Source organism: Pantherophis guttatus, chromosome 2 (genome assembly GCF_059756535.1).
Source record: "Pantherophis guttatus breed Tessera chromosome 2, ASM5975653v1, whole genome shotgun sequence".
NCBI lineage: Eukaryota > Metazoa > Chordata > Lepidosauria > Squamata > Colubridae > Pantherophis > Pantherophis guttatus.
This window is the reverse complement of record NC_142064.1, coordinates 160,470,501-160,592,396: the sequence shown is the minus strand read 5'-3', so window position 1 is coordinate 160,592,396 and position 121,896 is coordinate 160,470,501. Positions and strand designations below refer to the sequence as shown.

Genomic DNA, 121,896 nt, shown 5'->3' with positions numbered 1-121,896 from the left:
GAAACCATCATTAAAATCTAGGAAAGCTCCAGGACCAGAATGGATCAGCGCCACTAAATGGTAGAACCAGCAAAATGAAAAAGCCTTGACCAATTATCCTGAAGGATAAAAAAAGCTCTAGAACAGGGGTATCAAACTCGTGGCCCATAGGCCGGATGTATCATGTGCTGGCCACGCCCACCCCTGGTTTATTGAAGAGGGGAAGTTGTGATACCTCACGTGATGACAACATGATGGTGCAAGTTTGACACCCCTGCTCTAGAAAGAAATCAGTGTCTTTCTAGAAGAGCATGTCATCCTAACAGCAGCAGAGTAATGGACTGGAGCATCACTGCATGGAAATGAGGGAAACACCAGCAAAGTGCTTCTGGCCGTGAGACAAGGAGCACAATGGAAGAAGAGCTTGCCCCCCCCCCCCCAAAACAACAACAACAACAACCACCAGATGCATCTCACAACTATTGGCAAAGACCGTAATTTCACAGAAAGAAAACAGAGCTTGAGTGACCTGAGGGGACAGCTGCTGTTCACCTACCAAATTCCGCCTTGAGGAGTAGGGTCTTGCTTTGAAAGTTACCAAGCTTGCTCCCCATTCTTCCCCTAGTTGCCAGCTCTCCCTACCTCCAGAGAGGATTCTCTCATCCTTCCTATTATGAAGGCAGTTGGTGCTTGTTTTTCCTGCCTGGCAGGTGGGAGGGAAAAATAGGGTACAAATCACTGTACCTTAATTTGTCTCTAATAAAACAGAGAAAAGCATCACCTATCTGTCTTGTTAACAGGGCAGAGTAGAGGCTGGCTATCAATACAGAGCAAACTGATGCTGGCATTCTTTGTGTTGCCTCACAGGCTGGTGGAAAACACATTAAACCATCTCTCGGTATATTCCCTTAGTCTTCCTTATTGATTAGGATCTAAAGGATGTGCTCTGGTGCCTTCCTTTACCTTTTAAAAGAAAAGAGTTATATATACATTTCCTGGAAGAATCATATTTGGCAAAGTTTCTCTCCCAAAAATGTTGGGGTAATTAAAACCCATCCTTACTACTTCACCTTTCCTTGTGAAAATGCAGGAATGGAAATCTTGACAGAATCTGAAGCGATGGGGTGTGGGGAGAGCTATAACCTGTTTCTGCTTTGGTTTGGTATGTTCAAGCTTCTTGCTTTGAAAGAAAGTCTTTGAAAAGTACAAATACAGCTTTTTGATTTTTCTGTGCAAATAGCAGGTATCGGATACCTAGATGCAAACTATAAATTCGCATACATTTATAAATTTAGGCACATTTTCAAAATTTAGGGATAAAACTTGTTTTTCAAGGAATTTAACTAATTGCCAGCCTGGATTGTTCTATAATTCCAGGTATGTTTAAGATGTCATGGATAAACTTTATAATATTTTAAATAAAATTTCCTAAGTCTCAACTCTCTACATGTCTGATCTCTATTCTGTCATCTGGGTCTAGTAAACAATATGTCCATTGCTAATTGCAGAACTGGCATCACAATTAATAAGCACATACCCTATTCAAGCCAAGGGATGGGAAATGGAGATCAGCCATGACACGTATTCCAAAATCTTTGCCAAAATCATTTGTTTGGGGAGAATGGGTCAAATGGCTTTCCCAGTACTTAGAGACAGACAGTGGGCTGCTGAGCATGCCCTCCCCATTCGGTTAAAATATTTATTTATTTATTGGTTCGATTTATATGCCACCCTTCTCCGGAGACTCAGGGCGGCTTACAATGCGTTAAGCAATAGCCTTCATACTTTTGTATATACCTGTTTAGTACCGCTTTCGGCCCCCCTAAGCAGTGTTCTTTTTTTTATTTTAGTCAGCTTATTGCTCCCACAATCTGGGTCCCTCAACAGTCTTTATTAAAAATCCGGAAGCAGAGTTTTGGTATTCTTCTAGCAATGCCTCTGGTTATTTGGCCTTCAATTTCTTATAACACTCTAGTCAACACTGCTTGGAATATATTAAAAAATATGGGCTATGGAATGAAAATGTTTCAATAGAAAATCTGAGATCTCTGCAGACCCCAGCTGAGAAAAGGTTAAGATAACCGTAGCCATAATGTTATAGCTTCTTTCCAAAGGTGCCTTGGTAGAGAGGCTCAGTCTTTGCAAAGTCAGTGAATTATACTTTCCTGTGAGCAACCTATCCTGCCCCCTTATTAATGGAAGTCTGGCATTGTTACACTTAGGGGTAGCATTTCTGCGTTTGACGGCCCCTATAATCCACCTCTCTAGTGCCCTCTGCATTTTGCCATTTGCTGTAATCACTGCAATCTCTGGGAAAAGCCCAGATGAATCCTCAGCAGCCTGACCAACTTTTCCGGAAAGATCCAGGGCAGCAGCAGCAGCAGCACTCTAGATTGCATCCTGATTAGGTCTCTGTAAGAGACCTGCCATCCTTAAGGAGGTCTCAAATCCGGCGCCAAGACTAGGTTGGCTCCCTGGCCTTGCTTCTTTGGCAGTCCCATCCAGCTCCACACCCCACCTCCCAATTGCCCAGATGAATTGCAACTGGCTTCGGAAGGATTTCTCCGGACTTGCTGCTCTCTAATAACTTTCACCAGTGGAAAGGGAAAGCTAAGGACCTTCCTGAGCAGTAGGGCCCGGGGGTCGGTGGGTGGGGGAGACCACGCTTCCCTACACCGGCGCGTTGACCAACCACCCTGTATTCTACTGGGCGTTTCGACAATGCAGAGAAGTTCTTCTCACATCTTGAGTTTTGGTGAGAAAAGGGAGCCAGTTCGCAGTCTTAGTGTGCACAGAAAGGTGAAGATTTATTTTCACTCGGGAGAACATGGGGAAGGGATTACCCGCCATGAGGAAACAGAGCGGGTACAGTGAGTAAGTGCGCGCGCACGAAAATCACCCGCCTCCGATTCAGATAGGGCGTGAAAAGGCAAGAGCCCGGTAAGAGCTTAGGGGGCAGGCGGCAAGGGACGAGGAAGGCTGTATATAGTGGTAAAGCCGTTCCCTCGCTCGTGGGAATGGCTTTACCTCCGTTTCAGTGCGGCTCCCGCGCCTGTCAAAATCTCGCTGAAGAGACTCGAGAAAGCACCAAGCGCATGGTGGGCGGCCTCGCGTGCAGCTTTGGGTTTTTGGGCGATCGAAAAGTCCAGCGAACCTGTTTCGATCCAAAAAAAGCAGAGAGGGGCTGGCCGGATTCCGGCCACGTTACCCTTTTCGCGCCCGCTGAAAACACCGCCGAAACACGCGAGTCCTTGGCTCCTCTTTCATAATATCTTGGTCAGGTCTCGCTCCAGATTTCCAGAGAGAAGGCGCGAAAGTACGAGGCGGGTTCGGTCAAAGGGTAGAAAGGGTGCCTTTACCAGCAGCAACGTTGCAGCCACCGGGTAGGACTCGCACGGGGGTCCGGCGATTATCCGAACAGTCCCGTCCGGCGAGCCGAGCAACTTTCCACCGTGGCGGGCAGACCAAGCTTCCTCCCACTCAGAACGCGCGCGCACCTGGCCTGCCTGACGCGGCGGTGGAAAGGCGGTGCGCCCCACCTCCGCGCCAGGTACCCGGTGCGCGGCTTAGGCGCGGAGCGCTGCGCTGACGGATGCCGGGTTGGGCTCGCTCTGGGCAGGGCTAAGCTGCGGTAGCAGCTGAGGAGGACCTCGCCACCTGCCGCCCGCAGTCCGGGCTCCTCGGCCCTGGAGGGAAGAGCGCGGCGAAGCCCGAGGTGAGAAGGCCCCTCCTCCTTGGCGCAGCTCCTCCTCCTCCTCCTCCTCTTCCTCCGTTGGTGATCGCTTTGCATCTGTCTCTAGCAAACCTGATCCAACCCCGCTCGCTCTTGCCCGATGGCGCTGCCGAACCAAGCCCCGGCGAAGAGCAGGAACCCGAGGCGGCAGGTATGACGGCGGCAGCGCTCGACCGGGTGGTCGAGAAGTGGTCCGGGAAGGGAGGAGGGAGTGAAAGGAAAGTTCTGGACGCCGAGAGCTCTCCTGACTGCAGTGAAGCCCGCCCGGAGAGTCAGCAGTACTTTGGCAACACTCAGCCGCAGGGACGCCCTCCCCTCCTCCCCCTCCCCGGGCTCCCCGCAGTACGGGGCTTGAAGTTTTCAGCCGCGTCGGGAGATCCTCGTTTCTTTCTTTCCCGCCGAGGATATTGCCCTAAAGCAGAGGCAAGGGAGAGGAGGCGATGGTTGCGGGTAGCTTCTCTCACTCGGTATCGGAATGACGGTGGTGCGGCGGGCAGCCTGGGATAGCCGGTTGCCTTCCTCCGGTCGCTCTTGCGGGTTGTGGTGTCCTGAGGCCGCTGGTTCGCGACGGTCCCCGCTTACACCCCCCACCCCACCCCCGGTTCCCGTTCCCCCCGGTGCATTTAGTTAGAAAGATCGGGCCTCTGCTAGGCAGCGGCTGCCTCCAGCAACTCCTCCGGATTTCCCCCTAGGTGCGTACGTGTGTTCCCCGCGCTGGTAGGCAGGTTGTGTGCGTGTGTGTTCCTAATCAAACCGGCACCCCAGTTCCCCCCCACCCCTTGTTCGTTTGCCTGTGGCTTCCTTTGGCTCAGGGACCAGATCGGGATCGCGGCAAGATTATGTAATGTTCCGGCTGGTGGGGCTGGGCTGCCTGCCGCCTCGTCGCATGCGCGCACAGAGGGCAGAGCGGTGAGTGCCAGCCGAGGGTCCCGAACCACGTGGCAGCCCGTCAGCGGGACCACCCACGAGTGCTCCTGACCCGAGGAGACGGCTCGCCGTCAACCCAAGTGTCCCCTCGGCGCCTCAGCTGGGGAAGGTCCCTCTTTCAGAGGTGCCGTCAGAGATGCCATCAGTCCTCGGGGAAGAAGCCCAGAGCCCCCTCTGGCAGAATGAGCGCATCTATTGCAGCAGGACTGGTTTGCTCGCTTGCATTATGAAACCTTTTGAAGTCCCTTTCTCCGGCAATGTGTTTTGGGTCAGCTGTGGAAAGTCGACATTGTTTGCACTCTACCAGTTTCAGTCTTTCACCTTAATTTTTAAAGTCCCTTCAGTCCCTTCCAATCAATGGAAAGTTGTTAAAGAGTTAGATGCCGGTGTAGCAGCTTCCTTAAAGGATGAGGAAGTCGGTTTCCTGCCTTGACTTCTCAGAGAAGCGGTGGGGGCAAACAAAATAAACGAAGAGGAAAACAGGAATCTCCCTGGAGAAATTTGTTCTCAGAAATCCTGAATTTCTTGGAGGAGTTTTAAAGACAACTGCTTGATGTAGTGATGTAGTCTTCCTTTCATGCTTTCCTTCAGCGCTTGAGGATTGTACTCTGCTAGAAATTGCTTCCACAACCCCACATGGCCATTTGCTTCCATTCATTTACTACCACATCTGAGCAAAAGAAATGGCTTCTTTCCATCCTTGGTTTTACAACACTGTCAATGCTTTTGATGCCCAAGTAAAATAAAAGTCCTTTATTCTGAGAAACATGCAGTTTATCATCCTCCTTCCTCTATGGAGAGACAACCAAGGAAGGAAAAAGGAGAACAGCAGCAGCAGCAGCATAGAGAAGAAGTTTCACCTCTTCTCTATGTCCTTTCCATCCATATTTTCTTCCCGTTGTTATGCTTTCCCTGAATTTATCCAGTTCTGAAGTTAGGGCTATTCTCCTTTCTCTGATGGGGAGTAAAATATGGATGATTCTTCAAAAAAATAAGACAGGATATTATTGGGCAAGTCAGAAATGAAGAGCCACTCCACCAGGAAACTCTTTCCAAGCCTTGCATGTAAAAAAAGGAAGAAAAAAAGAGCTGGAGCCGTATGAGAGGGATGCCTTCTCTGGTTTGTTGCAGCTGAGAAAACCTGGCATCAGGATACAGGAGAGTTTGCCCTGCCATTCCCCATTGACTGGGCGACAGCTCTTCTTCTGGAATGTGTCACGAACATAAGGAATTCTTGGCAGTCTGGAATGATTGCTGCTTATCCTCTTCACTGCCTCCTGTTCCCTTCTTGATGGCTCTTTTATTCAAGGTCACTGCAGTAATTTCATATGTGGCTGCCTGGTGCTGCTGTCTTATCTACCTCACCATTTCTGTTTCTCTCTCTTTGCGTTCTGAGAATATTGTGTTCAATAAAACCTGCTGCTTTTAAACACCCTTGGCAGCACTTCATAGGCAAAGACGTTCTCTCTTTTCTACCTCTTGCTTCTAGAGCTAAAAATGACAAGTTAACAAGGCTCGTGCTGGCCCCTTCGGTGGAAACATTATTCTCCCCTCCCCCCTCCTAAATCTTGGATGTATGCAAGCTAAAATGACAAGATATTCTGCACATTCTCAGGGCATAGGAAGAAATCAACACTGCCCATGTTCCAGTGCTCTGCTTTGGTCTATGCCAGTCCAAAGCAGTCCTTACAACTGGGGTGGTACCATATTAATGCCTGCATCCCAGATATTTGCTACTAGATTTTCTTTATATTGTGAATGAAGCTCTCTAGAAGATTTCTAACATGGATGTGTACTCAATACTCCTTGTGCCTACTATCTTCTATTGTCTAGAAAAAAAAACTCTGACCCTACTCCTCAAGTTCCAATGATTATTTTTCAAAAGCACTAATAGTGTATTTGCTTCAGGAGGAATAAGAGGTAGACTTTTTATCATAGCCTTTTAGAAACTCGGGAGATCTCTGGAGTTAGCTGTTTATCTTCTTTGGTAGGATGCTGCTCAGGTCATCAAGAGCTTTCCACCTCTTCTCATTTGCTTTTTTCTGGGAGCCACCAATACCGCTCATGAATCCAGTTTGCAACTTAGTTGCTTCTGCAGCCTCAAGCTCTCTTTTAGATGCTCCTCTGTGATTGGCCTTTCAGGTTCAAACTTCAATACTTCACTCCCTTTTCTTCATTTATTTCCCAGCATGCTTATGGCTAAGGCCTCATTTGGCCTCCAGCTTGTTCTTCAACCCTTTGCCAATAACTTTTGGAACTTCCTCCATGCTAGCAGGGAAGGAAGCGCACATCTTGCATGCAGATTTCTGTAAGTTGGGATAGAGAACCTACCACCTTCTAGATGTGCAATTTCCAAAATGCCTCCATCATGGGCCTTGATGGTTTGGAATTCCCATGAAGGCCAGCAATATCCTTGCTGTTTCTGTGGAGAAATCCTTAGCACCGATCATTTTTAAAAGTGTAAAAAGTGATGAAAGACATTCCTGAAAATCTGCTGGACCCAAAGGACAAACAATCTGACCATTGTCATTTTCCAACACAGTATATAAATCAGTCTCTTTCCCACACAATTTTATATAGTTTTTGATCCCTGTATTTATTTCCTCCTCCTTGTGCATTTCTTTATTTTCCTGCCTTGCATTTTTCTATAAGGAGCACACCCCAAACTTTGCCATTTCCGATATCTTTTCTTTTTGGATTAGCTGACACTAACTATGGCACTAAACTATTAGCAAACACTGCTATGGCTACCATATAAATACTCGATGCTTCTCAGTCCCAGAGTTCTGTGTTCCATAGGGCTGCTGTCATACAACAACTTAGAAACTGTGACAACTTGCTGATGGCTTTCAACAGCTGAGTCATCCTGGCCACTTTGTGTGGCCTGTCATTAACTTTGCAGCTAATGCAAGTATGTTAGCTTTTGCTATGAGTTCTCCATTCTCCAGTGATTCTGTAGCATACTAAGTATATTAAGTTCCAACACCAGTCAATTTAGTTGCATCATGTTATTCTTATTTTATGCAAATATGTGGCTTTTCTTTTTCTTTTTCTTTTTACTTCTGGTGGTGTGTACCAATTCTGTACAATGTTGTGCTTGGCTTTGGTCAATTTTCCTGGCATCACTATGTTCTAAAAACAGTAAGTGGGTTGGATTGTATACGGAAATCAATATAGGGAAATGACTTTTAAAAGAAACTGTGCTAGCCATGTATTTCCAGATTCTGCATCCCTGACTCATTGTCATTTCCTTTGGGTGGAGAAGGATATCTCATGTCTCACCTTGGGTTAGGATGGAGGTATATACCTAGGTTGTAGGTTGCCAAAGTTGGAGTTGCCCTAGAGAAAAATGGATATGACTCATTTTTGTTCTGTTTTTGGAGTCAGACATACTGTTTCCCTGAAAATAAGACCCTGTCTTATATTTTTTTGAACCCCGAAATAAGCGCTTGGCCTTATTTTTGGGAAGGTCTTATTATTTTGGGGCATGTGGAGCAAGATGGAGCTTCTCTTGCCGTTTTACCTGTGACTATAAAACTATAAAATATTTCAGTCATGGAGAAAATAATGTTATATACGAGTAAATTTAATTCTGAGTAATTTAAGAAAGCAAAGTGTGAAAACAAAACTACTGAATTGCAATGAATTTCCTATAAGCTCCTCTAAGAGGTTACAATTAAGAGGTACACATAATTAAGATTCCAGATGATCCCCAGATACAGAATTTGAAGATCTTTTGTCCATAGTTTCGTTATTGGTTAAAGAGCCTTGGTAGTACAGTGGTCTAAAGCGCCCTGTTATTAAGACCAGCTGCCTGCAATTACTGCAGGTTCGAATCTCGCCAGGCTCAAGGTTGACTCAGCCTTCCATCCTTTCTAAGGTAGGTAAATTGAGGACCCAGTTGTGGGCGTAATAAATTGACTTTGTATAAATATACAAAAAAGGATGAAGGCTATTGCTTAGCGCATTGTAAGCTGCCCTGAGTCTCCGGAGAAGGGCGGCATATAAATCAAATTAAAAAAAAAAAATCCAAAGGAAAATGTTACTTGTTAGTCTCCCAACTATGAAAAAAGATTCAAACTTTTGAAAGATGTAACTGTTTTCTAATCTTCCAAATATAGACTAAAGAAATATTACTTAGAAAATTTGAGACCTCATGACTGAAGAGCAAACGACAGCATCTGATTCTTACTGGCTGACGATTAGATTTTACAATTAATATACTTGTATTTTCAACAACATTCAAGCTGCCCCAATAACTGTCATGTGAGATATTTTTCAAAGAGTAATGATAGAGACATGAATCAGTTGATGGGCAATGTGTTTTGAGAAAGGTTCTAAATTATTACCAAACTTGGAGTCAGCAGTAAAGTCTCCTGAGGTCAGACATCAACTTTTGCCTTCTTCATCCAGTTTCATGGAGTTACCTAGATCAGAGGCCCCCAACCGGCACGAGGGACCGGTTCTGTGGAGAGAGGTTTTTCCATGGACTGGAGGGGGGTGGTTTCATGTGCTGCGTGTATCCCACGGACCTTCTGACAAGCAAAGTCAATGGGGAAATCAGATTCACTTAAGAATCACGTTACTAATTTAACAACTACAATGATTCATTTAACAACTGTGGCAAGAAAGGTCACATAATGGGGCAAAACTCACTTTACAAATGTCTCACTTAACAATAGAAATATTGGGCTCGATTGTGGTGGTAAATCGAGGACCACCTGTATATAAATTGTCTGTGCAGTAGGATGTGAGAATGAGCCCAGAAATTTGACACTGTTTACTAAGTCACTAAGTGGGAGATGAACCCACATTCTTAATAGGACAGAATGGGCTAAATTTTGGGGTAGAGGATATGCTTTTGTTTTTTAACTCCAAGGCTGCTAGGGTATGGCAATAATAAGGAGAGTGTCACTAGATAGCATGAAGGTTGAAGAATTTTCAGTTTTTCCTGTGCAGGCCTCTTTGGTAAAATAAATGCATTGTATTTATTGGGAGCTTAGTACATCAATTTTGCTTCTTTTTTAATCCAAGAAACCCAGAATGTTTACTTAAGTTCTTCTTCAAGCAGCAACAATTTGAATGGTTCTTCATATCCAATGTATTATCTATACCTTTGAAAAAAAAAGTGACAAAAGTTATCAATCCTTGCTTAGGATATTTAATGCATGTATGTGCATACAAATCTATGAATCCTTGGCTGGGGATATGAAGAGTGCTCAGATACGGTGCTTTTTCATCGCTGCTCTGATATTGGGAAATAAATTCTCATCTGAGATATAGATGACTCTGGTAAACTTGGTAAAAAGCCTTGGTAGTACAGTGGTCTAAAGCACCCTGTTATTAAGACCAGCTGCCTGCAATTACTGCAGGTTCAAATCTCACCAGGCTCAAGGTTGACTCAGCCTTCCATCCTTTCTAAGGTAGATAAATTGAGGACCCAGTTGTGGGGGCAATAAGCTGACTTTGTATAAATATACAAAAGGATGAAGGCTATTGCTTAGCGCATTGTAAGCCGCCCTGAGTCTCCGGAGAAGGGCGGCATATAAATCAAATTTAAAAAAAAAACCTTCATAAAACTGTTCAAAAATTGGTTGTTCTGACAAGGTTTTGGAAATGAACACCAGTCCAGTGCCACTCTTAATTTGATTGTGTGTGTTAACTGATTTTATCTTATTGCTGGGTATGATGTTAGTGAGAGTTTAACATGTTTTTTGATTATATTGTGAATCATTTGGAGTTTAATTTTGGCAGGATTCAAATACAGTGAAAAACTATTTAGTAGCTGAGAAAACTAGGCATAAGTCTTTGAATAAGGCTGAGTGTTACAGAATCTCCTGTCACTTCCATTGCAATGATGTCTGTATGAATTCATGATCTCATTGTTGACTTACATAAAATTCAATGGGTAGCATGTATGTGTGTGTGTGTGGGACTGCACAGTTATCATCCCTATCTTTTGATTCATGTAGAAATGACAAATGGCAAATAAAGTTTCAGAAGTCAGAGATACAGAGAAAGAAATCAAGTTTCAGGAGAACTAACTTGGAGATAAAAATGGGAAATATGGTCCCTTTTACTGTATAGTATTTGAATGAAACTGTTACGGTATGTGCTTTACCAGGTCAAGTAAAAATGTGCCAGGCTAGTAAGATATTTAATACAGCCTTCCATAGTTCATTGTCCTACAGCTGCCTGATGAATGCTGAGAACTGTAGTCTTAACATTACAGGGAATTTTGACCTTGACCACCGAGGAAAGGTTTTTTAAAAAAAACCTTTTCTCACTCGTATGTCTTCTTATTTTAAAAATGTTCATAGTGAATTTAGCCTTTTTAACAATAAAAAAAGATGCCGATTTTTAAATAAATGTTTTAGCTGTACTGTATTTTGTAAGATTTTAGGAGTGTAAAACATAATCTGGCTTTTGTAGATCATAATTTATTTTTGTGTTACATTGAGGAAACTTGAATACATGCTTTGGTTTTTTTCTCAGATACTTTAGATTTGTAAAGTAAAAGAAGTATCATGGAATATGTACGCACAACATGCATGCTATGTTGAATTATACAGATGCCAAATGATTTGGTGTGATGTCTTATTACTACCTGTAAACCTGATTCCAAACTATTTTGGATATCTTATCCACTTTACTCAGAAAAACCTAAAGTAGAAAACCATAATATGTTTTCATCCAGCTTTCACAATATGAAAAAAGGGCTTCGGATAAAGATTGGCATTCTTATTTGAAGCAGAAATCTGTTCAATCATTTCAGTGAGACCTTGATCATAGTGTAAATGGCAGTGTTTATTCACAGCTCACTCTTTGCACAGATGGATCCTTAATTTGGCATGTAGATCTCTTTTGGTGGATAATATAATTATTCTTTTTGAGACTGCCTACTATGAAAGAAAGCTATTATGTGCAGTACAATGGTGTGCCAGTAAATGTATAACAACCAGTTCTGGTCCATTGCTGCCACTTCCCCATCTTGCTAGCCACCAAACAGCTAATCCGTGTGACTTGCAAAATTCCATAAAAATGTAACAATTGGCTTTCATGAACCAGTATGGGCTGGCTTCAGCATATCACAGTACATATACAGTCCTTGTCCTTGTTGAGATTCACAGTCGAGGATTTCCTGATATGTATTTCTGTAACATCAAGGACTTGCTATTTTCTTATCTTCTTTCAGAAAAATTTTTCCCACTATAGTTGCCCATGAAATACAGTTCTTTGATAATATGGCCCATCCTGCTGAAGGCCAATATAACATAGTGGCTAAAGGGCTGAATTTGGGCTGGTGACATCCAAATTTGAGTCCTCAATTACTCAATCTTGAAGGTACCTGGATAACTATGAACATCTCTTTTTCTCAGCCTATGATGTAGGATTGTTATGGAGAGGAAGGAGAGACCACTATGTGAGTTAAGATAAGTTCTTGGGGGGAAAAAACTGGGTGTTAAAAAAATCAAAATCATGAGGTAATATATTACCAAAGCTAACACGGGCTGCCAATTTCCTTTCTAACCATGCATTTTTGAAGGTTTTTACTGGGTGGAGATAAAAGGTAAAACAAATGCAGTGGCTTAAAACATTCATTTCCTCTTTAAAACCCTTCAAATCTCTTCAGAACCGCAGGGCTTCGTCCCACCCATTTTTAGAGTACTGTATGGCCCTCAAGGTGACAAAAGTAAATTTAGAGGGCACTGCAATATGCCCACCGTGCAGAATTGTACTCAGAAAAAAAAAATAGCATAGAGGTATTTCAGGAACAAAAGGAGTTTTCTATATAAATTCTGCCCAAATACTCTAGCTGAATAATTCATGGTTGGCTTAGAACTATCTGGAACGGCTCTAGGTTTTGAAGACATAACATACAGGAGAAAAATGGAGCAGAGGGGGAGGGGTAGAAAGGAAGAAATGTATTTTTTTTCTGACTGGATAAAATAAAACAACCGATCAGCTAAAATGGCTGAACTGAACCATAATTTTAATACAGTTTCCATTACTTGTTTTCTAGCTCATTGTGGAAACTGAAGAATTAGTGCTTCTTAACCAATCACTCTGAAGCTTTGATTCTTCCCTGGGGCCTCTCAAGTTTTCTTCTTTGGATAATTTGTTCCTGCAAGGTTTGGTCTTTTTTCTGGTTCTGCCATGACGACCTCCGCCTTGCGTCGACAGATGAAAAACATTGTGCACAATTATTCTGAAGCAGAAATCAAGGTGCGTGAGGCCACCTCCAATGACCCCTGGGGACCCCCCAGCTCTTTAATGTCTGAGATTGCTGACCTGACCTTCAACACAGTGGCTTTTGCAGAGGTCATGGGTATGATCTGGAGACGGCTGAATGACAGTGGCAAGAACTGGCGTCATGTCTACAAGGCCCTGACTCTTCTGGACTACCTCATTAAAACAGGCTCAGAGAAGGTGGCTCATCAGTGCCGGGAGAATCTGTATACCATTCAGACTTTAAAGGAGTTCCAGTACATAGACCGTGATGGCAAAGATCAAGGCATCAATGTTCGTGAAAAGGTGAAGCAGGTGATGAGCCTGTTGAAGGATGAAGACAGACTGAAGCAGGAAAGAGCCTACGCCTTGAAAACCAAAGAGCGGATGTCCATTGAAGGGATGGGTATTAGCAGCAGCAATAGCAACAGCCACCAGCTTGCCTATGGACGGCGGGCATCACAGTATGGTGATGACTACAGCAGATCAAGAGGTTCTCCATCCTCCTTTAATTGTGAGTACTGCAATGGTATGTGGGCGTGCCAACTTTTCTCTGGTAGGTCAAGTCATCTTTGCCAAAGGAAACTTGAAAACGTATAGTCTAATTTGTGAATGCTTTCATGGGGACTTGTGTTCCCATAATAAAGTTCATAGACATCTTGAACAGCAGTTGCAATACACTGCAATGTAAAGATGTAAGCATATGTTTTTGGAGGCAATTGTTTGCAACACTGCCTGAAATGTTTCCAAATTTCTACCATTTATCGCAATGGAGCTTGAGAAATGAAACTTGGCAAGTACCAAGTAATATTTGAGGGTCACAGATTGCTGATAGTAGGAATGGGCACAGATTCAAAAGGCCCATGGATAGAAACTGTTCCAAGCGTGTAGATTTTTTTATTCCTTGACATTTTCCCCAGTATCTTTTATGAAACTACAGCCAAACCTTCCCTGTTTCTACCATCCTTAAGCAGAATTTTTATAGGTCTTTACATAGCTTTTACAACCTTGAATAAAGTATAGTTTCATTCAGTTGAATGCAACTAAAGAATCCTAGATAAATCCTAATAGGTTGGACTCCCTGATCCTGTAGGGATCTAAAAGTATGTTTAGCTGAACAAAGTTACGTATATTTCCACTTGAAATATTTCTGGATCACAGGGAGAATATAAGATTGAATGGGAAAGCGCCATGGTGTACAGCCCTATCATTTTGCATTTTTGAAAGCTTTCAGAGGACCAAATTGTAAGAAGAGTACATGGCTATCTAGGTAGTATTTAACTAAGATTCCCAGCATCTTTTACCATCCTTTATGTGGTAACTGCACTGGCTGAGAATTCTATATATCTAGGGCAATGATGACGAGCCTTTGGGCTCCGCAGGTCAAAAATTTAGAAATTGACTCTGCCATTGTGTCTCACTTTCTTGAACAGAATAGAAGGATCTCCTACCCCCCACCCACCCCCCATGTAGACCACTGTGAACAGCAGCACTTGGAGGAAGGGCTGACGCTGGGCCTGAAATAAAGGCCTGGGCCGTGACTTTAGTCCTTGGAACACCATTACTGCCACTCAAAAAGCCATTCCCCAAGATGGCATTGTCCCTGAAGATTTGCACTACCCCAGGGTCTGCCATGCACTGCTTACCTTCAGGCAGTGTTCTCTTTCTATTCACAGGCTCCTGCGGCCTACCTGAGACACACAAGGCTTTTATTCTTGAAGTGACTTTGAAGAATGCTCTTCTACAGCCTATGAAAATTGTCCAAAAGCACAGTCCATTCTTGCATGATTTTCAGAGATTGTGTGACTTCCAAAGGCTCTGGAGGCTGGGTGAGAGCATGCCCCATTCTCATGCGGCCTCCACAGCCTCTGAAAATCATGCGAGAATGGGCCATGCTTTTGAGAATAGTTGTCAGGTGTTGGTAAACATTGGCATGTCACCAAAAATGTCATGGCATGTTACCTTTGACACATGTCATAGGTTTGCCATCACAGATCTAGGGGGTCACAGATTCCCCTTGCCTAAGGGTGGAGATTAAGCAGGAGAGTTAGGGAAATGAAAGAAAATTAGGTGGAAATTATATGTTCTGTCTTAAAAGGCACTTCTTACAAGACACTGAACTTAAAGAAAAAGAACTATTAATATCACAACTCATGGGTATCACATACAGCCACATGAGTATTTTTTTTCATATTCTTCTTATTGGCAAATGCTGAGCATATATACTCGTCAAAGCATATAAATCGCATAGGTTTTGTCATCCTCTGTTTTATTATCTACATTATCTGTCAATTCCTGCAAAGAACTGCTTTTTAAGAATGTTGTATATTATGAAATGGATCTTTTGGCTGTGATATATGTTCCAGTGGCTAGTAAAGCTTAAGTAGTAATTCATACAATCAGCTTCTCTGCCCCAGTAAATGATATACACTGTAATAATGAAATGGGAATGGATGGTATATTTAGGCATTAAGAAATAGCGACAAAACTGTGTGGGAAATAGATCAGCTCCCCAGACTTTTCTTTCTTTCTTCTTGTCACTCTATCTCTCTTTCCTTTCTGTTTTTTCCCAGTACTGTACAATGTTATTAATCGAAAAATAAACAAGACATTCAGAACCGTGAATTTGAGCAGATGCTGATGTAGTCATAAAATAAGCAAGGGGCATATTCATCTTGCAAGACTGCAGTTGTTGAAATTTTGCAAGCTAAGTAGTAAGCTTGCAAAATTTTTAATTTTTAAAAAGCTCAATGTTTCTATATAGTGTACAAACTTTCTGTTTTATAATTAACCACTTCTACCATGCATCCTCTAGAGCATCGTGGATATTGAAATGTCTGAATTCCTAGATTCCTTGAGTGGCTGTAACTAACATTTTTTTTTGTTTAGAAGTCATTGTGAATATATTCAGTGAGGCTTCTGAGGTCCATGACTAAAAGAAAGTCCTTAGAAGTGGGCTTGCCATCTGAATAAACTAACAGAGAATTGCATTTTAATTCTATGACTTTGATGTGGACGTGGGGGGAAAAATAGCATTAGCAGTATTAGCATGCCAGATGTTGAAAGAAAAATCATCCTTTGAGCCTAGAACACATTTTTAGGCATACAGTATGGGCCTTAAATCCTACACACACACAGTTTCTGACAGAATTTTGTGTGGATGGGGAAAGGGGATTAGAGTCCCTCAGTATTGTAACAAATGCTTGTGTCTTTTATATGTGCCTCACAACATCACAAATATAACCCAAAGGAGTGGGGCTTGTGCTGTGACCCTATAACACTGCTGACAAAACCAGCAACACCCTGCAGATACTGCTGTTTCGAATCTTAGTTTGGTACCAATGTACTTTTTTTTTGTTCCCCATACCAAACTCAAGGAAAATGTTGCTATAGAAACACAAGTGGATTGGAGTTTTGAAAATAAAATATAACTGCATAAAATTCCCATCATGAAGCATTTTTTGCCCACCGCATGTGGGTTAGTCATAGTCTTCGACTGTTGGACATCATATGAAATTAAAACACAGAAGGTTGGTAGGCAGAAAATGGAGACAACCATCAGCACAGAAAGAGATTATTGTAAAAAACATTTTTAGGACAGGGTGGAGGACTGCTTTTCTCTTGAGGGCAGCATTTCCTTGAAAAAAAAAATACAAATAATTCCTTCCTTCCTCTTCTGACCTTCCATCTTTCAATCCTCTGTCTCCCACTCTTCTTCCTCTTAGTCTTTTTCTCTCCATCTCTTACTCCCTATTTAAGTGAGGCAGGATTCAGAGTGCTTATGCTAGACAATTCAAGAGTCACTGGGAGTTGGGTGGCCTATATATTTAATAAATTGTTATTAATAATTAACAGATAGCTTTATGTTTATGTAATGTATATTGGAGGGGGTGACCCTTTGAGAGCTGTATGCAACAAAATTTCATTTTAATGTATGCTGATTAGTGTATGAGTGTGCATAAAAGTGACAAAGTTATTCTATTCTAAAAAAAAATATTCTTACAGGGGAGCTTCTGTAGATCACCAATGACTGTGCACCCATTTTCTAAGAAAGCATTATAGAAACAACTGGACTTTCTCTCAGAGCACATTTTGGATGGCTTTCATTCTACTTGCCCTACTAACTGGTTTTTGTCTTCGGTTTCAGCTTCTTCATCATCACCTCGGTTCAGCTCTGACCTGGAGCAGGCAAGGCCACAGACTACCGGTGAAGAAGAGCTCCAGCTTCAGCTTGCCCTGGCAATGAGTCGAGAAGAAGCAGAAAAGGTAACGGCTTTTGTTCCAAACCAGCTTCCTTAGTGCCTGGCAAATACCAAGGGAGAGCACCAAGCACACTCAATGACACAAAGGTTGAATGTGAACTGGACCAAAAAGCTAAGCACAATAAAGCTGAAAATGGGAATAATGAGAAAGAATACAATGTCTTGCTTCATTCCCCAAGGAAGGTTTTGTTGGCTTGTTGGAAGCAGATGCAGGTGCACTTTGATAAGGAAGCAACCTTATTTATTTGTTTGTTTGCTAAATTTATTTGCCACCTATTACCTCACCAAGGGGCTACTCCAGGTAGATTACAAAAATAAAAAGTAATAAAATGAAAGGCATGTAAACAGAACCAAAGTAAAATAATAGAACCATAAAATAAACAATGAAAAAGAACACAACGAGAATATACCAATGTGGTGACCAAAAAGATGGGCAGGTAGAGAGCAGGGAGGGGAGCTAGAATCGGTCATTAATCCAGCTGCTGCCTCCAGTGTGGAACTCCCCCAACTGAGTCCCCAGGCCAACTGGTGGAACAATGCCTTCAGGCACTTGTGGAAGGATAGGAGGGTGGGGGCAGATCTTACCTTAGAAGATAAGATGTTCCAAAGAATGGGTGCTGCAGCAAAGAAATCTCTTCTTCTGGATCCTGATAGTCAGAGATTTTTGACTGACAGGATCCGAAGTAGGCCTTTCTTCCACTGTGTAAGAAGTTCGTTTCTTGTAGAAGGAAGTATTTTGTTGTGAGTCCTATTTATGTAGTAACAAAATAGGACCAATAAAGTCTTAGGCACAAGCAAGGTATCTCCTACTTGTTATCAATTAAAGCTAGTTCCATGTTCAGGTAGTCTTGACTTACCACCATTTGTTTAGCACTGTTGAAAGTTATGACATATGTAAAAAGGGGACTGAAAAAAATGGAAGTTCCAATGGTCACATGATCACACTTTTGTACTCGGAACATGGCTGAATTTACAGCTGTTTGCAGAGTCGCGCAGTCATAAGATTGCAATTTTGCTCAAAACTGGCACTTCTGGTTTTAAGCACAAATGCACCGCAGCAAACAATGGGTTTGCTTAATGATTATAGTGTTCACTTAACTGCAGAGCTCACACTTACAACCACCCGGTATGTTTAACAACTGCTGCAAAAAAAAATTGTAAAATCATGTGACCAACCCATTTTATGACCATTACGACTTATAATCATAATGGGCAGGCTCCATTATCATTGTTACTTGAGGACTACCTGTAACAGAACGTAGGGATGCAGTTACAAGGTATTGTAGAAGCTATTATGCCTGATTTTAATTGTATTGATTTTATGCTTTGAATTTTGTGTATTTGTTTATTTGGTTACAGCTGCCATAAATGCTGATACAAGTAGGAAAGTGATTGATAAATGTAATTAAATAACTACCGTAAAATACATGAGGAAGGCAAATTTAATTCCAGTATTGGCACCTGGAAGATGTAGTAAGTGTTACACAGAACCATAGAATGTAACAATTTGAAGGGATCATATAAATCAACTCAGTGCTGAGTGCAGGATTATATTTGAAAACCTACAGCAAGATGAAGTCCAATGATGATCTAGATAGACTAATCCACTGCTTAACCGTTCTTAATTCCCAAATTTTTTCTTAAGTCCAGTGAGTCAGATGTGGTTGCTTTGTTAAGCCTAGTGTCTTTCAGGTGTGCCCTTTGAGTATTTTGGGTAGGGTAGGACTGAAGGCAACAGGGCTTGAGGACAGCTAAAAAGATTGTCTCAGAGCCAGGGGCATCTGGGTGGAGTATTTGTCAGAAAAGTCAAGCTGGTATCACTTGCATAATTGAATGTCCACCCTTTTTTGCATGCATGTGGCACACATGAAGAAGGGACAAGGCTTTATCCCATGGGTGCTTGCCATCTTGTCTTTTTGACCCTGCCCCAGTATTTGGATCAACACTGAATGTGGGCAAGGCAGATAGTTTTGGAATATCACTGTCTGCAACCTTGTTGAATTTGGGTTTTGATTTTCTTAAGACTGGTTAAGGTAAGCAAAATAATTCCAGATATCATCAAGGGGTATTAACAGTTTGTTGATTTAACTATCTTTTGTCTTGTATGCTAATACATGCAGAGTCACCTGGTAATAGTAGGTTATACTGTGCCTTAAATCAATAAGATAAGCTTTTGCAGTGGCTGCATGGTCTACCTCCCTTTTATTCTTTTATCATGAATGTCCTCTAGCAATGTCATTAAGAAAAATAAAGAACATATCAAGGTCTTCCTCTTCCCACTTTTCAAAATGCTATTCCCTGAAGATAAGGCATAACAATAAGTGTTCTATGAGTAGAAGGGAAGACTGTAGAACATGCATTTCTTTCCTTCCTCCTCCTGCATTTCTAAAAATCATTTTCAGAAGAGAGGGAGGTTATAAAGTATTATTGGCTTTATTTTATAAGACTGTAGTGGAAGCTTTGTTTAAAGAGCTCTTATTGTTATGTCCTTATTTCCGGCAACTCTCCCTTTCCACTGAATATATGTCATAACCTCCAGAGATCGATTGGCTCACCCTCTGGAGGGATTTTGGAAGGGCCCAAGAATCGCCTTGTGATCTTGTGCACACTGGATTATTGTCAGATTGCTTCACTGATGTCAGTAGAACTTTCTTGTGAGTGCACATATGTATAATTGTATTGCACATTTCTATATCTGTGGTCTTAGATTTTCATAGTAGGCACTGAAATGAATTAAGATAAAATGGGACATTATTTGGTGTATTTTTTTCTTGTGTCCTGATGATGTGCAGGCAGGGGATTATGGGAGCTGAAGCTACCATATCTGGAAGTAAGTAAGTTTGGACAGCCTGAATTCTGGATTACTTAGTAGGATTCTGTTGTTTGTGTTTTTAAAACACTGAAGTATACCCAGGATTTATTGCTGGCAGCTATCAAGAAGGATCTGATATCTTATAGGATTGAACATAGCTAAAACCAACAGTATGTATTGGCTGCTAGCTTAAATTCCTTGTTGTCCTTTAATGATGCAGGAACAGTTCCTTCTAGTCAGTTCTGGGATATGTCATTTATAATGCAGCATGTGGGTCATGTGTAATTTCCTCACAAGTGATTTCCACTTGTGAAGCTATGAATACGTGGTTAGTCACTAGTAGGAAAATGTGTTTACTTTGTTTTGCAATGTTGAAGATGAACCAAGCATGTTACAATTCTACTGTGTCCTTGCAACTTACTAAACATAATATTTTCTCATTTGATTGACAGCACTTTCAGATCATGCCTCAGAGGAACTTGCACAGAGTGCATTAGCATCCTATTGGCTTTGCAAATGGTCTCCAACAGAAGTGCCTTTAGACCTAGAGAAATTGCATCTGAAAAGATTGCCAGAGCTGTAGCATAGTAATTGGCATCCCATGGCTTTCTATCAGCACATCTCCTGCTCTCTTTCCAGGCATTTAAAACATTTGTTTAAGTATGCAAACAAGGTCAATTCCAACTACCATTCTTGCCACAAATGGCACCAGTAACATTGAATAAGCAGGAAGCTGATTAAGACAGTCCCAGTCTGGAGATTTTGACTTGGGGCAATGTTCCCCCACCTAGAGGTTTACACACTTCTGAAAGCTAGAACTACTTCTGAAAGTAGTTCACAAACTTATTTTTCTAAAAATTAACAGAATCCACTCTATGTCCTTGTATAACATGCTGATAAACCAGCTCAATCTTAGTCACTTGAGGAGATTATCGTGTAACCCTGACTGTTTACTTTAGATTTTTGCTTCAGGTGCCAAAATATTCAGGGCCAGTTTATGATCTCCTTGAATGAGGCTTGAAAGGTTGCTTATACAAACAAGTTTTGGATGTTGTTCTTAATGTAGCATCAGTCCTGAGGTATATCTGCATAGCAATATTGGTTGAATATGCCTATAATTTAAATTTTGTTTGGATGAAACCATATTTCAGGCTACTTAAGAGTAAAGTTCCTTCACTCTTAAGTAGCATGCTAGTTCCTGGTTTTGGTAAATATATGTGTATGTGTGTGTGCATTGCAGTGATTCACTTTACTGGTTGGTGGTTGTGAGGCAGGAGAGATTGGCTTGATGGCTTTTCCTTTCTGGGTTGTTACAAGAGTCAGTTCTTTGCTCCTTGCTGTTTACCATTTACATCAAACCACCAGAAGAGGTAATTAACCCCAAATATTTGGGGTTAAGTATGTTCTCCAGGCCAGACAGGAAATGCAGTTGGAGTCCTGTCCAAGTGACTGGAGGCTTGAAGGCCTCGATGGGTGAGAACCAACTTAAATGGAATCCTAGTAAAAAAAGTTGCTATTTGTCCATTTGAATTCTCTGCTTCCTCCAATGGTATCTCTTGATGGGATGTCCTTACTCCTGAAGAAGCAAGCCCATGATGGGTGGTTCTTCTAGACCGGCTGCTTCTGTTGCAGCAGCAGATGGAGGCTTTTTTCCAGCCACATTACTATCCAGTTGCAATCCTACCTGAGTAGTAGGATCTTGCTACAGCGACACATGCCTTCATTACCACCCGCTTAGACTACTGCAATATGCAAAATGTGGAGCAACTTTTCAAGGTCATATGGAAGCTGCAGTTGGTTCAGAGCACAATTTGTGTGGTGAACATTCTCCAGAGCAGAGCAATGCTGTAATGCAGGGGTGAAATCCAGCAGGTTCTGACAGGTTCTGGAGAACCAGTAGCGGAAATTTTGAGCAGTTCAGAGAACCGGCAAATACCACCTCTGGCTGGCCCCAGAGTGGGGTGGGAATGGAGATTTTGCAGTATCCTTCCCCTGCCACGCCCATCAAGCCACACCCACAGAACCGGTAGTAAAAAAAATGTGGATTTTACCACTGCTGTGATGTGGTTGCCAACCATATAGTAGTCACTAGTTGGCAATATAATTGCCAACTAGTGACTACTTGCCAATACTGTAGGGCCATAGATGCAATTTAAAGTTGTGGTATTAACCTATAAAGTCTTACAAAGTTTTGTGCCTAATTATCTGCAATGTCACATTCTCCTATTGGATTTTGCATGGTCAATCTACCTGGGAGAAACTATTAGTGGTGTCCCATTTTAGGAAGGTAAGGGGGAGGGGAGTCTCACTGTAGCTGCTAATTAGTTGCTGCACTATTTTGGGGAAGGACCTTGTAGTGAACATTCATCTGCCTCCTATCCTGTTATATTCAAAACATAGGTCTTCTAGATACCATTTAGGGCTTACTCCAACTTGCTTTGTTTATAGTTGGTTTCGATTTATTTTATTTTATTCCATATTTTTATTAATTTGTGCACTATAGTTTTGTATATATTTTGTTTCTTATGTATCTTATCTAATAGACCATTGGAAGACCCTAGAGATTAGCAGTCTATAAATATAAGAATTATAATATAGTTAGCTTGTAACCACTTAGAAGACCGTTTTCATAGACAAATGAGCTAGGAAAAATCAATGGCAAAATCAAATCTGATTATTAAAAAGCTAACAAAGAATGTTTAAATTTGTGAGAGAAAAATTCTTAAGAATCTAGACATGATTCAAACTTTTAAAATGTTTTAAAGTTCAAATCATGTCTATGTTCTTAAACTTTGTTCATAGGAAAGTTTGTTCCAACACATTCTTATAACTCTTTATAGGATTCCTTCTCAGTTGTGCATTAGCTACACTGAAGGAAATAGAGTCAGATGCTTCACAGGCAGCTTCCCAAAAGTTGAGTAGGATAAGGAGGAAATTGTCTTTTTCTTTTAAAATCCAAAATGTGGTAAATTGGTAGTGAAGAATCTTTCAGGACATAATTGCAGTGAAGACCGTTCCAAAATGTTTTGGATGAAAGAGGTGTTGGAAATCATTTCACTACATTGATTAGAAGAGTGAACCATATAAGCAGAATCCCCTTGCATGTTTTAGCATGATGATCCATTTATAATTGCAAATGCAAGCTATCTCTGAAAATAATTCCTCAGACCAGTTATGCTGCATTCTAGGTCAAAGATGGGAACGTTGCAGTTTGTCATTTGTGGTCCTCAAACATAGGAGGAGCAATCTATTTGGCTCATTAGACAAGTTCTGTTGGCTCTTTCCAAGTTCAGCAGCCTGGAATAATCTCTTAAATAGACAGTACTGTAATATTATTTCTTTCTTTCTGTGTGTAAGCTTCGGTCAAGAACAGATGTCAAGCCTTCATAAATCTTCAAACTTTAGCCAGATGACATGATAACATTCTGTCCTGTTGGCTACATCTGGCAGAGACCTCATAGAAAGTGGAGAGAATTCGGTCATTCTTGAGCAAAAAGAGAAATGCAGGATTTAAGGCTGACATTTTGCTGAAGCAGCTTTCTAATATGGCGTTGTACATCCCGTGTAACGAGCAACATTTTAAAAATCCTCACAGTGACATCTTCTTTTTCTGGCCTCTCAGATGTCACTGCCTGAAACTGTTTCACTTTGCTGTATGTAGATTGATATTGCTTTGCCGAGAGAAACTGGCCATTTTGTGTAAGGCCAAGACAGACATATACATGAAGACCTCAAATGTGCAATCGGCATCTCTCAACCATGCAATCACTAGAGTTTCCTAAGGCTTCTTCCCACTCCATACGTTGCCAGGGCAAATTGCTGTAATTACAGCACATACTTATTTTCCTTTGGGGGGGGCAATCCCTATCTTATTTCTAAGATAGAAGTGGAGCTTCAGTCAGCACAGATTAGAAGGTTAATTCCAGGGACTCCTCCCTTCATCACCAGTCATCACAGGAAAGAGAACTACTGGTAGAATATTTGAAATGGATATTATCTTTGCAGTTTAGGCTTTGAGAAAGCCTTTACTTGCTATAATGTCCAGGAGCAAGGAATCTAAAGAAGAGCCTTCCTATGTATTTAAACAGGCCACGATACATATAATTACAAACTCTTAACTTTAATTACTGCAATATCTAGAAAGTCAGATAAGGACTGTATACGTGTAGAATATTTTTTATGATTGTAGATGTATAATAGGGTAAAAAAAGAGAAGCAGGCCTAAAAATATGACTCCAGAGTATCTTTACTAGAGAACCAAACAACTTTTGGAGTTACACATCTCTGATTTTTCGTAACTGAAGCAGAGAGGAGCCTCTGAATAAATGTGTACAACCAATTAGAAATCACAACATTTGTAGCACTTACAAATACAGTACTATATTGGGCCCTTCTTTAACTCTGGCATTCTCAGGGAAAGCCAAAATTGGTTTACAATATATCTTTATGCTTGGATACACCAGATTCCATTTTCATATTCCACCTTTTCAGTGGAGTACTGACTATGTTGTTCTAAAACTAGGATGCAAGCCAGGATAAGGAGGTCCAAAACAAAGCTGTTTCTTCCTCTATCAATCTGGTAAACTTTGGAAATGAATATCAGAGATTACAATAATCAAATTCCCTATTCTATCTCTTGTTAATTGAAACTTATTGTCTATATTTGTGCTTTGATCTTTGGTTGTAATTAAGGTTTTTGTTTCTTTCTACTAGCATCTAGGGGACATTATCCTGATCCATCAAGCAATGTTCTTGTTTTAAGTCAATCTTCTGAAGGAGGATGTCCTAGACTGACTTAAAACAAGAAAACTATTTGGAGAGCATGGCTTTTTTTCATGTTAGCAGGAGGCATCTCTATGCTTATAGAAATCCATAAGCAAAGAGATTCAAGGACTGACTAAAGAGTTATGGTGACAAGAACTAACCTTTCAACCTAGTAAAGACAGACAAACCTGCTCTTCAGCTGTGCATCAAAATAAGTAGGACATCAGGAGGTTTATTGAGCCCCAGCATAATCATGGGGATGTTGTCATATCCTTTCATTATTTTTAATTATTATGTCTAGAAAGCAGGTCAGAGGTGCCTAATACTGTTTATAGTCCTCTATTCTGTTGCACAGCAACTTGTTATCAGCTGAGGGCATCTCAGACATGCTACATATTCTATTTTCCCCCTTCCCCTTCCAGCCCCTCCTTTCATTTTTCCTGAATACTGAATTTTGGAGATTCGCACGCAAAACACCGTGGCATGGAGAAAAATCATGCCTATGTAACCATTCTCTCTCTTACAACATATTTTTAAGCATTTTAAACTAATCAGAATTAAATACTTGCATAATTGCAATATTCTAGAGTGACTCCAGAAGTACAGACAGGTTTATATACTTAGAGAACTCACTTTTTTTAGGACATGAAGTAAGTAGCTTGAGGTTTGTCATGTTTCTGTTGCTTATTAGGCTGAATGGTTTAAGGGTAAAGTAACTCACTTAAATGATGAAGGAACTTGCAATAAAGAGCAAAATAAGGCAGGATGCTTTGATGGTCTGGTTTTACAAGCAGCAGCTGGGCCCATAATGTATAGTTTCCTGCATGGCTCAGGACATGCTCTACCATTCGCTTTGAACTTAGATTTCTTCACAGCAAAGTATGTACAGAAGCTATAATTTGAAATTGCTATGTTTATAGACCTGATAGGTGGATTTGTCCAAAGGATCATTCCTCATTTAATAGCATTTTAAGTTTACATAATTTCTACTAAATACAGTAACTGCTGATATTGTTCAGCTACATAGATGTCAGAAGACACATCATAGATCTTTGAGCAAATCACTCTTGAGGGTTAGCTTGGGAGAAGAAAAGAGAGGACAAGGAAGTTCTTAGAGGCATTCTCTGTGGCTGAGTTCACACATTGATTTTAGAGGCAGTTTGTGGAACAAGTAATTGTGACCTGCTTTACACACTATACTAAGCCATAACTTCTGATTTACAAACTATAGTGGGTCAATTTACATGTGCTAAGCAAAATCCAAACAAGTCACATTGGACATTGGCTGTCAACCCAGAATGACCATTATATTAGAATGATTTTTTAAAGAATTTATTCTATTCATTCATTAATTCATTCAAATTTATAGTTTCATTTCCTTTCTAACAATGATATTATATCTGATTTGTGTACTATTAAAGTCTTCCCATCCTCTGATATATTTTTCATAATTCTCAAAGTTGTTCAAACTTGATCTAAATTTCAGCACTTAATAAAGTGTTCTAATCTCGAAAAGAGACGGGAAAAATGTATATATAGCAGAGTGACTAGCAACAAAATAGAACCAAACTTCATTTCTAAAGAACTATGTAGATGATTAATTTTTGCTGTCTCTGCCTAAATATTGTACGGAATTTGAATTGAATATCTTTAAGTCTTGTCAGAATTTGTGCTGCATTCAGGAACTTATAATGAAAAAAATAGTACGTCAAATAAATACCAACCATATCAATGAGTCATTTGCTGTAAGAAAGGAATGTTATGCACAATCTCGCTCAGCTTCTCATCTCAACTCAGGCTTTAGATATTATTTTCATCTTCATCTACTCTGAAATGAAAAAAAAAAAAGATTTAATACAGATGCAATAGCCATTTCAATCTGCCAGTCTTGCTATTTAAGGTGTTGAATAGTAAAAGGGGAATCCATGTTTGTCCATGAATAAACATGCTGCCCTTTTTTTTTTTTAAAAAAAAGAAGCAATTCTGCTCTTTTCCCACAACAAAAAGAAAAATACATTAAGGTTGTAAAGAAGAAAGAAAACAATTGTGCACTGTATAGGATTACAATGTTCAAGTTCATCAAGTTCCTAGAAACATTGTCAACAATTAAACAATACATTATGGAACAGATTCTTCTAGGTATATTGAATAGGGAGGATTCTGATACTATTTGACACAACTGAAGAAAGCAGATAATTGGAAAACTGGGGAATATCTGATGTGGGGAAGAAACTCACATTTGAAGTCAGCGGGATCTTTCTACCGGTATTTGCCTTTATAATAGTAAATGAACTTTAGTTCAGCAGGTCTTTCTTTCTTCCCTTCCCTTCCCTTCCCTTCCTTTTTTTCCTGCCTTTATTACTTTATAAGTAACACAGGGTAGCAAACATACATGATCCTCTCTCCTCCTCCTATTTTCCCCACCATCACAACAACCCTGTGAGGTGGATTGGACTGAGACAGAGTGATTGGCCCAAAGTCACCCAGCAGATCCCAGTTCAATGCTCAGAAAAGATAGAAAGCTCCATCCTGAAACTCTAGGTAGTGCCTGCTGCTGAGTGTGGGCAATAGAGAGTCATGTGGCCTAAGCCAGATTCAAATATTCCTAATAAGGCAAAGTTCCACAAGTAAGATTTTAATCAATTTCCTGCTGTTGGGTAGTCTGGCAATGACAAATTCTAGTGGTCTTCAGCAACACAGCATTGTGCCTTTTCTGAGGATCAGTTAATGGAGTAGCTGGCATTAGGCTGTATATTGGTCACACATTCCACTTTGGCCATCAATTAATGGCATGGTTTTGTATAAATAGTTTTTTTATAGCCTCAGTTGGAAGACACAGAGAGCTACATCTCAAGGAGGCTAGCAGGCAACATAATAGAGCAGGGCTGTCAAACTCAAGGCCTGCGGGCTGGATGCATCATGTGCTGGCCATGCCTGGTTTAGTGAAGGGGAAAAAAGTTGTGATATCTCACATGACGACACGAGTTTAACACCCCTGTAATAGAGGCAAAAGGAGACAGGAATGATTTGTGGAGTAGATGAATCTCATTACTGTGCTGAAAACAAAGATGGTGATTTTAGTTTTTAACTGTTGAAGACATAAAAGTACCAAATATATAGCCCTTGGATAAATATTCCCATTTGTGTCCCAATTTAATGCAACTGAAGTGTGTTCTGCGTGGACTAACTTGGTGTTACCATCAGTTAATTGCCTGAGAAAGAATAAAGCTACATTGGGTCAAAAATCTTGGCAGATTGACATAGTTTACTAAATCCTGGTTTAAAGTAGTTTGTTATATCAGGTACATAATGCTAAGTCATAAATAATAGTTTCTGAAGTAGAAAGGCTGATTCAAACATCATGCTAAGCCAAAGCCAAACACTTTTCTTTAGCAGGATGCAAGAATTGGGCAGCCTTTTGTGAATTAGAATTTTGTGAATTAGAAGACTCAGCCTTCCATTCTTTCTAAGGTGGGTAAAATGAGGACCCGGTTTGTGGGGGCAATAAGCTGACTTTGTATAAAATATACAAAAATATGAAGGCTATTGCTTAACGCATTGTAAGCCGCCCTGAGTCTCTGGAGAAGGATGGCATATAAAAATAGATAAACAAACAAACAAACAAACAAACAAATAAATAAATAAATAAATAAATAAATAAAACATTTACATGAATGCTAGCAATTAGCAATAATTCTTCAGAAAATAAGGTCAATGGTGATGTGTGACAATACTGTTTCTTTGGAATGAATGGGGACAATCTGTGTTTGTTCTTTTATCGCAACAGCATGGCGATGCCTTATCTGAAGTTAAGTGCAAAGCAGGTTGTGCCTACTAGTGCCAAAGTTCGTTTGCTTGCTGTTTGGCCTTGTTACAGGCAACTGAGTTTTAGAGCAACATTTGATGAACTTCAAGCTTGAGAAAGGACAGTGAGGTCACAGCAGCCAGCAAAGAAAGCTCTCAGGTTACATTAGCTTGACAAACCAGCCACATTGCTCCCTCTCCTACCCCAAAACAGACAGGAGCTGGAAGGGACCTTGGAGGTCTTCTAGTCCAACCCCCTGCTCAGGCAGGAAACCTTATACCATTTCAGACAAATGGTTGTCCAATCTCTTCTTTAAAAACTACAGTATTGGAGCATTCACAACTTGTGGAGGCAAGTTGTTCCACAGATTAATTGTTCTAACTGTCAGGAAATTTCTTCTTCTAGGTTGCTTCTCTCCTTGATTAGTTTCCATCCATTGCTTCTTGTCCTGCCCTCAGGTGCCTTGGAGAATAGCTTGACTCCCTCTTCTTTGTGGCAACCCCTGAGATATTGGAACCCTGTTATCATGTCTCTCCTAGTCCTTCTTTTCATTAAACTAGACATACCCAGTTCCTGCAGCCGTTCTTCATATGTTTTAGCCTCCAGTCCCCTAATCATCTTTGTTGCTCTTCTCTGCATTCTTTCCAGAGTCTCAACATCTTTTTTACATTGTGGCAACCAAAACTGGATGCAGTATTCCAAGTATGGTCTTACCAAGGCATTATAAAGTGGTATTAACACTTCACTTAATCTAAATTCTATCCCTCTGTTAATGCAGCCTAGGACTGTGTTGGCTTTTTTGGCAGCTGCAGTTCACTGCTGGCTCATATTTAAATGATTGTCCACTAGGACTCCAAGATCCCTCTCACAGTTACTACTATTGAGCCAGGTAACACCTATACCTATGCATTTGTTTTTTGTTGCCTAAATGTAGTATCTTACTTTTTTCACCATTGAATTTCATTTTGTTAGATGGTGTCCAATGTTCAAGTCTGTCAAGATCCTTGTGTATCTTAAGCCTATCTTCTGGAGTGTTGGCTATTTACCAAATTTACACATACCACAAATATGTAGAAAGATACCAAGTACAATAATGCCACAGCACTTATCTTTTAATTTTTTGTTTTTTTATTTCATGTTTATAGATTTTAAGAGGGATATTTCTTCATATGAAGCTTGTAACACTGGCCTAATGGGACAATAACGTTTTTTGACTTTATGGAGAATACACAGATGTCTCTGTATCATGTGGGGATATCACACATACAACCTTTTGTCTGTGAACACTGTTGACTTCTTTTTAAAATATATAGTTGCTCACATTTGGGATGGCCTGTAGGTTGCCTAAACCTGGCTTAGGTGCCACCTGGTGTTCAGACTGGTTGACTGTCCAAATACTGCTATGCAGGGTTGCTTGGATCAGCTTTTGTTGATTTCCACAGAAGACAAAGCATCTGAGAAAATTCTGGAGCAGAAGTAAAAGTTGTTCCCTCAATCCTTGTCCTTCTTGGCTGTTGCCAGATCATGGGAGACTGGCCAACCTGTTTGGCTGGAGACTTAGTATTTCAACTGCAGCAGAATATACACTTGCTGTCTCATCGAAGGCCATATTACTTCTTCCACAAGAAGAATCTTTGTGAACTGTCTCCGTTTTTTCTTATTCTAAATTTCTGGGGATTTTGAATTGAAAAGCAGCACAGACATATTTGCAATAACAGCATTGCAAGCGTTTTTGAAAGAAGTGGGTTATCTAGAGTTCTCTTTGAGCCTTTTGATTCTCTTGGCATAAGTGACTCTGGTACTCAAGCCAGGAAAATAATTGATCAGAAATCAATTGGCTTAAAAGGACTGGATGAAAAGGCCTAGAAACTAAAGCAATGAAGTGTCTGTTTCTATAACTCTCTTATGATTCTTGTATTCTGTGGTAGATAAATTTGTTATCTGTTACAATTATTCTGCAATAAAGCAACTTAAAGTAAGTAGCTATATCAAATCTGTGAAGGTTCTACAGACAGCTAGTTACTGAAAGTGAGACTGAATTCCTGGAGGGGCAACATTTATTGCTGTACTTGGTGTGAAGTGTTTTAGACGAAAAAAAATTCAGATAAAAATACGGTTGTGGAAGATTATACGAAGATTTGGGCTGAGTTGCCAGCACTAGGCTGATTATTTAGCTCTTTATTACATATCTAGGTGAAAGATCAATGTGTTTTTAATGAAAGGAATTACAGATTGTTCTCAATTTACAGCAGTTCGCTTAGTTTCAAAGTTACAGTGGCACTGAAAAAAGTGACTTATGACTGTTTTTCACACTAACGACTGTTGCAGCATCCCCATGGTCAGGTGATTAAAATTTGGATGCTTGGCAATTGGCATATATTTATGATGGTTGCAGTGTCCCAGGGTCATGTGATCACTTTTGCAACCTTCTGACAAGCAAAGTCAATAAGGAAGCCATATTCACTTACTAACTGTGTTACTAACTTAACAACTGCAATGATTCACTTAATAACTGTGGTAAGAAAAGTCATAAAATGGGGCAAAACTCTTAACAATTATCTCACTTAGCAACAGAAATTTTGGGCTCAATTGTGGTCGTAAGTTGATGACTACCTGTAACTTCAGCTGAACCCTGATAAAATAGAATCCTGATAATAGAACTGGTGCTGTCAGTGGATGAACTTCAAACTTGATGAAAAAACAGATCAGCCAATCTCCTACTTACCAGATGTGTTGGATCAATTCTTATAGCTCTGGATGGGCATTATACAAGTTGTATCCAACCCTTCTGGAGTGCAGCAGAGCAGAGGAGGCTAAAAGAGTAATTAACCTGTCTAGTTCAATACTGAAATGAACAAAAATAGATTAACTCAATACCAACTTGGTATATGTCCAACAAAGGGTTAAGGGGTGGGTGAGTGGGTGGGTTGTTTACCCAGAATAAATGATTGAGCAGAGAACTCTGAGCAAACTTTTACCCAATTCTCCTTCGTTATCAGCAGCCACTTCCTCCAGTCTCCAGCACAGATGAAGATTTGCAATTACAGATAGCGCTTACCCTGAGCAAACAAGAGCATGAGAAGGTACCCCAAGCCCAGGTGGTGAAAGGGCACTTTACCTTTCCTCTTCTTGAACTCACATCTCTTCAAATGGGGCAGCTTTCTGTTACCTTCACATCTTCTTCCTGGGACAAGGCTGTTCTGTCCCCAATGGTCTAGGAATTCTACACACTCCTAACTTGCCAAAAGCTTTGGAATCTCATTCATTTGCTGAAATTCTGAAATTGTTAAGGTGACCAAAGTCGTTGGCCTTTATAAATATGAATCAAATCTTGTATGAGAAATGTCAGAACCCCACAACCCAAGAATGGGTGTTATGGGTTCTTTCTCCTAATGGCAAAAATATTAAATATTGGAATTGCTCAAATTTAAGATTTGATCATCAGATCAATTGGGCAAAGTGAAAACGTACAAGTGTCTCTCTTTTCCTAATCAAATCCACTCCTGAGCTTATTTTGTCTGGCAGTAAGTCACGTTGCCAAGCTCAGTGGAAACTATTGCCCCAAAAGTGTGCATAAGATTGCTACAATCATAGAATTTGTGACATTTTTAGGTGAGAGAATTCTCTAGACCTCTTCCTTCCTATCATCACTCTCTGCTGTGTCCATTTTCTCCTGCCTTCTGATGCTTTTCCAATTAATAACTTTAATTTTCATGGTTCTGAAGACTAACCTTATCGAGGAGTATCTTAACTTAGATTCTATTTGAAAACTAAAAGAGTGATTGCTATGACAAATGCACGTGGTAATATCTGAATGATGATTGTTACCTTCAGAAAATAATCATTCCACTTTCTGGCACTTGGCTCAGGCATGTGTTCATTCTGATTGCAGGAAGTTAGGGCATGGAAAGGAGAAAATTCACTACTACAAAAGGCACTGGAAGAAAGTAACCTGGGTGTTGAGGAAGTTGAAGAAGATGATAAGGGAAAGAAAACACAGGTATGAAAAACCAATCGCAGGCATGTTATAATGCCAGCTTCGAAGTATGCAAATGTATACTCCTTGTGTGTTATCTCTACATGGAATTGCAAACTGTGTAGCTTGGAACTGAAGTTATTGATAGTGATTTTTGCTCAAATCCTCACTGGGCAAATGGTAGATGAGCAAATACTGACTTAGATGCTGCATCCTGCCATGCCACAAATTTTGCAGACTCTGAGCCCATAATTCTACAAAAGTTTATGAAACTTGTTTTATTTATGCCTGCCGTTGTGGTTGTATAGAATAACTGGATTCAACCCCAAAGAACTTTAGAAAGGCAAACAATAAAGCCTTTGATTGGAAATTTTTGGAAGAGAGGATGTTTGCAGAAATAAGGATAGTTGCACTGTAGCATGAGAAAATACTCTTGTGCTTCATGCTTTTTGTTTGATTGGTATTTAGTGTTATTTTACTTCTTTTGTTTTCAATCCACATATACTGTGCTGGCAGAATAAAATACCAAATATATGGCAGGTGAACGTTTTGCTGCTACCTCCAATATTGTTAAGCTGATTATCAGACAATTTTCTTCTCTACAGGTGTATCAATTCTAGATCCAGACCTATTGTTCATAGTCATTTATTCCTACAAAGTTCAGACTGGTAGTTTCCAGCCTCTGATAAGCCTAAACTGTTCTCATATTCCATAGCCTATTCAGCAAGTGATCCCCTGCAGAAGGTTATTTCCAGAAACACCCATTGTTCAGACATGTTAATGTCACCATCGTTTCTATTCCACAGGAATTTGAGAGCAGTGTGAACCCATCTCACTGCAACCAACCTCACAAGGCTGAGATCACTTCATGAGCCAATCAGTTCTTTCTTCCAGCTATGTATTAAGGAAATGCACAGAATGGCATTTGGTCCACGCTCATAAGTTTAATGCTCATGTTTTGTGCATTTGTCTAATGATTCCCTACCGTCCAGCTGTGAACACAGATGACACCACGAGAATATTTGGGTATGGAGCCGATTCTGGGGCAATCCATATCCAACAGAATATGCACTTTAAGAGCCAAGGAATGCCAGCAACATACCTAAACAGAGCAAGGGGATGTGTTTGATTTCTTTGGTACTTTGCAAAAATGGCTATATTCTGGCTGGCTGTTTAATTCTTCGTATTTGTTTAAGCACTATAGGTACTACAGGACTACAAGCTCTAATACATGGTATTCCTTTGTATCTTTCAAGTCTTCTGTGTTGGAGCTGGCAGACATTTTTGGATCAGCACCAGTCACCTCTACCCATACTTCTGCTGACCCATGGGATATTCCAGGTGGGGGCACTGTTCGATCTGTTGACACAGACTTCTCTCCTCCAGCTCTATCCTTGTCCAGTTCTTGGGACCACAATAGTAAGAAGTTTTGAACCTGTTCTCTTCTTTCTCTTTTCTGTTCTTCCATTCCATTCTTGCTGTTGGGCAACTGGGGTCAATGTTAAACCATTGTCTGTTATTGTGTGACCCTGCCTTAAGTTGTGTGTGGTATCTTCTAGGTAATAAAAATACTTCAATTCATTTTTATATACATTTTGTAATTTTATATACATTTATAAATACATTAAGAGTTTTATAAATCTTTATTTAAAAATGAGTTATTATTAAAGTTCTTTTAAGCACCTTAGTAAAAGAGTCTTAAGTAGCAACTATGATCTTAAAAGAAACATAAAACTTTCTGTCTCTATTTACAGTTTAAATGAATTTCCCCCTAAGATTATTTCTGTTGGACCGATATATAGCATCTAGACCCATGTTGGCGAACCTATGGCACACGTGCCAGATGTGGCACACAGAGCCCTCTCTGTAAGCATGCGTGCTGTCGCCAGCTGCCCTTCTGGTTTCTGGAGCGCCAGAAAATGACCTAAAAAATATCCAAAAAACAGGCCGTTTTCCAGGCCCTTTTTGAGCCATTTTCAGGCCATTTTTTGGGCTGTTTTCAGGCCAAATTTCAGGCCCTTTTTGGCCTGAAAAACAGCCAAAAAATGGCCAAAAACCAGACATACGTGCGCCAGCCAGCTGGTCTTCAGGTTTCGGTGCTTTGGCACGTGCGAAGACCAGCTGGCTGGCGCACGTGTGTGCCGGAAACCCGAAGACCAGCTGGCCGGCACGCGCATCAGCCAATTGGTCTTCGGGTTTCTGGTGCTCCGGCACGTGCACATGCACGCTCGTACACATGTGTTCCGGTTTGGGCACTCGGTGCCGAAAAGGTTCGCCATCACTGATCTAGACATTCCTCCTTTCCTCCTTTAGCATACATTCTTATACATATATATGCAGATTTGATCAGTTACAGCTCATAGAATGAGCCAGCTAAGATTTCTTTCCTCAAATGGCATCTCTCCTAGGTTGAGTTTACTCATTTATTCAATCCATCCTGACTTCATCAAGTTATCTGCTTCTTAGTCGATTCATTCCCTATTTCTCGGGCAAATCAGATTCCACGTTGATAGACTCTTTTCTATCTGCTTGTTCCCTTCAGATAACAAATCTCCTGTAGAATCAGCAGGAACATCCTGGGGTCCTGCTGCAGACCCTTGGGTGCCATTACCTTCGGAGGATCCTCTGACTCAGTCTTCTGCCAGTCAAGCTTCTTCCAGCCCCTGGAATCTTCCTCCTGTCTCTTCTGCCTCTGATCCATGGGGGATAAAATCATTGCCTTCAGGTGTCTCATCAACAGACCCCTGGGGAAAACAATCACCACCTGCTCCACTCTCTGCAAATGTCACTTCTGCTGCTGATCCTTGGGGAGGTTCTACTGATAATTCCTCTGCCCCTGGTAAGAGAGCCAATAGGGTGGGTTGGTTGAGGTGATGGACAAGAAATGGGGAGACACAAGTTCTAGTTCACCCTCAGCCAGACTAACTAGGTAGATCAAGCTAAGAAACCAATGCCATATAGCTCAGGACTACTTATCTTGTTTTGGCAATAGTAAACATTACAAGTCTTAAGGTGCTTGTGGTAGCAGCTCTTCCTCCTTTCCTTCCTCTTGATGCTTTTTTCAGTGGGAAATTTTGAGCAGTCTTTCTCATCATAGTCTACCTCATAAGGGATGTTGTTGTGGGGAAAAATAGGATGGGGGAGCACCACTCGTGCCACCTTGAGCTCCTGTATAAAGATATAAATCAAATGCATTATTTAAAAAAAAAAATCACCTGCGGTTTTTTGAGACTGCTCAATGTGACGAATTAATAGTATCTTTCCCCTAACTTCATAACTGCTGGCCATAATTTCTCTCCTGCTTTATGTGAGCTGTGTAAGGTGTTTGATTGATTTGCAAGAGGAACATGTGATTGTCCCAGCTGAGTTCCTAAGTGGCAAGTTGTGTGACCTTCCTTGCTGTGAATAAAATGAAAGACACCTAGATACCTGTTTAGCTGTCTTCAGAAACAGAGATGAAACTGCCGAGTGCCATATGGGATTAAGCAAGCTTCTTTCTCTGGTTCCTTTTTACTGTAAGGAGGTCTAGGTTTTGAAGTAAATATAAAACAAGAGATTCCATCCACAATCTCACTCTCACTTCTTCAGTTAAGACTCCCAAATTCAACAAACTGGTAGTGGAGGAAGAGGAGAAATATATATCTCCCCCCCCCCCACAAGGCTTCTAAGTGGAGTACTGGACAATAAATCTGTCCCTGTCCTTAGCTTCCTTTGCATAGTGTGTGAAGGATAAGCATAAATAACAGCGCTACTACTTCCCCTGAGCTTCCATTCCTTCTCAATGGTATTGAGAAGGGCTGAGATTGAACAAAGCATAGAGAGCCAGTTTGGTTTAGTGGTTAAGGCACAAGCCTAGAAATCAAGACACTGTGAGTTCTAGTCCCACCTTAGGCATGAAAGCCAGTTGGGTGACTTTGGGTCAGTCTTTCAGCCCACATCATCAGCCTTGGGCAACAAAACAATTGGTTAATTCCTGTCACAACCAAGAGATTGACACTTGGTTGATCTGAAAAAGAGGACTGGAAAATATTAGGAAGAAAAGAGAGAGAGAGAGAGAGAGAGAGAGAAGGACTTTTAACTGAATAGATTTTTTCCCCTGTCTTTACCTTTCTGTAGACAATAGTACATTTGACTTATTTGCAAAATTACCTGAATCTGTGGACCAACCAGAACATGAAAGTTCTCAGGCTCCATCATCTGTGAAAGCCAGCAATTCTGGAGGTAAGCAAAGCTCTAATGTAGCCATCCCTGACCTATGTCCTTCCTTGGAAACAATGCCTATTAATCCCAGGCAACATGGCCATTGGATCAACCTGATAGGAGCTATAAGATGCAACATCTGGAAAAGAGAAGTCTGATCATATGTATTCATGGAGAAATGTGATGAGAAAAATAACCGTGGATGATGATTCTTCCTGCACATATTGATCTCAAAATTTTTGACAGACCTTGCCGACAATAAAAAGCTAAAACCAACTATTACATGGATAATTATCTTAGCAGAAATATGGAAGAGTTTTATGTACATTTTCTTTTTTTTATGTTTTTTTCTTTTAACCTTCCCAGTTCAGTTGGAATTTTCTGGGGTCTTTCATTTAAACAGGTCCAATCCTTCTTTGAGGTCAGAGAAGTGGGATGGTGTCACAACCAGAAGTAGTTCTATCCTAGTTTTTATTTCACAAGATATCCCCATACTCAGAGAAGTATGCAGGAATCAGTCTTCAGTCACACTTCTCCCTCTAGAACAGGGGTGTCAAACTAGATTTCTTCGAGGGCCAGATCAGCATTGTACTTTTCCTCTGCGGGCTGGCCGGGGAGTGGGGGGGGGGAGGTGAGACGGATGCCTGCTGCAGCATCCTCCAGGCCAAAAACAGGATGCATGGGGGCCACACACACCTCCCCATGCCCCATTTTGGCTGCCAGAGGCACCACGAGCTAGTCGTTTGCTATTTCCAAGCTGGCCCCACAGGCCAGATTTAAGCACTCTTAAATTTTGAGTTTTAAGCCTTGAGTTTTTGAGCCTTGAGTTTGACACCCCTACCCTAGAACTAGTTTAGCTCTTATCTTCCTTTTTGTGCTCCCGATTCCCTTCATGCTGCAAAAGCTCCCAGTGATGTATCTGCATGAATGGAATCTCACTTCTGTTTGGGGAAAGGGGCCAAATTGCTATTCCTTGTATAAAGGGAAGTGAAATGACTTCAGAACAGTTCTGGCAGGACGAGTGCTATATGGATCTTTCCATCAATGCAAGTGCCCCATATTTTGAGATAATAGTCAGGCAACTTCCTCTCTCCATTTCCTATCAAGCAACCATGTTTTAGGCTGTTAGTAATAACAGATTATTTAATTAATTATTGTAAGAAATTGGTGGACAGGCTCCAGTATTTATAAAAATCTGGGTAGTAGATCAATCTTTCCATGTTGCTTACTATATTAGGCACTTTGGCAAATGCTTTAAAGCAAAATGACCTAAGGACCTTCCCAAATGAAAAGAAGTGGCCCGAGTCCAATAGTAAGTACAATCCATATGAAAAAATGTAATTACCATCTATGGGCTGGCATTAAAAGGTAGTTTGGGCCAAATGGCATTCCACTCAGCTCCTTCTTTTTCTTTTTCTAAACTACATTCTCAAATTATTTTGATAAAGTTTGGAGCATCTGTTTTGTAATGTAATGGAACTGCTTTTAATTTTTTAAGACTTTAACCACATACGTTGCCTGAACTTAATGTAAATTCTGCAAAAGAGAAATGGAATGGCTGTTTAAATAAAAGTTCTGACTGGAGGTATTTCAATATGAGAACAGAACCAAATATTTTCCAGTTTCCATTTTATAACATAACTCAAACAGATATAGAATAAGCATTAATGATCATATCTCCAAGTGTGCATGGGTTGTGTTCTTATTCTTTTTGCTGATCATGCTCATTTTGTATTTAAAAATTATATATTTTAAGAAAGGTAGCAAAAGGGACTTTGCCCAGGTGCTTATACTTTTTCTGTCCAAGCCAAAGAATTTACTTTGATTTTGGACAGAGAGTGATACAGGATAACATTTTTCCAGAATTAGTTAAGGATAGAATTAATTTATGTATGCCAAGTATATTAATATCCCAGTAGCAATGTTTCCGTTAAATCCTGAAATATTGGATGGATTTCTGATGATTCCAAAGCCAGCTTTAGTTGAACCCACTGGACACAGAAGGGTAGTAATTGTGAGTATTAATTGATGTAGCTTAACAATCATAAAACTGTACTATTTCAAGTTTATTATTCTCAGCCCTCTTCACTTTTATAGTTACACAATATTGCTTGCTGAAGCTTAGATTTCTTCCTCAAATGGATAGTGGTGATGAATTGTTTTGCCAATACTGGGAGTCTGGGACCAATGTGATACAAGTCAAATGGGAAATTTCTGAAACAAAATAATTCTGATAATGTCACTTTGGCAGCGGCAATTTTGCCAAGCCAGAGTAATGTTGGTGGGTTTTTTTTAAGGATCTGCTTAGTGTTTATCAACAGTGGCTCAGAATTTATTTTCCTTAGCTGGCCTATATCTTTGTAAGAACAATTTTCAAGAATCTCTCCCATAGGTCAGAAATCCTCAAGCATGCTTGCACAATTATTGTTAGTGATGATTATTATAATTGTTGGACTTTCCATATTAAATTCTGCTTCTGCCACTTGGTTAAATTGTTTTATTAACTGGGAATATCCAGCATGGTAATTGAAGAAAATTGCTATGGCATCAGTAAACATATTAAGCAAAAACCTTTTGGTTTTTAACCCTTAGTATTTGAACATCACTATAATAATTAATATTATCTGCTAATAGTTCAATTATAAACAAGAATGAAAAGACATCCCAGTTTTATTCCTGCAATATTAATTAATATTACTTATTAAGAACTGTCTTAGGAGACAAATATAGTTGTTTAGTTACAAATACAAAAATTATAATCAGAACTATGGCACATAAAAGTTTGTACGGAAACTTCCATTTCATTACATCAAATATATTAGAAATGTTTATGTGAAACATTGTAACTGAGATATTTATGTACTTGGCATAATAGATTTAAAGGTCTTCCAATAAAGTCAACTAAACTTTTCTGAACCACAATTCCAGTTTGATCAGGGGATATAAACTATTTTAATTTAAACTTATTTGCTAAAAAAGAATGTCTAGAATTAGTAAAAAAATTGATTTATTGACATTAACAGTCTTGTGATAAAACAATAGCTCATTCTTGCTACAACAGAATTATGTAAAAGGTTAAAGAACCTTATGTAAAATGTAAATGAAAAGGTATCTAGGAAGAAGGAGAAGATAAGAGAGGAGAAATGTAGCAGACGAATTATAGGAAAAAGGGACATTTCCAATATATTGAAAAGAGATGACAAAATAAGAGAAGACACTGTTGTGAAATAGTAAAATATCATTTTGTAAATAAACATTGTTCTATTGATGTACTGACAAACAGAAACAACATATCTAATTTTTATTGTTTGTAAATTGTTTGTTTTCTGAATGAATGATAGAAAACAAAATAGCTACACATCTAATATATTATCAGAGGAAAAAAACACTAAGAGAGGAGATCAGTGTAAGAACTACAAGTTCACCATTTTGGGATGGTGGCAATGCAATTTTACATTGTAAAAAAAAATTTCGATTTCTTTGTCAGCTGCCTAAAACAAGCACGATTCTTTCCCAAGCATGAGTCTTAAAAGAAGTTTCTTTAGCAAGATTTATTGAGATGAAAGGTAGAGGTTACAGTAATTCCAGAAACCAATCTATTTTCAATTTAGAACACGTATTTCCCCATGTGCGCTGTGGCATATGTTGATAACAGTGAAGAGAACTGACACTTAAAACATTGTGCCCCTTCTAATCCAATAAACTCAATTTTGCCATGGCTCTATATGAAACCTGCCACTTTTTTAAAAAAATAGCTAGGCTTTTTAGCTTTGTTTGGGGTTTTGTTTGTTTGTTTTGGTAAACCATATACACTTCAGAAATGGATATATATATATATATATATATATATATATATATATATATATATATATACACACACACACACATACACACAGAGAGAGCATATCCTGAATATAAATCCAGAATCCATAAATATTCAGAATGTATATATTCTAAAACCATCCTTTTCAGAAATGGGGAAATATATAAAATAATGAAGAAACAAAAGGAAGTGAGGAGCAAGCAATGGGACTATGTGATCAATAAAGTAAAATCTCTTCTTTCTCTCTCTTTCTCACTGGTAGATGTGGGTCTGTTTGGTGACCTTATTCCAAGCACCACCGAGAATGGAATTCAAAATAAAGATATTTTTGATATTGCAAGTTTAGGAGATTCTTTACCTGATTCAACTGAGAAGGACAACAAAACACCAGAGACCTTTCTTGGCCCCAACGCCTCTTCCTTGGTTAACTTGGATTCCTTGCTTACAGCCCCACAGAGCATGAAGTCACGTAATCCATTTCTGGCAGGTAGGTTGCATAGGCTAGGACCAACAACATGGGATCTTGTACAGGAGTCTAAAGGAACTCTATGGACTCTTGTTAGCAGAACAATTTTGTACGACTCAATCCTGTACCTAGGCCCTGCCACACCTTTCTTCCTTGTTCCCCTTTTCATTGGGCCCATTTCTTCATAGGTTTCAATACTTGCCCAAAAATTCAGAATACCCATATTTGCCTTTGGATGAAATAATGGTTTGGTTGAGCCTGTTGGTATTTCAGTTCTTAAAACCAAATATCCTTGGAACCTGTGGGGAAATGTTGCCCTTTGGAAATAGTGATGAGATGCTTTTTCACATATTTCTTATTTGATAATAAAGAAAATAGTGGGCTTTCTTTGGAACCTGTCAATTTCTTTTGCAGAATCTCTTGATGGTGGGGACAGGGATTAACTCCCTCAAATTCTCAGTGATTCTTAATGGAAATCAAGATGAGTCAGGTTTTTCTTTTTTTTTTCTTTCTAGGACTTAGTGCTCCTTCACCTACCAATCCGTTTAACGTTGATCAGCCCAAACCAACTCTCAATCAGATGCGGACCAACTCCCCAGTGCCTAGTGTTCCTATGGGGATGCCAATGAACTCTATGACCTACAGTGCTTCTCTCCCTCTTCCACTCAGTAGCATCCCCTCAACGATGACTCTCCCAGCCTCTGTGAGTGCCTTCCCTCAGGCTGGAGCAGGGCCTTTCCCAGAGCTACCTAGCAACTTGCCTCAACCTCTCCTACCACTCTCTGGCTCGATCCCACCACCATTAGCTTCACAAAGCGGTATGAACCCTTTTCTCTGAGAAGACTTGATTGGTAACATATGATGTACCCCTTACTTCTTTACCAACCATTATGGAGGATCTCCCGTGCAAAGCACATTTGTTTTGAAGCAAGCATCTCCCTGGAAGTTCTGATCAAAGAGACTCTGCATGAATCTCCTTGCTCAATGAGATATTGTACAAAAAAACAACAACTGTCCCATCAGGTTGAACATTGCTATAGTCTGCTGCTGATGGCAGTTGGGACCTCAGCTGACATCGTTTTGATGGATTAAAAAGGAGGTTGGAGGGCAGTTCTGCAGAAGGGCATTTCTTTTTCTAAGGATCTTTGCTCTCCTGCTTTTATGTTGGCACAAATAGTGACTAAGTTGAACAAACAAAACAAAAACATCAAGATTACTTCTTCAATGTGAAGGAAAGAAATTATTTTATAGTTTGCATGGAAATACACAAATAATTGCCAAGGCTTGCAGCTCTACTTCCTGCATGGCAGGGGCACAGTCTCATTCCTGGGAATCTTGACAGCTCAGCAAATTTTGCAATGCCATATGCAAGGGGAGATCTGTTTTTTTATTTTTTGCTATAGTCATTTTTACTGGGTTGCCTAAAGGTAACCTCTTCTGTTTCCTGCTATTTCCACTCAGTCACATTTTCATCAATGGTCTTTTAGTGGTGTGCTTGTGAGCTTTGGATACTCTGAGATTTAGTGAGGGACCAGTATGAAGGTAGGAGCTACATAGAAGGAAATAATAATATTTTTTTAAAAAAAGGGCAATCAAACTCAATGCCTGCACTGTGTGGATACAGTGGCAAGAATGCTGATCCATGAAAGGGATGGAGAATAGAGTTATAAACTCCAATTCTCTAGAAATATCTGACCAAACTCTGGCTTCTAAATCAAATGTCTCAAAAAAAAAAAAAAAAAAAAAAAAAAGAAAGAAAAAGAAAAAGAAAAAAACCAGGTCCCAATCCCAGGCATTCCAAATTCTGAAGATGCTGCCACACTTTACGTTAAGAGCTTCTTTCTGTTCCTATTTGCTACTCTACTACTGTTGTATTAAATATGATATCACTGCTGTTCTGCTCCTGATAGCTTTGATCCAAAGACTTTACTTTGTCAACTTCTCCATATTTATAGAGCAACACGATGGATGTTCTGATTTTCGCTTTGGATGGTCCCTTAGTTACATATCTGATCACACAGACTTTTGTTTTCTTAGTGCCTGCCTCTCAGTCTCAAATCCAGTCTGCAAGACGGTGGAGCTCAGCAACATCAAACCCAGTCCAGAACACTTGAATGAACTTTGTGAAGTGCATGAGAAAGCTTGGACTATCTTGCATGGTAGCAAAGGGCTTTGTTAAATGTGTTTGGGAACTCTATCCATGAGAACCTTAATATTGGGCTTGATGGCCTAGATGCCTTTCATTCAAGCTTAGAGTTGCTTTGAAAACATTGATATTTGTAAGCTTCTTTCAGTGAACCTCTCCCACGCCCAGGGTCCTCCTAGGGTTATTATTGAATGAATGTGGTATAAACCAGAATGCTAGAATACTGGTGGTACAGCATAAGCATCCCAGATACCAGCTGTGTCTTAATTGACAATTTCACTCAGCATGCCAATACAAGTTACATCTGCAGGGTATGATGACTGTGGAGCACTGATTCAGCTGCAATGGGAGAGAAATCAGGGCCACCCACGGAGAGCAATGCAGGACAATCACTGGGGCTTTTTAGCCTGTATGTAAACACAATGCAATCATACCAATACAGATTTTCAACCTATATAAAATAATGGGGGTGATGAAAGAGTAAGAGGCCAATAAAATGCTCAAATGTACATGGTAATTTAGAATGTTTTATATGCTCCTTTTAAGTGTTTAGTTATAAGCAAGGGGAGGGAGCGCGAATGAGACTGCAAGAGTAAGCACAAATGTACACAAAACATCAATCCCCTCCCCCATTTTACTTCTTTTATTACTACATATTGCTCTGATTGGAACAGACTTTTGTGCTATCTTTGATCATTGTGTATTCTGAATTAAAGTAAGAATTTTTGTTTCCATGCTCAAGGAGTAGAGGTTTTTCATCCTGTTTGGCCAATCCTAAATGATAATTGAGAGGACAGAAATTTTTGGGCTAGTGGGAGATGAAAAACATTCAGTATAAACGTCCACCAATGCAGTAACATTTTAAGATAGCCACAGGAATGTCAAAATGACATGTGTTAAGTGAATCTGGCTTCCCCATTGACTTCGCTTGTCAGAAAGTAGCAAAAGGTGTTGACATGATCTGGGGACACTGCAACCATCATAAATATGAAAGTTGCCAAGCATCCAAATTTTGGTCACGTGACCATGAGGATGCTGCAATGGTCGTAAGTGTGAAAAATGGCCATAAGTCACTTTTTTCAGTGATGTTGTAACTTCAAACTGTCACTAAATGAACAGTTGTAAGTTGAGGACTACCTGTACTGTGTTTGATTCTGTCGTGCTACATATTCAAGTAATTCCATGGGAATTAGCCCATGGCCATGTGTGAAGATGGCCTTCATTTACTTGGAGATTATTGCTGAAATATTTTTAGTCATCACCATTTAAAGAATTGCCACTTTTAACAAAGGCTTGCAGTATTCCAGACTACAGAGATAATTCTGGTTTATCCTGTTAGAACAATAGCAATTAACATTTTTACTATAAAGAGAAATTTCTCCCTACATTAACTATTGTTTCTAGTAGCCTCAACCTTGAATGGCGAATTGCAAAGAATATTTGGCAGTATCAGACAGGCCACAGGTTCTCTTCTCTATGTTAGATATGAACATTATTAGGCTATTTAAGGATAGCTAAAATTGCTGGATGTCTTGCCAAATTGCTAGCCATAACATATGCAAGATTAATCAATCATTAAGAATATAAATAATTTATGAACATATATGTTTAAGACTTTAATAATTATGTCATAGCTAATCTCACCTCAGATGGTATTGTAAATAACTGCTTTTACCAAGAAAAAAAATCACCTATCCTGCAAGTCTAATAACATGTATGTTATTAAGCTTGCCAGTGCTATAGAAATAATTTGTTTTTCCAGTTCCCTATCTAATTGAGAACAAATTTATTGCTTGATAATGAATTTTGATAGAACAGACATTTTTGTTGATAATCAATCATGACTATTATATCCAGGTAGCTGTTTGTGGGAGAATTTGTTTCTTCTACTCATATGCCCTTTATTTTCAAAGTAACCTTTTAATTTGGTATAGTTTCTGGTCCACTTCAGATGTTGAGCATCCCATTTCCTTTTTAAGTCATTCATCTGTGTGAGAGTACAAATGACCGAATACTGACATGGCCTATTTGCCTATTTATTTTTGCATTCTCACATTATATTAGAAAGATATTTTCCACAACACCTTGCAAAGGCATCTATCCACTTTGTAAACTAGGGTCTGGATTCCACTTAGATTTACATTTGATGATATGAATTTGATAAACCCAAGAGAGCCTTGGTAGTACAGGGGTTTAAGGCACCCTGTTATTAAGCTGGTTATTAAGACCAGCTGCCTGCAATTACTGCAGGGTTCGAATCTCGCCAAGGCTCAAGGTTGACTCAGCCTTCCATCCTTTCTAAGGTAGGTGAAATGAGGACCCAATTGTGGGGGCAATAAGCTGACTTTGTATAAATATACAAAAGGATGAAGGCTATTGCTGAGCACATTGTAAGCCGCACTGAGTCTTCGGAGAAGGGCGGCATATAAATCAAATTAAAAAAAAATAATGAACAAACGAATATATAATTTATATTTTACAGTTGAGTAAAATATAGGCACTGCATAAAACATGAGTAAGGTGTAGGTGTGTGTGTGTGAAAGAGTGTATTTGGTTCAGTGAACTAGTTCATTCTTTATAATGCTTTGTGACAATATTTCTCAGATTGGCTCTTTGTTAAAGTTTTTATCACAAATGTTATTCAATGAGTGCTATTTTTCAATGAAATTTCAAATTCAGTCAATAGTGGTTTGCAAAGAGCCAAATAAAATCTCTCTCCCTCTCTGCTGGATTGGTAGTTCTTAATATCTTATAATTAACTTGTCTTTTGCCCAATTGTCAAACATATTCTAAATTCTTTATTCCATTTATTTATTAAGAAACTTAAATTCAATCTTTAAGAAGTTGGCTTTACTGTTGTCTCCTTTCACACCGAGTATGACAATAAACATCTCCTCCCCAGAAAAGCAATCCCATATTCAGCAACTAGCAAACAGGGGAAGCTTCAGACTTGACATAACACAAATCACTTTAATGCAGAGATAAATAGTACATAAACAAAAGACCTGTCTGCTGCAGAATTCAGCAATCAAACTCTGTCTGTCAGTCCAAGGTTTAAACTACAGGCCTTTTCTTGATTTTCTTTTCAAGTCAATGGATTTTGGGCCATTCTTTTTCTAGAATATCTTGGAGATATCTGTTTCATATTTATATAACCCATGAGGTCTGAAAATCATTGGTTCTCAATTGGCAAGACATGGAAACAGCTTGCCATTGAGTTTTAATAATGTGGGTTTTTTTTTCAACTTCCTAGTCAAGCCCACAGTCCTATTATTTCCTAAAAGACTCCCATCCAAGTACTAACTAGATCTGATGCTACTTAACTCCAGAGCCCAAAGTTACTTTGATGCTGCAACCTAGCTGTACAGCTAGATTTCAAAGCACATTGGTTTTTCTATAATGATAATAGGTAAAACTTAAGTTATATGTATTCTGTGTCCATTCTCTGAAACTTAACAAATATTATACAATAGTTGGTTCTATTAGCATTCTTGCTTTCATAAAAGGAAATAACCTGTCTAGTTACTAATGGTATTTGCTGCCAAAAGATGAGATTTCATCACCAATTCAAATGGCCATAAAGGTAAAAATTCTGCTGCTCTCATGCCTTGCTTGTGGGCTTTCCAGAGACACTGATATGTCACTGGAAGAACTATGACATTTAATTTTCCTTACAATGCTTTGGTGATACCAATGTGCAAATCTTGAGCTCTGAAGGCATGTTGAAGTGTAATTGGTCATGTGCTTTGGAAAGTATGGTCTGTCATATCTGAGAGACACCAAGGCTGGTCTATGTTAACAAATTAAGAGCAAAGTTTTGCTGTACATAAGGAAGAGATGCTCATTCTGTTAAGAACTGGCAAAGAAATTTTGTCAAGTATTTTCAGAGTGTTAATAGCCATTTCTCCAGCCACTGTGTTTTCCTTTCCCATCCACTCTACTAAAAACATTATTTTGAATCATTTTTAAAAAATCTGTTTGAACCCAGCTTTTAGCACAATTCTAGTTAGCTTACGGAGAAAAAAAATGTATTAAAAACTAATTGTAAAAAGCTGCCTAAATAAAATTAATTTATATCTATACAAATCAGTTGCCTCAGTATCTTAAACCTGCTGTCTTACGTGCACAAAGAATATGTTATTGAATATAATGGTGCATTTTGAAGCAGACATGCACGTCAGTCATTTTAGCATTCAAAGCTCTTTACTGGCAGAATTCTGGATCTGAAGCAGTACTAACCAAATACAGGACTCTCCATATTTCTAATCATTCATTCCAAGCAGACAGAAATTAAAGGCTTATAAAATCTGAAACAAAACGTGCATGAAAAATGGATTGGGAAGGGCAAACTTGCAGACCACCAAAAGCTGCTTCAATTCAACTTTCAACATCCATCATTACTGTGTAGCTGGCCATCAGAAAGATCTGGAAGGATCTTGATTTTCCATTACAGTTTAGTCATTCAAGAGAGGCCAGTGCAGTCCAGCTGAACATATTTCTAAATGAAAGCAAATATTTCTACTTCACCCAAGCTACATCTCAACAGTTTAGTCAGGAGCAATAATCATGCAATTCATGCCACTTAATCAAAAAGTTACTAATTTATTTTCATGATTATCTTTCTGAAATTGTTTTTAATTGTAGAAGTAAGAAATCAATGTTCAAAAATTAAGAAGGCATACAGCAAAATTTTGAATTACAGTATTTTTCATTACATCTTCTCTTGCACACTGGATATTTGAGATTTATTTAAGAAAATGTATATGGCTGACCAACTCACTCACATTGACTCAGGGAAGTTTACAAAGATAAAAATCCAATATAAAAACAATAAAAAAGGAATAACCTCCCCATCTCCCATCTGTCGACCAGTCAAATGAGCCATTTGATGAGCTTTATCCCATTCTAGGTTCTCCAGACCCATTGGCAAAATCAGATCTTCAGGGGCTTGAGAAAGAGTATCAACATGGGGGCCAATCTTATCTTCATGGGGATGATGTTCCAAAAGGAGGCAGCCATCACGAATAAGGCCCTTCTTGGTTCCGTTAGATGGACCTCCTTAAGAGAGGGGATTCATAGCATTCCCTGCCTTCCTGCTCTGGTAGGTCAGATAGCTATGACAGGGAAAAGAAGATCCTTCAAGTAACCTGATCCCAAGCTATGTAGGACTTTGAAAATGCCACAAATCCTTTCCAACTGCATCAGTTTTCAAGCATTGTATCAGAATCTCATGTTGGTTTTAATGTAGTGGACTGATTACATCACTAGAAGTTGTTTCTGAATATGCCTTCTTTTAGATTTTAACCTGAAGTTTAAGCCTAAGTGTTTTTATTAAAGAAACCAATTAGGGACTTGAACTTGATAAGATCAGCAGGCAACTGAGTCTTGTGGTTTCTGTTTCTATAATTGCTGAGTCAAAGAACAATAGCTTTTCCTGCTAGAATGAAAGGAAATATATTGGTTGAGCTCACACATCATACCCATGTTTTAAGAAAAGGTCACAATGACTGGCTCTACACGTTTGAAACTAATGGATTAATGTAACCAAATCTGTATTTTGAATCTGGACAGGAGAAACACCACAGCTCAGTAATAGCTTTCCATTATTAACAGATTAATAGAGTTAGAAGGGACCTTACAGGTCCGTGATGACGAACCTATGGCACGTGTGCCACAGGTGGCACACAGAGCCATATCTGTGCTCAGCTCCAGCGCACATGCATGCACTGGCCAGCTGATTTAGTTGGGAAAAGGGCTGTTTCCAGCCTCCAGAGGGCCTGGGGGGGGGGAGGCCGTTTTCGCCCTCCCCAGGTCCAAGAAAGCCTCTGGAGCCTGGGGAGGGCAAAAAACAGGCCTACCGGGTCCACCATGCCATTGTGTGCCAAAAGCAGGGGGAGCACGGGTGTGTGTGTAACATGTGCATGTGGGGGGGGGCATGGCGCATTAAATTATGGGTGTGGGCACACGCGTGCGACTCCCTGCACTCCCCCCACTTTTGGCACGAGATGGTCAACAGTCATGACTGTTATAGGTCATCAAGTCCAACACCCACCCCCAGCAGGTTTCAGGTTTTATCTACTCACTCATCCTGTATCTCTAGTAAAAGATCAGAAAAATCAGTATGTCCTTTAAAGTTTTTGCCTCTTAGCAATACCGAAAGAAGAAGGGCTGTACTGTAGGTACAGAGGATCTCTGTAGAGTTGCAGAGGATCTCTGAATCATTTCAAAAAGACAGCCTCATTCAGCAGCAGGATGAGATTTGGTCTCTCTGACCCGGAGTGCTAGTCTCACCCGGAAAAGTCGGGGTAGGGAGTTGGATGACGACTGCAGTTTGATCCGAGACTAATTGCGTGGCCATCTACACAAGTTGGCCCTAGCCTCCAAAAAGATACGAGGAATGAGTACACCCAAAGGATCCTTGCATTTCGCAACGACCGTCTTTCTTGCGGGAGACCAGCGGCTCCTGCCTTGACATTCTCAAACTAACCTGTTAGAAAAACGGCTCGGCCCACGTGCATTTACTAGGATGTCTCTCCAATGTGCTTGCTTGTGCGCGCTTTCAACTCGGTTTTTAACTCCTGGTGACTGCCTGGCCCTGGACCAGTCTCTGCAGTTTGCTTGGTAATATTTTGGGGAAATGGTTTGCTACGGCCTGCTGCCTTGGGCTGAAAAGACCGACTAGCGGCCTAAAGTTACCCAGCTGGCTCTCAGCCTAAGGCAGGACTAGATCTCACCATCTCGCGGCTTCAAGCCACTAAAACCAAACTAGCCTCTTGAACAGGCGTCCAATCTGCTTCAATATAACGTCAGGGAGAGCCGATCCTCTCCCGCTCAGCCTGTCTTTTTTTTTTTCCCCCTGTCGAAGCGATCCTCCTTCTTTCTCTTGTCAAAACAGAGTTACACCCCCTTCGGTGACGCTGGAGCACAGCGGGGAAAATCTGGGGAGGGACTGCTATGGCGCGGCCGGCTCTGACGAGACCCGGACCGGTGCTTCCTTCCCACTAGGCCCCGCTATCCCCCGACCCCTAGGCGTGCTTTTCGGCAACGCCCTTCGTTGCCCAGCAGCTTCTCCCGCCGGCGGAGACGATGATCTCCGCCCCCGTCGCGCTTTGGCGCCGCACGAGTTGTAGCCTGCTGCTCCGCCGCCGGCCCGGGCTGAAGCGGACCCCCTGGACGCGCAGGTATCGGGGCCGCGGCGCAGAACCAAAAGAGCGCTTCTCCTTCGCCGCCCCAATTCCTCGGCCTCTTGCGTTATTTAGCTCTCGCTCTTTTTTTTTTTTTTCGGTCCAGGCAGGTCACGTGCTGGCGGTGTTTACATGCAGATCTTGCGGGTGGGGAGGGACCGGGACCAAAACAGATCTGGAGCAAAAGAGGGAGGAGGAGGAGGAGGGAAGGGTTTCTCTCCGACCCCGGAGGAAACCGTGTGTTATTTTGGACTCCGCTTTCATTTGACTGGGGCAAAACTTCTCTGTCGGTGCCAGCTCTTCTGAACTGCGTAACGTTCGCTCGACCTGGAAGAGATTCCATCTCTTCTGTTGCCGTTTAGGGGACTCTGAGAAGGCGTGGCTAGTTTTGATCCAACCCGGAGATCTGGAAGACTGATCTTGGCCGTTTGCATGTCTGCGGCAATATCTAATAGGTCCTACTTCTGAAACCTCGCTGATGAGGTTTCCCGTAATGGTGTGCATATATTCAGTGGGACGTGAACAGCAAAACAAAACCAAAACCCCGTGTGCGTTCTGCAGGAAAAGTCTTATAGGACACGAACTGCCAACTTCTTTTTTTTCTGGCACGCTGATCCAGTTGGAAGCAGACTGGGAAGTGACTTTTGGTTCTCCACCTGCCCGTTCTGTGGCCCTGATACAAACTAGCTTTTTCAGGCCAATGTTGATTTTTGAGAACCAGTTAAATTGCTTTTCCTCCCATTGTTGATAATTACCTTTTTGCTACATCATTATTGGTGTTTACTCCCCAAGTCTTCTTGGCCAACTTTCCATCCCTTTCTCAAAAAAGCTATGTAAATTTAGTCTTGTGTTGAACAAGACATCCATTACAAAGATTGAAGGGTTGAATCAGTGTAGGGTCTGAAAAGGGAATCTTTACCCTATATGTCTTAAAATCTTATTATAGAAGAAACCTGGGATATACATGCTCTAAATAAAAATCAGTATTTAATATACTGATCTTTATTTAGCGCATGTGAATCCCAGGTCTTACTGCTATGAATAATGATAACTGATACATTATAGTGACTTAAAGCCCAGTATACATAATATTAGTTATACTCAACTAATATAATCATGTGGGCTGGAGAAAAATTGGAATTGTAGCCAAACACATCTAGAAGGTGTCAGGTGGGAAGACTGACATTATAAACTAAAAAGTATATTTGTGTACAACATTGTGTATCCAAGAACACCCTAAAAGATAAGTGAGTATTTTCTTTGGCTCTGAGGGATTCATGGAGTCAAAGGCCTCACATACAATGCATGCACACATGCACACTTAACCAAAGCTCTTTCCTTTGCTAAAATTGCAAAGGAGGAAGGCTTAAAAAGGCCCTTTCCGTTTCCCATCCTTTGCCTGCTGTCTCCTATTATCTAGCATTTGTAGCCATTTCCCCACCCCCCGAAGTCCTTATAAGGTCCAGTGACTGAAGTCCTAACATTAAGCCAGAGTTTCCTATAATCTTATGCATAAATTCAGTGGGACCTGAAGAGCAAAGGGACCTGTGTGCATTCTGTAGGAAAAGTCTTACAGGGCATGAACTGCCAATTTCCTTTTCTCTGGCACGCTGATCCACTAGGAAGCAGACTGGAACTAATCTTTAGTTCTAAACATTAGGCCAGAGCATAAGAGCACTTGCTTTCTGCAGTGAAAAGAATCTTTGGCTCCTGGGCCTGATGGACCAAGGATGCTAAATAAATTAGCAATAATAACAACATCAAGGGATGAGTTGACCCCCCCCCTTTTGACTTCCAGGGTGTTTACCCAACAGGAGTGATGCATTCAAGGCTCTTGGATGACAGCGTACAGTTCGAGGACTGCAATTTGCTAAAGAAAAATCTCAGTGACATTTTGAGAGATCTGTGGTGAAAATTGAAATATTTATTTCAAATCTATGGGCTCCGGACTAAGGTTGTATAATATGCCTCACAGATATACTGTAAACATGATAAATAATTTATCTGAACATAGGACAGAAGAGGAGAACTCAGCCAGCCCAGATTCCTAGTCACATGTTTATGCAGGGAAAAAAAAGGCAGATTCTATTATATAGTGAGAGAGAGAGAGAGAGGGAAAAAAACAAATAGTAGAAATAGTATAGTGCTAATAGACCACCAATATGGAAAATTACAAGCGGATTTACAATATCTAAAAAGATCTACTAAATATTTTCCAGAGGTCTTAGTTCAATCCAGCACTTACTTCAGTGAATCCTTACTGCTAGTGATCCAGGTTACATTCTGGAATGTGGGTGGAGTCAGTGCCAGTTTGAAAATCCTCAGCTTGAATATGTCAACCCTCCCAGGTAAACAGAGACAAGAAACACGACTAGAAGAACTAATTCTACTTTATTGTAAGGCTACATTAACAGAATCTTGCAAGAGTCTGAAGGTACAAACTTCCCACTTTTGAGCCACTTTTAACCGTCTGGTCAATTAGTGTGGTTCTGTCCTAAGTTTCTTTCTCTGACTGTTAAGCCACTGGGAGTTCCTGTCTCTCTTGACTGATTGTTCCCTGGACAGCATCTCTACTCCTCAATCCCCAAGGTCATCCACACATTCCATTACAGATGTGGATTAGTAACGATGGTAGAAACAGTCAAAGGTCTTTGAAGAGGGTGCAGGAGAGGCTGTTCTATCCCAGTTTTGAACTGTGGTAGTTCTGAACTATCTTAGAAAAGACGAAGGCATTTTATCTTTAGCTATATTTAATGAGGGGCTCTTTTTTAAGCATTCAAAGGAATGCTTAGGAATAACAGATATTTGAATGTAAAAGACTTCTGGACCCCGCCAAAAGGGAAGGAAGCTTGATATTAGCATTGAGTTTAATTAAACAGTAACAGAGTTGGAAGGGACCTTGGAGGTCATCTAGTCCAACCCCCTGCTCATGCAGGAGACCTGTACTAGGGATTCAAACCGCTGAATTGCCGACCTTTCTGATCAACAAGCTCAGTGTCTTAGCCACTGAGCCACCTAGTCAGGATACATTTATTTATTGTGGTGCTGGTTGATCTCAGACCTCACTTGTAGTTTCATGAGGTGTACATTTATTTATTGATAAATGTTTATTTATTCCGCCTTTATTACTTTTTAAAATAACTTAAGGTGGCAAACACACACAATAGTCCTCCCTCCTTCTGTTTTCCAACAACAACAACTCTGAGGAGGATTGGGCTGAGAGAAGGACTGGCCCAAAGTCATCCATCCGGCTTTCATGTCTAAGATGGGATTAGTCTCCTGATTTCTAGTTTAATGCCTTAACGACTAGACCAAACTGGCTCTCAGGGAGCTAAACTACTGCAAATGATGACATGTCACACACGACAAGGTTTCCCTACTTGCATTAGAGGTTGGGATGCACATACATGTGGGTGGCATTTCTGTGCACTATCTGTGTCATCAGTTTAGGTTACTAAGGGTTGTAAGCAGCTGCTTCTATTATACTGATACTGTCCATATTTAAGTTCATTTCTTTCTTTTGCATAACTTCCCATAATATAGAGAGGATTTTTACCTAATGTTCTTAAGTGCTTGAAGTTTTATATGCATTTTCACCAAATATGTGCAGTTTCTACCAAATATTTGAGCTAAGAATGATGGATTTCGTGCATCAGAGGTACTATGCATTATTGTTTTCTGTGCCCTAACAGGAATATGGTCTATGCCTTTGCCCAAAGTTTGTTTTAAAAATTGTCAAGGTTTCTTCTTACTTTGAATCTTTATAGCATTTAGCAAGTTTTAAATCCTTGAGGAATGATCAGCAACCCTACATAACAAGTGCAGATTACAGATATTCCAGAGAAGTTTATGAGAGCAAGGACGCTGTTAGTATACCAGGCATAGAGTAGAGAATGTTATTTATAAAGCAAACAACAGGAATAAAAAGAGTAGAAAGTTCAGGAATTATGAGGTTACTATAGAGCAAGGGAAAGGCTTGAGACAAATGGGCACAACAGGAATAAAAAGAGTAGAAAGTTTAGGAATTATGAGATTACTGTAGAGCAAGGGAAAGGCTTGAGACAAATGGGCACATTGGTAATTTTGAGAACCTCTCGTCAGCACTTTCATAAAATGGCTGCCAATGATAAAGCACCCGTTTTTCAAATTGTAAGGCCTGGCACTCAGCTTTATAGTATGGCAGCTTCTTAAACAAACTGTATAGGTATAGGAAATGACAAAGTGTCATTTCTGGGCTGGAAGACGATTTCTATCCTCCCAGTGCCCTCTGTACATGGCTTGGGTTTCAAATCGTCACTTTCTTTCAGCTCAGATGCTGGCTGAGAGCTGAGATGGTCTGAAGAGGCCTGAGGTAACTGAAGGCAGTAGTTATGGAGCTGAAGGCCACTTCTGCTGCCTTCCTCATAACCATGAATATGAATTTTGGAGATACTATATCCTTTATGGTGGTTCTGGGAAGGGAACTTTTCTGTAGATTATTTTCCCCCTTTCCTGTAGGCCCTCCTTCCTAGCTGATATGTGGTAATGGATATAAACTTTTCCATGGCCTCAGAAAGAAACAACCAAATGAAGGGTAAAAGCCACTCCCTCCAGTAATAGCCTGAAATTAAGAAGACAGTTGATAATCAATCTTAGTATGGAGATGATATAATAATAATTGGAACAGCATTCATTCTGTGACAATATCTTTAACACATCAGACAAGAACATTTGTCTGTCCCAGGTCCTTGGAAAGGACTCAGTAGTGGATAAAAATGCTAAATCCAATGTAAAGATTTATCTGACTGTGCAGCCAACAATAACAACAACAATAATTTACCGTAATAATTTACCTTTCAGTTACCTTAAACAGCTCTTAGGTTCTTGGTTAGGACTTGAACTGTTAAGTTTTTACCCAGACTGTGAATCAAATTGAAGATTAAATCTTAAATAACAACAACAACAACAATAAAGAGAGAGACAGACAGACAGATAACTTAGGAATTTGTCTACATTTTGAATGATGTGTTGAAACTTTGGGCAAAAAAAATAACTTCCTTCTGTTATGCTTAATGTGTGTAAAATCACAATTTATTCCCTGGAGCCTATGCAAAGAATTATCTTGGAAGGAAGCCTGTTTGACTGAAATCCACATGCCTACTGAGCCTAAAGTCTAGCAGTTGGCCTCCTAGGTTCCTCTGTGATTTGAGTTTCCTTGCTTGCCTGCTTATTAATTGATTGATTCAGACAGGTCTGTTTGTTAGCTCTGCAATTTTGAGTTGGACAAAATGCCAATTTGTTTGTTTGTGAATTCAGATGGGTCTGTTTCCTGGCAATGCAGTTTTCAGTCTGATAAAATGCCCATTGAGGAAGTTTATGCTGTACATTGTCCTAGAAACCCAACCTGGAATCCAATCCACATCTAGTTGCTTGGGAAAGAAACTGACCAAATTGCCTTCTGTCTGTATTTGGCATTTCTTGTTTCAGGACGATCTTTCTGAGGACGACCTCAAGCATGGCCACAGGGGGGAAAGGCAGCCAGACCAGCAACAGTCTCTATACTAACCAGCTCATCCGTGAGAAATCTCCTTACCTCCTTCAACATGCCCATAACCCTGTTGACTGGTAAGGAATTTTTTGTTGTCTCTCTCTTACTAGGCACAGAAGTGAAGTGAAATAGATGGGTTTTATTATTTGGGGATTTCACCGATGCTCTTCTTAAGAATCTACCATTTTCCTTTAATATTTCCAGGAGCCTCCAGATTTTCCATTCTCATCAAAACATTTTTCCTTCTGCAGCTCAGTCTCTACATGACACTCTCTCAACACTCAAATCCAGATCCTAATCCAGATCCTCCTTTGTTTCTGATTTCCTGTTTGTAGCTTGATTTCCTGTTTGTAGCTTGTTTTTGAGCTCTTCTATCTCATCTGCAAAGGAGATAAATCTAAGATTTATATAATCATGTCTGTTTATTTCTTCCTTGTTACCTTTGCCTCTCTCTTTTATTTCCATTCTTCGCTATCATTGAGATCTGGATTTCCTCTTCCTCCTTCTCCTTGCCTATTTTTATTTTATTCTGTTCCGCATATTAAGAGGTTATATGAGACTGCCTTAGCTCTACTATTAAGTGCTAGGACTCAAAGTTCCTAAAGGTTGGACAGATGGTGATTAGGGACAGTGACTGAGATCTCCCTTGGATAATGAGCTAAGAGCTGACAAAGTGCTGGGTGTGAGGAGGTGTCAGCACCTTCTTAATTCATATGTCTTTTTCAAGATTGTGTAGGTATTCTATGAGCCCAGGAAAACTTGCAACACCTTTGTGGAACGGCCAGAGACATCTCTGTGATTGATTTTAATGTCTTTTATTCTCTAAAACCTAAAGATCATATATATAACAGGTGTCCTTTGTTAACATTTGAATTAAGATGTTGTATTTTTTTGACAGAAGGGCAAGGAGAAGACTTTTTAATTGTCAAAGTTTTTGAAATTGTTCTGCTTCTGATATTACTGTCCAAGGTTTTGATGTTTTTCCCTTTCTTTATAGAATAAATTTACTTGTATATTATACTGTATTGCTGATACAATCATATAGTAATTGGTTTCTTTAATACAATGCCTCCTTGCTTTGGGACTATCTCGGTTAGCAATCTTTTATGCAAGTAAGATAGTAATAAATGATAGTACACAATTCATTTTCTGATCCATGCATATACTTACAACCAAATTTATGTATTTGAAAGTAACATGGCAGAATGAAAGTAACAAAGGCATTTCTGCACAAGAGAATTTTATCTAAATGAGACAGCAGCAACCAATGATCTTTGCAACATCTCTTGAATGATGTGAATCATGTGCTTCACTTAGTGATTGTTTTGCTCAATGATAAAGTAGCTGGAATGGAGTGTATGTAAAACATTTTTTAAATAGCTAATTTTTAATATGAGATTAGAATCTTGAAATCTAATTCTCTGAACCTATCTTCCAAGAATGCTCATAGAACAATAGGATGTTTCCCACTGTGTATTAATTAGATATATAGTCTACTTTTCTTTCAACAGTTTAGGATAGCTAACATTCAGGTCTCATTTTAATTTTATTGTCACAACAGCCACTGTACAAGTTAGGTTATGTGAAGAGAGTGTCTGGCTTGAAATCATTCTGTGAATTTTCATGAAGATGGATCTGAGTATGGGTCTGCCCAATCCCAGTCCAACACCTGACTGGCCAGAACACACTGAATGTTCACTACACAGCAAGCTACTTTTAATTAAAATTGTTTCATGAATACTTAAAATCAACAGCAGCAATGAACTCAAATTCTAATTAAGTATACACTTGACACCTAACCTATGCTAAATTGCTCTGCTCCTACTCCCTTTCAGACAGGACACCAGCCAGGAGAGTAACTTTGGCATAGTTCCAGATCTTACCAAGTTGTTATTTCCTGTGCAAATAATTCAGGCAGCACTTTTTCTTATTATTTATTTATTTATTTATTTTATTAAATTTGTATACCGCCCTACTCCCGAAGGACTCAGGGCGGTGAACAGCCATAAAATAAAACATATAAATACAAAATTTAAAATAGAGATAAAACAAATTAAATAAATTTGGCTGACCATTTTAAAACCCCAATAATTTAAAACCAAATTTAAAATTCCCATTTAAAAGAGAAGAAGTTTAGGTCAGGCCAGCTTGTTGGAATAGGAATGTCTTAAGCGTGCGACGGAAGGTACACAGATCCGGAATCCTCCGTATCTCGGGGGGGAGCTCGTTCCAGATAGTAGGTGCCCCACAGAGAAGGCTCTCCCCCTGGGGGCCACCAGTCGACATTGTTTGGCCGACGGCACCCGGAGGAGCCCCTCTCTATGGGAGCGTACTGGTCGGTGGGAGGCTATTGGTGGTAGCAGGCGGTCTCGCAAATAGCCAGGTCCTAAGCCATGGAGCGCTCTAAAGGTGATAACCAAAACCTTGAAGCGCACTCGGAAGACCACCGGGAGCCAGTGCAGCTCGCGCAGGAGAGGCGTTACATGGGAGCGCCACGTCGCTCCCATCACCACCCGCGCGGCCGCACTCTGCGCCAGTTGGAGCCTCCGAGTGCTCCTCAAGGGAAGCCCCATGTAGAGAGCGTTACAATAGTCCAGACGGGAGGTGACGAGGGCATGAGTGACCGTGCGTAACGAGTCCCGATCCAGAAAGGGACGCAACTGGCGAATCAGGCGAACCTGATGAAAAATCCTCCCGGTCACGGCCGTCAAGTGCTCTTCTAAAGACAGCCGTGAATCCAGGAGGACACCCAAGTTGTGAGCCCTTTCCGTGGGGGCCAATGCTTCGCCCCCAATAGTCAGCGATGGCACCAGCTGACTATATCGGGACGTCGGATTTAGACGTCCCGATATAGAATGTACATGGTTTCTTCTGCTTGACAGGGAATGCTGTCTTATATCAAGATGCTTTTCAAGTAGTTAGAAAAGACAGTAGTCACTTACCTACATTTAGGTATAGGTATATTACAAAGGAAACACTATAAAAAATCCAGCTTCTTTCTTTCCTCAATTTTCCTCAGGTATCCATGGGGCCAGGAAGCCTTTGATAAGGCAAAGCGAGAGGACAAGTTAATATTTCTGTCAGGTAAAAATGAATGTATGATATGTGTCTGTGAACTTACAGTTAAAAACAATACTATACCTTTGAGAGCAGTTTGAAATCCAAGAGGATAAACTTGTGAATAAAGGAATAAATGTTGTTCAAAGCAGATCTTCAACTGCTCAATATTTTTTTAAATCTTTTTTTTTTTCTGAGGGAAAATGTGAAACCCATCCTTCTTTTCTTGTTCTAAAAATTGTATTTCTTGATATACAGTTTGCTTCTATAAGGAGCAGGGCCTCCTCTAATACCAGTACATGAACTCTGGCCCTGGGAGCAAGTTTTTTCTGGAACTGCAGGAGAATGGGCACCACCTGTATCTCTGGGAGGGGAGATGCTGTTTGGAGGGCAGCGATGGTGACAGAGAAGGCATATTTCGTCAATCCCACAAGATGATAATATTTAATTGAGGCTACATGTAGCAAACAAGGAAACATTCAGCATTATCATTAATGATATTTCCAAGTTGCTGTTTTTGCTTTTCCTGGTTCTACAATTTTTACAATCTTTTTTCAAATCTTTACTATCACAGTTTTTTCTTAAACATCCAAATCACATTTATTCAGCAACCTTTTATTATTATGCTAGTATTATTACTTCTTAGGAGTAGTATTTTTTCATTTTTTGAAAACCTATCTAGGGTTAGAATCACTAACATTGCTTATGGTCAGCAATTCTTGTTTGATCTGCAATTCTTGTTCTAGTTTTGCTCAGCCCTTTAAATGTGCTGAGAGAGATTGTGGTGGATCTCTTCTTAAACTCCCATTATGTCTCCTTCCCGTGGACTTAAAACCAACACTTTGGAAACTATGGTTAATCAATTTTTTCATAAGTAATCTTTCTTTAATTGATACTTTTTCAGTTGGCTATTCAACTTGCCACTGGTGTCATGTTATGGAACAAGAATCCTTTCAGAATGAAGAAATTGGTCGGATTTTGAATGAGAATTTTGTGTGCATCAAGGTGGATCGTGAAGAGCGTCCAGATGTTGATAAAGTTTACATGACCTTTGTGCAGGTGGGGAGTTGAAACTTAAGAGAAAACTTGGTTATTTCCAGAACATATGTGAAGGGAATCTGATCCATCTCATTCTTTTTTTTTTTATTATTATTATATTTTTATTATTAAGGAATAACAAAAAAGAAAAAAAAATCAATACAAAAAATCAATAGTAAGGAAAAAAAATTTTTTCCCCCCCAACGTGCTATACAAACGGAAAGGAAGTTTTAGGAACTTGAAGTCTTCAATTCTTCCAGAAATCTCTTTGATAAGGTACTGGTGCCGATTCATCCAATCTCCCAAGTGCAAAGTCCACAAATGGTTGCCAAGTGTTCCAAAAAACATTTTCTTTATATATACCACTTCTAATTTTAATATCACAAGTCAATTTATCATTTAATGCAAATTTCCATGTTTCATTATACCATTCTTCTAACACCACATATGAACATATGTCCCGAGTTCCACTTTACATCTCCAACACATTTTATCCACTTTATTATCCATTTGAAAGAGTCTTACTGGGGTCAAATACCACTTCCAAATAACTTTATAATTATGTTCTTTAATCCTTATTGATAATGTCCTCATTATTCTGCTAACCCAATTCATATTCCAATTTTGATCAGAAATTTCAATACCCAGTTCTTTTACCCAATTCTCTTTCATTACCCTTTGTGGATTATTATCAGAGTTAATAATTTTATAAATTTTACTAACTAATCCCTTTGGCCCAATTTCATCTTTTATTATTCGAGATGTCAAATTTTCAAATTCCGTTTCCTTTCTGCTCTCATCATTCCTTTCTTTGCATTTCCTATTCCATTTATTCATTTGAATTCTTTCAAACCAATTAATGTTTAATTTTCCATAAATTTCCTCTTTCCTCATTTCATTTTCTATAAATTTCAACCATTCACTAATTGTTTCCACTTTCTCTTCTATTATAATCCTCTCTCTATTACTATTTAATTTCATTGGGCAATTCTCTTTCAGTTTACCTAAATACAATGCATCTGGTATTAATTTTTTTGCTACTCTGTCCCAATTTTTAGTCAAACTATTTAACCAATAATTGCAAATTTTAACCTTACCTTTAAAATTTTCCAAAAACCATTTGTAACCAAACTTCTTTATTTCCTTCATTTCCAAATTACCCCAAAGTTTAACATCTCCTTTTAAAATTTTTACTACTGTTTTTATATTAAATGCTCTATAATAGTTTAATAATTTTGGAATTCCTAAACCACCTTGTTTTTGATTCTGATACCACATTTTCTTAATCAGTCTTGGTTTTTTATCCCCATTACAAAATTTATCTAATTAGATAAAAATTGATCCATCTCATTCTGTTTCACTGCAGGCAACCAGCAGCGGAGGTGGTTGGCCAATGAGTGTGTGGTTGACTCCTGATCTCAGACCATTTGTAGGTGGAACTTATTTCCCACCTGAGGATGGAATTTATCAGGTTGGCTTTCGGACTGTTCTGCTTCGCATCCTAGAGCAGGTATGGGATTCAGTATCCACAATTGTAATAAAATGAACGAGTCGTTGGAATAACACATGAGAGATTAAGCCACATAATAGTGCCAATTTTGAGCGTTTACTTGAAGGGTTTATAAGATAAAATGTAATGAATGAGAAATTTTAGCTTAAGCCCAGGGACAGCAGGATTTAAGGAAAGAGAAACTGAGTTATAGATAGAATTCTCTAATGGAAATATTCCATGGATAGAAATCAGTTTTGGTTAAAAACACATATTTTAAATATTGTACACAATGTTGCATGTCTCTGAAGACAGGTAATACATTAAAAAAAACTGTCAGCAATCAAACATTTTTGTGGATTAAAAATTCATGTAATGATTTTTTTCCTATGTGGTCATGATGCAGCAACTTAGAGCATCTCATTAACTCAGCTCATACATTAGCTTGTTTATCCTGTATTTATTGAAGTATTTATAGGTAGAGTTCATACAATGTTCTAACCCATAAATTATGACATATAACTATAATGGTTCAATTTACATGAGAACAAAACATATACAGTATATGTAAAAACCCAGTTGGATTGCCCCTAATGCATTGCTATCTCATTTTTAAATTGATATGCGAGAAAGAGCATCTATGATGTCAAACCCATTTTCTGAAGATAAGTATCTAGATGAGGCCCAGGTAAAGAGAAGCAAACTATGACTTAGATATCTTCTCTCCAGTGGAAACGGAACAAAAGTACCCTTTTGGAAAACAGCCAGAAAATCTTATCTGCACTGTTAGCTAGGACTGATGTTGGCGTTCGAGGGGAGGAAGCACCCCCATCCTTAAAAGAAGTGACAACCCGATGTTTCCAACAACTATCAGAGACTTATGATGAAGAATATGGTGGATTCTCAGAATTTCCCAAATTCCCTACCCCAGGTTAGTTCAAGATTGTCTAGCTATTTCTGTAGAAAGAGCTACTATTCCATAAACAAGTGGCTAATGTTCATTACTTTACTGTTTTCTTTTATTCCAGTTAATTTGAATTTTCTCTTCTCCTATTGGGCTCTTCAACGGTCAAACAGTGAAGGAACACGAGCACTTCAGATGGCCTTGCATACACTCAAGATGATGGCATATGGTGGTATTCATGATCATATTGCACAGGTAAGATCCTAATTTGAAACTTTTCATTAAGGAATTCAGAAATAATGTTTGTCAGGGTCTGGTGGTAGTCTCTACTGTTTGTCTGCCTGTCCTTCCCTTTCCAATTTACGTTTGTGGTTTCATAAATCTCCTTTCCACTTTAAGAAGGTAGATAAAAAGTATAATCAACAAATACAAAATTGCCTTTGGAATCTAATAATTCTTAAAAATTGTGGTGTACTTTTGAATTCTAAAAATACTCAAAAATGCAGTTTTTTAAAAAGCATATTGTTTGCCTATTCTACTTGGATAGAATCCTCTCTCTTGAGTCCTACTCATTTTTTCTTATGGGGAATGAAGAGTTTAATCAATCCTTCCTTTCCAGTGTAATCATATCATACATAGCTTGCTAAATAGTTGGTTTGGTGGTGTTTGTAATTGAAAGGATATTGCAAAGGAGGAACTGTCTAAAGATGGTCTAACTAGTCTACCATTTTAATTTTGATCAATTGAGTTGAAATCTTTTCTTAGTGATCACAAACTTCTTCCAAGATGATCTCTCCAAAAACTGATCCTTCAGGTTTTTCAATTGCACATGCATCTTCACTGTAATTGAGTACATGCATTTTTCTGCTGGCCATCCTTTTTCCCCCTTCCACCATTCATAGTCATTATAAGTTTTTCAATAGAGCTGGGTCTTCACATAATGTATACCAAATGTGATAACTGGAACCTAGTCATTCGCACTGTGAGTGAGAACTCTGGATTGAATTGTTCTATGATCTGGATTATAAATCTCTCAGAGTTGCTTCATGGTGAGATGGGTGGCATATACACTAAATGAATGAATGAAATTCTTTCTTTCTTTCTCTGTCCAAAGTGTCCTCAAGAGTTGATTTCAGTTCCAAAGTTCAAAAGCATCAGTACTCTCTTCTACTTCTTCAATGGCTAGTTTTGCTTTTATAGAATATTATAGGAAAAAAAGTCTGAACATTTCTGAATTTTGTAGAAATAGACAAGTTGAGGCATCCAAATATCTCTTCAAATGCCTTCATTGCTACCTACCAAACAGACATCTTTCTTGTCTGTTGATTCCTTTACTGTTAATATAGTTGTTTCCAGACTTTTGAGGACTCCTGTAACAGATCATTTTAGTATGCGAATGAAATAATATGCTCCCCTACTTATATTAAAATCTTCTCTATTGATTTCTGTGGCAATGTTCACTTCGTCCATGGAGATCTTTAAAAATAGCTTCACCGTATAATTCAGGAAATAACTTGTCTAAGATAGACTTTAAAAAAAAATCTGTTCTCCCATCCCCTTTCTCAATTGCTCCATCAGTTCCAGCTTTTAATTGTTATGAGAAATGACTTTTAGATGATTGATTTGGAAATAGAATATATGCTTTGTTGAAGTGATAGATTCTAGAAAGATAAGCAGAAACTGAAGAAGTTTGTTTCCTGGAAATTTTACTGCATATGCTAGTCATCATATCATTGTTTGCCAAATCCAATGTTTACTATGCTTTTACTGTTCTATTCCCATCCAATGTATTGGCTAGTAGATAGTTATGTTCTGTGAATGAGTTAAATCATTGCAGATTGTGATGAAACTGACTTGCACTGACAGCTCCGTATTACCATTAGGCCACTTATCCACCAAATTATAGTGATGATTTGGTGACCAGTGAAGTAATTGACCTGATCAGTAAGCTCTCAAAATTATTCATCTTCCTGTTTTGTACTGTCTGTGTAGAAGATTGAATCCTAATTCTTACATGGCAAAATTAATGAAAATATTTTTCTCCACTCCCCCATCCCCAATTCTTCTGCAGGGGTTTCATCGCTACTCAACTGACCAACGTTGGCATGTCCCTCATTTTGAAAAGATGCTGTATGATCAGGGTCAGCTGGCAGTAGTTTATGCCAAGGCATTTCAGGTATTCCTTATTAAAATCTTTTGGTCAGCATATTAAGGCCTGAAACAACTGATGAATTCACTGTGTTCATTTGAGTCAGAAAGCAAATTGTAATGGTGCCCAGGAGAAAAAAAGTTGGGTGACCCTTATATTTCCATTACCTTTGTTTCTTTCTTGCTGATCTAGATGAATGGCAAAATGAAAGTTACAGGTTTACCCAGGAATAAATCTTGTGATGCCTAGCAGCTGCACATTTGTGGAACAGTAATATTGGGGTGTATGGAAAATCTATTGTTCAATGTGACAAAGTTGATCAATCTTGGGGAAGTATATTTCTTTGTATCTGGAACAACAGTTGAGATTCAGATTAGTCTTTGATATTTGAATGAGAATATGTTATTGTGAATGATTAGAGTGAGTCCTTGAATCCTTTTTAACATTACAGTATATTCTCCAATTATTGCTGAGTGAACATGGAATTGTGGGGCAAAAAGAGGAGGATGAGGATGTAGACTGATATTTAATTTCTTTACTTCAGTTCTTGCATCCAGAATTCATTTATTCAGGTACAGATAGAACAGAGGAGAAAGGTTTCTCCTTTCCTTTGTTCCTTTTATGACATCAATGACAACTAAGGGGATGCTGATACTGTTGATACAGCTTTCTATGCCGCCATTGTTTCTTGCTGCCATTATTTAGCAATAATTTTGGCACCCCAAGTGTGATATGGAAACCAAAAGCAACATTTAGACATATCACTTGGAACTTTACAGAATAGCTAGTATTTACATATCATTGTTGAGAGAAGGAAAAAAACCCAAGAAGCAGTTCACTGACGTGGAGAATATTGCATTTTCTCTATGGCAAATGTGTTCTGGGATTAAATGGATTTGTTTAGTACTCCAGCCAAAATTACCTCTTATGAAATTTTGGGATTTTAGTACGTTACAGTGCCTGATACTTCCAATATTATTTTTCATATGTGATTTCCAAGTATCATAAATGTGTCCATCCACTATCACAATGGACTTCATAATCAAAGGCAAACAGTGATAGGGGAGGATTTTTTTTTTCATCCAAAGAGAAACTAAATCAGAATTAAATGATACAAGATAGTCCGTGTCCCATTAGGTCATTTTTTCAGAGATATTTCCTTACCAGTTTCTTCAAAGCTTTGAATAATGATAGTACTTCTAATGTACTTTTTTTTCCAACTGGAAAAGTTGGGATACATTGAGATATGTCAGATACATTCAGTATTGTCCTATGGTGCATTATTTTGCCCCATTAAAGGTTTATAGAAATCAGTTTTAGTAATATATATATCTTTCATTCTTCATTTTATGTTAGCAACATGGCAGGATACCTTTTGTTTTTTTTTAGCTTTACAAACAGGGTGATTTAAATCACGATTTAAATCATGATTTAAATCACTAATAAAAAGGCTTGATTTAAATCAACTCGATTTAAATCATAATTTTTAAAGAGCAACTGTCATCTCTGCTACTCCTTTGACCCACTGTTGACTCACCGATAGTCCCAGTGTTGCAGAATATACAGCCTCATGCTACATAACTAAGCTCCATTTCATGCTGAATAAACTAAATTATTTATGTATCTTAAATAGAAAACTATCTTATGATAGATTTTTACCCCAAAAGTTTTTTATTAAAATAAATTCGATAAAAATCAAAAAAATCCGATTTAAATCAAAAATTTAAATTTAAATCAAAAAAAGGGGTTTAAGGCACCCTGTTATTAAGCTGCTTAAGACCAGCTGCCTGCAATTACTGCAGGGTTCGAATCTCTCCAAGGCTCAAGGTTGACTCAGCCTTCCATCCTTTCTAAGATAGGTGAAATGAGGACCCAGTTTGTGGGGGCAATAAGCTGACTTTGTATAAATATACAAAAGTATGAAGGCTATTGTTTAACGCATTGTAAGCCACCCTGAGTCTCCGGAGAAGGGCGGCATATAAATCAAATTAAAAAAAAAATAATCAAAAAATCCGATTTAAATAAAAAAAATCCCATTTTTTTGTTTTTTTTAAAAAAATCATTGATTTTTATCCACCCTGTTTACAAGAGAACCCATATAATTATATGATATCCCTTTGTTCTTCAAAGTCTCTTTCCAGATTCTATTTGTCCTTCATAACTAGTTTGTTTACTTTTCGAAAACATCCTATGTTAATTCTACTATTTATTCTACTATTTATAATGCTATGCCTTCTCTTGAAGCAATGCAAATATCTCAATATAAAAGTGCACTTGAGTTGTAAGATCTTGTGAGAAATTCTGAAATGCTTTAAAATAGATAATATTAGAGTTATACTAGAGCAGTGATGGTTAACCTTTTTGGTGCTGAGTGCCCAAAGCGTGCGTGGGCAAATGCATGTGCATGTGCCCCAATCCCCAAAATGCAGTGTGAGCGCCCCCCCGTGCATATGCCCCACCCCCGTGCATGCGCAGCAGAGCCCCGAAGACCAGCTGGCTGGCGGGAGGTGTGCGCACATGCGTGATGGAGCTGGGCTGGGGCGGCGGCTGGCATGCCCGCAGAGAGGGCTATGCGTGCCACTTGTGGCACGCGTGCCATCACGGTACTAGAGGATATGCCAAATATATGATAGTACTTGCATTTGTTTAGATTTTTTAAAAATAAATTGGAGTCATCAGGTTTCAGATCCATGTATCATCATGATATTACAATATGAGCAAATACAATAAAAAAAGGGGATTTTTGCTTGTTTGTTTTTACTTCATGCTGCTTAAAATTATGATAGTTTTGAAAGCTGGCTATTCCTCATTTTAAATGAAAATAGTAATGTCATTTCACAAATGGTCTGTCTTTTGTGGTTTACTTCATATGCCTCAAAGTTGGGTCTGCAAACAATTACTGTTTGTTTATATAGAACGCAAGGCCTTTTCCTGTAGCAGTATTTTTTTTTTTTTTTTGCAAAATAATCTCCCATAAAAGGTGTACCAAACATGTCCCGTTAAAATCTTCTGTATTTTTGTTATTCACTCAGGTTTGGTGGGGAAAGAGAAATTGAGGCATAACTCTTTAAATTGATGTCAGTTTACAACTGTGTTTCATTATGGGCTAAAAAATACTAATATTTTAATATATTTATACTCTGGTACTATGGAAAATCTATGGAGCGTATAGTTCTCAGGCCCACTCTCCACAATCTGCAGAGGCCTAAGCATCCTGCTCATTTTTCCTTACTGTCATCTGATCAGATAAACATGGGAACAGATTGCTGTGTTGAAGGATGCAAGTACAGAAGTTTATAATTATTTGGAGTTCTTTATCAAAATGTCTATTTTCCATATTATAGGTATCAGCAGAAAATAGTGGTTATTTATTTATTTATTTATTTATTTATTTATTTATTTATTTGCTAGTTTGTAAAATGTATTGGCTTCCCATCTTACCACAGGGTAACTCCTGCAGTAAATTAATAAATGAATATATAACTATTGATATAATGCTGTTGTATTGATGAAGTTTACTTGTAAGTTGTGTAATGGCTCTTTTGAGACAAACAGGTTGGATATTGATCCAATGATTGACTGTACATATGACACTTTGTTAGCATTTTGGATGAAGGATTATGGCTGAAATTACCATGAATAGAGAAGAGAGCTTAAGGATAAGCCATTTTTCTTTCTCCTACTCTGATTTTAATTGATCTTTATCAAGTTCTGCAGATGGAGTTCAAAAAAGATTTCCAACTGTGAAATTCACAAGAATCTACAATTGGCCAAATCTCAGAACTGGATTTAATCAGGAGGTTTTTCTACGTTTATTTAAATAGTAATATTTGTGAAGTATATTCTTGGATTTGAGATTATAATCATGAAACCATGGTTGTCTGTATACTTAGGATTCCCAGCATGGTTTCCACCCGGTTTTGCCCCAAGCTGACATAATTTTTTAATAGAACTTTTTATGTATTTAATTTTAAGAAAGCAGGCAAGCTGCAAAGCAAAGCATTGGCCTTTAATAATATCTTTATTTGCAAGATTACTTGTTTTGCTCCATATAGGCTGTATTCTTAGAAAACAAAAATTGGTATTGGTGATTCCAGTCTATTACTTTATTGGAAATTTGCCACCTGTTCAGGACACAAAAAGACAACTGTAAAACAGCAAAATAAAGAAATAGAGTAGGGGTCTTCTAGTAGATGGCAATATTGGGTCTGGTTGTTTTCCACCTTAATAGCTGTTTTAGGAATCATCAAGCCCTGTCTCCTTGAAGCTCTTTGATATTAATCCTACAGCAGTTTTTCAACATTCTAAATATGCTTATTGGCCAAATTCCATATCACGTATAAGTTTAAATGGTTTTAAAAGATTAAATGTGAGATATTACAGCTGTAAGGCTGTTAGCTATTTCTCAGGTGTGAAATAAGAATAGTAAACATCATCTCAGGATGTGTTTGAATTGTATAACACTGCAACATGTAAATGATTTCTTTTCAAATTTCATATTCTGGCCTAGATATTAGACAACCTGTGGTTTCATGGTTTTGTACAAAACTTCTCCTTACTCCCAGTTTGGCTTTTTACATTGTTTATTCCAAGAATATAATTATTGCATGGTGTTTTCCTTCCAATTTCATTTTTCTGAAATAATGTTTTCTTGTATTTTATGCAGATTTCTGGTGATGAATTTTTTGCAGACACGGCAGCAGATATTCTGCTTTATGTTTCTCGGGATCTGAGTGACAATGTAAGGTTTACTGCTCCTAGATGATGATAAACTGCTGAGTTGCCAGCAACACCTGGAATAAATGCATCTAGAAGCTGACTATGTTTGGCTGGTTTTCTGGGAGCTATAGTTTATGAATGTATGGAGGTTCAGAAATTGTCAGTCCTACTTAGCCAACCTGCAGTTCACCAAACTAAACACCTGGCAGTTCACCCAATTGTCAGCTATTTTCCTTGCTTTTCTGATGGCTAAAATGGGTTGTCAAGACCAAGGCAAGTGTGCCATATTCACCCAGCTAAGGATCACCAGTTCTGCAGGCATGTTCTAGAACAGAAAACTCAAAAATTTTAAACTATGGTAGGGATTGGTGGTTTAAAGCAGAGAGTCTTTATTTAGGAATGTGTTAATTTTAAGTTCAGAAATGTGAAAGGATGTTTGTATCTAAATTTTGTTCCTCATACTTATACATGGTTATAAGTACAAATCAGTGGTGGGATTCATCCAGTTCGCACCACTTCGGGAGAACTGGTTGTTAACTTTCTGAGCAGTTTGACAAACTGGTTGTTGGAAGAAATCATTAGGGCAGAGAACCGGTTGTTAAATTACTTGAATCCCACCACTGATACAAATACTGTAGAAAGTTCCTAGTTTTTAAGGAAAATGTTTAGTTTTTTTCCTCAGGCAACATTCTTTCTTTTTGCCTCTGAAGAACAGATTAACATCTGGGCCTATTGCAGACATCACTCACTCCTCATTTAGCTACTACCTTGCTTAGCGACTATTTGCAAATACAATAGTTATTTAAAAAAATATTTTTCTGACAGATGCACATGTTTAAAACTAAATTTCTTATGCCTGATAACAATCCACACTGAGTGAGAGTAACAGTGGCATAACTATATGAAAGAACTTTATCTAAATGAGATGCCACATCTCTCTGTCTCTCAGTCAATCATATGATTACTTAGCAAACATTTCACTTAATAACCTGGCCATTGGAACAGAACTTGATTACTCAACAAGGAATGGGTATATTAGGCAGCCTCAGGAATGAAAAAAGGAGACCTCTCAATCAGTCCCATTTCTTAGGCAGATCTTACCACCTTGCATATATGTTTTAAAAATTGGGTTGTACATTAAAGTCTATGATATTGTTAATTCTTTGGTTTTCAGTCAGGGGGGTTCTACAGTGCAGAGGATGCTGATTCATATGCTACAGTCCAATCAGAGAAAAAGCAAGAGGGTGCATTTTGCGTATGGACAGCTGAAGAGATTCGGCAGCTCCTGCCAGACCCCATTGAAGGGATCCCAGAGAAAAAAATTGTGGCAGATGTTTTCATGCATCACTATGGAATGAAGGAAGATGGCAATGTGAATCCAATGAAGGTACAATTGGGAAGGGTTGGCTTAGAGAGCCTCTAAGGGAAAGTTAAGTCCCTTATTAGTGACAACACATATGCTAGCCCAGCGGCCCCCAACCACCGGGCCATGGTCAGGCCTTCGGAACCAGGTCACATAAGTATTGGTTGAGCATATGCATGCATCCTTACTTGCACGAGTAGCAGGCGAGTGTGTGTGCATGCGCTCCACTTGCATAAGCAGTGGGTGTGCATGCCTGGCACTTACACAAATGGAGCTGTGCACTTGCGTGCACTTACCTGCCACTCGCATGGCACTGTCCTTCATTTCCCCCCTCCCCACCACCACTCTGCAAAGCAGGAAAGGTTGGAGAACTCTGTGTTAGCCAACAGGTGCCTGTGTCTTGCTGGGCACAGGATTCTCAGTTCTGATGAGACAATACGTTTTCTAAGATCTCAGAATTTATTTATTTATTTATTTATTTATTTTATTTTATTAAAATTTATATGCCGCCCTTCTCCCAAAGGACTCGGGGTGGCTCACAAGTATAAAGAATTCAGGATCATTAGTTCTTCTCAAAGCTGATAGGATACTAGAAGTTTTCATTATTGAAATAAACATCCAGTTGTCTTGCCCCCTTTTTATTCTCTTGTATACTAAATACAGGTAGCCCTTGTTTAGTAACCACAATTGAGACTGTCAACTCGGTCAAGTGAAATGATGGCTAAGAGAAACTTATGATTGTGCTTATGGTCTTAGCTTCCCTTTGCTTTACAGACCTGCAAAGATTGTAAATGCAACGATTGGTCATGAAGTTATTTTTCCATCATAGTTGTAACTGTGAGTGATTATTAAATGAAGCAGTCACTAAACAAGGACTATCTGTATCCATGAGTTGTTCATTAATAAGGCTTGCCTTGAAATATAACCTTGAGATCAGTGAAATGTTCGCTAAGACAGGCTTAGGGAAATAAGCAAGAAAAAGTTGCTGGTTCTAATTAAAAATTCTCACTTCTAGGACATGCATTTGATAGCTTTATTTGTTTTGTCCTGATTGTATTGAGCTATGTTGCGTTTAGCTAATTCATTGAGGCTATCCATTTTGTTTTGTTTTGCTCTGGGAACAACTTATCAAGGGAAACTGACATATCTAAATGATCCCACAGAGATAGTGATCAGACAATGTTGCATCCTCACTTGATTATTCTAGTGAGGAAGAAAATGGTAGGGGAAAGCCCTGTGCTGCTGCAAGATATTCAAGGGGTTCTTTATTTAAAAAAAGATTCAAACAGCAGTTGCTATATAAAATAAGGCAATACTGATTGATTAAAAAATTAAAGTTGGACTTGAAAACAAATTTCACCATTTGATGCTCTCAAAGTAGTGGAAAGGCTTTATAGGTAATTTAGTCTTTTGACAGAAGAGAATAATTACTTAGGAAGTCCAGGAAGGACTGTTTTCTTTTGATAAGGTCATGACAGTGTTGTGATGAAGTAGTTAGGGATATTCAACCTTTTTCAAATGGCAAAACCTTTGCAATATTTAAGAAATGTTTTAAGCACCTCCCCCAACAGGAGAAATGCTCAGTTACATAATGCACATGTTAAAAAAAATCAAACAGACACACAAAAAAGAATAATATTGGATGAAATCAGTAAAATTTCCCATCTGAGAATATTCCATTGATGGGTCACATCATATATCATTCTACCATGTGAGGGCTTAAGGAGGCATTCTTTATTTTCTTACACCAATCTTCTATTTCAGGACCCTCACAATGAATTAAAAAGAAAAAATGTTCTGATAATGCAATATTCCCTGGAACTTACAGCTGCCCGATTTGGATTGGAGCTGGAAGAGCTGAAGACATTGCTGGTTAAAAGTAGGCAGAAACTATATAACGCACGAACTCAGAGGCCACGGCCCCATCTGGACAGCAAGATGCTGGCATCCTGGAATGGTGAGGTTTGTTCTTTTGCATGGAGCTCAGTAACACCCTTACCAAACTGCAAACTGCTGGAAGACTTCTGTGAGGGGAGAGCAGTATATCCGTTGCAGTAAATTCTTCCATTCTGCAGCCGTTCAAGGGAAATAATTTGGTGAGCAGACTTAACCACACCTGATAAGCCTGCTTCTGTGGTATTAGAAGAATAGTTTGTAAGCTCATTAAAGTCAGCTAGTTCTTTTTTTCCCTCTTTCTCCTGGTTTTTGATCTTTTGCACTTTTTTCTTCTGGCCAAATGTACTCTGGAGCACTGTTTATTGAAACTGTTTTGGCAGCAGGGGGCAGTAGCACCTTTTTCCTATTCCCTTGCAGCTAAAAAAAAAACACCTTCCTTAATCCATGAAGGTGTTTATGTTATTGTAGTTTTTCACATTATATAAATATAGAGGGAGCACTTCTCTCCTTTATGAAATGAAGATTCTTGAACATACTGTATAATGAAAAAATAATAGACCAGCTCACTTGCTTTCTGTCCTGGCAATGTGTATGCTGCCCAAATGGTTCTAGAATTCTCAGGTAAGCTTTCAGAAATATTCCATTTAAGTTTCTAAGTTCACATTTTAAAATAGTGCAGGAAAAACCTTTCAGAGCCATGGAGACCTACTGATTGATGATCTTTGCAGGCAAGTATTTTACCAAGTCCTAACTTCTATGAGTGAATCGTTGGGTCATGAGTGATAAAGATACTGTCCACTTCTTTTTTTCCTGAATCACTGATTAAGAGCAAAAGAAAGCATATAAAATAATGCTCTGGTCATATGACAAAGGAAGCATTTGAGAAATGATAATCTGCTTTTACCTGTCTGCAGCATATGTGAAAAGAGCCATTTTAAGGAAGAAGTAATTTAAACTGATTAATCTATGAGGAGACTTGGGTCAAAAGAAATATAGGTTGAATATTCTGAGGGTATGAATTCAAATGAGCACTCTCCCACTAATTTGCCTTCTAGGACTGATGATCTCTGGCTTTGCTCAGTGTGGAGCCATCTTAGGCAAGAAAGAATACATTGACCGAGCTGTACGTGCAGCTTCCTTCCTGCAAAACCACATGTTTAATGCCAGCAGTGGAAAGCTGCTAAGAACTTGTTATCAAGGACAAGGCAACACAGTGACCCACAGGTAAGTGACAGGCAATCCCAGGCACTACAATGCCACCAAACAGAAGAAAACTTGGACCGAGGGAGAAAAGCCAGACTTCTTTCTTAACACAAATATGTGGCCACTGCATTTTTGTTTCTGTGATACTGAAAGAAGTGGATGAGAAGAGGCAGTTAGTCTTGGAGAATGGTAGACCTAGAATTTTCCTGAGGAGAGAAATCAGTGAAGCCTGCAAGTTAAAACTTCTAAGGGCATGTTAGGCAGATGTGGCCTATATATACTTACTTTAATCTTATTATAGATCTGAACATGAAATTTGGAGTTTCCAGCCTGGGTTTTTTTCCCCTCACTTGATCCTTGGCTATATCCTTAAACTAGGTTACTGTATCTGAGCTACAAAGATACAGCTGACATTTAGATGGCACAAAAGACTTTTCAGCCAACAAGGAAGGCCAGATATCACAGCCATTCTTATACTGGAGAAACAAATCATATTCTAAAGAACAAATGATAAAATTCTCACTGATATTGATACTAGCTTGAATTAGCAGCGCAATAACTGGACTTAGTAATTATAAGGAATTTATCATTTTTTTGTTCTTGGTATTGTTTTTTTATTGTTCTTATTTTTTAACAACCTAGTGGAGAGTATAATACTTTTGCTTACATGTTCAACCTGCTTCATTTACTCCAATCTCACTATCCCTTCATGGAGACCAAGTACCTAGTAAGCAACACTGCTATTTTTGGCCGAGGTTGAACAGAGGATGGTTTACATTTCAGATGGCAATTTTCAGGTTGCACTTATAAAATAAGTACTATAGAGCATCAGTATTTAAACGGTAGCAATGTTTCACTGCAGATCTGGAGAGTATGCTGATCATGTATAACCATATTGATACTAATACAGTGTGCCAAACTTGTAATGACAACTATTAGATAATGCCACGATATACTGATAATATGGTTTTATACAGGTAGTCCTGGCTTAACAACCACAATTGGGACTCTGTTGCTAAGCAATGCAGTCATTAAACAAGACATCATGTGACCATGACTTGCAATTTTACTGCCAGCTTCTCCATTGTCTCTACTTGTTGAAATCCAGCTGTGAAGCCCCCAAATGGTGATCACATAATCACAAGTACACTGTAACAATCATAAGTCTGAGGATTGGTCACAAAGTAACTTTTTCAGCACATAATAACTTTGAATGGTCACTAAACAGGGCAATAGTTAAGTGATGACTACCTGCACCGTATATTTGTGTGAATAAATGGTATGAAAGATGGAGTATATAAAGTCCATTTAAGTCAGGCCAGAGTGGCAGAAAGCCTTATTCTAGAAGATTGCAGCCTACTTAGTCTAGGTGAAATGATGCTTTCAAGGAGATACAGCAATCATGAGAAAACTGCCAAGATTGGATAATCGAGCCATTCTATAGGATCATGGAGTGTGCATAGTGGGGTCCTGCTTTAATTCTTTGAAACTCAAATTTTTGAAATTCTAATTTAAAGAATTAAATCCTGCTTTAATTTTTTGAAACTCAAGTCCAGCCATGCTTTAAGTTGGGTAGATATGAATGGGCATTATGTATGTGAGAGTAAACATTGAAAACCTGTATTTGTTTCTACCGTGTTTCCCCGAAAATAAGACAGGTTCTTATTTTCTTTTGGCCCCCGAAATATGGCCTGGGCTGGGGTGAGGGTCTCCGCCCCGAGGGTCACCTGGCTAGCCTTGCCGAAGTTCTCCCGAGCAACCCCCCCCCCCCGATGGGGATTGGTTGCAGCTCCTGGAGCCGAAGCAGAGAACAAAAGGACAGCTGGGAAGAGTTTAAAAGAGAGAATCCAAGGTGCTGGTTCTCAAGTTACACATCGCTGGGGCGGGGGGAGGAAAGGGGAGCAGGAGAAGAAGCACTGGCTTGGATTGCAAAAGCCATGGACTGGCTCGATGGCCTTCCTCTTGAAGAACCTACAGGGCAAACAGGAGATCTGGGGTTTGGGCAAACAGCAGAATTCTTGCTTCTCCGCCACCCCACCCCTCCCCACCTGCCTCTCCCCCTCGCCGGCCAAGATCGGCAAGCCAGATTCGGGGAGCTGAATGTGCTGCTGCTGCTGCCCGGGAGGAGAAGAATGTGAGAAATGGGTGCTCTTGCAGCGACTCCTCTCTCTCTTCTTTTCCCAAGTGGCAGTGGTGCGTCCGGCTCACCGAATCTGGCCTGCTGATGTCGGGCGGCAGCAATTCTGATGTTCCCCCTCCCTTTGCCCCCCCCCCGGCGCATGCGTCTAAGTATTGGGGGGGGGCTTATTTTCAGGAGGGGCTTATTTTACCACATGCGCTCGAAAGCCCAATTGGGCTTATTATCTGGACATGTCTTATTTTCGGGGAAACACGGTGTGTGTCTTGTCTGTGGGTGAGTAAGAGTATCCAATAACACTGGAGGCATTATAAGATCTCATTGGCAGACACTTAGGATTCCAACTGAAGGAGCAAATGTTTTGATTAAAATTAGGTATATACTGTAGTGGAAGAACCTAGAGTACATTGTAGTTTAAACGGTTGCAATATAAGGGCTTTTACTGCCTCTTGCCTTTTCATAGGAGCCAGTAGATACCTCAGTGAGATTGGCTAGTTGTACAAATATCCACTTTCTGACAGGCTATGCCATCTTAAAATTGGCTCTTCTCTTGACCAACTTACATACCATATGTCAATAGAGGTAGAGGTAATCAGAAAGGAAGGGTGATTTGCTTGACTACTTTGTGATAGCAGCAGTTCCACACACCTGCTTTTTACATCTCAGATTGAACTTTGCTTAAGTAACTAGCAAATTGAGCTGGTGGAAGAAAAGATGGTAAGAAGAGACAAAGAAAGGGAAGACTGAAAAGGTTATGTTGAAACTATTTACACTCACTTTTTCATGGATGGTTTTGCTCCCAGGTTAATTTCAATTTTCTTCACCTTTGTAATATCACTTCAAGGGAGATTGAAGTACTATTTTTCTTGTTTGGTCCACACATTTTGAGAAAGATATTGGTTCTTTACTTGCCATTGTGTCCAAAATACAAAAGCCACTGTTTTGAAAAGCGGGTTATTATCCTTCACTTTCCATCTAAGAACGTAGAAAACATTTTTTCTGAATTTCAGAACTGTCTATGCTGTTTTTCCAAACATCCAGAGCAAAAGAAATAATTTAAAAACGTATCTTTTTAAAAAATGTATCTCAGTATCTTTTAGTATTTTATAAATTAGAATGGTCTAAGAGTAGGGATAAAATGTGTGTATAGACACATACATATGTTTATTTCTCCTCAGCCGGGTATTTTCCTACATAAACCAAGATTTTCAAAATGCTGCCATAGCTCAGTGAAATCCCAATCACTAGTTCTAGGCTTTTTCAGACAGCAAGCAAGCAGTTTGCTGCCTTTTGGGAGACTAATATTTATTTATTTATTTATTTATTTATTTTATTTATTAAATTTTTATACCGCCCCCTCTCCTGAAGGACTCGGGGCGGTGAACAGCCAAAATTAAAACACACAATACAAATATTAAAATACAATTAAAACAAAATTAAATTATCTTTGGCTTCTCCAATTTAAAACCCCTTACCCATAAAATTCACCCAATTAAAATTTTTAACCCAGTCCGGCTTGCTGAAATAAAAAAGTCTTCAGAGCCCGGCGGAAGGTCCGGAGGTCCGGGATTAGTCGTATCCCTGGGGGTAGCTCATTCCAGAGGGCGGGTGCCCCCACAGAGAAGGCTCTTCCCCGGGGGGTCGCCAGCCGACATTGCCTGACAGACGGCACTCTGAGGTGACCCTCTCTGTGGGAGCGTGTTGGCCGGTGGGAGGTTATCGGAGGCAGAAGGTGGTCTCGTAAATAACCGGGTCCTAAGCCATGGAGCGCTTTGAAGATGAGAACCAGCACCTTGAAGCGCACCCGGAAGACCACTGGAAGCCAATGCAGCTCACGCAGGAGAGGTGTCACGTGGGAGCGCCATGTCGCCCCCATAAGTACCCGCGCGGCCGCATTCTGCACCAGTTGGAGCCTCCGAGTGCTCCTCAAGGGGAGCCCCATGTAGAGAGCGTTGCAGTAGTCGAGGCGGGAAGTAACGAGGGCATGAGTGACCATGCATAGGGAGTCCCGATCCAGAAAGGGGCGCAACTGGCGTATCAGGCGAACCTGATAGAAAGCCCCCCTGGCCAATATAGATCTATTTCGGACTAATTAGTCCTCATCAGTTAGCCACACCTCATCACATGTTTCCTCCCCGTAGAGGTCAAGTATTTGTTTTCTTCCCTTATCGTAGGCACTTCCTTATGTGAAATACACATAAAGGGCCTACGATAAGAGAAGAAAACAAATACATATGTTTGTATATACCCACACAAAAATATTACACCTCTCCCCCTATATTGTATAAAATGCTGCTAGACTATCCAGCACTACTTATGTACCAATCTCCTATAGCAGATTCTGGTATGAGAGTGACAGTAAATTCTCAGAACAAACACTTATAGTTTCTCAATTCTCAGTCTCATATTGGAGAAGACAAAGTCATTGCCACAAGGCAAAAGAAATAGAGCTCTGCCTGGATATTAGAGAATGTCATTTAAACAGTCAGAATCTTGGATCTTCCCTTGGAATATCAGAAATGGCTGGAAATATTTCACATACATTTCTCTGTGGGGCTCATAGCAATAATTAGATTTAGTAATGATAGCTATGAACTCCTATTATGAGGCTGGATTTTTTTTCTCCTTTGTTTTTTTTTCAGTTCTGTGCCTATCCATGGATTCTTAGAGGACTATGTCTTTGTAATCCAAGCACTCTTTGATCTGTATGAAGCCACACTAGACCCTAGCTGGTTGGAATGGGCTGTGCAGCTACAGCATAAACAAGATGAACTCTTCTGGGATCCGAAAGGTTTTGCCTATTTCTCCACAGAAGCTGCTGATCCTTCCTTGCTCTTTCGCATGAAGGATGGTATGTATTCCTTTCAGAAGGAGACTCCAGTTTCTAGTGGTGATTAAATGACAGTCTATGATCTGGGCACTGCATTAGTGATACAGCTCACCTAGAACAGAGTTATTCAACAGTTATTGCAGAAAAAAAAATCAATTTACAATTAATTAGAATTTGGATTTTCTCCTGAGCTTATTTTAGAAACAAATTTCCAGGATACTTAAAAGATTACCTCAAAGGAAAAAAATCCCACTGTTTCTCAAGCTTGGATTAATGTCTAACCAAAGGAGGATTTCCAACTTCTCATTCACTACCATGTACTATCTCGAGGGGCCCGCTTCACTTCATCCCATCCTTACTTAACTGCAGATACAGATGTGACCAGCAGCAGAGGTATCAAAAATATGAACAGGAAGATAATTAGACTTTTTTTTGGCTGATGGAAAATCCTCGACTTGCCACCATTGATATTGCGCTCTCTTTGTGGTTGAAGCAAAGTTAATGAACAAATGTGTTGGTGATTAAAGGGCTGGCATAGAGGAGTTATTTTTTTTCCTTCTCTATAGGCCCTCCTTGTTCTGATTTTTGATTTGTCTTTGAAAATAAACTGGCTTATCAAGGAAGGAGTCAATCTGAATATAACTTTGGGTTCTCTTACAACCTTTTAGCCTTTTGCTGACTAAAAGCTAGAAGGTGAATATGCAAGAATAACAGAAATCACCCAGCTGGCTTTCATGCCTAAGGCAGGACTATAACTCACAGTCTCCTGGCTTTTTGCCTGGTGCCTTAACCAGATCTTTCTAAGCTAGCTGAAGCAAGATAAGTTTTCTTTGGCAAAGAACACTGTATGTAAGCATAGTATAATTTTTCTTTAGTTGAGTGACATTGTGATAGGTGCTTATGAATATGGATGAGCTTTGCTAGGGGCTCTTAAAACCTGGTACTTCTCCAATATGAACCTGCAGGCCTCAGAATTCTCCAGCATTGCCTTAATAGAGACGATGCAGGTATCTTGTCCATTGGGAGAGTTCAGAGTAAGAATAGTTAGCATTCCTTTCCCAATTAGCACTGTAGTAGTCTAGCACAGGGGTCTCCAACTGCTTGGCTGTGGCCCACTTCCGGGCCACAGCCCATTTAGAAGAGGGCTGTGCCAGCGGCAGTTGAGTATGTGTGCATGTGCAGCCCCCCTCACGCTCAAATGCAGCTGTGCATGCATGAACGCCTGCCCCTTGCGCAAAACCATCCCCTCTCTTCCCCCTCCCTGCCAACCCAGAAAGGTTGGGGAATGCTGGTCTAGCAATGTCTTGGTCTTTCTCTGTAACAAAATGTACATGAATACTATATCATAGATCAGGTTCCTTCTGATATGAAAATGCCAAAAAGTAGTTTCTGTGCCTCCTTTCACTATAAAATCATCTGCAAAAATTAATGCATGGTATCTGCTTAAGGGGGGGGGGAATCTGATTAATCAGAAGACCCAGTTTATGTTCCGGTTTTTAGTCTTGGTAGGTACAAGTGGTGGGACTGCAAGTATGGAACATTAATGTGTTGTGCAAGTATGAATAAGGCAAACATCTCTCTTGGCACATTGTCTGAGGAAATAGAAAAATTGTATTTCTGTAGCAAGCTTGTTATTGCTTATACATTAATTGCACTTTAATGCTTTTATGTTATTTAACATGTTCTCAATAGCGTTGGACTGTCATTTGTTGGTAATAAGTAGAACAGTCTAGTTGGCACAATGTCAGTGTATATGTAGACTATAATGTGACTTAAATGCTCTTTGGCTATTGTCCTAGATAGCCTGGTGTTAGGTAGGAATTGTGTAGGCCCCCTGAGAACAGTTGGCTGACTGCAGTCAGACATGGGGGAGGATACAGTGTGAATGCTAAAACCCAGAAGCAAATTCCTGACAATTGTACAGTGTAACAGTTCTCATCTATTCCTATTTTATTGGGATTTGGCCCCACTTAATTTAATGGGATTAAAAGAAATTGCACCTCTTAAGGCTGAAACAGTGAAGAATTTGACAGTTGAGAAAGAAACTGACAACGTAAGAAAACTGAGAAAACAAGTGTCATGAAAGTGGAATGCAAGCTGCACTCCCTTTGTATTTGCATGCAAGTCACAATGTCCATTCAAAAAGGGACTGTGTTTGTATTGGGATGTTAATTGGTTCCCCTTTGCACCCCCATTTCCCATTTCTGCTTTACATTGTAGAAGATGTCAGAGCATTACAAAAAAACCTTTCATTAAAAAGTGTGTAAATTCTTTTGTGTTCAAAAAATAGTTAATTTACTGACCTTTGTTATAGATCAAGATGGTGCTGAACCCAGCCCCAACTCTGTTGCAGTTTCTAATCTGCTCCGGGCAGCGAGCTATACTGACCATGAAGAATGGGTGAAGAAAGCTGGGCAGATCCTAACTGTCTTCTCAGAGAGACTTGTGAAGATTCCTGTTGTCCTCCCTGAGATGGCCCGAGCCACTGCTGCATTTTATATGACACTCAAACAGGTACTGTGCTGGACAGGGTAAGGTGAAATGAGGACCCAGTTTGTGGGGGCAATAAGCTGAATTTGTATAAATATACAAAAGTATGAAGGCTATTGCTTAACGCATTGTAAGCCGCCCTGAGTCTCCGGAGAAGGGCGGCATATAAATCAAATAAAAAAATAATAATTAATATGCAGCATTTAGAACAATGTTTCCCAATCCAATAGTTTCCTAGGAGTTGAGAGATAACTCCTCTATTCCCAGTGGTTATTAACTATTGATTCTAGGAGTTGTGGTAAAACAAGCCTGAATTGCACCAAAAAGCAGAAGGCTAATTTAGAGAGAGAGAAGTAATAGCATTGTGTAAGAAATGTCTGGGATATCAAAACCCAACTTGGTCCTCAACTTATAACCACAAGTGGGACCAGGGCTTTGGTTGCGAAGGGATGTGGTTGTTAAGCAAGTCATCATGTAACCAGAGCTAATTTTATGACCATTTTTACTGTGGTCGTTAAATGAATCCCACGATTGTTGAATGATTCACACAGTTGTTAAGTGAATCTTTCCTAATTGATTTTCCTTGTTGGAAGCCATCTGGGAATGACACAAATCACAATCATGTGAGCGCAAGGTGCTGCAACCATCATAAATGCAAGCTGGCTGACAAGCACCCAATTGTGTGGCTGCAGGGATAGTGTGATGATCATAACGGCAAGGATAAGTTGTAAGTTACATTTTCCGAGGCTGTCATAGCTTCGAACCATTGTTAAATGAATGGTTGTAAGTTGGGGACTAGAGGGAAGATTTGAGATTTTCACAAGTAGAATTATTAAAGTTCTGCCCCTTTTATTTCTTGAGTCTGCTCTGTATTTTCCTTACCAATAGTGAGATCTCTCTGTCCTTGGAGAACCTCCACACTGGTTGTCTTGACTCCTGCTCTGAGCCTTCATTAACTGGTACAGGGTGAAACAAGGCTAATCTGCACATGATTTCAAGTTCTTTTTCAATTGCGTTAGAATAACTTCAGTAAATATTTTGTTATTACAACTTAGTTTCTTTAGAGTTACTATTTGCTGGTTGATACCATTTTTTTGTTTACTTTTCTCCCTTTCTTTATGGTTATGAATTGTGACAATTTGTATGATGTTCTCTTTTATCATTGCCAGTCTAAAAGCCAAGGTCATTTTTTGGTAAAGCTAAACTTCCATTTCTCTTCTCAACGCCAGGATTTGTGGTACATTTTGAATAGCCTTAATTTAAAAAGTGGGCTAAACTGGAGCAGAAATGTCAAAAGCCATAAGAAGAGCTAAAAAAAAAAAAAATCTAATTTCTAAGTTTTGGAGGGAGACTCAACAGAAAGAGCAGGTGAAAAAAAAATACACCTATTACAACTGTTTCCAATAAAAGAAACTCATGAATTCATCCATTGAAAATGTCAGTGAATTCAATCTAGCACTCTTATGTTACACATTGAGAATGTCCTGTTCAGTGCATCCAGGGAGAGCAAATATTTCTCCTAAACCCAAGTCTGTTGTATTTTATCAGTAAGTCTCTACTGGACAATTTTCTTATTGAGTTACTTACTCTTTAGAAAGAACTCAAAAGGTGTACTACTTTATACTTTGAACAGGTTGTTATTTGTGGTGATCTAAAAGGAGCAGATACCCGAGAGCTACTGCACTGTTACCATTCTACTTACACACCTAACAGGGTAAGAGCCATAAGGTAGAAATTGGCTTTTCTGTTATTCCTTTTTTTTTAAGTAGTCTGGGTTTGATGTTTTCCTATGCAAAATGAGATCAGAATTTTCTGGGCTGGGGAGTAAATTACTTTCATAAATTCAAGGCCATCAAAGGGTGTTCTTCAAAAACCAAATTATTCAAGGATGGCTCTTTGGCCCTCTCCCTTTCCCCTTATAGTTTTTCACACTTTATGGGATGTATTTCAGGTCCCATAACCTCATTTTAGTGTATCCTTTATGTCTGTTTCTTTTATATTTAAGGCTGCAGAATCTAAGTTGGTGGATGCTAGGTATCTAGAAATGGCAAAACATAAGTTGCTTTATCTGTGCCTCCTTTTGGGGCACGTAAGTCTTTACATGGGGTTTTCATGATGAAATGAGAAAATATAATTAATATGATATATCTGGCCCAACTGTCATCTTTGAACTGCCCATGTAACTGTTCACAAAATTGACAGAAATTATGTATGGAAATGTACAGTTTTCTTAGCAATGAATGGGTTGGGTAACAGCAGGGAAAAAGTTGATTGTGCCATTTATTTAGTTTTTATGGAGAAAGGCTAAACAAATGTTGCAATTTAAATAGATTTAATTGCATTAAATGTTTAAGCCCTTCATCCTATATACACTTTGATTTTACCTAAGTTCATGTGCTAGTTTGTCATATCTGTCTTTTTTGTTACTTAAATTTAGCGGTGTTTAGATATCTTTTCTGTCTAAATTTAGCCTGAAAATATTTGTATTCCAGCAACCCAAAATATTTAACATAGGGAAATAGTTGAAAAAAAATCAATTTGGGGTGGGGATGAGCTAGGCACTATAGCTGCCATGCATATCTATTAATTGGCCTGTGCAGAAGGAGCTTTATTTGAGTTCAAATCAACAGCAAGACTGGGACCTGGCTTGCCTGATCCAGACAAGCACATGTTGCTTCCTACCTTATTTAAAAGAATTACTTAAGAAGATTTCATGGTAAAAGTGAATGCGATACCCTCCAGAGAATCTGGACAATGGGGGGGAAAGGTTGTAGTTTTTTGGGCTTGGGAGAGGTAGCTATTCTGCTGGAAATGAAGGAGTTGTTTGAAAGCAGCTTTTAATAACAGATCTGGCAATTGTTACATTTGCTATGATGCATCTGGCCTACTGATTCACACCTGGTTTTTTGGAGAATATATCCCATTGAATAAAATGGGGAGACAGAGAAGAGAGATAGCAGTAACTGTGTGCATCTGGCATAAGAGTATCTCTGAGAGGCTAGGATCTTGAAGCAAGCTGTACAAATTTGTAAACTTATCTGTAATGTACTAATCCGTCTCTTAATACACATTTTTCAAAGGCAGTGCCCTTTTAATTTCAAAAAAGCACTAGTGAGGAAGGCCGGAATAGTGTAGTGCAAACACATTCAATCACTTGCACCAGGGTCTCCAATTTCCAATTTCCATTTGACATACTCTGATAACCCTTATATAATAATAATAATAATAATAATAATAATAATAATAATAATAATAATAATAATAATAATAATAATAATAATTTTATTTCTATACCGCCCTTCTCCCGAAGGACTCAGGGCGGTGTACAGCCTATTTAAAAACAGAATAAACATCAATTTAAAATAATTTAAAAGTATTAAATAAATTTGGCTTAATTTAAAACCCCAAAAATTTAAAACATCCAATTAAAAATTATGTTGCTAACCCAGCCTGGCGGAACAATAGGGTCTTGAGTGCGCAGCGAAATACCCGGAGGTCAGAAATCTTACGAATTTCCGGGGGCAGTTCATTCCACAGGGCTGGGGCTCCCACAGAGAAGGCCCTCCCCCTGGGTGTCGCCAGCCGACATGACTTGGCCGATGGCACCCTGAGGAGACCCTCTCTGTGGGAGCGGACTGGTCGGTGGGAGGCTATTGGTGGCAGAAGATGGTCTCGAAGGTACCCGGGTCCTATGCCATGGAGCGCTTTAAAGGTGGTGACCAACACCTTGAATCGCACCCGGAAGACCACTGGGAGCCAGTGCAGCTCGCGCAGGAGGGGTGTCACGTGGGCGCAACGGGTTGCACCCATAACCACCCGCGCGGCCGCATTCTGGACCAGTTGGAGCCTCCGAGTGCTCTTCAAGGGGAGCCCCATGTAGAGAGCATTGCAATAGTCCAACCGGGAGGTAACAAGGGCGTGAGTGACTGTGCGCAGGGCGTCCCGATCCAGAAAGGGCTGCAACTGGCGAATCAGGCGAACCTGATAAAAGGCGCCCCTGGCCACGGCTGTCATATGTTCTTCTAAAGACAGCTGTGCGTCCAGGAGGACACCCAGATTGCGAGCCCTCTCTGTGGGGGGAAAAGATTCACCCCCAATAGTCAGCGATGGCACCTGCTGACTATATCGGGACACCGGAAGCCACAACCACTCGGTCTTGGAAGGGTTGAGTCTGAGCCTGTTCCTCCCCATCCAGACCCGCACGGCCTCCAGGCAGCGAGACATCACATCAAGGGCATCGTTGGGGTGGTCTGGGGTGGAGATGTACAGCTGAGTGTCGTCAGCGTACAGATGACACTTCACCCCAAAACCACGGATGATCTCACCCAGCGGCTTCACATAAATGTTGAACAGGAGGGGCGAGAGGACCGACCCTTGCGGCACTCCCCATGCGAGATGCCTCGAGGTCGACCTCTGTCCCCCTGCCAACACAAACTGCGAGCGGTTGGAGAGGAAGGAGAACCACCGCAAAACGGTGCCCCCTATTCCTAACCCCCTCAACCGCTGCAGCATGATACCATGGTCGATGGTATCAAAAACCGCTGACAGATCTAATAGGACTAGGACAGAGGAACAACCCCTGTCCCGAGCCCTCCAGAGATCATCCACCAACGCGACCAATGCCGTTTCTGTGCTGTGCCCCTGCCTGAAGCCCGACTGGCACGGGTCCAGATAGATAGCTTCATCCAGGTGTCGGGGAAGCTGTCGTGCCACCACGCTCTCAACAACCTTCGCAACAAAACGAAGGTTGGAGACCGGACGATAGTTGGCTAATTCAGCCGGGTCCAGGGAAGGCTTCTTGAGGAGGGGCCTCACTACCGCCTCTTTCAAGGCGGCAGGAAAGGCACCCTCGCTCAAAGAAGCAGTTATAATCCCCTGGAGCCAGCCTCGTGTAACCTCCCAGGAGGCCAGTACCAACCAGGAGGGACACGGGTCCAATAAACACATATGAACACATACTTTGATTCCTTTCTGGACACTTGCTTCATTGTATTTTCAGAATGCAACAAGGAGCAGTAATAAAGGAAGAAATCTTATAAAGTGGCAGTACTTGCTAGACAATTGGTCAAAGCAGTTGTCTGTTTGTTACCACACTAGTCTATCATAAACAGGTTAAATCAATTCTTTTTGAAGGACTTGGCTTGAGCTGCTCTATGGCCACATTGTATCAACTCTCAAGCTATCCCATCTCAAAAGTTGTTGAGAAGATGAAGTGGAATAAGCATACACCCACTCATATTTATATATGAAGAGCAATGTGTGAGTATGTATGTGTATGAAAAATAGCAGGTTGGAGAAGAGGGAAAAAGAGAAAGCATGTGTGCAAGAAAGTAAGACATGTAAGAATTCCTTAAGAACTGTCCAGCACCATCAAAAAGATTTGCTACAGTAGATTATCTTTCAGTGAATGTTGTTCTATAAGCATCTCTTGGAGAAAGAAGTGACTATCTGACATCATCTGAATTTGCTCCTGGAGGAGCTTGTCTTCATTGTGCTTTTCATAGCCCATGTCTCTTTTTGCTTCATCTCTTCTCATGTTTTATCATATGTTCTTTGAGAAGGATTTAAAGCCAGTGACCCATTTTCCATGTGTTGAAAATACCACATTAGCGGTGGGAAGCTAAGTCTGCCTGTGTCAGTGTTAATAACCTACTCTTTCCTCAAGAGCTGTATCAGCTTTTTGTTCTGTGCAACCTTTATATGTTCTGGGAGAAACTCCCAGATGAACCAAGGAGTAGGGAGCGTGATCAAATCAAACAGCCTGGAAATTAAATTCTATTCTCACAGTTTAATTCAATTTCCTCTTAACTGCAGCAAAGAGCTTTGGAAGGAAAGCTTTGCCTGGCAGGGAGATATGTTCACTGTAAAAAAAAAAAAAATATGCAGGCCTGATTAGATGTTTGGGGGATTTGAAATGAGAGGGTGGGGTTAGGTAGTTGGCTATAACTTTTTCTCTATTTATCCATGAATAAAGAGAGGAAAGGGGATGTTCTGTCCCTTGAGAGAATGATATGTGAATGCCTTCAGCTTTTAAAGACTCACAATGCCACCAGTCAGCTTCATGCATGCATTTGTGACAAGTTGCCACCACCTGCTGGTAATTCAGAGGAGGAGCCGCAGTTTTGTTAACAGGAAATCTCTGGCCATGGGTTTACCAAAAGGTACCAAAAAGATAAGATCTGTTCCTTCCTTTAGCAGTAGGGAATTTCACAGGTTGATGAACATTGTTATTGGAATCTGTACTGAATTGCCCAATTAACTTGTGTAACATTAAAAGCAAGATTATACAGGGAATATGTTCATAATAAGCTGTTGCTGTTCAAATCCTTTGAAAGAAGTACTTGAACTGTAAAAGCAGCCAAATCTTTGCTTAGGCTCATAGCTGTTTTGCCAGTTGCTTCTTCTGACTCCATATGTGCATGCAAGAAGAGCTACATTTAGACTTTTTTCCTGGTTTGGGCTAAATTCACTGTATCCATACCTTTCAATATACCAGTGCATACACATTAATTTTGTTCTTTAAACTTTAAACATTGTTTTCAGGATCTCATCAACTCTATTCTGCTATGATTTTTTGGCTCCACCCCCTTCCTTTCAGTCCATGGATTCTTCCTTCCTAGATTTGTTTGCAATTTCTTTCATTCTCTGGAGCTACCTCAATATATTTTCATACTGGCCAATCACTTTTCAATTTGGTCTATTTACTTCTCATTCTTTCCTAATCTCTTCCTGTATTGCCATATATATTTCTTATCTAATCCCTTTCCATTGTACATCGTGTACTTTTATGTGTCTTATTCCACTCTCAATTCTATATAAACAAAGTAGGCAGAAATATACTCTCAAACACAGGTGTTTTTGCTTGTCAAATTAACCACTAGTTTTTACTAGCTTTTGCCCAAATTAAGATTTTTCTACCTTTACTAACATTCTAACAAGGAATACGGTATTTTTGCCATTTATGTGAAATTTGCAGTCACTTATCTCATTTTCTCTGTGAAGCCCAAGCCATGGTGACATAGTGGTTAGGGTGCAGTACTGCAGGCTACTTCTGCTGACTGGCGACTGCCTGCAATTTGGCAGTTCGAATCTCACCAGGCTCAAAGTTGACTCAGCTTTCCATTCTTCCGAGGTTGGTAAAATGAGGACCCAAATTGTTGGGGGCAATATGCTGACTCTGTAAACCACTTAGAGATGGCTGTAAAGCACTGTGAAGTGGTATATACCGTAAGTCTAAGTGCAATTGCTACTTTGATTTTTGATATATATATCTTGTTGCATCTTGTTGCAAATTGTCTGGATTCTTAGCCATCCACACAGCATCATGACATAAAATCTCTGTGTAAATATCACTACAAGTATTCCTTATGCTTTCATAAATAGGTATATTAAATAACCAAGGTGGCATATGGTTCTTAACTCGTTTGTTTTGAATCATTTGGTAATCCTTCTGCATGCTTCACTTTAGTGTAATTTTTGCCTTTCACATAAGACTTTCTTTAATTCAAACCCGTTTACTATATCATATGTTTTTTCTATATCAACAAACATGGAATGAATTTTCTCACATTCATATTTCTCTCAGCGATCTGCTGAAAAACAAAAATATAATCTGCACATACTCTGGCATAAATTCAAATTGCAGAATTGTACTTCTTTTCGGCCTTTCTTACACTCTTTCAATCAGAATTCTGTCAGACACCTTCCTAAGCACCTCCATGAAATAATTTACAAGATGATGGGGGAATTAATGTACAGTCATTCTACAAATACAGTCTTCCATAGTTTAAATCAGTATGCTTGACTTTCCTTTCATCCAGTTCTTCTGGCACACTCCCATTTATAGCATTCATTTCAGTTTTGTTTGTTGACCTCTCACCATCATTCTCATATAAATTTCTAAAATGTTCCTTTAGCATTCCTTCATTTAGGTTTTATCCTAAATAGTTTCATAATTTATATTTTCTAATTCTGTTTATTTTCTTTGAAGCTCCTGATCCAGTCCTCTTCATCCACTTCCATAGCATTTAAAAAAATATTTCAATCAAAATTGCTCTGCATTTTCTCTGTTTCTTTTTATTGTTTCTTCTTCTGTTTGATTACATTCTTTCACCTATCCTTTCCTTCAAATACAATATTAAATAAATCTCTCTTTTTTTCGTAACAATCACACTTTAATTTGCATTTTTCTCATACACTCTTTTTCAACCATTCTACCAAGTGTCTTTTTCACATTTATCATTTGCCTAATTCGATGCATTTTTTTTTGTTATATTTTGCAATGTAACAAGTAACTACTTCCAAGCAGATTCAATATTATCTTCCCTCATGTCTACTTTTCATTCATTTTGGTATGAGACTATTTATCTTTTAATACTTTCTCATAAACGGCTTGTACTTTCTTTTCTTGGAATCATTCTACATCCACTCTAGATTATTTCTGCCTTTTTTAATTCCATGACAAATTTTTCCTATGATCCATTTTTGACACCACTAAAAATGATTGTCCTACATTCAGACTCTCCAATTATCCTTGTATCTTTCACTGTTTCTCTCCATTTTTCATCATAAACAATCAAAGCAATCGTCTTTTTAGATCCTGTTTTGGGTAGTGTTAAACTTAACCCATGAAACAAAAACAGCCTTTCTGAGTAGATGCCTAACATTCTCATTTTTTAGTTGCACTTGTGATATACTGTTTCATCTCATTCTCATCCATCCATTTATTTAGTGTATGGCTGGTCATACACAATATTAAAACATTTCATTTTTACAGGTTAAAACAATTAAAACAATTAGAAAAAGAGCAGTAAGAAAACCTAAGAGGAAAACAGAAATAACATTTCAGAGTTTAATGTTGAGTTTAGTGATCCAGTCAGTAGCTGTCGTTGTTACGCAGAGGAAGTCCCTAAAATCTCCTGGATACCTTCTGTTAGAGCAGTGGTTCTCAGCCTGTGGGTCGCGACCCCTTTGGGGGTCGAATGACCCTTTCACAGGGGTCGCCTAAGACCATCGGAAAACACATATTTTCAATGGTGTTAGGAATAATTTTATGGTTGGGGGTCACCACAACATGAGGAACTGTATTAAAGGTTGTGGCATTAGGAAGGTTGAGAACCACTGCGTTAGGGCATTCCCTCACTATATGTTGGATAGTCTGTCGGGGGCCCCCCGCAATCACATTGTGCTGAAGGTGTCTTTCCCCATTTATACAAGGAGTCAGCACACACCCCATGAGTCATTCTAATTCTATTGTATGTTACAATAGAATGTTGTATGTGTCGGGGTAGATTAAATCCTGGAGGTATACTATTAGGATTAATATGCTCAGAAATATCTTGGGGGGAATAGCTACTCCACGCTTCCATCCACTTTTGTGCGGTGTTCTGATGATCGGCCAGCAGCTTAAGTGCTGTCAAGAGTGGTGGGTTTCTTGACTTTAATCCATCCATTTATGTCACATAACAAAATGTCTTTTTCCTCAGATTCATTCAAAATGTTGCATTTACCTTTACCCCAACATTCATTCTTGTTTTTTTAATCACCCCCATAGCCAGAGTTTATCATGCATGTGTCCCCAGTCTAGGGATTTTTATTTTCATATATATTCATTACACTCCAGATGATACACATTTCAAACTTAGATATTAGGCCTTTTATACATAATTAAACTTACATTTTTACTTTGTGGCATGTGTTCATCTACTTCAGGCCATAAGATAAGACTACTTGCATTCAAAACTATTTTCTCCTTCCCCTTTCTCTTGGTTTCATAAACACAACAGATATCTATTGTATTTCATTCATTAATTCATGATCTTTACCATTTATTCCTTTTATATTCCAAATCACAATCTTCTGTTCACCATGGTCTTCATCAGATGAGACCATAAATATGGACTTCACTGCTCATCAAGCTTTCATATAATACACTTTAGATAGATAAAGATTATATTATATTACCAGGTATAGTAATGGCATATATAGCAGACTTGCCTAACAGTGTTCTAATATCCTCAAATTAAAATTATAAATGAAGATGGTATAAATATAACAAAAAAAGACAATGCTAAATCTTATCAAAGTCAGAGCAGAGGGAATGGGAACAAAATAAGAATTTGTGCTTTGGTACGTGGGATCTGTTGAAGCTTATCTGTACTATGGGCTGCACATATTCTAGCTAAGCAAAACTAGAAGTGTTAAGTCTGTGGAAAAATCAAAAGGAAGTCTTAGCCTGAGGTTTGGAATTCAGATGAAATAGGATAGAGAAGGTGGTATTTGCTAACTAGCCTGAGAAGAATTATCCTCCTAAATTGTTTCATGGCCTTTTGCAAAAGGCATCTCTTAATTTTCTTTGTAGCTTCTCTTTCTTATTCATTGATCTTCCTTCCTGTAGGTGATGAAATAACTTTAACTCATTTTATTCTATAGATGAGATTGCTGCTCAGGCAAGCCTAGTAACAGGATTTTAAAATAATGTACTATTGTTCCACTTGAAGCCTCTCTTTAGTCCGTAGCAGCAAAGTATTAGTAGTTAAATCTGCTAGGGGGAATATAATGAATTTGATGCTCAGTAATTAATTTCTCCTGGAAGAATACAGTATAGTAAAGATACCTTGAAATGGAAAGAAAACAGTGTCACAAGAAACCACCTTTACTTCGGATATAGATGCTGGGCATGTTTTAACTTGCAACTATCTACAACACAAATATACCTTGGCAACTTCTTTTTTTATGCTGTGTATCCATAATGTTGTTTTCATCTCATTTCCAGGCCATAAGTAAGATAAGCTTAAATAGTCCTCAGCTATAGATAAAATAGCAGTTTCCCCCTTGTTTCCAAGCTTCAAGGTATATAAAACATCTTAAGGTTTCTCATTCAGTACTCTGGAAATAAATCAGGTGACTGCAGTGAATAGAAGCAGGATTGGGATCAGCACCAGGGCAACAAATTAATGTTGGCATTGTTTTCTGCCCACTTAAGAATAGTTAGGTAGTATTTCAACTCAATGGCAAAAGGCTCTAAGTTTGGAGGATGGTTACTGTTTTTACTGAGGTAAAAATCTCCTCAAGAGTTAGTTGCTCTTTTTCCACTGCAAACTGGGATCACAAACAGGGGACTGTTAATCCTTTTCCATTTTTCTCCCCCTCTCCCCCTGGACAAGTAGGCCCTGATTTGTAGTTGAAGAAGCAGTGGCTAAGTTTTCAGGATGCCAAGATTTAATGTGTCCTTCATGGAATCACCAGAAGTGCTGACCAAGGGTATAGCTAATGTTAATGTGGAGAAGGAGGATGGGTGGATATTTTCTGGAGAAAATGTTTCAGAATTAAAGTTGATATTGACTGGTGATTATCAGAAATGCAAAATAATACAGAATCCATTAAAAAAAAATCACAGTACTCTGACATGATGATCCTCTGGACACTCAAGAACAGAATTGGTCAACACAAAGTTACTTGGATGAAATAACAGTGAGTCAGTAGATGAGACCAATGAGGCCAAATAAAGAAAATATCAGTGAGAAGAAGCAATAGTGAAGGAAAGAAAAAATGTTGAACAATTTGAATATTCTGGATAAAGACTAGCTATATTTGTCGTTTGCCCTCAAAGCCAAACAACAAAAACAGAGAAAAACCGAAACTTGTTCTAATTTAAGCATGACTCATCCCTTCTCCTATAAACTACAGTCTCTTCCCAAGGCAAAAAGGAAGGTGGCGTATCACTCTGTTCTGGTAGAGAATCAGAAAGCAATGTGGATAGACAGTGCATGATTTGGGAATGGAGAGTCAACTTTCTGGTTTATTATTTCCTGCCCTATTAATAGCCAAAGGATAATTGTAAAGGATTTCATTATCTCTACTGTCCACTGAGTGCTAATCTTCTGTTTTTCCTTTATCCTGCCTGACCAAGAAGACCTCAGGGAGGCTGTAAAAAAAAAACCAACAACACCAAATTAATGAATTTCAGATTGGACATGAATTGGTAATTAATCACTCCCAGAATTCAAGATAAGGCCAACATAAAAGAATGCCAGGGGGAAAAAAGTAAGAAACAAAATACATCACATGTTGATAGTGAGGAGGGCTTTTGTCTATCCTGAAGGAACCCTGAATGTATTAAGTCGATTTGCTGGCAAAGAAAGTGGCCAGTAGGAAGATTCTTAGTATTTCATGGTAAAACAGGTGGACAATATCAGTAGACTTGGAGTTTTTGGAAGGGAAATTGTGGCAATTTATCTTCCCTGAAAGGAAGAGATGACATAGGATGGTAGGGATGGGGAAGAGATGGTAGGGTCAGGGGTTGACTTCTAAGACTGGAGAAAAAATAAGTAAACAAAGAATCAGGGCTAGGAAGTCTACAGAGAAAAGACAAAAACAGCCAAGCTTATGAAGAGAATATTTGGGACATCTCACTGAGGAAGAGGAGAATTGGCGATACACCGCATTCTACCTAGCATAGAATCAAGAAAAGATTTGATGTTGCTGAATGGATAAATATGGTTGTGGGTTTTTTTATCACACAGTACTCAAAAAGTGCAGCAACTTACATGTACAGTAAATACTGGGGGTAAATAGAATGCATGTTGATATATTTGAGACAGAGTGGTGAAGATGTCCTTATTAAAATAGGTAATAATAGATAATAAATGCCTTAGCTGTGATTTTAGTTGGAATGATATGTGTGTGTTTGCTGCTTTCCCTTGCTTTCCTGTATCCAAGTGACCTTGTTAGTGTTTCAGAGATGACTTATCATTTCTTTTCAAGATAGTTGATGTGAGAAACACCTTTCTGAGTTTGATAGTTGCATTATTTTTTTAGCTTGCTGAGTTTATTTTCCAAGTTAGTTGCATTATTTTATTTTAAAAAATATGTGTGGATATGTGTATGAGAATGCACATGCATGCACTGTCACACACAATGCAGTAGTCTTTGTTTTCCACTTGTGGTTGAGTTTCAATTCATATAGTTGAAGCCAAAATATGCAGAATGAACCTGGTTGGAAAAGGCTGGATTAAGAGGTATTTACGTTTACTTTTGTGATCCAATAAGTTTTCTCTGCCTTTGTACATTGTCCATTGCAGGTGGGTGTCCAATACATTTAAATTAAATAAAAATTGTTGATCACTGCTAATCCTTCCTGTTCCTTCTTTTGTTTATATACTAGCCAATGTAAGAGGGAAGTACTTTAATAAAAAAAGATGCTGGGTATATTTTCCAGTATTTTTGTTTCAACAAGGCTAGTTTTGTTTTAGACCTTGAACCAAGGTAAACGATAGTCAGTCTTGATGAGTTTCATGGCAGTGCTTTTTCCATTAGCTTCCAGGAGCTAGGAGAGCTAATAATAATTTCTGTATTGTAAAAATTAATTAGTGCTGCAGTCATTCATTTCTCAGGCATGATTAAGTATGACCTAATGACACTGTAGCAGGAACTGCTGCAGTTCTGAACTGTCCAAGAAAACATTCCAGAGGGCCCAGTTTGAATTGTGGTGTGAAAGATGAGAGGCATTTTTCATAGGTATGTTAAATAACAGAAAATGGAGAAAAGGAGGCCCTTGTCAGAATGGAGCCTAACGCATCCTAAAGTTAAGTTCTGCCTAACAGAAATAGCATTTAGAGAAGTAGTTGGTTATAGTTCATGTAAAATTAAAATCAACAAAATGAGTGAGAAAGAGGAAAACATAGAGGCATTTACAATTTAAATGTCCCTCTGGAAAAGGGTGCAGGTTTTGAACAGGCTGGGAATGTAGGGTTAAGAATACTTAAGAAGACATACTTAAGAAGACAACAAGCAGGAGGAGTTAGGATTCCCAAGAGCTGTTTTGTTTGGAAGCAAGCCAAAACATAAGATCCTATATTAAATTGGTACAGGGGCTCTGGAACTCAGACACTGTGCTATTAACTAGAATTTTCTTAGCAAGAGAATAAAGAACTTTTGGCTCTGCTTTTCACATCAGCAAGAAAAAGGGGTCAATTTGCAACGATGATTCCTCTAGTGCAAAGGAGCAGTTTTCCAAAACGATGAGGATAGGGCCACTTATCTAACGGAGGATGCTTTGACCATCTTGTAGGTATGACTTTCCTGGTTGCCCTTATATGGATCAGTAAAATGCAAGTGTGTTTGGATAAAGCTGAACTGGCATCCTTCTACCCCAAAGACTGCTGGTGAGAAAGAAGATTCAAATTTTCTGCAGAACGTTATCTTGTCAAATTGAGAATAAAGAATCATCTGTTCTGTGTCATATCTTCTGAAGATGAACCGAATCAGGATAGGAAACTTATTTTCTGACACTTACAAAAAATGACTTGTCTATGGGAATGAATAATATTCAGGGAAGAAGATAACTGTATGAAATGAGTTTGAAGGTAACATTGGCAATTCTGACCTCACATCAGTAGAATTAAAATAGGAAAATGTGCTGGATATGTTTACATAGTAGAACTGTTTAGTTATTAAGAGGCTGTCATTTCTGACTTGTTCTAAATAAAAAAAACATCTTCTGGGCTTTAATAGTTTGTTGAATTTGTCAAGTTTTGTTTCTTTGCACAGTTTCATTTTCATGGATTAACTAGGAAAGAGATTGAATTTATGTAGAAGTAGGTCTTTTCTGTCTTTGGAAACACAAAACCAGGCCCTGAATTTAAATGTCAGAATAGCCAAATGCACCAAGATTGGTTTCTACCTGTTTCTTGAAGGGATGAGCAAGGTAGAAGAGAGAGACTTGTCTCTACTAACACAGTAGAGAAAACCAGGATTAATAGACACTCCAGCTATATAGCGACATAAGTGGTATCTAATTGGCTGCAAACCGTCTTCATTAATTATTATTGATACTCTTGCCTTTGCTGATGGGTTTCCAAAATAAAAGCAGTATGATTGGAGACAAGTGCCTTTTTGAAATATGCAAACACTCTTGTGGAAAGTGCTAGATATTGCAGAGAATCGGCTGAGAAAAGCCACACAAGTATTCTTGATGTTTTAGTTTCTTTTCTATTTTGCAATAGAGTCCTCCTAGCTTTGCAAACAATTTCCCAAATGCCACCAATCTACCCATTAATGTTAACACTAATGAGAAAGGCCTAACCCATTATATAGTTGATTCCTTTGACTGGAAACCATGCTCACTTCTTTTTATTACTGAAGGGAAGGAAGGAACTTTCCAGTGGGAATGACTTAGTGTGGAAGAGGTCTTTTGCCCAGGCCATTCCTTCAGAGAATGTTCCTATGAAGACTTATTCTGTTGCTTATGCCAGCTTTGGACATAGAAAAGTATAGTATTTATCTTCATTTTATTTTATCTTTATCTTAATATTCAACTCCTCACATAATGTTGCAGGAATTCGATATTCAGGGCAGAAGCACGGGGATAGACCACTAGCTCAAACTTCAGATCCTACATACAGGAAGTTGGCAAGCTGTAAAAGTGATTAATGCAGTTTGAATTAAATTAGAGTGATGTTTTTGAAGACTGCTGGGCTAGTGGGGGTGGCAACAGTATGGTTATGTTGATGACAGATTAGTTGTGGCACAGATGGATTAGAAGTGGAGAGGATGGCAGGGAAATAGGAGCAGGAACACAAACCCCCTTCACCAAACTGCCACACAGATCAGAATCCCTGATCACAACTGTCAGGAATTGTGAAAAGAGAAACTGTCTTGAATAAGTCATAGTCATATATCTCCTTAATCAGTATTGAACCAGAATAATATATGGACTTGTATAGAGAGCTGGGCTCCCTGATTGTTTCAGAGGCTCTTATTTATAGTTTGTTAATTTGAGTCACAACCTACTAACCCTCCAGTTTTGTTATACAGGTCAGGTTTATCAATTCAGTTGGACAACATTAGAATTCCTGAGTACCTGAAGTGGGAGGCAGCTAACGTAAATTGTCCTTTACTAAAATCAAGTTGTTATGTTTTACCTCAGTCTATCCAGAATGCTGATCAGGACCATTTTATTACTTTCAGTGCATGTTCTCTTGCAATGAAAACAAAACAGAGGAAGAAGTTGCTGATTGTTCCAAAAACTCTTTGTGCTTTATTTGAATCTTATGACTGGAAAGGATCTGGATCTATTTGAAATGTATAGTGAGACAGATTCCTGTCTCCCAAACAATCCTATCACAAGCTATTTAGTTGAAAAATACTGGGTTTTTGGGAAGGGGTATTGTATGTTGTTGCCAACCAATTGCCTACATTATTTTTTATGGTCTTCTGACTTTTTGGGGGAATGTATTTGTAATATATTTTTCAGTGTACAATTCAGTCACAATACATGCAACTAAAATATTACTGAGCCTTTTAAGAAGTGCTAAGTCTTTGATTAGAGGCTTTCTCCTTGTAGTTTCTATCATTAATATCTTTCTTTTGAGCATCTATACAGCCATACTAATTAAGTGCCTCATTGTCAATTGCTGTTTTCTGCAGGGAGTGATGGACTTAAATTACCAATGTACTTTCCTTTTTAATTATGATATAGGTAAACATTGCAATTAAGAGAAACAGTGAAGAAAAACCATATTTTTGCTGAGCAGGAAGCAGCAGTTGATGCCATGAATAGGGTATTATTAGAAGTTGCAAGAGGAAGCTTCTAACTGAAGTTACAGATCAGCCACACACACACCCCCCCATTAAACTGGATTTACTTTAGAATAAATATGAAAAAAAACATTATTGGATAATATATTGCTATTTTAAATGACTTTTAAATTCTGTTATTTTATTATGGGGAAAGATTGCTTTAGTAGTGCTATATAGGATCTTAATCTGAAGAGTTAACTGATGGTATGAAGAGTACAGTGAGAGATGTGTCAAAATAAGGACCAATCTTATTTTGGATGGCATGATGGTTCATAAAAGCAACAAGTGCTCCATATGTTTGGGATGTAAAACATCAGCAAATTTTTAAGATTCTATAAGGTTTTCTCCGTGTTGATCAAATCTATAGTGCTTGGGGAGGAGCAAATTGTATCATAACCATGGATTTAGCCCCTGATCTTATTTGTGATAAATTTGTTTCAGGTGCTGATTCTTGCTGATGGGGATACAACAGGATTCCTCTATCATCAGCTTGGTTTCCTCTCCTCTCTGGAAAAGAAAGATGGAAAAGCTACTGCTTATGTCTGTGAAAACTTTACCTGCTCACTACCTGTCACCTCCAGCCAGGAGCTACGCCGCATGCTGCTGCCCTAAGTTACTATCCTTGGTAGTCCTCAGATTGCAATAGATTTGGGAAGGAAGAGGCCAACATTGGCAGTGTGGATCTTAACAATAAAATCATCTTCAGTATAACCTGGCCCATGGTCAATTTAGCTCGCCTCCCTCCTGTTTTAATAGCATCCTCTTCCTTATCACAGGAATATGCACATTTATTTGTCCTGAAATGTATTTATTATTTGTGGACAAGGCAATGTGTCTTAAGGGGATTTGCAACCTGCATTTTCAAGATCCTGAAGATTGAAGTTTAATTTAAAATAAGATAGGAGTTTGATTTCTGAGTAATCTCAGTTCTTGTGATGCGATACAGCTTTGAGAACAATGCTCATTCTCATGTGCTGCATAGAATCATAATTTAGACCACTACATTCTTTTAGATATAAAAGTCAAGACCCAGGGTTTTTTTTGTCTCTATGCTTTGTTTTTGGTTTGCAAAGGAAATAGTAGGCTTCTCCTCTGCTTTTACTCCTCAGAGTAAAGGTTCTAAGGATGAGGATCCTTTGCTTATTTGACGTTAGAAAAGGACTCCTCTTATCATCTTTGTGTTTTTCTGTAGACATGTTATGAGTAATTTTTATTCAAATAGGATTTTTACAAAGATTTTTAAAAAGTACAAAAACATAGAAGAAATAGAAAAAGGAAAGATTATAAAAGGGTAAAAGAAAAAAGTAAAAATAACAAAACAATGAAGAAAAAATAACCTAAATAAGCAACTTCCAATCTTCTTTGCAGCAATTACAAACATAACAATGGTCATCTCCACCCTCCCATTTTGCATATCAAGAGTTCTTTTCTTCCTATAAACAAATCTTTTTAATCAATAGATCTCAAAATTAGGAGTTTGTTTTTTTTCATTTCCAATAAAAAAAATCTACAAAGAGTTTCAATCTTTTTCCAGTAGTTGTAGTTCTCTTCTTAATCAAACAAGTCATATAGCCATTTCTTCACATTCACAAGCCAATCTTCAATTGTTGGTGTTTCTGTGGTCTTCCATATTTGTGCATATAACAGCCTTGCTGCAGGTACCATATATAGTACCAATTGTCCATGAGCTGGTTGACATTGTGCGTATGTGTGTGTGAATAATCACAACACTGGTTAAGAAAAGAGTCACCAACATAAATATTTGCAGCAAATCAAGATTACCACAAAATGACATTACACAAATGATATGATGCAAACTTTACCTGTGTATACTTGCATCAGATGTTGGGATAAACAGTTCCACTTAAGTTTGCCTCCTCACCCCCTGCAGACACCTCTGATTACCAGATATCTCCATCCTGCTCTGTGGCATTAGTAGCGAGCCTTGATTGTACCAAAATGACCTCATGAGAGAAGTGACATGATGAAAAATCCCTCTTGATTTTTCATCATGTATCTTGATTGACACAAGTGCACTGTTGTGGATTGTGTGTGCTGGCACATGTCTTTGTTATGTACAGTATGTACACAAACATGCATCAGACACCTGTCAATTCCTGCCCTGTTTTAAACTTCGTGAAATATCATCACTTCATAAGTGACTTATGAATGAAGATTCTCCTGTGATAGATACTTTTAGAAACATTTTAAAACTTCTGTATTGTCCTACTCTACTGTTGAAAAGGAAGGTCGAGTTTATATATGTAAAACTTTCATGAGTACATGAAAAGGGGGGATGAGATGAAAAGAATATAACTTAAGTATACTTGAATACTTAAGTATTCAAATTCTATACAGATATATCACTCAGGTTGTTATACAACTCAAGAAACAGGCATGAAAAATAATGTTTCCATATTCAATTTTAAGAGAAAAACAAGTTTCATGTTTGGAAAAAAAGTGACTTGAAATGAAATGTTCCATCCAGGTTTATTTTAATGAATAATAGTAAAAAGTAGAATCTAATAAATAAGTTTACAAGGCTCATAATAGCCAGTAATTGCACTGCTACTATTATCCTGCCAAAGTTCTAAACTTCCTAATGATCTCTCAAATTCACTATAAATACACTAAAAAGTACATTAAGACTTGTATTCATCTTAGATATAATTAGATTAATTTGAATATTTTTATTAATGCAGGGCTTAAGAAATGGTTTTGCTATGCTCTGTGCATTTTAATATTACAAGATCAATCCTAGATGGTGAGGAGGACCAATTATTCAGGACAGCTGTTTTTGTGCAGCTAGGAAATGTGTATTTTCACATAGCATCATTAATGATCTGCTCACTGGGGAAGTTAAGCCTACTTTTGCACTTCCTTTCCTTTTAATCTCCTTCATTGGATGGCAATGATAGAGTCCTCAAGGTATTTTGGGATTAACTGCTCCCCAAATTTACTTATGTCTACTTATGATCCAAGAAGTTGCCTCTTGATACACCAAGTCAGGATGTCAGGAAAGGGGAATATGTATCAAGGTAATAGACTCTAATGAAAAATCAAGTCATTATTTCTTTGGATGAGGAATTGTGTTAAGCGCTGCCAAGGCCATTTCATGTTGCCAGTTCCCTACTGATGAAGAAGGAGACATTTCAATCAGAATTCAAGAAAAAAGAGCCAGAATGAGCTGGTGTGGAAGCCAAGAAACTTTGCTCTTGGGTAGAATCGCATTTACTGCTGCTCTGGCTGCTCCCTATTGCCATGTCACAGCAGTAGAAGCTGAATTATTCAACGCTTGCCTATTGTGGAGCTAAATCTGTCTCCATCCAAGCAGCACTCTCATTCCTTTTCATTTTCCTGTCTCAGGTACGCAAGGAGCTGCCAGGTATCAATCTGTTTTCCTGTGCCAAATGCCACAATGAGTGAAGAAGTGAGGTACTAAATGTTGCTTTCTGGAAGAAGAGGTGACTTTGGAATGCTTTCAGGCCATGCAAAACCGCTCCATATTAATTACTCGTAAATATGTTCAAATAAGTGCATTTCCTACATTTAGGACATTTTCTTCTCAGTTTTAAGTGTGTGTGGTAAATATTCAGCTAGCAGAGCAACCACACGTTTGGAAATATTTAGTGAATGCTAACAAGCTCCATGTTGAGCAGAGGAATAACTAAATTCAACCAATTATCTTCTGAAAACTCCCCTGTTTGGTATGACTTTGAACTTGGCTTTCTTGTAAGGCATTGCAGAGAAATGTATGATGTAACGGGGTGTATGAAGTCTTCTGACACATAGGAAGAATGCAGCGGTAAAACCCTCTCTTTGACTAAGTACATCCTGTGGTTCTGCTTACGACTGCCTGTTTCACAGACAGTTGGCTGTTACTAGAAAACCATAGCAGAGAATTAAAATAGAGTCTTGGGGGATTGGGTTGATTTGGTTGTTAAATCCAGCTCTTCCATACCGTGAATATGGTGTGTTAATGTGTGCAATATGGTGCATTTGGTGGATATCCGGTGAGGAAGTTCTGTCAATCCTGTCATTGCTTTGGCACTTTGACCTATGTCAATCTCTGTAGGTAGAGAGCTCCCAGCCAAGCAACACCAGAGAAGCCTTTGTGCAAGATTGAAAGAGCCATTTGGAACAAGGCGGTGTGATTGCGTAAAGCAGAAGCACTGGCTGTGCACTGACAGTGATGGATAGATTTAGTTATGGGGTTGCTTGACCCTGCTGCTATTCCTAGCAGTAAATTAGATAATGGCACTTCCAGACCCGATAGGAACCGTTTTATTCTCTGCTGTGCAAGTTCTCTCATCAATTTTTCTTTTGACAAGGGGCTTCATCCCAGCTACAGAGTCGGCCTATACACTTCCCTGTATATTCCTCAGCTTATGACACAATCAAGTGTTAAAATAGGAAGAATGGGACGTTCGGCATCATTAGCGGGGCCAGTGCTGGCACCGAGGATGCCCCAACTATCACAGAATGCTCCCAGAAAGAAAAAGCACTTCAGATGGCCCTGCAGTAGCTGCATTTGCAAATGCAAGGATGATTTCTTGTACAAGCATGGAGTGGGAAGAAGAGATCAGATAGCTACAGCTGACTGCACATTGCAGACACTTTAGAGCAGCCAACAGGTAAATTAGTTGTTTCAGCAAAGGAAGAAATATGTCGGGATGCATTCAAATGAGACAGGAGGCTGGATGAAGCCGGGAAAAGGAAATGCCATATTATACAATTGTTAGTTAAGGTCCAGTGTGTTCAAATAAGTGTTAATAAAACATTGTAGTCTTGACCCAAATCAGAGGTGACTGTGACTCAGTGGCAGGACAAATGTTTTGCATATGGGATTCAATCTCTGTCAGAAAAGACTGGCTATGTTAGGCTAATCTTAAACTTGATCTATTGCAGTTTCCTGTTTTCTCATGCAAGAGATTTACCGCTATCCCTGAGTGGCTCCACCTCTATTTCCATTCTGTCGTAAAAATGAATAGCCCTTCTCTTACTGACTTACTTAGCAGCCAGCAAAATATTGAAATGCATGTATGGCACTTTTTCTTGGACTCATTGGTAGAATCCTAGAAGGATCAAAAAGTGATACATTCTCTTGGGCGCGAAAAAACATGATGTTCACTCCCCAAACCTTCAAATTTTATGCAGAATTGATTGGCGTGGAAGTTTTGTGTGTGTGTGTGTGTGTATACATATACATAAATACATACATACATACATACATACATACATACACACACATACACACACACATATATACATATACACACACATACATATATATGTGTGTGTGTATATATATATATGTATGTATGCATGCACACACACACACAGAGTATACTAGAAAATTCTCAATGATACTTTGGACGATGGTACTAGGGTAGTGGCCTAGTCCTCTCAAATCACATCTAAGTTTTTCATATTGTCATCTAAACTTTGCATCGGTATGTTCTGATTGGAACTTCATTCAAATTGTGGGATCTCCATGGGTTGTTTCTAATAAGAGCATGTAAGATGGTTCACTAAAAATAGGCTTGCTTTTGCTTCCAGAAAGCTTAGTCCAATTATTTATAAACAATGACGTATATTTACCAACACGATTTCTTTTCACAGCGTTGTTTTCTTCCATTTTGTTCCCAGCATTAATTTTTCATTGTGAGGTGGTATTTGCTATGGTGGTCCAAATTCATTAGAAACCACAGAACTGTTTTTTTAAAAATTCATTGGCATTTAACAATGTTTTTAATAAGAAGATAATAAGGACCAGATAAAATGTGCACATTTTATGACGAAACAAGCAAATGTTAACTATGAAGCAAAACCAGTACTATATTGTAAAGCTTAGACACTTTCATTTATAACAGAAGCAAACCCCGACCTTCGCACCTTTCGCCGCGCCCTCAAAACGCTATTGTTTCACCAAGCAGGGCTGGCCTAAATGCTATTTTAATGGGTGGTTTCTATTTTAGCTCTTTCGGCCAAATTATTTAATATTTTTAAATTGTCTTTTAACTTTCATATAGTTGTGGGTTTTATTTTTGGCTGTACAGCGCCCTGAGTCCTTCGGGAGAAGGGTGGTATAAAAATTTAATAAAATAAATAAATAAAATAAATAAATAAAACATGGGCTTGCATGCTTTCTTTTTGCAAAAGAAAAGGGAAAGTCCTTGAAAGATTATATATTTTTAAATATTGCAACAAATACTGTATGTACAATATCCATTATATTTATTTAACAACATTTCTCTAAATAAGTTTGTTTGTGGCTTCTGTTGAAATGCTTTGATTATGCCCTTGACAAAAAAAATTCCCAAATTTTTAACACAATAAATTCATCGGTGCATGAGATGTTCTCACTTCTTTTTTCTGGTTCACAATGCCCTTTCTCCACCACCATCACCCCTCTATATTGTAAGCAATTTTATGGCAAGTGGTGTAACTTGCTAAACTACAGCTGAAGTGGTACAGCTATGTGTCACTACAAGGATGGACCAACAGTTGCAAAACAATGAAAACATCTTAGACTTAAGCTTAGAATAACTTTATTGTCACTTTGAATGTACACTATTTGACATACATTAAAATGAAATTTTGTTGCATACAGCTCTCAAAGGGTCTCCACCTTCTATACACTACATAAACATGACTACATAAATAAATAAATAAATATTATGCATATACCCACATATATTATAACAACATAATCTAGTTTGGATGTATACCAATGGTGGGTTGCTCCTGGTTCTGTCCGGTTCTATAGAACTGGTAGTAAAATCGGCAGGAAGCTCCGCCCACCTGCCCAGACGTCACAAATGATCTGCGCATGTGTAGAAGCTTCTGCGCATGCGCAGAGGCGCACGTGCGTGCCCCCATTGCGAACCGGTAGTAAAGGTAAGTAGAACCCACCCCTGATGTATACATGTAGATGGCGAGAAAAATGCATCTTGTAAATTTACCAGACGGATGGCATCGGGAATAAAGCTGTTACAGAATTTGGTAATCCTGCTAGAAATATTTTGAAACTTCCTCCCAAACAATGCAACAGGGCCTGAGTACTTAAGAATCCATCTTAATATACATTGCAGTACATTCAGCATTAGAAAGAGATGCATGGTAGTGTGAATATCCTGCAGCTTTTCTGAATTTATGCAGGGCCTGTAATAATAATTTCTCGGTGGCACTGAAAAGCAACCTCTCTCTGCTAACTCAAATGCTTGTGATCTCAAAGTCGATTTTAAGACTCAGAAAAGCGATCTGATACAATTGGATATTACATACCAATTGAGTAAACACAGGAAAGCAGCTTAAACTTGTACACAATGATACAATGGAAGAGAGATTTCACAAGAGAGTTCTTGTATCAACACTGCAGTTCTTTTCGTTATTAAGATTAGAAAAGTAGTTTAACTCCATATAACATCATTTGTCTTTGGTGAAGATACAGTAGCCTCTCCAATGATGGGATTTAGAAGAAATATTTTAAATATTATCCACTCCAGGATATTCTGCTTAAAATGCTACCATGTTTTCCCGAAAATAAAACCCTGTCTTATATCTTTTTGAACCCCGAAATAAGCGCTTGGCCTTATTTTCGGGGAGGACTTATTATTTTGGGGCGCATGGAGCAAGATGGGGCTCCTCTTGCAGTCTTACCTGATTTCCAGCTCTGTGTTTAAATATTTTCGGGGGGTGGCTTATTTTAGTGCATGCGCTCAAAAGCCCGATTGGGCTTATTATCAGGGGATGTCTTATTTTCAGGGAAACAACAAATTGATCCTGATGTTCTGAAAAAGGTTACAAAACACTCCACATCTGCCCTATCACTTCATATATCTCTGTCTTCTTAATGGCTGTTGCAGCCTGAACAGAGTAGTGAAGATTCTGTAATGTGTGTGGATAGCTGGTTGTGTCCAGAGCTTTCCAAAAAAAGGGTGTTCCAGGAAACAAGGAGAGGCAGCCAGCAAAAATGCCTTTGGAACCAAAGAGGATTTTTTCACTTTGTTTCTTTGTTTTTCTAGTGAACCTTACAGGAAAGTGCGGGTTGGGTGGAAGATGGTTCTTTTCAAAGTCACCATAGTTAATTTATTATTATTTTTTTTGGTGGGACCATACAACCATACTTCAGTTGTAATTTCCATTTTTTTAAATAAATGTGATAAGGTGTTGGAGAAACCTCTAGGATGACTTATGAAAACCATTAGTGGATGTGTTAGGCTATTGTCTGGGGCCTTTGTTTAGATCTTCCAACTTTCTTTCAGTGACACAGAGAAGATAGCTCTTCTGCCAAACCTTGACCTTTAGGGACTACATTTTGCCAATAATGTATTGCCAGCTCAGATTAGTGTTATGAAAATCATTCCGAATCATGAATATCTGATTCAAACAGCACAAGTGTCGCTTATATACTTGAACCTCACCAAATAAACTTCAGTGTAAAACAGATTGACTATGTCCCAGAGGTGGTATTTTGCAGGTTCTGACCAGTTCTGGAGAACCAGTAGCGGAAATTTTGAATAGTTTTGAGAACCGGTAAATACCACCTCTGACTGGTCCCGCCTCCATTGATTCTTTGCCTCCCAAGTCCCAGCTGATCGGGAGGAAATGCGGATTTTGCAGTAACCTTCCCCTGGATTGGGGAGGGAATGGAGATTTTATAGTATCCTTCCCTTGGAGTGGGATGGGAATGGTGATTTTATAGTATCCTTCCCCTGCCACGCCCACTAAGCCACGCCCACAGAACCGGTAGTAAAAATATATTGAATCCCACCACTGCTATGTCCCATTGATGATCCAGTTCATTCTTCCCTGTCAAGATGTATCCAATGTTGACTGCTGTTCAAATCATGAATAGTTGGTTGCCAAGAGCAAATCAAATAAGGGAACATCAATAAGACAGCACCACCAAAGGCATTTGACATCACCAAAAATCTCTTCCACATATGCAATTGAAATGAAAAACAAGTTGGAACTGCTGGACACTTCTGAGAAGACGACCGATGAACTATGGCAAGAAATTCAATCAACCTTCACTGAAACAGCTGCTGAGCACATACCACATAAGAAGCCAGAGAAAAAAACACAATTGGCTCTCAGATGAAACCATCAGAACAGCCAAGAGAAGAAAAGAGGCTAAAGCAGTAGGCAAATAGAAGGAAGGAAAGAGATTGGACATGGATTTCCAAAGAGCAGAAAGGAAAGACAGCCAAGTTTACTGGGCCAGTAGTACAAGCAGCTAGAAGAGGACTATATGATGGTTTACAACAGGAATGTATTTGTGCAAGTCAAAAGGATTCAAACACCATTTACTGTTCATAAAAGTATCAAAAACAAGCAAGGGAAAGAACTGTCTGAACAATAAGGTGTCAAAACCAGAAGAACCATATGCCAGCAACAAAGAGACTCAGCTCAAGATGATGAAGGAAAGGGAAGCAGAAATAAAACCAGTCATTCTTTAGGAAAAAGTTGTGTGGGCAATGAGTCAGCTGCCAAACAACAAGGCCCCAGATGTTGATACCATCCCCACAGAATTGCTAAGCCTTGTACCACTGACAACTAACACAGCTTTATGGCAGAAAATTTGGGAAATGAGCACCTGACCACAGGATTGGAAATGATTAGTGTTCACTTCACTGCCAAAAAAGGGCAACCCCAAAGATTGTTTTCAATTACTGCACAATTGCCCTCATCCCTCACACTAGCAAGATTCTTGAGATCATTCCACATCCAAAATGAATTAGGGTAGGGGTCTGCAACCTTAAACACTCAAAGAGCCATTTGGACCCGTTTCCCACAGAAAAGAAAACACCGGGAGCCACAAAACCTGAGTGGGCGTGGCCAACTCAATGTCACTCACTTCCACCAGTCACATGACCCCTTAGCTACGCCTACCCAGCCAGTCATTAGGGGAGAGAACCAGTTGTTAAAAAACACCAGGAACCACAAAACCCTTTTGACATCTCTCTCTCTCTCTCTCTCCCTCCCCACCTCTCTCTCTGTATCTCTCTATGTCTCTCTCTCTTCCCCTCTCTCTGTATCTCTCTGTCTCTGCCCCAGCCACTTCTCCATCACCCACCATCGCCCTTACCTTCTCAGGCCAGGAAGGAGTGACTGGGAGGGGAGGGCGAGGCCAGCCAGTGGTAGGATCACCTGACAGGGAGCCACAGCAGAGGGCCTAAAGTGGTGCATGTGGCTCCGGAGCCTCAGGTTACTGACACCTGAATAGGGTGTTGAAGAACATCTTGCATCTGACTTCAGAAAGAGGTCATGGTACACGACCATATTGCAAATCTACATTCGATCATGGAAAAATCTCAAGAATATCAAAAGAACATCTACATTTCTTTTATTGACTTCAAGAGAATATTTGATTGTGTCAATTATGACAAGTTTTGGAGAGCCATAGAAGATTTAGGGATACCAACATATCTGATCAAGTTCATATGACTGCTGTACAGAAATCTTGTCTCTTTCCTCTTACCTTTTTAACTCGGACCAGCTAACTAACATCTCTATAAGTTTTGAATTCTAGATGTTATGGACCACATTTGCTTCTCTATTGCTGCCATACCCCATTTCCCTGAGTTTGTATTCCAGTTGGTTCCTACTGCTTGACTATGAACTGAACTCTTCATCCTGGTCACCAGACATTGATCTTGTTCTCTTGTATTTTTCAGAGTTTGCATCCACCCAACCACTTCTCTGTTTGCCTGTATAGTTGCAGTACTACTCATCAATATGCTACTTATAAATTGAGCTCCTCACTCTGAAACTGGATTTCTTGAGAGGGAGACATTACTTCTGAAGGAGCAGGATTTTGAACTGAGGGTCTTCCTAGACTTAAAGTTCCCACTGGATGAGCAGGTAGATGTCATAGGACCTGATTACTTGAGTTACTGATTATCTCTCTTAATATCTGGGTCTATACAGTCATCCTGTGAATGAGATAGGTGGCAAAATCTGGCAAAATTGGCACACTATAGGTTCCTAGGTTAAATAATGCCATTTATTGTGGGATCCTGGAAGTGTGCCTTTTTTTGTAATGGTGCCTGCCTCTAGAAAGAAGCTACTCTAAAATTTGAATAGCCCCCATCTTATTGGTGTTTCAAAGGGCCTTGAAGAGCTGGCTCTTTGACCAGATCTTTGGTAAGGGTGACTGAAGCTCTCTTTAGATCAAAGGTGGGGAACTATGGCCTCTTTATGACTTGTGGATTTCAACTCCCAGAATTTCTGAACCAGCATGGTTGGCTCAAGAATTCTGGGAGTTGAAATCCACAAGTCATAAAAGGGCCAAAATTCCCCATCTCTGCTTTGAATTGTGAGGGTTGATTTTCTTTGTTCCCATCCAGTTTTGTAATTTTTGCTATCTTTAATCTTCATTTTGTTGTTTTTAATGTTTTAAAAATTTTGTCAACTATCCAGTCATTGGGAATCAGGCAGCATATAAATTTACTTGATGATGATGAAGATAATGACAATGAAATATTAGTGCTGTAAGCCACCCAGAGTCATCCAAGTGTAAGTTGGGCAGCTATATACATTTATTTAATAAAGAAAGAAAGAAAGAAAATAATAAATGATGTACAGAAAGGCCTTTGTCCAGCTTCATCTGATCTATCCAGTTGCAGTTCTATATGCAATGAAAATATTTTCCAAGTGTACCTTGTGTCCTATCACTATTCAGTTGGAATATTGCAACAAACTCTGTGTGATACTGCGACAAACAAGAGTCTTTGAACATTACTTGAACTGCAATTGACCCAGTATGCTGCAGCCCAATTGTTGGCTAATGCTTGCCACCATAAGTCTACCCAACTGTTTTATGGGCCCTGCACTGGTTTCCAATAGGTTCTGGGTGCAATTCAAATGGTTGGTTTTAATTTATAAACCCCATTGTGGTTTTGTGCCTAGGTATTTTGCAAAATTACTTTCTCTAACAGGCCCATCCCAATATAATTTTTGTGGGAAAAACTGGTGGTGGTTCTGTATCTTTGTGAGGTGAAGGAAGCTGATCCTCTACAATAATTTTCTCCAGAATAACAGAGTTGGAAGGGACCTTGTAGGTCATCTAGTCTAACCCCCCACTCAAGCAGGAGATCCCCCCACCATTTCTGGCAGGCCAGTCTCTTCTTGAAAGCTTCTATTGATAAAGCTTTAAATGAAGTTTTCCAGAGAGAGTTTGGGGTTTAAATTGGAATAGTGCTGCCTGTATTTACTTTTTTACCTTTGGTTGTTTGTCTCCTTTTTAAAATTTAATGATTTTATTGTTTACTGTGGACATTTTAAATATGAGTATCTATGGTTGCAGTGCCTATATTAATTGCTGGATGTCCTTGAAGTGTGCTGAAGTGTAACAGCACATGTTACATCTCTGTTCTGTGAGCTCCATTGATTGCCAGTTTGCTTTCAGGTGCCAATTCAAGGTGCTGTTTTTTATGTTTGAAGCCCTTCATGGCATGAGGTGAGTCATTTGAGGGACTGCTTCTTCCAAATTATATCTGCCTCTCCCATCAGATCCAGCAGAAATGGTATGTTGCATGTCCTGTCTGCTCAAGAGCTATATCTGGTGGGGCCTGCAAGATGTGCCTTTTCTGCCATAGTTGTCCAATTTGTTGGGAAGAAACACTGAGTTCCTGAAGTGTTGCATGCTGACATTTGAACTTGCCAAGAGTCCTTGCATTCCTTTTGGCGTTCGGGACTAATTTCCTGGATCTTTTGCTCCCCGAACTCCTTGATTTGCCAAATCCATTTGGATTTATTGCCGGGCAGCCTTGTTGCAGACAGTGCTGGGCTGGACTAGAGGCTGCTTGAGGTTTGTGTGGGGGTTTGTTATCACTCTGCTCTGGGACTTGCCAGAAACATGGGAGCATTTGGGGAGATTTGGAGTAATAAAGGGGTGGTTTGAACTGCCAGCTGTTTGTGTTATCTCTCTGCTGTGCCCTGGATCATCACATGACTAATCTTTTGGGGTTGAAGCAGTAGAGACTCTACTTTTGGCAACGCCTTGCTTTTTACTTCAAACAGACCTGTTTTACATGTTTCTTTGCTGACTTCCTCCTAGACACCAACAGGGATTGAACCAAAAGCATTCTTGTCACATCTTGGGGCCTTGGCAACCATGGTGTGTCTGTTCCTCCATCTTGTCACATCTTGGGGCCTTGGCAACCATGGTGTGTCTGTTCCTCCATCTCATCCATATTGAGAATACATCCACTTTCCAAGTCAACCAAAATTCCTTTCTCCATATCATGAACCAATCTTCTCTGGGTCAAACCCAGTGGTGGGTTTCTACCTGCTCGCCCCGGTTCGGGAGAACCGGTAGCGGCAGCAGTGGGAGGCTCCACCCACCCGCCCAGATGTCATCACAGAAGCTCTGCACATATGCAGAAGTGCCACATGTGAGCGAAGGGAGTGTGCATGCGTGCTCACAGTTCCAAAACGGTAGCAAAGATAAGTGAAACCCACTCCTGGTCAAACCCCTTTGTTTTTTTGGGAGGGGTTGTTTTGGTTAATTGTAAGCCACCCAGAGTTGTTGTGGAATTGTAAATTAAATTAAAGTCCAAGACACCGCTCATCAATCTCCTGTACCAGATGAAATGCTCCGAATGAACTTTAGCAGTGACTTTTGCTTCAAAACTAGAGGGACCAGCAAACAGGAACAAACAAGGGCTTTACCTGTCATTTTGCTGGATTTCTAAATGTCTTTATGGTATTATGGGAAGACTCACAGGTCAGAAATTCAGTGGAAAATGCACAGTGGGTAAGCTCAGAACAAAGAACTTAGCTTCTCTCCAAAAATAGTTTGTCCCAGCATGCTGAGCTGTTCGCGTTCTCTCCATTTGTGTCCAGTTGCCGTCTGTCCCTCTCACACAGCCATTGAAAACATGTTGTCAATTTTAATTGGACTGAGCTAAGGTGAAAAACTATTTTGATAAAGAAAAAAGATAGGGACACTCAAGTCTTTTCAAGACTGCTGCAAACAAAATCCTACAAGAGTGCTCAAATATTGAAAGAAGTTTCAGTGCATTTTTTCCATGTAGGACATAGATTTTATTACAGTTCTCTCCTGTTCTCCCTGAGGAATATATCAAGCCAGGCTAAATAGTTCCCTGGTTGAAATATAAAAAAAACATTTTGTATTGCCAAGTAATTCAGAAAAAAGAGAGGCCTAGATCATAATCCAGACATCATTTTAAAGTATTAGGCTCTATTAAATAGTGAATCAAATTGAACAGATCCAAGAACAAAACTTTTAAGAAGCTTGGATCTAGTTTTTTAAAATCAGATTCATTTCAGATTCCAGGACAAAAGAGAGCTGTGATGATTGCCCTATTTTCCTTCCTAGCTCAGTTACACAGAGCCCAGTATTCCCATTAGTAATATGCTGAAGGGGTTCAGTGGGAACCAGATTTGTGGCATACTTTGTTCCTTCATGATTGGGAGCTCATAGGTCGAGGAAGGGAGATCTATGGTACACCAGTATTGCAAACTAGTTTGGCCTGGCCTGACTTGGGTAACTGGATATATGCCCCCCCCACACACACACACACATCCCTTCTGAAATTAAAGAGGGAAAGATTTGATCAGCATTACCCACTATGGAGGAAAGACTGGTGAAATAAATAGATCTTGTTGAGATGGATAAACTAACCTCTTTGATTAGAGAAAAGATAATCGGAAACCCCTTATGGACTTTTTGCATAAAAAGAAAAAGGAAAAAAATAAAAATCTTGTGATTTATGGCTTTGATGATTAGACAGGATAGATAATAGAAATAAGAGAATCATGAAGTAACTTTAAAGAGAGGGGTCAAAATATAGTTGTACATTTATTTCTTTTACTTATTTATGTCCTTCCTGTCAATGACTACTTCAGCTTCAACCACAACAATACACGAGCAAATAATAGATACAAACTCAAGTAAACCGTTCCAAACTCGATTGAAGAAAATATGACTTCAGTAACAGAGTGGTCAATGCCTGGAATGCTGACTCTGACTACCTGACTCTGACTACCTGACTCTGTAGTTTCTTCCTCAAACCCCCTTCCAGTTGTAAAATTCTCTTATCTCTTAATAAGGCCCACTCTCGTAGCCACACTAAATTGGCCGCTTTATGGTATAGTTCCCAGACTGGGAGTCCGAATCCGCCCCTATTCCTTTTTTCCTGCAAGGACCGTAATGCAATTCTCGGTTTTTTCCCTCCCCAGATAAACTTCCTTACTATCCCATTTAAGTCCGAAAAATATTTTCTGTCAATACTAACAACAGTGGTTTGAAATAGGTATAGTAATTTGGGGAGAACACTTATCTTGACAGTGGCTATCCTACCGAGGAACGATATTTGCAATTTCCCCCATCTATCCAAATCTTGCTTTATCTTTGTCAGTAAGGGTGTATAGTTATCTTCCTTTAAGGTTGAGCATCTGGCAGTAATCCAAATCCCTAGATATTTAATCTTCTTAACTATTTGAATATCCAAATTATTTACTAGTATCTCCTGTTCTCTTACTGGGATATTTTTTGTTAACATTTTAGTTTTTGTCATATTTAATTTAAATCCTGACAGCTTCCCATATTCATCTAGTTCTTTCAATACTTTTGGCCCTGTTGTTAATGGGTCCTGCATTATCAACACTACATCGTCAGCAAAAGCTTGAATCTTAAAGGTTTCACTCCTAATTTCCAATCCCCGTATTTCTTTATTTTGCCTAATTTTCCTTAACAATACCTCCAGGGCTAATATAAATAAGAGTGGAGAAAGTGGACAGCCTTGTCTCACCCCTTTACCAATCTGGAAGGATTTAGTTACATCCCCATTCAGTATAATATTTGCGCTCTGTAGGGACTACAGGTTCCTGGCGATACAACTAAACAAGAGAAGTATTCCCTTCAGATGGCTTATACCAGAGGGAATGCTCATCACCTGGCAAGGAAAACGGATTAAGGTCGACAGTCTAGTCTCCGCACAAGAACTTTTGGACCAACTGAGAGGTCAGGAGGAAGGCCAAAGTAGCAAGGAGGAACTGGATATAGCCTCCCAGGAAGAGATCAACGCACAGTTAAAAAAATCTACGGAAGGTACACTAGAGGATAAGGAGTCAGAAGAGAAGGAAGCCAAAGAAACTATAGGAAAGAAGCAAAGACCACAAAGAGCTGTAAATATAAACAAAAACTACGTAGTTAGTTAGATAATAGAGGGTTGGAAATTGTTCTCGGTGAATGTAAACGGTTTAAACAACGGAAGGAAAAGAAAACATATTTTTTCAAAATTGATCAAACTTAACCCGGAAATAATTTGTCTTCAAGAAGTCCACATAAAGAAAGAGGAGAGGAAATATTTAGAATTTGAGAAATTTGGCAAATGCTTTACCTCTCTGGCAGAGAAAAAAAAAAAAAGGGGGGGGTAGCATTATATGTAAAAAAAGGAATTGCTGCTGAATTTAAATATTCAGATGATAAAGGGAGATTTCTCGCAATTGAAATTAAGAGGGGTAGTATCCCAATTTTAGTAGTAGCCATTTATGCTCCAAACAGAAACCTAGGAGAATTCTACAGGAAATTAAGCAATAAAATAGCTGAATTGGAACATACAAATATCTGTATTATTGGGGACTTCAATGGGGTAGTAAACCCGGAGGTGGATCACAAGAGCGGATCAAAGAAAAAAACTAAAAGGGAAAAACTCCCCAAAACCTTTTTTGATTTGGTTGACGAGCACAATTTAGTAGATCTCTGGCGTACATTACACCCGAGCGATAAGCAATTTACATACTACTCAAATCCCCAGATGTCCTGGTCAAGGATTGATATGTTTTGGGTCAGTAGAAATTTAGAGTTAGATATTCATTCGGTTGAAATTACCCCGAACGTTTGGGCTGATCACAACCCTTTAGAGATTAAGTGGAAGAGCCCAAATAGGATTAAACGAAGGAGATGGAGATTAAATACCCATATTCTTAGGGAAGTAGAGTTTTCTAAGAGACTGCAGAGGGATCTACAATTTTTTTTTCTGGAGAATGAGAATCAGGAAACTCCACTAACATGTGTTTGGGATACAATGAAAGCTTACTTAAGAGGATTAGTAATATCGCATAATATATATAATAACAAAGAGAAAAGGAAGGCTCAGAAGGATCTGCTGGCCCAATTGGAAGAAACTGAAAAGAGACTACAACAAGACCCGAGCGATATTAAAATAAAAGAGCAATGGATGACAGCAAGGCATAAATTAAATCTATTGGAACAGGAAGAATTGGCGAAAAAAATCAAACAATCCAAACAATATTATTTTGATAACGCAAATAAGTCCGGGAGATGGCTATCGTACAAATTAAAAAAAGAGAAAGAGAAGGGTGTTATAGGCGGCCTGGAGAACTCGGAAGGCAGAATATTAGAGGATGAGGAGGAGAAACTTGAGTTTGTTAGACAGTACTATGAGACATTATATAATGAGGAGGAAACTTCAATCGATAATATTAATCAGTACTTCTCTAAAGAGAATCTCCCACAGATAAAGGAGGAGGAAAGGGAAGCGTTAAATAGAGAAATTACATTAGAGGAACTGAAGGGGGTAATATCCAAATTAAAGAGTAACAAAACGCCTGGTCCCGATGGCCTCCCAGGAGAATTATATAAAAACCAGAATCTGGCAGAAATACTCGTACCAAAACTTCTGATAATATGCAACGAGGCCCTGAGAGGCTCCAGGATCCCAGAATCGTGGAAGGAGGTGTTCATCACACTGGTAGGAAAAGAAGGTACCGATCCCAAGCAAGTAAGGAACTACAGACCGATCTCCTTACTCAACACGGATTATAAAATATTTATGGGAATATTAGCGGGTAGGTTGAAGATAATATTAAATAATTGGATTCACCCCGACCAAAACGGGTTCCTCCCCAGTAGACAGATTAGGTCTAATATGAGAGCGGTGATGGACGTGCTGGAGTATTATGAAATACACTCCGAGAAACAGCTGGCCATGGTCTTCCTCGATGCCCAGAAGGCTTTCGACAACTTAAATTGGCGATTTTTGACCCAACAAATCCAAAGAATGAATTTCGGGGGGTATTTCGAGAACGCGATATGATTATTTAGATTTCTTTTATCCACTTGCATTATTTTTATAAATAACTCAAGGGGGTGAACATACTTTCTCCTTCTGTTTTCCCCATCTTCCCCCCTGTGAAGTGAGTTGGGCTCAGGGAGAGTGACATATAGGCCTGGATGAAAGTCACCCATCTGGCTTTCATGCTATGAAAAATGTCAGAATCCTTTATACCTTTTTTTCTTTTTGTCCTGTTTTTCTTATCCTTTCTTCCACTTTTGCTTTCTCTTGGATTTCTTTCTTTTTCTTTTGTTTTTCTCCTGTATCCACCTTCTGAAATTGATGCCTGGCCAAAGTTTGCACCAATAGCTTCCTTATTCTCAACCCTGAGAATAATGTATGAGATCTATTCTTAAACAGAGATGATGCTGTTTTCAATAGCTTGCACCCTTATTCAGAAGTCTTTCAGACTGTTGGATTTCCAAAGGCAGCAGATAATGTTTTTTCTTATTGCTACAGTAAGAGAAGACGAGGCACTTGCAATATTTTGTGGTGTTAAATAAACTTGGCTGGCCTTGAATATTACATACTTTGACTTCTGAGGTTGCCATCATTTGCTGCTTTGCAACAAGTAGAAAAATATTTTGCCCAGTCCTGATTTTCAATATATCTGACAGACATCTGCTCTTCTATGGCTGCCTCTCTGTCTCGGTCTCTAAATGTATTTTTAACGAGTTTCTTTCATCCAGGCCTATATGGTTATCTAAAAGGAGAGTATAAAATTTCCTCCAAAGTACGTCTGACAATTTGCCAGGTTCCCTTCTTCAGTAAAGGTTCTCTCAAAAAAAGATTGGTGGCAGGTATTAGAATATAGTACTGGTCACAGCAAGGATCATCTTAATCTACTGTGTTGAGCTTGGGGATTGATCATCAAAAGAATCCATCTAATAATCCATTAAGGCAACTATATTTCTGAAAGAGAAATATAAACCTAGAAAAAGAATGTATTGTAAATGTACCTGCTGCTGTAGGAAAACTCAGGGACAGAATTTATTGATCAAAGGAATGTTTGTCTACCATGATCACACCTGTCCAGCAGCCACAACGAAGACACTAAGTTATCTTGAAGGACTTCAGATCTCAGGATATAAATCCGCTTATCATTACTCTACTGAGTTGCGCATAGCCTTGCTTTTGTTTGGCCTCACAATACGTACATGTTAAACTGATGGCCACAGCCATTCACGACAAGTATAAGCCCTGGTGTTCATAGCTGAGAAACGTTGTTGTACTGAGCAAGATTGAACTTGATACTTGAACTTAGCCGACTGAATTACTCTGAACCAAAACTAAACATGCTCACAGCTTCATTCATTTTCTATGGCAAGCCAAGTTGGGTTCTGTTTTCTTTCAGCAATGAACGATGAGCCACTCTGAGTCAACACGCTAAATACCTTCTTTCTCTTAGGGCAAGAATGCTTTTGTTTGATGGTGGTGTCTTTTCTTTTTTTTAAAGGAATGTGTGCTCCAAAGTCACTGACAGGATAACACTTATGCCTTTTTAGAACTGAGTGGCCTATAAATTTCAGAAATAAATAAACTTTCTGTTTGTCTGATTTGGCACCCATACCAGACAGACTCCATGGCCTACCAGCAACAAAATTTCATGGCACCAGCATCTCTTTTTTCTGCCACATCCTGCTGCCTCATCTGTATACAATAGGGTTTCCCAACCGTGGCAACTTGACATGTGGACTTCAACTCCCAGAATTCTCCATGTCGGTTGGGGAATTCTGGAAATTGAAGTCCACGTCTTAAAGTTGCCAAGTTTGAAAAACACTGGTATAGAGGAAGACATGTATATCTAGACCATTTTTCCCTCATATATTTAATATGTGCTTAACAAAATATTTTTATAAAATATTTTATCACAAAATATTATTTTATATGGCATTATATTAGTATACATTTAGATATATATATTTAATACACCCTTTAATATATTTTAAATCTGGGGATCAACTGAGGGATATTATTATAAAAAAAGAGTGTGTGAGAAAAAAGTATAATAATTAGTTAAACAATTAATATTGGACTTATTTTTTGTTCCCTGTCCAATTTTAAAATATTTTTAATTGGCCCCACCATCTTTTGCAGCTATTCGAACAATCATTAACATCTATACTTTAAGGCAACTAAGAATTTAATCTTCATTCTTGACTAATACATGCCATCCAAAAATGGCAGACATTTTGCATGGGGTTTTTTGTGTGGCATAAATGCATAGAAGTGAAGGCTTTGTGAAATCATATTTATTTGCTATTTTATTTATTTATTCAATTTCTATAGCCATCCCTTTTAGCCAATTGACTCATATTGTCTGTCCTCATGCTCAGTGAGAGAAAAACCAGATCTAGGACTTCTTCAGGACGCAACTGTTAAGGGTACAGGTCCTGCTAAAGTCCCAAGATCAGCTCATAGGGTGGAATAATTTTATAGTTCCCTCCCTACCTCACGTGGTTCTATTAAATTCTGCTGCAGAACAATACAACTAGAGAAAGACATGGACATTTTAGGGTAGCTTTGTATGCCTATCAGTGGCTACTGTGTTTGTGTCCATTATTAACTCACAATGAATGTGAGATGGGAACAGGCCAACTATTGTGGCTTTGGGGACAGAAAAACAGCTCATCAAATCCACCATGGGAGCTGAGGCTTTCATCTCTGCTTCTCACTGAGAATTTGCGAAAGTGAACTTCGGAGTGACAGACAGTTCTGCCCTTACCGGAGTACAGAGATTTCCACTTAAATTTTAATTGCTTTTGCAGATTTAAAACGGAAAGGAATGTAGGTTAAGACAGAAAAGAGTTCCCATCTCTTACTCAGTCACTGCAGTTGAGCAAAACTTCTATTTAAAGGAATAAAAGGTGAATTGCAAAAAGGGGAAAGGAACAGGGAAGGAACATGCTATTCAGTAATGGATGGCCTATCTTAAACACACCTACTTAAACACACTCTCGCACAGATTCAATCTGCCCCAAGCCTTTGGGATAACAATGCCTCACTTCAACTCAATTGTATGACATGCTTAGTGGGTTCCCGCCCCCCCTTCCTTTTCCTCCAGGGAGATGGTAAAAGTATCCATATTGGAAACAGAAAGGTTACCTTTAAAGCTAGATGTGTCGTGCTGTTAGGTACAGCACCCAGGAGATACACCAGATCATGTTGCTAAAGAAAGCGTGCAATCTCCCCCCCCACCCCCAAATCCAGGGTTCTGCTTTGCACCAAGACAAAGCATATTGTCTTGCTGGAGAAACTGTACCTGTACAGATCACTGCTGTGCATGGAAGGTGTGCATGGTGGCCACAAGCAGAGACTGTAACTCATGCTATTTGTAAGGTGACCAACTTTTTTACACTGAGAAGGAGGACACAAATAAATTGAAGGAAAAAAAAGAAGTGAGTCTAATGCGTGTGTGGGTGCCCTGTCGTGTTTCGGTAAGAAGTAAACAAAGCCACTTGTGCATGGCACACTCTCTCAAAACAATTCTCCTGTGTGGAGCGCATGCGTCTCATAATCGTGTTTCACCGCACTGTACCGAGCCTTGACGAATTGTCATGTCAAATACAAATACATCAGAAGCATTTTGATGACGTCAGGGTCAGTGGGCAGAGCCTCCTGCCGGTTTTACTACCGGTTCTATAGAACCGGTGCAAACGGGGGCCAACCCACAACTGAAATATGTCACATCACACTCAAAGGATCGGATCGGCATCGATCGAATACGGAGATTTACAGATTAATCTTCAAATATCGAAAAGGAGGACATGCAGGAGGACACTTTTCGAGAGAGGACAGAACTTACAAAAGAAGGACTGTCCTCCCTAAAGGAGGACAATTGGCCACCTTACTATTTGGAAACTTTCAAAAAGGGAGGGTTTGTAGCATTGAAGGAGGGTGAGCTGTAAAAGGGAAAGGACATCAGTAAAGGAGAATATTTGTAGCTCAGGGTTGAAATGAGGGGTCCTTGGTACTCTTTGAGCTTGCTTGTTTTCTTTCAGATGTTTCATTCCCCAAACTAGGTAACATCATCAGTGCAGAAAACAACCAAGCTCAGAGAGCACCAAGGAGAGGACATCTTTCTTTGCTGGCTTCTGCCTAGCAGGCACTGGCTCTGTTGCTGGCCCGGTTGGTGTCTCCCGTATAATCAACCTCAAAGGGTCAGGCTATGCTGCTGCCAAGCATCCTTGACAGCTTCCAGATTTGTCGAATGCGGAGACCTGCCCAAGAAGCTACAATGCTCTGCACCATTATTAAAGCCTCTTCTGCCTTTATTACATTTCCTGCCAGCAGCTCACCCATTTCCAAGTAAATTACGCTGATTTGCTGAAACTATTGTTTTTCACCCCTTGCTTGTCTGCACAATTAAATTAAAGTTCTGTTGACAGCCGCAGTGCCTGGACATGACAAGGTGCAGTGAAGTGAAATGTTTCCACTTGATGTCTCACAAGCTGATTGCATTCTGTGTTTCAGGGGTCCGTGGCTCCTCCTTTTGGGCTCTAGAGTCCCAGTGCCTATATCTTGCCTGTGTGGTGGAAAAGCCATCAAAGCAAATCATCCATTGTGGATTTTATGTATCAAAGTGGAAACGGAAGGCTGAAATGCTGCAGGCATGGCATGTACTTGTTCCCTGACTAGGTTTGGGTCAGCGTGGATCCTTTGAAAAGCCACCATAAGAAGTAAGTAATTATAGTTCTGTAAACTATATCTTTTCTATTCCTGGGAGGCTGTGCTTGGTGATTTCATAAAACTGGCTCGTGGCAAATTTCTGCTATATATAAAATTGACTTGGTTTAGGTTTGAGAACCTGTTTTATAATTTGCATTAATATTACTTTATTTTCAGAATTTGTCTGCGAGCTCTGTTGACCAACTTACAAGATTTCCACCACCGTCACAAAAGAGGATGGACATAATCCTGGTCTATTTGAGATGCTAAGTTACTCGACTTCAATGAGAAGTCTTCTCCCATCCCTTTCTTCTTACACAGAAACTTCCCCATATTACAATCTTTTTGAACGTCGTTGTCACTACAGTAGATGGTATTTTTATACTTAATTATACTATGGTTTACTGAATTAATTACTGCTTGCATCCAACAAAACACACTGATTAACCTAACCACAATGGCTGGTTCATGTAACACACATATGAAGAGAAAGAGAATCCTTTGAAATGGAAGAAAATAATTGACATAAAAGAATCCTATAGTGAATGTGTAATTTTTCTTCAAAGTTTAAACCTCCTCCCAAATTTTACTTTCCATACATTATCTTGAGTGATTATACTGGGTATCCAAATTAATCTACCTGCAAGCACAGGTACATGTGGCACCCAGCAAGTCAGGTGCATCCAGGTGATCCTTAAAGCCAATGCACTGTGGCGGGCAGATCTGTCTACTATATCCAGACTGCTTACCAATGATCAGATAGGTAATATAGACCAGGGGTCTCCAACCATGGCAACTTTAAGACTTATGGACTTCAACTCCCAGAATTCCTCAGCCACCTAGCTGAGGAATTCTGGGAGTTGAACTCCACAAGTCTTAAAGTTGCCAAGGTTGGAGACCCCTGATATAGGCAGTTAATTGTGGCAATTCTGTTAAGCTGCCAGATGATATAACAATCAAGCTATGTTTTCTTCCTTCTGTCTAACTTTTATCTGAGCAAAGATAATCTGTTTAGGCAGAAAAGCCCGAACCAGAAGTGCCATTTGTGAAAGTTGTGTGGGTGTCTAGGTGTCAGCATTTATTGTTATTTCCCTCACCCCATCCCTTTTGTTCATGCTGTCACGTATTGCCCCTCTCACAGCCCGTTGTGCGTTTTTCTATTCTAGCTATTTGCAGACTAAACAATGTTTCATAGATCTGGAGTCCCTATAACAAACAATAACAACCACAACAAAATGATGCACCAATCAATTATTTGGCTCTGTGCAGGCACATTAAAATATACAAATTGGAGAAGGGGAAAAAGGGAGGAGCAAGATTCAGAAGCAGTCAGGGAAAAAAAAAGAATATAAATATTCCAACATGACCCACATAGATCAGGACAGAGATAGAACACATTTTTCAACAGTAAGATATAGAATAGCAC

The 121,896-nt window shown here is 39.3% G+C and overlaps 2 protein-coding genes across 22 annotated transcripts; both read left to right on the top strand.

The window, feature by feature from the left end:
- Window positions 1-2,891: 2,891 nt before the first annotated feature.
- Window positions 2,892-42,181, top strand: EPN3 (epsin 3). 17 transcript variants are annotated; one of them, XM_087887153.1, is made up of 10 exons: window positions 2,892-3,863; window positions 12,663-13,382; window positions 17,016-17,134; window positions 31,511-31,594; window positions 32,404-32,511; window positions 33,744-33,828; window positions 35,030-35,326; window positions 36,604-36,708; window positions 40,773-40,997; window positions 41,492-42,181. In XM_087887153.1, the coding sequence occupies exons 2-10, from the start codon at window positions 12,797-12,799 to the stop codon at window positions 41,812-41,814; spliced, it is 1,932 nt and encodes a 643-aa protein (XP_087743279.1). In that variant the 5' UTR covers window positions 2,892-3,863; window positions 12,663-12,796; the 3' UTR covers window positions 41,815-42,181. The 17 variants fall into 17 exon arrangements, with proteins under 17 accessions (XP_087743279.1, XP_087743285.1, XP_060544705.2 ...); XM_060688722.2 differs by having other exon boundaries at window positions 2,923-3,863; window positions 31,514-31,594; XM_034413006.3 differs by having other exon boundaries at window positions 2,926-3,863; window positions 31,514-31,594; window positions 33,744-33,906.
- A 7,814-nt stretch (window positions 42,182-49,995) lies between these two features.
- SPATA20 (spermatogenesis associated 20) lies at window positions 49,996-98,400 on the top strand. Of its 5 annotated transcripts, none has more exons than XM_034413000.2 (16): window positions 49,996-50,303; window positions 55,773-55,910; window positions 58,853-58,917; window positions 59,795-59,949; window positions 61,295-61,438; window positions 62,147-62,348; window positions 62,446-62,576; window positions 64,393-64,497; window positions 69,137-69,211; window positions 70,364-70,576; window positions 72,317-72,509; window positions 73,504-73,672; window positions 78,431-78,639; window positions 80,933-81,132; window positions 82,742-82,822; window positions 98,131-98,400. In XM_034413000.2, the coding sequence occupies exons 1-16, from the start codon at window positions 50,209-50,211 to the stop codon at window positions 98,299-98,301; spliced, it is 2,346 nt and encodes a 781-aa protein (XP_034268891.2). In that variant the 5' UTR covers window positions 49,996-50,208; the 3' UTR covers window positions 98,302-98,400. The 5 variants fall into 5 exon arrangements, with proteins under 5 accessions (XP_034268891.2, XP_087743276.1, XP_087743277.1 ...); XM_087887151.1 differs by lacking the exon at window positions 49,996-50,303 and adding an exon at window positions 52,526-52,654; XM_060688721.2 differs by lacking the exon at window positions 49,996-50,303 and adding an exon at window positions 52,587-52,740.
- Window positions 98,401-121,896: the final 23,496 nt, after the last annotated feature.

Excerpts from the sequence above, each read along its gene's own strand:
- SPATA20 (XM_034413000.2), top strand. The coding sequence starts at position 50,209 with ATGATCTCCGCCCCCGTCGCGCTTTGGCGCCGCACGAGTTGTAGCCTG. Across the intron at positions 50,304-55,772 it reads CGGACCCCCTGGACGCGCAG|GACGATCTTTCTGAGGACGA; the intron begins GTATCGGGGCCG and ends TTCTTGTTTCAG. Across the intron at positions 72,510-73,503 it reads GATGCTGGCATCCTGGAATG|GACTGATGATCTCTGGCTTT; the intron begins GTGAGGTTTGTT and ends TTTGCCTTCTAG.
- EPN3 (XM_034413002.3), top strand. The coding sequence starts at position 12,797 with ATGACGACCTCCGCCTTGCGTCGACAGATGAAAAACATTGTGCACAAT. Across the intron at positions 31,595-32,403 it reads GCAAACAAGAGCATGAGAAG|GAAGTTAGGGCATGGAAAGG; the intron begins GTACCCCAAGCC and ends TTCTGATTGCAG. Across the intron at positions 35,327-36,603 it reads TGATAATTCCTCTGCCCCTG|ACAATAGTACATTTGACTTA; the intron begins GTAAGAGAGCCA and ends ACCTTTCTGTAG.